General features: G+C 41.0%; 2 protein-coding genes across 7 annotated transcripts; both read left to right on the top strand.

The window, feature by feature from the left end:
• The first annotated feature begins 12,331 nt into the window (after window positions 1-12,331).
• On the top strand, window positions 12,332-88,241 carry PUM2 (pumilio RNA binding family member 2). 6 transcript variants are annotated; one of them, XM_059835919.1, is made up of 21 exons: window positions 12,332-12,363; window positions 37,605-37,673; window positions 45,368-45,473; window positions 45,766-45,953; window positions 46,591-46,763; window positions 50,097-50,367; window positions 50,659-50,752; window positions 52,695-52,820; window positions 54,002-54,141; window positions 55,878-56,016; window positions 64,169-64,312; window positions 65,367-65,648; window positions 70,455-70,691; window positions 77,136-77,403; window positions 77,967-78,096; window positions 80,064-80,192; window positions 80,448-80,585; window positions 81,971-82,096; window positions 83,040-83,161; window positions 84,444-84,636; window positions 85,368-88,241. In XM_059835919.1, exons 2-21 carry the CDS (start codon window positions 37,623-37,625, stop codon window positions 85,497-85,499), a joined length of 3,189 nt encoding a protein of 1,062 aa, XP_059691902.1. In that variant the 5' UTR covers window positions 12,332-12,363; window positions 37,605-37,622; the 3' UTR covers window positions 85,500-88,241. The 6 variants fall into 6 exon arrangements, with proteins under 6 accessions (XP_059691902.1, XP_059691901.1, XP_059691904.1 ...); XM_059835918.1 differs by having other exon boundaries at window positions 80,064-80,198; XM_059835923.1 differs by lacking the exon at window positions 12,332-12,363 and adding an exon at window positions 43,364-43,366 and having other exon boundaries at window positions 52,713-52,820.
• Window positions 88,242-100,718: 12,477 nt separating this feature from the next.
• Window positions 100,719-125,968, top strand: SDC1 (syndecan 1). The gene is made up of 5 exons (XM_059835419.1): window positions 100,719-100,740; window positions 121,321-121,402; window positions 122,458-122,951; window positions 123,172-123,301; window positions 123,864-125,968. The coding sequence occupies exons 3-5, from the start codon at window positions 122,532-122,534 to the stop codon at window positions 124,028-124,030; spliced, it is 717 nt and encodes a 238-aa protein (XP_059691402.1). The 5' UTR covers window positions 100,719-100,740; window positions 121,321-121,402; window positions 122,458-122,531; the 3' UTR covers window positions 124,031-125,968.
• The last annotated feature ends 3,095 nt before the right edge of the window (window positions 125,969-129,063 follow it).

Raw genomic sequence — 129,063 nt, 5'->3', positions numbered from 1 at the left:
AAGAACTCAAATCTTCTTAAAGAGTAGGGGTTTTTTACAGTATAAATCTTATTATTAGATGAAGGAAATAATAAGAAAAGTTTGGGGGGTTTGTAAGGGCTACTAGAAGCTATTCCTAATACCACTCACTAGTATTCACGAGGAAATGGATCCCAGCTGGACTTCTCCTAATTTCAAAGTCACTTATAAAAATTCACAGCTGATCAAGCTGTAGCTTTAACAAGAGTGAAAGGTTACTTTATCTGTATCAAAACCTACCTATCAAGCAGGTTATTTAAGTCTTCGTAGCAAAGATGTGAGTTCTGAGAATAAACATACACACCTTGTATTGCAAGGATGCAAGTTAATGCATTTCAAGTTAATGGTTTGCAGAGTGCTTGAGAACTTGGAGGGAGACATCCCAGTAATGCAGAGTATTTTGTTTTACTTCTACTAAGTGACAGTGTTCTTGTTAGCTGGTTTAGCTATTTGTAGCGTATTCTTTTTAAAATTGCTAATCACAGTGTTAGGTGATGCTGGAATCCTTCAGAGGTCTAAAGGTCTGGGTTTTTTCTGCACTATAGACACTCTACTTCTGTGTGCATCCATACATGTATTATGTATACCAATCCTAATTGAAAACGTATTCACAAAATACAGTTAAATCAATGCTAAATGAAAACTTAGTATGACTACAGGTAGTTAAGTATCCTTCTAGTAAAGTTACAGATATATTTCCATAACCGTTCTCCTGTTTTAATGAAGGAGCTTCTTTTCTAAAGTGTAAATGCACAGTTCTTGGAGGGCCTGAGAGGATCCTTTCAAACGTTTACAGTTCCTGCTCCTAGAAATTAAGAACTTTTAGTGTAATGTTGTAGAAAGACTCAGAATTTCTTCAAAGCTGATCATGTCAAAAAAATTTCTATAAGACCACTCAGCTAACAAGGATTAATTAACTGGTACCTCAATAGCTTCAGTCAGTTCCTAAATGGGGGTCCATTTCCAATCCCAGGATCATTGTTACTCAGTTCTAACTGCTTCTACCTAAAGTAATAATGTATCTAATTAATCATGATAAGAACTTGAGGCTATTCCTGTGGAAGCTAAGACAGTCTGATTGCTTTAGATTTTTCTTTCCATTGACTTGTTCTTTTTTTGACTGGTATCATCAGTAAGGAGCAGCCATAAGATATTTTAGTTAAATGGATTGTCATAATTATCATTTGTCAAATCTGGCTATGTAAAAGGGCATCTCACTGCTACCCTTCAAAAGATGTGTATGAGCAGGAGTAAAAATAAAGCACTGCTTTCTTCATATGCGGAGTAGAAAAACTTCGTTGCTCAAGCTGTCACATAATAAATCCCCTACCTAAACAACTCCCACTTTTCATTTACCTTTGACTTTGCAATGGGTGGTTGCCATCTACTGGTCTCAAAACAATAAGGCAGCTTTGTCCAGTGAAACATGGCTCACTTTACATTTGGTTTTGATACTGATTAAAAGGAAACCCCACAATAAGTATTAGTTCTTCAATACTAAGGTAACAGAAATAGAAAATATACTTGAGTTGTGAATGAAAATTTTCCTTAATGTGTTTAGGGCTACTTTTATCCCAGCAATAGCTACAAGGACTAGAGAAAGCTAATTTAAGGTAAAGGCCAATGTCGGTGGTAAGAACTAGACAAAACATGTGGGCAAATATTTTGCAATATTTAATTTCAGGTCCCAGGAGTGGTATTTGGAACACAGTTACGGGCTTGGCTTCCCTGTCCCATGCTTGGGAAAGAGTTACAAATCTCAGCATGGGGATTAAAAATAACCCACAATCTGAGGATGGAGTGGCCAAAGCCATTGCTGGTAACTTGCTTTGGAGGTAGACACCAATATTATACTTACAAAATTGTGCATCGAGACTTTATTTTTTTAAATACAAAAAACCCCCAAAACCAAAACCCAAGTTGCATGAGATGAACCAAGGGTTAGAGAATTCATCCAGGACATAAGACGTGGGTTCAATGGCCTTCTCTACTTGAGAACATGGAACCCACAAATCCAAGTTGAATACCCTCACCTCCAAAATGCAGGCTTTGAGCTGCAATTGCAGGCAGGTCTTGGTACCTGCACTTGTGATATAAGTAGAGATGCCTGCTTGAAAAGAGGGAGGAAATAAAGGCTAAGGAAGTGGAGCTCTGAAACAGGTCTTGAGCCCAGAAGGAAAAACGGGGCAGGAGAAAACATGCCCCAGGTGCCCTGTGTGAAAACAGGAGAAGGAAAAAGGACTCATTTAGAGGTGTCTGCCTGGGGAAGGGGTGCCCTATAGTGTTTGACTCTAAGCTTCTACCTCCCCAGTGCGTGCTGGCTCTTCTCACATTTGAGCCCCCACAGAGCACAGCTTCGGGCCTCCACCCCGCTGGAGATGACCTGGACTCACCACATCCTTTTGTGGTGCTGTCAGCCCCTGTGCGCCCAGGGGCCAGCAGCGCTCGGTTGCCCCCAAGGGACCAGGGCCCCTGGCATGTCTTGCAGCAAAGAAGCTCTGGCTGAGACTATAAAAATGCCAATATAAGCTGTCGCTAGCAAAAGAAAACCCAGCTTGGGCTACTGGGAGCAGGATGGGGGGGAAAAAAAGGCACTTCTTAGGATGTGTGACAGCCCTAGGCTTCACAACAAGAACAATCACTAAAACAGAGCTTGTTTAAGTTTGGACAGTAACTGCCTTTCCCTGTCATGTTACAATAGCAGATTTGAGCCCAGGGGATTAAGAGGGAATCTAAAAAACAAGAACTTACCGTAAAGCTGAGTTAGTGCTTCCTGTCTGGGTCTGCAGGCAGCCTGCAGCGGGGGCCACGGAAAGGTGAGCTCAAGGCTCCCCGCTCTCCCTCAGTAAGGGCTCAGCATATTCTGGTTCTGCAACTATTAAACTTTGAAAAATTTGCTTACGTTTTACAGATATTCTGCATGAAAACATATCTGGTATGCCACATGTTGCCAATCAGATACTGAACATTTTGTTTAGCTATCTTACTGTATTCAGGAGGAAGCTACTGGTGTCGTACTGCATGTTCTCTGTGCTGCTCTACAGAGCTGGGCATAGGGCAGTAACAGTCCCGCTCTCCTATGTTGCATGGGTTTACTCTTAAATAAAAGAATCGTTACAGAAAATAGTGGTGGAATAACACAAAACAAGAACCACAGCTGAAAAGAAAGTAATTAAAACTTTTATGAGTACTGATCCCACCACTGCTTGCAAAGGTCAGGAGTTGTGACTTAAAGTTTAGATTACATTTTATTTTTATTAGAAAGGTTTATAATAATTTTTTATTAGAAAGGTTTATAATAAAACTAGAAAACATAATGCTGCTTCTGATATGATTAGAGTAGCATTCTGAAGCTAAATAGCAAATAAGTCTTGCATTTTTACCACTACACACTGCAAACATTAGAAACCAAAACAACAAGAGAAGATCCTAAGCAAGTAAGATCTTAATCCTAAGATTGAGAGCAACAGAAGAGTATCTGTGCAAGTGTTTATTCCCCAGGCTGGTGCAGCAGTGACTTCACTAAAAAAAAACCCCCAAAACCAAAACTACAAAAAATGAACAGTCTTAGACTGATGCTGGCTCCAGGATTCCACATTTTGGCACTACAGGCAGTTACTGTATCAAGTGCAATTGCTACATTTTCTTTCACCCACTGAGGGAATGCTAAACAAATTTCTTCCTTCATTTCTGCTTACATCCATATTTCCTGATTTTATGGCTATATATATACACAGTGTATATATGTGTATATATACACAGCATTCCAAACCTGTCCTGTTTTCTTTTTCTTTTCCTTGCAGTGCGTTAAATTAGCCTCAACAATTTCATTGCATTTGTTTGTATTCTTAAGAACTCCTTCTAAATTTTGGAATTAATTTTTAATTTATTTATTAGGTTTAATTCAAGATTAGATTATTTTGTCCTGTATTGTCTGTTTTGCAGAATCATTATCAAATTAATGCTGTGATTTTAAATACCAGAATATAAATAAACTTTTTCATTAAAGCTTTCTACCAAGAAAGATGGAAAATACCATTAAAACATGGCTATATTTTCAAATCTGAAATTGTTTAATCAGTGGAATGCACTCCTAAATTTATGAGTAGATGTGTAATAATACTTTAACTAACACCAAATAGTTTTATTATTTTTAAAACAAACTTTTACAACACATACTTAAAGCTTAACCTATAACTTTACATTCAACGTGTTAGGTATCATTCTATAATAAAACAGTGTCCTCTGTACAATTCTTGTCAAAGACATCATAATAATACTGGCCCAAATAATTCCAGTTTTTCTTAGGTGGAAAGGGGACATAGTAACTGAAGGTACTTAACTTAGTGCCTTAAATATTTCACCAAAACTGATACCTATTTTTTAATGAAACCCTGGACCAGAAATTATATTTAAGGCCCACAGAAAGCAACCCCCTTCTCCAGCCCACCCCACTGCTGCCACGACAGCATCTTCCTCCCAAAAACCCGAATGACCGACCGGAGGGCTGTTTGCCCTCCTGCCTCTTTACTTCTTAATCGCTGGTGCAAAAGAGAGGGAGCATACAGCTTTGGTAGCGTAACAGAGCAGAGGACCTGTGTGGGGGATGAGGAAAGACACTCAGAGAACTGTGGCCAGGAAGAAAAATAGGGTAACACTGCTTGCAGCAGCTCCTGAAAGTTTTCTGGGCTGCTTCTGCCTGTTTGCTTTCTTTTGGTCACAGTATGAAGTGCAGGGTGGGGCTGGGTAGGCTTATCCCTGCATCGCACTGACTGCTGTCAACACGTGTGGGGCAGGTCACTCTTCCACTGCTCTTCCCCCACGCTGGGGTGGGATGTGCTTCAGCACACAGTCGGGGCCAGCGTGGGGTCAGGCTTTGCCCCTACGTGCCCAAAACATTTCATTTGCGGAGTAGGTATAACCTGTACGGTGGGCTCTGGGCCATGCTTAGAGCACTGTGAAGTTGATCTCCTGGGATAAGCTTAGTCAGGGACAAGGGGGCTCAGCCTGTCTCGGTGCCAGTTACTGCCTAGCTTCTCAGAAAGCTAGGACAAGGGATTAATTTTTATACTCTGTTCAATTATAACCTCACTTTGACTCTGCCAAATGACAAGGGGAAAAAAAAAAAACCGTTTGCCTGGAAAATTCACACAGGTTATGAACACTCTTCTATACCTCTGGCTGGTGCTTTATGAAGTTCTAACAAACATGTATTTTGCAGCTTATGCTTCATCTTGTACAATCGTACCAACAGAAAAACTAATGATTTCAGGAAGATAGTGATGAGTCGAGATTGTAATTACTCCCATCTGTATGCTTTGGTTAAAGTTATAAATAGATATGAATAAAAGGAAGGATGAAATGGATTACACATCTTTTCTTGGCCTTCCAGGGGAAGTATGTGTGGGAGATGGGGACCAGGTTTTAATTCCATTCGGTAATTTTTCATCTGAGATTGTATGAAGAAAAGAACTGTGCTTAAAGGCTTGGAGGACTCTTTCTGGTCCCAGATCATAGCTTCCTTAATTGCCCTTGTCAGTGATGCCGTCAGCTGATAAATTCATGACGTAATGATGATGTCAGAGAATCACTCTGAAGTAGTATTGTTCTCTTGAATGCAAATTGGATGAATCTACAGATGCCGTCTTCTAATTTTTAGCCCTTAGCCAAAATGAGTGGAAAGGCACTCATATTTACACACATAAACTTCCTGTTTTGCAGTCCACTAACAGGATGCATTACGAGGTAAGAAGAAGTTTTCCAGCTGAACTGGATTTCCGTCTGGAGCCAGCTCAAGCCGGTAGGCAAAGCAAGCCGCAGGCTGCGGGGTGTGGTCTGGTGCCTACTTTTCCTGTGCCAGGGAAATGGGAATTGATTATTCCCACTTGAACAGCTGTTCTCTGCTTCCTGCTTGCAAAGCTCTTTGCTCCCAGTGTTACAGGAATGGCAAAAGTATAGCGGGGTAGGTGGTGGGTTCCTCCCCCAGCAGCTCCTGCAGAAAAACAAAGTGCTGCTCTTCCTTCTTGCCCTGCCTCCTCTATTTTCTGCTACGACGCAGGCTCACCCTTGGGCCCCCACCCCAGCACTGGGGGGGGTGCGGATGCACGAACGGCTGTTGGGCCCTGATAGGAGATTAGCTGAAGACAGGGGTCCTGTATGGCAAGGGAGGGAGAGCTGACTCAGAAACAGAACTTGAATTTTGCAATATTTAAAAATACATTATTTCAGCTCAATGAATTTTTTGTTTTGCTCTGTGTTTGACTAACTGCCTAGGAAGAAGGATGCACTGGAAACAGAAGAGGTATTTTAGAAGTCTGTAAAATCTGCAGATACAATTAAAGGTAAGCCCATATATGTATAAATACACTGTCGCTATTTATGTAATACTTTATGCAATACATGCATAACATTGACACCTACTTTTCAGTCTTACAGTGCTCAACCATTTTGTTTATGCTCAGGAAGCAAGCTAGGATTTCCCTTCCTGAATGTATCTCTGGCATTGTATATTCACTGCACTATGCCTTGTTGCTCTGAAGGCATGTTTGGCATAGAATAAGGTTTGGTTTCTCTACATGGAAATGGGGGCCAGTGGGTACGTTTTCATGCTATAATGCTGAGTTAGAATGGGGGTCTTAACTACCTCTGAGCTAATATGGCTGTGCTGCGTTTTGGTATTCAAATGATGTGTCCAGTCACGTAGACATACTTTGTTGCTTGTGGTCGGCCCCCTTGACACTGTGTAAGAACAGGAAATTCTGGGGAGCTTCAGGTATGGTTAAGATAGAAGAAAAATATATAGTCTAGTGATTACACCACAAGAGCAGACATGACCACAGAAGTCCAATGTTACCCTACGCAAAGTGTTGGGCTGCTTCTTCAGAGCCCTATCAGAAGAACCTACTGCAATTGGGAGGATCAGTATTTGATACAGTAATAGGCAGAATGGTGTTGATGAACATAAGATGAGAGAAATTATGTAACCCAAAGTACCGTTGCAGATCTTTCTTCTAGTTTATCCTCTGTACTATGGCTTCCCATTTTTGAAGATACAGAAACTTTCTAGTTTATGCAAGTTAAGTTGGTGAGACTTTTGCAACAAAATTAAAACTTATGGATATGCTTTTAGGATTCTTAGGATGTTTTTCCCTAGGAGAGAAAAAAAAAAAAACAAATGCATACTTCTCACTCTTCCTTGTTCTGATATGGCTGAACTATCTTATTCTAAATGTGCAAAAAAAAAATACTGCCGCTTATTCAGAGCTCTTGTGATCACTTCCATTGCCTGGGATATTTCTTTGAACTCTTTTTCCCTTTTCAGAAATTAGAGTGTTTACTCATTACTGCTTAATATATGAAATGAATGAGAATCAATTTGATGCTCATCTTTGAGGTTTCATTCTTTGTACTGAGTATAATATGCGATCTTCAGTTCTAAGAGCCACAGTCTTCGTTCCACCTGAAGACTTCCTGGAACTTAATTCTCCAGTGGAAAGAAACATATACTTCTATTGAGACACGCAGGCTTTTTTCTTAAGATAAGCATTGATAGCCACTCTCTTGTGAACGAAGTGAATGTGAATCTAAAAAACAGCTGGTGTTATCTCTGGCTTTGCCACTCCAAAGCTATTCACAGTCACGTACATGAAGCCATGCCATTAGCTACTCTTGTTGTGTTACAATGGCTGTCACTGGTGGATGGGACTCTGAGGTATGTTTATGAAGCCTGTTTATACCTCAGCCAATTATGAGGGGCTGAATGACTCAGGGACAAAAGCCGTCTTGCTGGTGAAATGAGACTTCAGCTGACACCTTCTTGGCCATTCTAGCACAGACTTATTTAGCAAAGCACTTCCATGAGAGACACTTCTTTCTTGGGACAAGTTCATGAAGATAGGTGCTGCAGGGCTCCACGCTTCCTTCGCTGACATCTCCTCTCATGCATTTCTTTTAAACCTCTTGCAGAACAGCTTCTTTGGAAAAGCTGATCATGTCTACAGGAGCAATGACCATGTAACTGAATGGCAAGTCAGCATCCCCGCATTTTAGAACAGTAGTATAGTAACGAGTAAATCCAAAAATGGGATTAGTGACAAAATTTATTATAATTCAGCTGTGAATTTTCTGTTGCTCCTAAACGGAAGTGTTCTTATTTGCACCAGCTCAGTATGTTGCTAGCTAGTCCAAAAAAAAAAAAACCCCAAAACCAGAATAGATGGTCTTCCTTGAAGAAACTTACAGGTTGCACAGACAGGTAGGGGAAACAAATGGAAGTACTATCACAATTTTGAGCAATAGAGCAGACTGGGCTTTTCAGCGCACTGAGAGCCTGGCTGTTGTCAAATGCGTTTACAGGAATCACACTAAAGGAAGGTCTTTTTAGACCACTTTTTGTGTTAAATGGGAAATTTGAAGGATGCTAAAGTAACTCAGAAGACTTCTTCCCACACATGGGAAAAAAGCTTAAAGATGTGTATTTTTAAACATTAAAATTGGACAAGGGATGCAGTTGCATACATTAGGCCAAATGTTTCTATATCAGAAGAAAGAGAGTTGAGACAGGAATAGGCTGTGAAGCTTGTGGGAATTACGGCAACAGCATTGATACAGTAACGTAGCAGGAGCTGAGTTAATGAACAGGTTACATGGTCAAAAGCAATAGAAGAGAAGAGTCAACGCTGAGTTAGCATGGTGAATGGTTATGGCAGGGAAAGGCTGCGTTTGTGAAGCAATGGTGAGGCAAAAGGATGTGCGGATGGGAAAGTCACTCCCTACAAAGAGTCTGTGGCTTGTAGGCACATTTCTCTGAGGCCCTGAGGAGAGGCTAGCCAAAGACTAGCTAAGTAAACCCTCCCACATATTATGGTGCCTGATGGTGTAAAACATGAACTATCAACCGATTCCTATAGCAATGCATTTAGCAGCAAGTCTTGTGAATGTAGTATTTCAGATTCATTGATTTTTTAATTAATTAATTGTATGTCTGTAGACAAAGTGGAATCCACAATTGTGCACTGGGTGCCTAGATTTGCTATGCAGTATGTGGGAAAATTAATAACTTCAGAATGGAATCCACTCCTGTAAATGCACGAAACATATGTCCGGGTCAGCATACCTTACAGAGGTGTAGGTAACAAGGGACGTGCCAGGGATATAAACCACCATTCCAGGGCCCTTCTCTGGAATGTGGACAGATAGCTCTAATTGCTTTTGAGCTGCAGTGCTGTGCTTCTGTGAAGGTGGTAGGTAGTTAACTGCGGCTGTTATTTCAGAGAACTGAGCAAGGCTCACCTATTTATGACTGCTCCTCTTAAGCAGTACGATGGTAGTCAGACTGGGGGTAGTTAGACTTGGGGATTGGACTAGAGGATTATTAAAGGTCCCTTCCAACCCAAACCATTCTATGATTCTATGACTGCATGGCCAGCGAGGCCATTAAGTAGAAGATCTGAGACGAAGTTCTTGAATTCTTTCCTGCAGAACAGGCCAGCTGCAGCAGAGGGCAGCTGAAGTAGTCTGATGACTTTCTGGACTCTCTCTAAGGATGTCAGACCTGTGAATCTTGAGCAAAGGAATCAAATCTAGGTGCTCCCCAGTCCTGGGAGTGAAGGGTGTTGCACACTTTTTTAAAAGACTGCAACCTTCTGTAGGTACCTGCGTCTTTTCTGGAGATGCTTTGAGAAGGTCTACCACATCTAGGTTTTTTTTCATTTCCATGGAGGAATGCCTTGGTTTTAATTAATACAGTTTAATTATTTGCTACCTTGCTAGATCTAACAGCACTGTCTGTCAAAATTGCTCAGGGACATGGATGTCATGGCACAGCAGGACAAATTTTGTTCATGTACAGAGTCTTAGGTCCCAAAGTTTGTGGCTTTAGAAAATGTAGACATCTTCAGGATTAGACACTAACTGAGTGGGGATGGGTAGGACTGCAGCTTTCAACTTCTGTAAGTGCTGTTCAACTTGCCCAAAGTATCACAGGAAGACTGTGGAGGAGGCAACAGCATCCAGGTTTTCCCTATCTTTGGCTACTTTTCTGAACTGTAGACTGTAATATGTGCTTAGGGGTTTTCATTGAGGATGCTTATTCACAGAAAAAACAAAGCATAACTGTGTTAATGGAATTTATCTGAAACCACCGGAGTATAAGCAGAGCCCAATAAGCTGTTAACACCTCCTTAAAAACAGGAATAGCTAGGAAAAGCATTTTGTAATGGAGTGATATCAAGTTAAACTATCTAAAGTATTAAGTACTTTCAAAGTTTCCACTCAGAACAAAGGTAAGAGAGAAAGACTTTTCTTGAACTATTTTAGCGTGAGCCAAAAACTTTAGTGCCATTGTTAAATTGTGAGGTGTGTGCTGGTGAAATTTTTTTGGTGTCTCTTTTTTTAGAAAAATACTTTAGAAAATAACCAAGTAATTGTATTTCTCAGATCAAATCCCAAACTGATTGCACTTAAACATTTTTCTGTTTCATGATCAGGTTGGGTTTTTCAGTACTGAGAAGCAGACTGATGTAGAAGTCATTCAAGCTTACGCTTATCAAATGCATGTTGAGTTCTTCCTGAACATTTAATGCTTTATACAAACACTGATCAGAATTATCCAGGACAAACAGGGTCCCCAAAAGGGTCTGAGCTGGAGAGCTGGTGTAACACAGACGGGCTGCTGTAAGTGTTCGGGATGCCAAGAGCGTAACAGGGTTTTCTTCAGTTCCAGCCCATCTGCACGAAGGGAAGGGCTGACTTGGAGGCTGTGACTTAGAGGCCTTCTCTCCTCAAGTAAGCAAAGGAATTGGCTGTTCAGCCCTGCAGCCTCCCTGGAGACAGCCCAAAGGTGGCAGTGGGACAGGACACTGGGGATCACAGGGATTAGCCACGCGAGCAGCAGCAGACCACATGTGTCTGGGTACTCAGCTGACGAGTATTAAGCCGAAGAAATAATTTTCATTTCTTGGGAAAACATTTCTATCTTTATCAGGAGCTAGGAACTTTCGTATTTTCAACCATGTCTATAAATAATGAAAACAGTTAGGGTTTTTTCCTTCGAGACATCTCTATTTTTAAGAACGCAGCTGGTAGCCACAGACATCTCATCCTCACAACTGCGGCTGCCAGTGGTAGCACCAGTACAGGTGCTATTCCTGCACCCTAACTCGCCTGCTCTCACCCTGCCGTACCCAGAACGAGTCACTGGGACTGGCAGAGCCTGCCTCCTTTCCACCTACAGAAAAAAACGGCCGGTAGCAGTGTTTTGAACGGCTGCCGCAGGACTGATAACCGGGTTTCGTCTGAAGGTTTGATCTGTGGATGGCATCTGTGTGCCGCTTCCTGGAGTACTCTCTAACCAGACTCCCTTAAGAACTGGTAAAAAGGCAAAAAAGTGGATTTTCTTGTGAAATCCGTATTTTAAAATGTCACCAACAGGCAGAGCTCCCTCTCTTTTTCAGAGGCTGCTGAACAAGTAGAATTTATGCTCAGATTGAGTGAGGCTATTAAAAACCACCACTAGCAGTGTTTACTAGCATCCAGTACCATATTGACAAACAGCAGCCACCCAGCTGTATCAGAGAGCCTGTATTTAACACTCTCGAGGGAAGGGCTCTTTTCCAAAAATCACCACACAGCAACTATCGGCTCAGTTGTTAAACAATAACTACAATAATGCGTTTCTGACTATTGTAAAAACAAGGTGACCCCCCCCGCGGGCTGTGCCGGGAGGCCCTCAGGAGCCAGCGGGTACCCCTAGAAACGCCTTCCCCTTTGTCTCCTAACCCCAGGCCTTCGGGCGGGCACCGCCTCCCGCCGCCGCCACCCCTCCCCGAAGGCGAAAAGTGAAAAAGAGCTAAAAACCCCACAGAAGCCGTGTTTTGGCCGGTTTGTTTGGCGGGAGGGAAGAGGACGGCCCCGGCCCTCGGCCGCCGCCTGGCGCGGCCGCGCAGAGGGGAGGGGGCAGTGAGGGCGCGCTGCGGCCGGCCGGCAGCGCATGCGCGGTGCGCGGCGGAAGGGGCTGGGGGCCACCGCCTCCCTCTCCCTCGCTGCCTCCCTCCCGCCCTGGGGCGCGCATGCGCTGTGGCGGCGGCAGGGGCGAGTGGCGGCGGCGGCGGCGGCGGAGGGGGGAGGTTTGCCGCGCTCTCGCTGTCCCTCTCCCTCCGTGCGCGCCGGGCTCGCCCTCCCGCCATGTTGTTGTGAGCCCCTCGCGGCCGAAGGGGGGGAGGGGAGGCAGGAAGGAGAGGCGCCGAGAGGAGGGGGAGGAGGGGGACGGCGGGCCGGCGGGCGGGCAGGGGTGTCCCAGGGCCCGCTCCGGCTCCATCGCAGCGAGCAAGCGCCGCCAGCCAGCCCGTGAGTATCCTCGGGGGCCGGGGCCGCGCTGGGTAGGCCGCGGGCGGGCGGAGCGGGCGGGCGGGCCCCCCTTCCTCCAGCCCCCTTTTGTCTCCGGCCTCGGCTGCGCGCCGAGGGAGGGGAGGGGAGAAGGAGGGCGGGAGGGGGCCATGTTGTGGCAGGTCACCGGGCGGCGCGGGGCCTGCCTTGCGGCCGCCCGCGCCTCGCCGCCTTTGTGTCCTCCCGGCTCGCCGGGGAGCGGCGCCGAGGTGGGGAGGGAGCGCCGTGAGGGGAGGCGGCGGCGCCGTCGGTGTGAGGCGGGCGGGCGGCGGCGGCGATGGTGGGGGGGGCGGCATTGTGCTCTCGGCGAGCCGAGGGGAACGGGGACTTGGGGAGCAGTGTCCCTCCCAGCGGGGCCTGGGGTGCGAAGTTGTTGCCTGAGGGAAGGCTGGGGGGGCAAGGCCCTCGGAGGCGGCCAGGGGTTCAGGTGGGGCGAGGTACCGGGGCGCGTACACGCGTGAGGGTGACGGGAGTTTGGGGCAGGCCCGGGGGGGCGGACACAGCGCCGGCTGTTACAATAGGTTTCGGAACGAAGTGCTGCGAGGCGCCGAGGGAGCCGGCGGGCATGGGGGCGTCGTTTCGGCAGCCCCACGGACAATTGCCTGCGTGCGGAATTTGGATAAAATGGGCTTTGTTTAAGTGTACCGAAAGCGTGAAAACTTGTGTTATTCTTTTTTAGTGCTTTTAAGGATAATGACTGCTTTCTGAGGGTGGAGCGAGAAGGCCAAATGCTTTTGGTAGTTGATACCACACAATGAAGTGTTAGGTTTTATTTTTTCTTCAAACGTGTCTGCGCAGACAACAAAAACAAAAAGTTGAGAAAAATGCCAGCTGCCCTGAGTGGATCGTGCTTACAACTAATAGTTTGGTTTTTAATCTCCTTGGCAGTCATTGTGTAAAGATTTTTTTTTTTTTTGGTATTGTTCTCTTCAGTGTGTTTCATAATCTCGGACTCTAATTCCTTGAGAGAAAATTAATATACTCGGGACGCTTGATATTCTTCTGGCTTACTGTTTGAAGCAAGATGGCTTAACACCAGAATGTGTAGCATGTTATATATATATAATGTCATAAAGAGGTTATATCAGCTGATTTTGGGATGCTTTTTTCTCAGTAATGTAGCCATGTATGAGCTATATAGGTCATTGCAAATGCGAATTGGTAAAACTTATATTGCCTAATTGTTTGTCACTTATATGCTACATGTTAACAAAATGCTTTCAGATTTATTTTAGTTTCTCTTTTACTGAAGTCTTTGTTGCATCTCAACTGAGAGATCAGGCCTTTTAGTTACCATGAGTAGATGGTATAGCTCTTCAGGTATGTGGGATATGAATACATTTGAAATATTACCTTGTGAAATACTACCTTGTGTTACCATTTTTACATATAAAACATAGTATTTTGTTATATTTAGTCATGTCTAGGTTTAAAACCAGCTGTTAACAACAGTCGTAGTTTTGTTGAGAAGCTGAGAGAATTATTGTCTACCTTTCTCTGGTCTACAACTCAATTTGTGTCAATAAATAGGTTAGGTGGGAGAAGAAAACTCGAATAAAAAGGGAAATGATAATTTAGAGGTGGTGTAGCTTGGATTATATGTGTAGAAATGACACTAAATCACCTGACAGTTTTCTGAAGTGTTCAGAGAGTTGAAAATTTGGAATTTGTCCCAGAAGAATGGTTAGTAGGCAAATGCATGTGAGAAACTGCTTGACAGTGCAGATTCTGCAATTTATTATGTGGATATTGCATGCAGGCAAGTCCATATTATTTGAATAGCATTTTTTTCTGTGTTAATAGCGAATGGTGCTTTTTTTCTATAGTATCGCTCTATTATATTTAATATTTTTCTTCTATCTTAGGGATGTTGGCACAGTGATGAGGCAATTACATGTGGTGTCATGATTGAACTAATAGTGCAAGAAGCAGTTGGCTGAAAAAGTTGGACTTGCCTGTCTTTTGATGAGAAGATACCTCTTATTATGACAGTATATATTAAATCTTATGGAGGATTGCAGTGCACATTGAAAGCTTTATGTACATATTTTCATCAAGATTTGCTCTCTCAAGTGTTTCTTTGCACTGTCCTCACTGGGCCAAATATTGCAGATATTTGGGACAAGCATGTTAACAGAATGTCAGCTTGTTGAATACTGTGAATGAGGTCTGATTTTTTTTTTTTTTTTTTTTCAACAGCACTTTATGGTTCACTTTTAGATATTTTTTCCTCCCTTGATTTAATGACATGTGAGTGTGCATTGAATAATCAGCATATGTAGAATTTTCCAAAAGCATTCTCCTTGATAACTTCATCTTTTTTTTTCTTTGTACAGTGGTTTCTAAAACCCCCAAATGATTAGACCAAGTTATTACACACAGTAGCAAGTAACCCAGTAGATGGTTTGAATTCCTGCTTGTGTGTCTTTATACTTCTTTTTGAATGTAGAATTATATAAAAATTCACCGTCCGTTGCAGTAAAAAGAAACCTAAATTCTCTTGAATGTTAAATTCTTTCTGTGTTGGGAATCTTCTGTGAAACAAGCATTAATACATTCTTTTTTATTTTTGAAGATTTTCTAATAGAAACTCTACAAAGGAAACAACATAAAACTGTCGTGTATACATGCTTTATAAATACCGCTCATTGTGTGTATTATATGTTATAGGTATGTGAGAGAGTTATCAATCTTCTCTTCAGTAAATTCAGTTGAAAAATGCTTACCTCATCTAATGTGAGTTTTCCCCACCCGTAGCATAGCTGTTGTGTTGATTATTCCACACTATGCAACCATTCCAGCGTTGTCGCAAAGCCAGTGCCCAGGTTCTTGTCTCAGAAATGGGACAAGAAGTCTTCCGTCTAAAAACTCACTTTCTCCTCCTGTGACAACAAATACCAGTTATGTAGTGCTTCTAATAATGAAGTTGGAGGCACTTCAGTCATGTAGTGGAAAAGAGTTTTAAATGACATCAGAACATGCAAACGTATTCAGTTCTAGCTGCTTGGGTGTCATTTCAAACAAGTTGTATAAATTTTATTTTCTAGCAACGGCTTGCATGCTGAAACTTTAGAGCAAGATTTAGTTTGAATCCCGCTCAGAATACCTGCTGTGGCTTTTAGAATAGTAGGCAAGAGCTTTTCAAGCTGGTATGTGAAATGTTTATCTTACAAATAAAGACCAGATGTCATCTCTAGCAGTATCTTTAAAGATTATATTTCATTATTGGTTAACAGATTATTTTATTCTAAACACGGCTACTTAAGAACAGTTGTAGACATGTAGAAGAAATATGTCTGAAGAGGTTATGACAACCATCTTAGCAGTTGAGAAAGAAATGTAAAACTCTGAAATGTAGCAAAAGTATCTCTGTAATTTAACTTTTTTGCTAGCTGTTCTATACATGCATTTATTTCCACTAAACTTTAAAGTGGTGATATGATCCTCTGTCCTCTACTGGCTGCGCTAAATATCACATCTGCAGCTTTTCTAACATGCAGATTTTTACAACATATATTTGTGTACATTGGACTGAGTAATCTGGTGTACATTTTAGAATTGTATGAAAAATTAAAATTGAAAATAATCAAAATTACAAGATAGGTTACCTCTTGCTTCATCAGTGCTATTGAGGTATTGGCAAAACTCTCAGTTGCAGGTAATAGGTCTGGTTGTCTTTATTTCCATTATTAAGCTCTTGGCCTGTAGATCCCAATGGAAATAAGGGTTGTGTCAGATCTATGTTCATAACTTTGCTTTTAGATTTCATCCATGTTATTTCAAGGAAGAATTTTGAGTGATATATTGAACTAGTTGTATACATTTTTTCTTCATTTGTGTGGCTGGTCTGAAGTTTCATATAGAATTTGTTCACAAATATCTTCAAAGGGGAAGTGACTTCTTAAAAGCTGGGTGGGTGTGTTTAGTTCCGTAAGTCTTTACATGTGCATATTGATTCAGTACAAAGCTAGACTCGCTGGAGATGACTTTGTAGTTGAGCTAAAAATAATGAGTCTGTTTTGACTCATATTTTTCAAGTATCTTGTTTATCTGCATTACGATATATATTGCTTAAACTTTAGTTCTGGGCATACTACAATGATGAGTTAGTCACGTAGTCTGAAGAAGTTGCAGAACTGATGTTAGTAGGGTATTTTGACAATAAGCAAATACCTACTGTAACAGTACTAATAAGGCAAAGTAGCTGTAGCTTTTATGCAATATTCACAAAACCAGGATTGTTCAAGATTATAAAAAATCCTGCTACCATATATCTATCTATATATTATATATCTCCCTAAAGATTGAATCTTTAACAGTTGATAAGGCTAGATTAAAAATGTAGAATTGTGTAGAGGGATTAGAGGAATGTGGTTTCTTTTGTCTGCACCTTCAGACCTAAACATTCTATTCTGATCGTGAATATCATTCCATATATGTCAGTTTTTATTGTTCGGAGTTAACACTTTTGTTTAGTATGAAAAGTGAGACATTTCTTGGACTTCAAAATTAAATTCTTCCCTCCCCCCCCCCCCCCAAAAAAAAAAAAGTTCTTAGGAATGCAGGGGATATTTTGGGTTTTATGTGTAGTCCTCTTGCCTTAAAAAGTCAATTTAAATACTGAAAGATTGATAATACATCAGTTATGGTAGGATAAGAATAAAAAGTCCATTTAAATACTAAAAGATTGATAATACATCAGTTACGGTAGGTTAAGAATATGTGTAAAGATCATTAAATGTATGTGTTCAGGGGCAGGTATTTTTTCCTGCAGGGGTTTTTCTCCATATCGGTGAGAGATTTTTGCTGTTGTCATTTGTAGTTGTTTCAGGCCACGACTTAAATGCTTCAAAAATGAGTTGGCAAACTTCATTTTAATCTGAGCCTGAAATCTTTATTTTGTGAAAACCCCAAAACGTACTATCGTGTGGTTTAGAGAAGTTTAATGTCAATTACTGTGTTAGAATGTTCCATAGTTTAACAAATTTGAAAGAAAAATTGAGGCTGGTGTGTAAGAATGAGATGTAGTTCAGATAGAGAAGTTAATTTTCTCTGCTACTTCATTACATAGTCTACAAATGTATAAAATCAGATGTAGTGGTATGACAGAATTGGTGGTTTTACACATCATGCTGAGTAATAATGTAAAGGAAACTGCTGCCATTATGATTGAAAGTCGTATTTTGATTGGGTTTAGCATGGAAATATGTGGGCAAGCATTTCAAATATGTCAAACTCTACCATATTAATATATTGTCTGTAAAAAAATCTGTGGTACTTTATTTGTTTATCTTAGAAGCCTAGTTTGGTAATGGTATTTAAAGTTTAAATCAATAAACATTTTGACAATGAGTATTGTTCTTATACAGCTTGGACTTTTTTAATCCTAAGAACTGCATATTTAAAGATATGTGGGAAAGCCTTTTATGTTATCAAGACTTTTCTTTTTAGGTTTTTACATGGAATGAGCATTCCATGTGTTCTCCTAGGCGTGAATGAAGTGGCCTGGCAGGAGACCAGAGAAATAATGCATGGGGACACTGGTCAGGTAGCCAGTGAGGTTGGAGTAGGGGTTGGCCAGCTGGAGCAGTAGTTGGAGCAACATCAGGGCCCAATTCAGGTGGAAACGGTCCTCATGCCATCCCTGTGACTGCAGTGCCAGGTGCTTCCAATGTCCAGGTACCGCTCAGGTGATGTTCGCAGGACAGTGCCACAGTTAGGTATTTCTTACAGAGGCAGGCTGGTGAGCAATTGAGTGGCTACTCCAGCAAACACCGCTGGCCCACCGGAGATACCATTCATATAGATTGTTTGGTAGGTAGTTGATTTGTTTTTCATTGAAACAGTTCCTGCGTTTTGTGTTGAATCCACATCTTTAAGAAAACTACGTGTGAGTTAAGCTAGTTTTTCAAAGCCTGTAGTAAGCCAAACTCTAAAACTCCCAGTTAATTTTATTAAAGCAATTATAAATGAAACTGCATAAAATCATTTTGAAATGTTCAGTTTGAACCATTCATTTAACTTACATAAGCATTTCATATTTTTGTTAGTACCTAGTTTTATCAGAATATCATCAGATCATTAGGTTTGAATTTATGCAAAATAATTGGTTTAGATTGAAAAGGGACTAGCTTCTGGTAGGCTTTATGAGAAGTAATATGGATTTAGCACACAGTCTTACTTGTTACACTTGCAGGTAAAAAAATTTTGTTTGGATAAAATAGAAGTAGTAGAATTAAGTGTAGATCAAAACTTGAACTTTCTCCTTTCGCAGATAGTAGGGTAGAAGAAAAAAAATGCAGTTTTAAGCTTTTACCCCCAAATGTTTAATTGATACAATTTCCTAATTTTTCTTTAAAAACTTCATTCTGAATTTCAGATGGGAATGGCTTTTTTCCCCAGGACTCTTGTAATGTGCCACATTTAAGTCAGTGAAGAACTTTTTGTACCTTCCCAAGCCCAAGGACTTATGGAATGTATTCAAAAAATTAAGTAAATGTAGGAGCAAATGTGAATAAACAAAATTTGCTGACCATAAAAGCAGGAATATCTGTTGTGTCTGTTTTTTTCTTAATCTGTTTTTTCTCATTCATTAATTCCTTTTGGCATTTTTTTCCGGTTTTACTCTCTTACTTTTTTCTTACTCTTACACAGCAAGCAAAATGAAAAAATACATAGCAAAATGAAAAAATCTTTTCTCCTGACATCCGGCTTCATGCTGTATCACATTCTGTATTACACTTACACAGAAACTGTAAAGCAGTTCTGTAAATACAAAGTTCTACAATATTCTACTTGTCCACTTGGACACACTTTCTGAGTATGAAAGTGTTGGGTTTTTCCTTGCCAGCATTCAGTCTGTTATACAGGCAGTGGTGCTGATTTTCACTAGCATTTCCCAAGGCTGATATGTTGTGTAGGTAAAATTATTCACCGATAAGTAAATGCTGAGTAACAGTTGCATCTCCTGCCACCTGCTTTCCATCCCCAGTGGGAATCAGAGCCATGTCTTAATCAGCAGCTTTATTTATTAATCAGTTAGGTCCATCAAAATATTTCCGCATTCCTCCAGCAGGTAAATGTCGTGAACCTCTTATGTGTTTTCTGGTAACTAGAACGGGGGGATGCAGGGGAATTACACTTACCCTTTGAAGTCCTCCAATGGTTTTGCACTTTATGAAGATTTAGTGAAGGGGAAACTGCTCCTACTGTTACTTTGCTGTGCATTGTTACCCATGTAAAAATAGTGTTTTCCAACTTACTGTAATCAGTACTGTCTTTATGTTCTGCCATTCTTCACTGCTGCCATTCTTCCTTAGCAATATGAACTAACAGAAGTCAAGTAGAAATCAGGAGACTTCTCCGTTTCCGTTCTTTGATTTGAGTATTTGTGTACCAGTGTTCTGTCTTAACAAAACTCTCAAACAGTTACTGTATTTTTTTTGTATTTGTTTTAAAGAAAAACCAAACTTCTTGAGTTAGAAAACCCATTTATTTCGTACTTCTAAAATTAAATTTATGCAAACTGTGGAAGGAGTTTAGCTGTGCTTGTGTTCTGTGAGTATTGAGTAGACAGAATCTCTGTGTAGATGAATATATGAAAGATAGAATATTTTGATGTATTTAGAGAAAAACTGGAAAGAAAATTGATAGAAATAAGTATGATAGATAAATATCACAGAATAGCTGAGGTTCGAAGGTTCCTCTGGAGGTCATCTGGTCCAACCTCCCTGCTCAAGCAGGACCACCTAGAGCCAGTTGCCCATATTATTATATAGGTAAGAAGTAGAACTGAAGATGCTGAAATCTTTTCAACATAAGTTATCTAAGCATATCTTAAAAATGTGGATTTGACATAAATTTCAGCATGCCATAGTGCAATCGAAGAATGTAAGAAAGTGCCAAATTAATAAAAAGGAATTTTAAATAAATATAGCAAGACTGAACCATTTTTTCATGAAGACAATTGAGCTCTAGCCCCACTGATTCAGTACGAACTTAAAATGAATAGAAAATTAAATACAAAAATGGAAAATTTTAAGTTCAGGGATTTTTCAAGCAAAAATAATCATAAAAAGGAAGAAATTTTCCTATATTTAAAATAAGGATTGCTTAAATAATCTTTTGAAACCCTACTAGTCTTCTGGTAAGAAACTGGCATAAGCCTGAGGCCTCAACAGGTGGATTCAAGTAAATACAGAATGTGGAAAAATCTTGTATTTTCTTCTGTACTAGAAGATACATGATACTTTTGACTGACTCTTTGAGTGGTACACCAAAGTGAGTTGAAAGAGGAGTTGTGAGCAATTTGTTTTCCAGAGAAACAGATCAAGTTGGCTGGAATCACTGATGGATTTTGAAGAATCTTCAAATTAGTTGAAGTGCTAAAGAAGTCAAGTAACCCATTCTAAGTCAGAATAAGAAGTTAATAAATATATTTGATTAATCGCAAGAAACTAATTCGTGGGAAGACTAGGGAAACATTATTTTGGTCTTCTGAAAGCCATCTGAAATGTCTTCAAAAGAACTGACCATCTTATTAAGCATAAGGCAAGACATCTTTAGTAAAGATAATTATTTGTCTAGTAGGATATTTTATTTTTACTCTGGTTAAGAGACTGACGAATTGCTTGTCAGTGTTCCTCATAAGGGTTTGTTGAGAAATGAACTATGGGAATTAGCAGTGAAGTGTCAATAGTTAGAAGGCAGTTCGTGCCATTAATATCATGCTTTAACTTTAGCCCTGAAGTGGTCAGGTAGTTGAACTAGAAGGTCCCTTCCAACTGAAATACTCTATTCTGTATTAATACACAGTAGCATTAGAGGCCACTGATAGCACAGGGAAAGATCAAGTGGGTTATCCTGGAGTTCCATGGAAGTACTGAGGCTTAATGTATGCTGATTTGGATATTATCAAGGCTGTGATGGAAAAATTACAGGTGCCACACACATTTAAGAGAAGAGCAGGAAGTTTGAACACACCACATTTGAATGGAATTCAACACTTAGTTGAGACGGAAAAATCTTTCTAATAAGTGTACGTTTGACACCTTGGTGTCTAAATTAACTAGCCACCCTGACTCAAAACTGATATTGTCTCAGAACATTTCAGAATAAGAGGCATGGAAATGTGTGATATTATTAATATTCACATTCTGTCTGTGTTCTAAAATTGCTTCAGTTGTAGCAACAAAAAATTATAGTGATGGACAGTAGTTACTCGTATGGCAAAAATTTTGGAAAGTTGAACTACTTTGCTGGCAGAGAGGAAGGCTATACAGAATAATTGGCAGCATAAGGGAGGGCAGAGGCTCGAGGAGCACTCATTTGCGTGAGAGATGATAACCAAAAATCTTTGGATGCTCAGCTGAAAGGTAATGCATGCACAGCTCTTTCATACAAGATGTCAAAGCTGAAAGTGCAGTCTGAGTCAGGAGACTGCCATTGTTACCCTTCATATTAAAACCGCAGAAAGCATCTAGTCACTGATTGACAGGATTAAGTATAAACTTCTTAATCTAGAAATAACCATCCCTAGGTCTTATTCATCTTCCTTTGAAATTTTTAATATTGGAAAGAGTTATGAAGGATAATGAACTAAGTATAAAAACTGTCTTGGGGTTGTGACTTTTTTTTTCTTTCCCTCAAGACCAAAGAAACACTTCAGGCTCTTGATAGCACAGCATCTGAGGAAGACCACTGTCCATGGTGGCGTCATCCCTTTGTTAATGTCCCCATGGGGCTGCAGATAGGTTAGTGATCTGTTTGTCATAATTCACATCACTTCTGTAATGAAGAATTGTCTAGGATACAAAGGCTAAGTGATCAGCAGTCAGTCTGTAATATTTGGAGTTATGGAGATGATGTTTTTGGGAAGCTCAGGATATATTTTCTTGAATGTCAGAGGACTTGCAAATGTTCTTCCCACATGCTGAAGCAAAGTGCTACAGCAGTGCGATTTTTGCCCAAGCTATTTGTCCTGTCTTTTCCCCTATCTGCCATATCTACTTCCCTCCCTTGTGGCAAAGGTACTTTAGCAGTTTAAGCTAAATACATCGGGTTATGAATTTTAACATGTTGTTTGCTGCTTCTGCTCTCTCTGCCTCCAGTAGAGGGAGAAGGGTGGGAACTGATGGTGAAAACTTAGTCCTGCAGCTTATGTCTACCAGAGCCTTTGTCAGATCCTGAAGAAGCAAGAGTTGATAAGCAAAAGAATGCCAGAGAAATGCTCTGATGTAGCAGCCTTTTCAAAGCATCCAAAGGATAGTGGTGCTATAAACAAAAGAATATAAATCGTGTCTTTGCACAAAGCTTCAGTTGAGCTGCAATTGCTGTAACCCATTTGTGTTAGAATTTACAAACTTCTGGAGAAGTTTTGTGAATAGCTGCTGAAACAAAGAAAAATTATTTTTTGGGGGGGTAGAGAGAACAAAGGAAAGAGTCTTACTGAGTTCAAGAGCTTTTCAGCACTTGCATGGTATGGAGGAGAAGCTCTATACATCAGTTTTTGTCACTATTCGGCATGACTTCTGTGGGAATCTATTAGAATTAATATAGCCATGAGAAAATGCGTGGATGTTATTAAACTAATAAAATGTGCAAATGTTTAACATTGTTGCCTCCAGGATAAAATGGACAATTTCTAGTGAAAATTTTGCCTTGGTTTTAAACAATAAGATTGTTTTGTTTGTTCAAATAAGATATGCTAATACATTTGTGCAATGGGAATTGGGAAATAATTTTCCCATATGAGAGCTCACAGTCATGTAGCCATCCCTTGGAACAATGGACATAATCTCATCATTCAAATTGGGAACAACATAATCTATTTCCTGACCTTACAGTGGGAGTCGCATTTCCTGAATCATTAGTTCTTCCTTTTATAGATTCTACTTAAAACTGTCCTTAGAAATCTAAGTGAGCTTGCAGTCCATATTTTTTGATTTCCTAACTTTATTTGCAACTTTTACTCAAGTTTAAAAATACAGTTGTGAAAAATAACTATTTTAAAGTGCTTTCAGAATAACTTTGATAAACAGATACTTTAAGACTTTTTCAAGTGCTAAGCAACTATGCAGCACATAAATACTTTCCTTTTATTGCTAGTCTATCACAGTAAAAGTTCAAGTTTTATCTTAGCTGATTGATGGCTCCTTTTCCCTGTAAAGTTGATGTCCATCTGAAGCTGTTCTGAAGATCATTTATTTCTGTTTCTGCAATCAACAGGTTCTATAACAACTTTGTTATAAGTGTTGTCTTTCTGTGTTCAATTTTGCAGTGGTTTTAATTTTTTTATTTTGCTATTCAATTAATTACAGTAGCATTTAGCTCCACTTAACTAGAAACCCAGATTATTAATGTCAAATGTATGATTTAGGCAGCTTCTCAAACTTGCGAATTAGTAAAACTTTTCAAGCCTCACAAACTAGGAAAAGAAATCTTAGTCTGGAAGGATTTTCCATTGTGGTTAGGGGAGAGCTGGGGGAAAGGGCATATGATTCCTGTTCTAGAAAATGTTGTATGCCCTGTTAAAACGACCTTGTTTAAGTTCTTTGTGAGATTTTTCCATCATACTAATGCTGTATAAATTGGAGCAAGTATCATAATTTTTTCAGGTGAATTTTAAGGTTGTTGCTTTTTCAGGTGAATTTTAAGGTTGTGGCTTTTTGTGTCTTTAAAAAATCTGTCTTGCAACCTGCGTACTTGAGACATCACCTTATTACCTGCCTGTGACTCTCACAGTTCTGGCAGCAGGCATAGCTGGAAAGAGGTAACTTGTCTGACTTTCTTCTCTTCGTTAATTTGAAATAGCAAGAAAGGAATATTTTGTGACATACTGCAAGGTGTTTTCATGTAATTCAGCTGAAAGAGAAGCATTAAGAACTTTTCTGTGATATACTTAAATCACTTCCCTACCTAGAGAGAAGAAAATTAAAGCATTGAATTTTGCAGATGCTTGCAGGTACTTGATTTGTATTTTTAGTTGTTTCAAGCACATAGTGCATGGAATAAGACATCTTAATGTTAACTGTCATCAGGACAAGGAGAGTAATTGCAGTCACCTGACTTGTGCAAACAAGTTTATTCCATGTAACTTAGGTTCTTCAGAGACTCTTGCTCTTAATCACCCCTTCCAATCACATCTGCCATTTTGATGCATCTGAATAGTTTCTGACCTTTTCACCAACATTTCAAACTGCAGCTGCTAGTTTCAGCTTGTGAGATACTTGACCAATTCCCACCCACTGTATTATTGTCTCATATGCTATCATGCTGTGAACTGCTACACCCTCTTTGTTGATTGTAGTATTAGTTGTGTCTTTATTAAGTATATTCACAAGCGTGCTTGTGCTTTCTGGCATACTTCTTGAGTCAGTCTCTTAAATTTTCACCCTTTCTGACATGCTTCTTGAGTTAGTCTTTACTTTTTCACCTGCCTTGATGTCTCCAAATACCTGGCACTCATGCATTGTTGAGTGTCTTAATGTGAACGACTACTTTATTCTTACTTTACCAATTCAGTTTCTCTTTGTATCCGTCTTTGTAATTTGTCTTATGCTTAGACTGAGAGCTCTTGGGAGCCGAATCCTTCGTACTTTAGTGCTTATTCAGTTATTAGCATAGGGAGACTCTGATACTACAACAAAACAAATAGCATGTGATCAACTGTGCATTATCTTTGATTTACATATAGATAAATTATCCTGTATACTTGCTCAGCAATAGCTCTGTGCAGAGCTGGTTCAGATCTGCAAGGAATTATTGACAGTAGCATAAATCTGAATGGTAGCACTGTTTCTGGAGATAACATGGGCTGGAAGCAGCCAACACATACATACTCATCTACCTGGGAGCCTGTGGGAACTGGAGACCTGAGCTGGCTGCTTACAGAGCCAGTTGAAGTTTCTTTGTGTTTTATTCCCATGTGCTCCAGGTTCTAGGTGGGATTATGACTGAGGTGTCATTCCAAACATGATTATTATGTGATTGTGGAGTTTCGTCCCAAAGCTAAAACTTGTCGTAGGCGTTCTAGGAGAGTTTTGCATAGACATCCAGGATAAGGTGGGTGGGAGCCAGTAAGTTCAGAAAAAAAGGCTGCATGTAGCCATTCAGGTATTTTGCATTTGTAGTATATTCGTATTTTCTTACTTGCTTTCTTCTGTTGTTCAAGGTGTCAGGTAAATAAAAATATTTTGCATTTGGGTCATTTTGCTTAATCTAATCTGCTTAATCTAAGTTCTTATCTGCAGCTTTAGAACATAGTTTTCTTTCTTTTTTCATGTGATTAAAATTGAGGCTTACGAAAATGTGTGACACTGCTGTATTGCATGGAGGGTTGACAGCTGGCTGAAGATGAGCCAGCAGTGTGCCCAGGTGGCCAAGAAGGCCAACGGCATCCTGGCCTGTATCAGAAAGAGTGTGGCCAGCAGGAGTAGGGAGGTGATTGTGCCTCTGTACTCGGCGCTGGTGAGGCCGCACCTCGAATACTGTGTTCGGTTTTGGGCCCCTCACTACAAGAAGGACATTGAGGTGCTGGAGCGTGTCCAGAGAAGGGCAACGAAGCTGGTGAGGGGTCTGGAGCACAAGTCTGATGAGGAGCGGCTGAGGGAACTGGGGTTGTTCAGTCTGGAGAAGAGGAGACTCAGGGGAGACCTTATCGCTCTCTACAACTACCTGAAAGGAGGTTGCAGAGAGGTGGGTGCTGGTCTCTTCTCCCAAGTGATGAGTGACAGGACTAGAGGAAATGGCCTCAAGTTGCTCCAGGGAGGTTTAGATTGGATATTAAGAGAAAATTCTTCACCGAAAGGGTTATCAAGCATTGGAACAGGCTGCCCTGGGAGGTGGTAGAGTCACCCTCCCTGGAGGTATTCAAGTAGCTTGTGAACGTGGCATTGTGGGACGTGGCTCGATGGGCATGGTGGTGTGTGGTGTGGTTGTGTGTGTGTGGTGGTTTTTTGGGGTTTTTTTTTTTAATGGTTGGACTTTATGGTCTTACTGGTCTTTTCCAACCTTAGTGATTCTGTGATTCTGAGGGGCTACATTTAGTTTTCTGAACTACCTGGGTTTGGTACAGTTTACATTAAAGTCAGGGTGATGAGAGGGCCCTTGGGTATCTTTGTGAAGGTAATGGAAGAGTTATGTGAAAGCTTTTTCTCTTTAGGGAAGACAGTGGAGATTGGAATTCACAGGGAGCAAAGTAAAGTGGTGGGTGAGTATGTGGAAGGAAGCAGGGGAGCAGGACATAATCGGGTAAACGGTTTGAGGGAGTATTTTAGTTTAGATGAGAATTAATAACCTGGAATTTAGATACCTAATCAGAAGGTTTGCTTGTAAGATCACTTATTTTATTTTGTTAGATGGTGATTAAAAAATTTGTCTTTTTTTTTTCCATGTGTGTCCACAGTTATTGTTTCTGCTTACCCTAAGTTCTGCTGCTGATGTGCTGATAGCTGCTTTTACATATAAGTGCTCTTAAATTTTTGGCTTCTTGAGTGAAAAGGTTGAAGAATTTGGCTTTAAATCCATCGAAACACAGATGTATTAATTCCAGTCTGTGAACTAAATTTTGTTACAAAGCTTTTATTACTTTAATTTGAATTGTAAATAGCCTACTTTATTTCCAGTAGCTTAATTGTGATCAGTATAAAGTCTTCGATGTTATTTTAGACATTTTTTTACTTACTTTCAAGGACTACGCTGGCCACCATTTAATGAGATATTAATGTCCAAGGCTAAGCTACTGCTCTTACTGAATTAGAAATTAGGCTTATTGAATTAGAAGTAGTTTCTTTGTAGGCTTTTTTTACAGTTGGCTATTTTTTCAGCTTTTAAGCAATCTCTGGTTAGTTTAAATACACATACTGTCCAAAGACAACATCCTTAGAAAACAGCTGAAAGAATTGATAACAGCAATTTCTTGAAGTGTCCATTCCCCTGCTATAGACAGATAAAGTAGAAAACGTATATGCTTCCCCATAATAATTATTTCAAAATATGTTAAAAGAAACATGCTTTAGTGTTCTCTGGCTGTCCTTGGGGTTATGCAGAGTTTAAAGGCTTAAAGAATCAAGGTAGATTTTAAAGCAGACTGGCGTATTTTTGAAACTTGTTTTTTTCACTGCCATTTTATGCTGGTGATACAGAAAAGTTGTGTGCTTTATCAGCAGCTTTCTTTGGAACAACTAGGTATTCATAGTGGAGTGAGAAGTCTAAAAATTCTGAATTTCTTCTTTGTACTACTGTTGCCTAAAGACTAGGTAGTTCCATTTCTTAATCTTTGGCTTTAGCACCCACTTAGAAAAGATCAGACTGTTGGTATTCCCTGATTACCTCTTGCATGCTGAAGGAGTGAAAAAAAAAAACCCAACAGCAGAGCTTGTTCAAAGGCTACTGGACTGCGAGGGAGAAGTCATGATGCTAGAAACTTCTGGGCAGGAGAATTACTGGTGGAACTTCAGTTTTTGCATCTAGTGTTCTTGAACACTATATCCTTGGAAAACGAATGTTACTGTAAATGCATCTGCCATATTCAGGAGTGAAGAAAATGAAAATAAATGCTCTGAGAAAGGGGATTGCTATATATGCAGAATTGCTGGGTGTGGGAGGAACTTTTCTGATATGAATGCTACAATAACACAAGAAAACTGTTTCCTGAAAATTCTGTCAGAGTGACTTTTGTCACTTCCTCAGCCCCACTTTAATGGGGGTGTATATACATATGTAGAAAATCTTCTTGGTATAAATTTTATTGTTTATAAATCAGTTATGTTCCATAGGATTCCTTAAAATCACATTATTTTTAAGGTGGTATTAAAAAATACATAATTTTTTGAAACAAATTTAAAGCATGTTTTTAACTTTTTTGGCGGGGGCAGATTTGTTTTGATTTGTTTTGATTCTCTGGTAGCAAACAGAAAAGTGAAAATAATTCAGATATCTAAAGAAAACATATCAGCAAAAAAAGTCTTGATTGAAATGTAGAAAGTTAATTTACGGAAATTTTTACTTGATTCTAGGCCTGTACATCCTAATTGTTCCAATTCTTGTTAACACATTTACGAAAAGTTCCTTGCCTGTCTATTAGAATGAAAGTTGTATGTTTCATTAATCAGTACAATATATATAGAGAGATAAATTGTCCCTAGTTCCTGCTTGTGTGTAGATAAATTTGGGTTTTATACAGAGTTCATCTTCAGAAAAGGCAAAGTTTTAAGTCTTTTTTAATAGCATATTGCCTAGAGAGCACTCAAGTTTTCTGTTAAGTTTTTTAATTTAGTAAATAAAGTTTTTGAGTAAGAGCTAATGATGAAGTAACGAAGGCTGATGTCTCAAGACAGCAATGTAGCAAATTAATGTCACACTTCCTTATAGAAGTAGCTGTATAGTGTTACTACTCACAAAGCCTTTCAGTATAGAATGGAACAATAATGGTTAGAAGTTTGTGTCATGAATTCCCCTAAACTTCTGTTTCATCACCGATAGCACTTATTACTCTGTTGTAGGAAGGTGATGCTCCCTGACTAGCCTACCAAGAAAAGTGTAGATTTTTAAAATTAGAAAGAAGAGATTTGTCATGTACCTATGCTAAGTAATCGGCACCAATTAAATAATAAGCGGTTTAGACAAGTACTGCAACTCAAATTTCATTTTACAGAATCACAGAATCACAGAATCAGTACGGTTGGAAAAGACCTGTAAGATCATCGAGTCCAACCTGGGGGGGGGGGGGGGGGAAAAAAAAAAAAAAACCACACAACACAACCACAAAACCCACGCCACACAACAACAATAACAAGCCACAACCCACCCAACACCACACAGCACCATGTCCATCAAGCTACATCCCACAATGCCACATCCACACGCTCCTTGAATACCTCCAGGGAGGGTGACTCTACCACCTCCCTGGGCAGCCTATTCCAGTGTTTCACCACTCTCTCAGTGAAGAACTTTTTCCTAATGTCTAGCCTGAACCTCCCCTGGCGCAACTTGAGGCCATTTCCTCTAGTCCTGTCACTAGTCACTTGGGAGAAGAGACCAACACCCACCTCTCTGCAACCCCCTTTCAGGTAGTTGTAGAGAGCGATAAGGTCTCCCCTCAGCCTCCTCTTCTCCAGGCTAAACAACCCCAGCTCGCTCAGCCGCTCCTCATAAGACTTGTGTTCCAGACCCCTCACCAGCTTCGTCGCCCTTCTCTGGACACGCTCCAGCACCTCCATGTCCTTCTTGTAGTGAGGGGCCCAAAACTGAACACAGTATTCGAGGTGCGGCCTCACCAGAGCCGAGTACAGAGGCATGATCACCTCCCTGCTCCTGCTGGCCACACCATTTCTGATGCAAGCCAGGATGCCGTTGGCCTTCTTGGCCACCTGGGCACACTGCTGGCTCATATTCAGCCGGGTGTCGATCAACACCCCCAGGTCCTTTTCTGCAGGGGAACTTTCCAGCCACTCATCCCCAAGCCTGTAGCGTTGCCTGGGGTTGTTGTGGCCGAAGTGTAGAACCCGGCACTTGGCCTTATTGAACTTCATCTGGTTGGCCTCAGCCCATCGATCCAGCCTGTCCAGATCCCTCTGCAGAGCCTTCCTACCCTCAAGCAGATCAACACTCCCTCCCAACTTGGTGTCATCTGCAAACTTGCTGAGGGAGCACTCTATCCCCTCATCCAGATCATCAATGAAGATATTAAACAAGACCGGTCCCAAAACCGAGCCCTGGGGGACTCCGCTTGTGACCGGCCGCCAGCTGGATTTCACCCCATTCACCACAACCCTCTGGGCTCGGCCATCCAGCCAGTTTTTTACCCAGCGAAGAGTGTACCTGTCTAAACCACAGGCCGCCAGCTTCTCTAGGAGAATACTGTGGGGAACAGTGTCAAAGGCTTTGCTGAAGTCCAGGTAGACAACATCAACAGCCTTCCCCTCATCCACTAGGCGGGTCACCTGGTCATAGAAGGAGATCAGGTTGGTCAAGCAGGACCTGCCTTTCATGAACCCGTGCTGGCTTGGCCTGATCCCTTGGGTAACCTGCACGTGTCCCGTGAGCGCCCTCAAGATGAGCCTCTCCATAACCTTCCCCGGCACCGAGGTCAGGCTGACAGGCCTGTAGTTCCCCGGATCCTCCTTCCGACCCGTCTTGTAGATGGGCGACAGCTTTGTTTTCAAACTTCTGAATATATTTAGTGTCTTCATTTTTAGTTTGTGGTATATTTATGCAGGAACACTGGAGTGAGAGATGCAGGGTAATATATGCATGTCTAAGAGTGTGGTAGGGGGAACGTTAAGAGTCTCACCAAACTAGATGGGATTACACCTAAACTATTTCACATTGAAGATTAAACCTGTACATTTTCTTTTCTGATAAAGACAGTTCTTCAGTTTGATTTACAAGCAGTAAAGGACCAGTCAACCCCTTTTTTGAAGAATTACTTTTTCTTGTAGCTCATTTAAATAATAAGCAAAAAATGTATGGATAAATACTATTTTAATCCATTTTTAAAACTACATTTTAAAAAATAATTTCCTGTTTACAAAAACTCTCATTGGACAAGTTTTTTGAGATTTTTCTTCTATTTTGTAAAATTATATATGAACATTTTATCTGCTGTCTCTTCTCTAGTCTTGTATTTTACAAACTTCTGCAACATCTGTCCCCCTGACTTCCTGTTCTGTACATTTGTTAGAAACTTTTTTGAGCAGATAATTTCTTTACACAATTAAAAGGCTTTTGAGAAACCTGCTAAGTTATTTAATATAAACTATATGCCCTACTTATGTTGGAATATATCGCTTTAGCTCTTCAAATGGAGCAAACAGTGTTACTGTTATAAATAGTTCTAAAATCTGGTTTCAGTACAGACACATTATTAACTTATGTGAGGCTGGTAGTTCTACCGGTATTTGACTGTAGGGATTAAAATCATGAGCTTGAGGACACCTAACTAGTTTAGAAAAACTTGTCCTAAACAGTTCTGCCACTCTTAAAGCAAAGCTTGAACTTGTTGGGTGGGAAGACAGGCATGAAAGCCTGTGCAAGGAAGGGATAAGTTTCTTATGTGATGGAAGAGTTCGTGTTCGGGAGGAACGAGTGCAATTACCTATTTCTTAGAGCACGTTTCATTCCATGGGTGGGAACAGAACCCAGGGTTTCTGAATATCTTGTTAGGCCAATGAACCATCATGTAGTTCTGAAACAGGTGGCAAGATGTGCTTCATTTTCCTCTCCTTTTCTTCGTGGGAGGTGGTGTCCTGTTATGATTGCTCTGTATGGTCTGTTGGCAGAAGACTATGCAAGTAGATCTGTAATTTCCAAACTTGGCAGTGACTTGTAAGATGCTATCCAGCATAATTTTATGTATGTTTATATATAGATATGCTGTTCAAAAAAACCTAGGAAATTCTTCTCTCCTGTGTGCATGCTTCCAGATTACTGATAACTCCTATTGAAAAGAAAGCAAGCAAAATGTTTGGTCAGTGTTGCATGTACAAGTGTCAACTCTTACGATCACCGGGCCCCCCCTTTGTGACTTAGCTTTTTCAGCAGGCTGGGCAGTGCTTTTGCTGAGTATATTTTTTTTCCCCTTGCTACACGGTGTAGAAACCCTACCTTGAAATCTCCCGGTTCCATTTTTTTCCTTGTTGGTGTCCTCAGCACTGGTAGGATTGCTTCTCAAACTTACAATACAAAGTTCACAAGGAAATAATACACAAGAACATTAAGATCCAGAGTGATTGCTGAGCCAGGCCAACTAAATTGACAAACTAAGTTTGTTTTTGTTAGTGTATTTGAATGTATTAAGGGTCATATAATGCAAAAGTATAGCTTGATCTGAGAATATGAGTTAAGAAGCCTAAAATACAGGGATTGAAGAATTATTCACTTGCCTGCAAAAAGTTTTAGTTGGTTTTAGAACACTATATTTTAATGCAATGAGAATTGTTAAATACTGGTGGAAGATGTTATGCTTTTGAGATTATAGCCATGGAAATATGTGTTAGAACTTAAAACTGGTTGCCTAAGTGTTTTGTCAGAAATGCCTAACATCTTGTTTATTTGGACTGCTTAAGGAGCTTGGACATTTTGGAGTATTTAGTCAAGTCTGCAATTGTATTACTGTTCCATATGGTCCTTAGAAAATGTTACCTCTTTTCAAAACACAGCATACCTGTAGACTTTGAATTACTTGGGAGCATCAACTTTTATTAACCAGTTTGGTAGTAAGTGAACCTTTGGTTCCTTGATGTGTCAGAGAGGTATGAGAAGATGCATCTAGCCAAAGGCAGCTTTAATCAAGCAAATGCCTTGTTTTCTCAAAATGTTACACAAAATATTTAGTATTTTGTAACTAAGTTGTGTACAAAACACAGTTCTGTTGTGTTTCTAGTAGTTGCCTGTACAGCTGCTCAACAGCTTTTGTTATCTGGGTGTACTATTGGCTGGCCTCTAAACCAAAATAAGGACATTTTGGGTAATTTGGCAAAATATTCTGTAGTGAAAATCTCTATATACAGCCCTGAACTGCAGTATTTCATAATAGAGGTTTGGGGATTTGCAGTTTACGCTTGTTGTATAGTTTTCCCATGTTGTCCTTTGTTACAAATTTCTACTAGATTTGTGCCTAATGTTTTAATTTGTGTTAAAATACTATTTTTGTTTAGTAGTTTTAAGCTGGCTACCCATCTGAAATGTTTTTGGGTTTGTTTTTTTTAAATATCTAGTCAAGTGTCTGACATGACTTTACTAGACAGTGTTTGATTTAAATGGAGGAGTGGCAGAATTGTTATGTATTGTGTTTTAAAATACAGCCATTTTTGAATTCTTAAATTAGTTTAACGTGCTAATAATGCTAAGTTTCTGCCATAAGCATATATCATAAGATAAATGCTGCGGAAGAGCCACCCCTGTAGAAAACTGCTAGAAAGGTATTTTGCATTAAAGACAGTCAGCAAAATAAAGACAAAGGCTGAAGCATTTGCAATGTGAACAGCAACTTCCCTTTCTTACTAGTTACAGTACTGTAATTACCAGGTGGTTTGTGTTGAATTTTTGGCCTAGTACCAGAGCTTCAACTACAAAATGTGTCCTCCTTTTCTTCATAGTGGTTTGAGTATTCACCTGGGAAGAGAGGGATGAGATTTGGAATTCCTTAATGCAGAAAAAGTGGGGTTTCCTACTTTCTGGTCAGCTGGTTTAACCACTTTTTAGGTATAAAATGAAGTCATATCTTTCTCTTTTATATTATATTTTTTGTTTTGTTATTATTTTTCTCCAACCCTTTTTTCAAAGAAGGGGCTGATCTTTCCTTTTGCAAGAAAATGGTTAGAAGCTTGTTTCTGGCAAGATGCAGGGTTATTGGAGAGAGTACTTCTCCCTGGATCTGGGTGCCTGGATTCCAGAAATGGATATTATTTTAAGCAGTGTTTCTTGTGGTAATCCTATATGACTATCCAGTCAACAGTCTGCCTCCTGAATTTTGTCCTGAGTTATGTCAGGACACTGTTTAATGTTACTGGTTTATCATCTAGCTGCCGCTAAGCAGGTACTCCTACTCCACCTTGCTCCAGACCAGTTTCTCCTTGTTGCTTTCCCTGTGTCAAATGCAGTCGTCTTGCTGCTGTGATGTTTTAGCCAGTTCAGCTGGCTGATCTGTTGAAATTCTTGTGCACAGTAAAAGAAGGAAAAAAACTTCTGAATCAAACCTTTTACTTAATGATTACCAAGTTCATTGCACGGTGAGTAGTAAAAGCTGTTTGGGGGAAGGCAGGCAGTCCTGACCTGTTTGTCAGTAGCTGGCTAGATGTGCTTAGCTCTATCATGAGCTCAATTTACTGATTGAACATTGCAGCATTCAGGATTGAGGATTGTCTTGTGGACGTAGTGTGAGGTAGTAGTGAAATACAGTAGAAATGAGATAACAATCTTACTAGGAGTTTTGACAGAGTAAGGGAAGGTTTTTTCATTCGCCTCTAGCTTTAAAATAAATTATTTTGTGAAGTTCAGGGGGAGAGAGAGCATAAACTTCAGGAAGAAAGAGTCTACTAAAAAAATACACTTTTGTTTTTACTCTATGTTAAAATCTCGTTCCTAATGATGTGATGAAAAATGGACTAATACATGCTGGTATGTTGTATCCAGTTTCTGTGGAAGGGGAAAAAGGTCAGAATTTTCTATTGGTATGTCAAAGGGGAAGGGTTCATGGATATGCTTAAGCCGTTCTATCTATTTAACAGCACTGTGTGAGGAATTGTTATACCTATAGACTGCTTTGGTGTGTAGTATCCATTTGTGCATAATTTGGGGGCCCTGTGGAATGATCTGATGTGTGTCAGAAGTGTGGAAGCTTCTCTTAGTTGGAAAGCTTATTAGCATTCAACTCCTGAAAACTAAGATTGGATCTAGCAACTAATCCCAACAGTAGGTAGGTGGTAAATGGAGAAACAGGAGTCTTCAGAGTGATCGTGAGGGAGGAAAAAAAAAACCCAAGAAAAAAAAAGATTTCATCAACCGAAACCAGGAAAAACTTGTAAATGTTGAGCAGTATGTTTCATAGGCTTCTTTTTTGATTTATGAATTATTCCAGATGACAGGGAATGAATAAATACAGAGAATTTTTTAATGTCTGAATTTGAGGTAAAAAAGTATATATTAAAAATGTTTATTTCAGAAGCATATGAATTAGGTGAGTGTTGGCATTGAATTAGAGAAAATAAAACTTCCTTGTAATATAGATGATCCTAACTGAAGTTTCTCCTTCAGGGAGAGGGCATATCTTTATATGTAGTAGATCTAGCCTGGTTGTCATCATTCTGGATGTTTTTGTAGTCGTAGAGCTAGTGTTGAAGAAAGCAGATCTGTGGAAGATATTAGTGCTGCCTTTTTTTCTCCAGTCTGAAAACTGATCTGTGAAACATGTATTCATGACACGGGACAGGATTTTGTGGGCTGCTCTTTTTTCATGGAAACAGAAATGGAGACCCTCTTTGCTACAGTAAAAAGACTGCATTATTCCTCTTGCTGCCGATAGCAATAGATAACACTAACTTAAATTTCACCTTGATAAGAAGGGGACAGTGAGCAAAATCAGTGTTCAGTGTACTAAAGTTTATTTACAGTTTCGGAAAACCTCAGTTTCTTAGAGTTGACTCGGAACTGCTCAGGGAAAAAAAAGAGTTCGCTGTGGTATTACCCGGATTCTTGGATTGTCTTTTCTTAGAGATTTGAAAGTGCATGTGGCCATGCTTTTGAACTTTGCTGAATTGTGAAAAATAAGTGTTTGGTATTAGGTCTTGCAGCACAAAAAACACCAAACCCAAACAAAACCAGGAGCACAAAAAAAACCCCAACCCAAACCAAAGAAAAAGACCACAACCAAAAAACTTGACATCTTTCAAGCTTAGTTGTTTTTATCTAACAGTGATTTGGGTACTGTTTATGGTAAATATAGTTTGGCAAGCATTAGGCACAAATTTTGTTTAGAGATACTGTTAGAACAAAGCTACCTTTTGAGACACAAGTATATAATTAATTATTTGATTGTAATTGAAACTAAAGTGCATGACTTCAGCATGGGGAGTGGCTTATGGTAAGTAGTCAAGTCACTCAACCATCTATAGAAGAAGTTCTGATTTCAGAAACTGTAATATCCAAATTCAGAAGTCTTCAAAATTTGAATTTCCAATTTTTTCTTTCTAAATAATTCCTCTTCTACAGTTAATTTTTCTGTGTGCATGCACAAAGATTTGAATATCCCTTGGAGCTAATCAAAAAAGAGCTTCTTTCACATAAATTATAAATAATCTATTTTTAAATTAATTTGAAAAAAATGTCTTTAGCTTTTTTAAGGGTACATTAAAATCTGCTTTCAATTTTTAAAACAATAAAATCAACCTAGTTGACTTAAATGTCAGCATCACTGGAAAAAGGTCAAGGTGCTGATTTTCCCCCCCCCCAAATAATTCACTGTGAAACTAAATTTGCTCTTCAGTAGCTCACTGAAGTTGTTGGGAATTGGTTTCAGAATCCATCTTAAATAAAATATTGTTCTTCCTGAGGGCATATTTCTTTGAGCTGTGAAATTTCTTCCTCAAAAGTACAGAGCAACTCAACCTCACAAGTTAATGACTTACAATGATTATGGGGCAATAACAATGTTTTGAGAGTAGAATTTTGAGAATAGAGCATCTATTGACAGGTAATTAACACTTTTCCAATGTTAAGAAAGAACTGGAAAAGTTGTTCACGCCAGAACGTTAAAAGCACAAGATTGTTCCTTTGCCTAGAATTTGAGTATTTTTTTTTGAAAAGTGATCTTAATGTGTCATCAGCTGTATGGAGTAACTTCATTTTACTAGGTGAAATTAACTTCTCAGGAGACACTGGTATTGGGAGGGAAACTTTAATTTTACTTTGAACTTGAATAACTTCACCATTTTATTCTGCTGCATTTCACTGTTGAAGAAGAGGGGAAGGGGAGAAACAATTCTGAATTTCCCTTTTTCATTTGTTTTTCTAAGCTTGTCATGGCTTTGAAAATTCCTTGTGGAAACCATTTTCTCAGGAAAGAATGCAGCCAGTGCATTGTGTCTGCATGCTGTGGAAAAAGAGGTGGTTTGTTGCAGCAGCAACTCCTGCTTTAGTAATATACCTTTCATATTTATAACAAACAAAAAAAAAACCACACACACAGAGAAGAAAGAGTGATATTTCCTGGAAGAAAGCACGAGAAATTGTGATAATGCAGTCAGTTACTAGATTTCCAAAGGCAACTCATTGCTAGTAGCTTTTGTGACCTGTCTTGTGAGCTTTTCTTTGTTTGCTGCTAAGAGTACTGAGTAACATTGTGCAACGGCTCATCTCCTTTCCAAAGGATAGTGTATGTCCAAATCTTCAATTTCACTTTTTTTTGCATTTGTTGCAAATGTAATATTGGTCATTGTTTCCATAGTGAGTGATACCCATCCAGATAGATGAAGATTAAAATTCTTAAATCTCTCAGAATTTCTTGCATGTTATTATATTAGCATGGTTCATTAAATTGGTCACTGACTGTATCTGTTCACAAAATCTAAACTCATGTTCAGCCTAGATTGAGTAGCAAATTTTGTGTGTGCTTTCAGTTGTCCAAAATCTTGTGGAGTATTGCAAACTCAACTTTTGAAAATGTATTTGGCTAATGGATCGCTCTTTTGTTTTTCCTCCTACAGGTTCGATCTGTGGATGAGATGAATCATGAGTTTCAAGCTCTTGCCCTAGAATCTCGGGGAATGGGAGAGGTAATTATTGAGGGCTGAAAATCCAGTTGGTGGTTTGGAAATGTTGATACAATTTAAGAAGTCTGAAATAATATGACATGAAACAAAGAGCTTCTCTTAAGACCAAATTGATTTTTCAGGCAACTGATGTCTGTTCTAAGGTGAAGATAAACTAAGTACTTTGCAAGAAAACTGGGATGGTTGTTGACTGGATCTGTGTCAGTCTTATTAGATGACATACTCTTGGGCAAGTGACAGGGTAATTTGTTGAAAGTTTGTGCAATTCTGTGCAATAAAGCATGTTTCCAGTGTCACTGTATCTAAGATAGTTAAACAATTGCTTGCTACCTCTGAGAAGCCAAGGAGACTGGGATCTGAAAAAGGTTTGGCTCCAGAAAAAGTGAAACTGGCATACCCTAGCAGAAATGTGTGGTAATTTAATTTACTATTTTTTTACTGGTAATTACTGCTTAAAAGAAGATGTTGACCAGGGTGAAGAGCCCTATTGTATATTTTAGCTAGAGGGAAGAAGGACTTTTTTTGATTTGTTTGATTTTTTTTTTTTTAAGTCAGTGTAATGGGGGGGGTGAAATTAAGATCATGGAGGAGGACTTAGCTCCTTCAAAAGCAGTTCCCTGATCTGTAGAAAGTAATCAACATGCATTACGGTTACTTGCCCTGACAGCACATGGTCATGAAATAAATTCAGATTTCAAATACTGATCCTTTTGTCTTGCTAATTCAGTTGATAATTGAACCAATGACAGTATTTCAGCTTAATTTTCTTGAAATGATGATAGGACTGTGCTCTCTATGGAAACCATAACTTATGGATGAAAAACAAATGCCATGTTCTAGTTGCTGAACATTTCTGGGCTGACACATGGCTATTCTTACTTGATTTTTTTTTTACTTTAATGAAGTATTTAACCCATCAGTTGGCTTTTCAGCAGTTTTTGCTTCATCCAGAGTTCCATGTTGACTTTCTTGAACCATCTCCCATTTGAAAAAGCAATTATAGATGAAGCCCTGTTCTTTAGAAAGCTGAGTAGCCACACTGGATATGCTTGCTTCCCCTCAGCCCCCCAGCTCTTAAAACTCTTTTTGAAAGGTAAAGGTGTTGATACTATCACAGATACCTTACTAACAGTGTGATAGAGTGGATGGGTAAAATTCATGTTGGTGTGTGTTCTTTTGCCGCTCACGAAGTACTCCGAAAGGTTGAAAGCATTGAAAGTGAAGGATGGCACAGATGCTTGGGAATTAAATTGAGGTATACGTAGCTGTTCATACAGATCTTTAGGTTATCTCAGACTGAGGGAGATATTTCTGCATGATTATGATTTTGTTTGTTTCTTTCGTGGTATTCTGTGGATCTGTGAAGATGTTTAAAAAAAAAAGGCCCTACAAAAAAAACAAACGCACAAAAAGCCGGAGTTCTGGTACAGTAATATAGCATCAAAAATTCATACTGTATTGTGCCCCTGCACTTATCAGGTTATTATGTCTTTCATTTCAACGGTGTCTTCCAGATATCTTGAAGTAATACAGATTCGCATAGCTAGGTTAACTTACTCAGTAATTTTCTTAATGTATTGCACAACAATGAAGTAGTTCTGGAATAGATTCCATGGCTGTTTTAACCTTTTTGATTATAACCTTCCAAAATATTAAAGGAAATGTCCTCATAAATACCTATGTAAGCTAGAATTGGTAGTTGTATGTTCCTACCTGCTACCTTCTGTGTACTTTGAAAGGTGTGAAAGGGAGGTCATGTCAAGTGATCTGCTTCTAGCTATTGGGAAGTTGTTCTCTTCCTCATTTGCTCTGTCGGGATAGATTTTTCTCTGAATTGAAATTAATTTCTTGTGCATAATTCTAATCCTCCTTGGTCTTTTTTTTTTTCCCTGACTGGGAATCAATACTTGATATTAGGAGGCTGTTAAGTCTTACTTTTCACATCATTACTAAAATCAAGACTGTTTGTGAATCCTCAAAGTATTTCTTCCATGTGCTAATGTAAAGGAATACAGTATGAAATCTGTTTTCATTATACTATAACACATTTTGGAAATCATACATACTGGAAATCCTTCTGGTAAGCTATCCATCTGAGCTGCATTCAGATGGAGCCTGGTATCAATCAGTATTGGGAATGGGACAGCATAATGTGAGCCAGATGTACTGTTTCCTTGATCTGTTTCTGTCTTGCAATTCTTTGTTAATTTATTCTGTGAAGAAACAGACTAAAGTTTTATTAGCAGGAGATCTGCTCTATTGCAGGCGTCTTTCTCTAAATGTCTCCTAAAATTTTAGCTGTAGGATTGGTTAAACACAGATGATGCTTCTGGCTCCAGATCCCAAAAGCTATCATGACCCTTAAGGTCGTGATAATATTCTGAAGACATACTGACACATGGTTCTATTTCTCTTTTCTAGGCATCTGTTGTTTGCTATTTCAGGGCCAGCATAGTGGGCTTCAGGGCCTTTAATGTGACCTAATACAGGCATACATAAAATTAATTGCCAAACAGAACATAAAACTAAATCTTTTTTGATAATGTCTATTCTTGTAGAAACTTAGAGGGTATTTTGGGGACAATGTATCCATTTCTGGTGTCAAAACTTCATTCAGAGAAATTGTAGAAGGCTCTGTAGGAATAGCTTCTGATCTTAAAAATGAGTTAAATAGTAAAAAAATCTTTAATTCAAGAGCCAGTAATCAAGACTGTGCAGTTACTTATCAGAGAGCTGGTTAAGAGGCAGCTTTAGCATAATTGGTTATTATCTATGTGTAGAAAAGGGCTTTGTTCATCTGGCAGAGACATAACAGGGATCAGTGCTGACACTGAAAAAGACACTTTTTAGTGTACTGTTGGAAGAGCTTACTAAGAAATATGGCAATCTTTTCCATTATTTTGAATTAGGATTGGATGTCTCTTTGTAAAGTTTTTTTTATTGAATTAAATGCAGGAAATATTGAGCAAAACGCATGTTATCAAAGGGTAAAGCATCATGATTTTAGCTACTTTTATTGATTTCTGATGACTTCTTGATTAAGTGTTTTTCAGTAGAACTAATCAAGTGGGGTCTTTTTCTTGTCTGTTAAAGAGGAACACACTTGTTTTTCTGAAAAGTACTCTTTTTGAGTTCCACAGTGAAATAGTTCACAGCTGCTAGGACTGCTCATTTATATGGCAATTCAATAGCTAAGACATCCCTTTATAAAAAGCATAGTGTATGTCATATCCATCATCTGTCAAATAAATAATAAATCTAAATCACTGGCTCTTGGGGAGATGCAAAATTGTAAACTCTAAAAAATTCCATTTATTTAAATATTGGAGGGACTTCTTTGTTCTGTAGAAATTTTAATAAAAATATATTCTGTAAATCTGTTTGATGTTCAGTAGGCTACAGTTTAAATTTAGCCTCTTGAGGTATAGATGATGCATTATGTTTTGTGTTAAAGACATTCTATATTCTTTGTGTACCAGAGTACATGAAGACTGCAAGCGGTTGAATGTATCTGCTTGGATATATGTATGTAGTTAAAAAACAAAAGAAAACAAAAAAAAACCCAACAAACCAAAGCAAACCTAAAAAAAACCCCAAACAACAACAAAAAATCCCTCCAAAACAGCCTGTACTTTTACAGTGAGGATTATTGCTGCTTTCTACCAGTGGACAGTTTTTTTCCTCTGATGGAAATCCTGCAAATGAGTTTTGAACTCAAAACCAGTATTGCGGTGTGTTCTGCCCTAAATTTGCATACTGTTCTTAACGTCATGTTATCTGAACACCTGTCTGATAGTGGAATTTACTAATTTCAGGGTAAGCATACTTTAAAGTGATGCTCATTTTATGAGACACGAGATACTACTTGATCTGTTTTATTCGGACAAGGTTGTGTTAGGTTGTGACACCCTCACTTCTGTATTTCTCGTAACTCTCATCTCAGCTGGACACATATTTGAACTTGTCTTAGACTGCATTTAATTAAAATGTGATTCTCTTTCTCAAAACCAAGGTTTTATAGATATCATGAAATGCTTGCTTTCTGTTCTACCACTATCCTACAAAATCAAAAGTAAGTAGTATCACAGAATCACTACGGTTGGAAAAGACCTGTAAGATCATCAAGTCCAACCTGGGAAAAAAAAAAAAAACACCAAAACCCACCACACAACAACAACAAGCCACAACCCACCCAACACCACACAGCACCATGTCCATCAAGCTACATGCCACAATGCCACATCCACATGCTCCTTGAATATCTCCAGGGAGGGTGACTCTACCACCTCCCTGGGCAGCCTGTTCCAATGTTTCACTACTCTCTCAGTAAAGAACTTTTTCCTAATATCTAGCCTGAACCTCCCCTGGCGCAACTTGAGGCCATTTCCTCTAGTCCTGTCACTTGTCACTTGGGAGAAGAGACCAACACCCACCTCTCTGCAACCCCCTTTCAGGTAGTTGTAGAGAGCGATAAGGTCTCCCCTCAGCCTCCTCTTCTCCAGACTGAACAACCCCAGTTCCCTCAGCCGCTCCTCATCAGACTTGTGCTCCAGACCCCTCACCAGCTTCGTCGCCCTTCTCTGGACATGCTCCAGCACCTCAATGTCCTTCTTGTAGTGAGGGGCCCAAAACTGAACACAGTATTCGAGGTGCGGCCTTACCAGAGCTGAGTACAGAGGCATGATCACCTCCCTACTCCTGCTGGCCACACCATTTCTGATACAGGCCAGGATGCCATTGGCCTTCTTGGCCACCTGGGCACACTGCTGGCTCATATTCAGCTGGGTGTCGATCAACACCCCCAGGTCCTTTTCTGCGGGGCAGCTTTCCAGCCACTCGTCCCCAAGCCTGTAGCGTTGCCTGGGGTTGTTGTGGCCGAAGTGTAGAACCCGGCACTTGGCCTTATTGAACCTCATCCAGTTGGCCTGGGCCCATCGATCCAGCCTGTCCAGATCCCTCTGCAGAGCCTTCCTACCCTCAAGCAGATCAACACTCCCTCCCAACTTGGTGTCGTCTGCAAACTTGCTGAGGGAGCAGTCTATCCCCTCATCCAGATCATCAATGAAGACATTAAACAAGACCGGTCCCAAAACTGAGCCCTGGGGGACTCCGCTTGTGACCGGCCGCCAGCTGGATTTCACCCCATTCACTACAACTCTCTGGGCTCGGCCATCCAGCTAGTTTTTTACCCAGCGAAGAGTGTACCTGTCTAAACCACGGGCCGCCAGCTTCTCTAGGAGAATACTGTTGGGAACAGTGTCAAAGGCTTTGCTGAAGTCCAGGTAGACAACATCCACAGCCTTTCCCTCACCCACTAGGCGGGTCACCTGGTCATAGAAGGAGATCAGGTTGGTCAAGCAGGACCTGCCTTTCATGAACCCGTGCTGGCTTGGCCTGATCCCTTGGTTGTCCTGCACGTGTCCCGTGAGCACCCTCAAGATGAGCCTCTCCATAACCTTCCCCGGCACCGAGGTCAGGCTGAGAGGCCTGTAGTTCCCCGGATCCTCCTTCCGACCCTTCTTGTAGATGGGCGTCACATTGGCAAGCCTCCAGTCCTCCGGGACCTCCCCCGTTGACCAGGACTGTTGATAAATGATGGAGAGCGGCTTGGCAAGCTCCTCCGCCAGCTCCCTCAGCACCCTTGGGTGGATGCCATCAGGCCCCATAGACTTATGAGTGTCCAGGTGGCATAGCAGGTCGTTAACTGCTTCCTCCTGGATCATGGGGAGCCTATTTTGCTCTCCATCCCTGTAATCCAGCTCAGGGAGACGGATACCCTGAGGATACCTGGTGTGGCTGTTGAAGACTGAGGCAAAGAAGGCATTAAGTACCTCAGCCTTTTCCTCATCCTTCGTGACAATGTTCCCCGCCGCATCCAGTAGAGGATGGAGATCCTCCTTGGCTCTCTTTTTGTTGTTAATGTATTTATAGAAGCTTTTTTTGTTGTCCCTCACGACCGTGGCCAGGTTGAGCTCTAGCAACTTGTTAGAGTATAAAGCTAAAAAGGATGAGTAGATTGTATAGGCTGATCTGAAACTTATAATCTTTTGCTTTTAGTTGATCTGCAGTTGCAAGATTCCTTTAATCTGTTTCTCTGTCCCCTGATGGCTAACTCCATCCCTTAAATTCGGGTTAAACTTAATATCCTGGTGCTCCCAAAGTATGTTTGGTTGATACCTGGTGATGATTCTCCCATGCATTAAGAAAGTGGGCGCATCTGTCCGGTCAGGTCATAACAGTATAACACTCTTGCAAGTGTAATACTCTCCTGTAGTTTTGTTGAGCTTTGGCTGTTTATCATCCTCCACCCTGAGTCCTTGAATTTATGTAAGGAACCCAGGGATTTCAGTAAGTTAGCTAGTCAAAATACTTTGTTTCTGGTAGGAGCTCTGGACCGCACAGAAAAACAGCAGTCAGCAATCTTTAAGTTACTGCAGAGGAGCTCTTGTCACCTCTGTTTCAGTGTTAATATTGTGGCTTGTTAATGGCAATCTTACCCTCTTCTTTAAGCTGTTTTTATGAGCTCTTTCAATGCTACATTAAGAAATACCTAAAAAAATACTCTTTGTTAGTAGTTTCATTGAGGCTCATACTAAGCAGCTGTGAAGTTCAGAAGGATTTTTTAGTCACTTAAGTAACAGGAGAATCAAAGCTCCAAAACATACTACTTTACTGCAAAAAAAGCTTTATCAGATTACATTTTTTTTAAATTACAAAATTTTAAATTTTAAATTGAACATTACATTTTGAAAAAAAATTGATGGATTACAATGCTGTCTTCAGAGCTCTTCCATATTGTTTTTTGCAAGTTGTATTCACTGTAGTTTCAGTTGATGGACCTAGTAAAGTATGTAATATGTAGTCTGAGAATACAGTTTTTTAATTACGTATTCAAGAGAAAATGTGATATGCGGAGTTTGGCAGCTGTACTGCTACTGACGGGAATAGTTAGAGGAATAAAGTAAAAATAGTAAAGTAAAAGTAAAAAGAATTCTGACATTTGAGGTATTTTTGTTTGTGTGGTGCTTCTGTCATGTTACACTAAGTCTTCTGTCCTCAAAGACACTACAAGAAGTGATAGTGATCTGACTTGAAACTTTCTGCTTTAGAAGTAGCAATGAAAAAAACCATACAGCTATGGTATGTGGAACTTCAAATTTGAATGTCACAGTTTTGTAACCAGCAGATCCCTATGGTCTGAAGGAGCTGACTTGCCGCCGTGTGTGTTAGTCGCTTTCTAAAATATGGAACATGGTGCATTTCTAAGTGAACAGAACTTTACAATGAACTGCTGCTGTTTCTGGTTATCATGATAGCATTAGTTAAAGGCCAAGCTTTTGAGCCAGCATGGAAGGAAGGCAGTGTTAGTTAAAGTTTCTGAGAAGGTTGACTTGGTTTATCAAAGGAATTAACTTGATTAGGTTTTTTCACAGCTGCTTCTATATTCTGTATCTCTCCCTCATAACTTCAGAATCTCAGTCTTTTTGGGGTCACTTGAGCAATTTCTTTACATAGCATCACCTTCCGTAACAGAACATAACTTTTAAGTGTTTATATTTATTCCTTGGCAATGTGTGTTTCCTTATGTAAAGCTGGCTTTGGTATCTAAAATGAATTACTTGGATATCCTGTTAATAGTATTGCTGTTTTTTGCCCATTTATAAACAGATTTTAAATAATTTTCTCTTTTGGAACAGCTTTTACCTGCCAAAAAGTTTTGGGAACCTGATGATTCAGCAAAAGATGGACAAAAAGGGATATTCCTTGGTGATGAGTGGAGAGAGACTGCATGGGGAACTCCTCGTAAGTGAATGATGTATATGTATTGAAAAATCAGTCATGTTTACTAAATGTTATTTCAAAGTAAATTAATATTATAAATTTTAATTGTGTATTAAATTTGATTTTCCTTTAATTTTAATTGTGAAAATGTATACTGCACTTGTGGTTGTGTGCCAATAACACTTTTTGAAACTGGGTTTGGAATTTTTTATTTAATTTGATTTTGGTCCTGTTGAATATTGTCTCTGTAATGAAATATTGCAAGTTGTATTAAAAAAAAAAAACAATAGTTTTATTTATTTGTTTTTAACAGACCATTCTATGTCCCAGCCTATTATGGTACAGAGAAAGCCTGGACAGGGTTTTCATGGAAACAGTGAAGTAAATGCTGTATTGTCTCCACGATCAGAAAGTGGTGGCCTTGGAGTGAGCATGGTAGAATATGTGTTAAGTTCCTCTCCAGCTGATAAATTGGATTCCCGGTTTAGGAAAGGAGCTTTTGTAAGTAAAGCAGCGTGTTAAGCTTGCCTAGTTACATACTATGGTCTTACTGTCTTATATGGTTATATTTTCTACTCTATTTGTCCGTTTTTCCTTTTTTAACTCTCTTCTTTAGAACGAAGTGTGTAGTTGCTATCTGTCTGTCTTCCTTGGTTGGAGGGGTAGAAGAGGGAAGTGGTTTGGGAATCTTGATTAAATAGCTGTCTTAAAGTACTTTCCTAACACCTTTAAATAAAGGTGGGAAAAGATTGCATATAACTTAATTTAAAATGTGTGATGGACTTTATTCTAGATCTTCCTATTCTATGTTTCCATACAGGTTTGTTTTGTACTAGATGTTTTAACTGTATAAAATAAACTTTATCTAATTCTAAGTGTTACTGCTTTAACAGCACCGCTATAGTTAAGGTTGAGTTAGCTCTTCCATTATAAATCTTGGCATTCCTTTTCACACTTTGGCAGTTATTAATTGCATGTGGTTGAAACTTGATGACCAAGTTATCCACCAAATGCAATTTCTTTGAAAACAAACTGTTTGTATTGTTTACGTGCACTGTAGTGTAGAATTAGGTCACCTTGTGGTGCTCCTATTGTGTTCTGTTCAATACTCAGAATCAAACAGATTCTTTTTCCTCAGGGCACTAGAGATGCTGAAACAGATGGACCTGAGAAAGGAGATCAGAAAGGCAAGGCTTCTCCATTTGAGGAGGACAAAAACAGAGATCTTAAACAAGGAGATGATGAGGATGTTACTAAAATAAATGGCAGAGGTTTGCCAAATGGAATGGATGCCGATTGCAAAGATTTTAAGTAAGCTTTTAACTGTTTCTCAAGAAGACGAGCATGTCTCTTAAGGGCATTATTACGCTTCTGGTTTGTGTGTCAGCTTAAACATTACACAGCTGCAGACTGATTCTTCCTACCTCACATCCTCCCTTTCCCACTGTGCCACATGTTTCTTAGGATGTTGTTAATGTGCGTGTCACTTCTCATGAGACAAATTCATCTTAATATAGTAATTATTCAAAGTAAATGGTACCTTCAAAATGCGGTGAATTAAAGAGGGATGAAAACTTAACCCTTTTAATTTCAAACTAAATTCCTTTCTCTCTCTGCTTCTTTTTAATATTCTTAACTTTTGCATCTTGTTGTAGAGAGTAAGTCCTACAGAATTTTAACTTCCTTCTAATTTTGCTAGTGGATACCACAGCCCAGTACAATTATTTCCCCACAAAAGTCTTTATAGAAACCATTTATTTGACTTAAGGAGAAACAATCTATTTCCCTATTCACTTAGTTAAATGTCACCTATTCACAGTATAGAATGGTGTTGTGGTTTGATCGTTTTCTTTGGGGTGTGTGTGGGGGGGGATTTGGACCAAGCTCGAGCTTTTGGACTGTGAACTCCTATATGACAGCACAGCCTGCCTGTTTTTTCCTGATACTAAACTGCATTTTAAATTGGGTATTTTTAAAGGACTAATCTTTGTTTTTAAATGACTGTGATGCATTTGTAACTGTCATACAGAAGAATTGACAAGATAAGAAAACTAGAATGCTGCTCATAAATTTGTATTAATGTGATGAACGTGACCAAGTGGTTGTGGTTTCATTAGTTCGTAATTGAACAAGTATATTAAAATGTGTGTTTGAATCCCATATGTAAGTATTTCCTACCCTTTAAAAAACATATTTACCTGAGGCTAAGAAGGGATTCTTCAAGTCTATTTTTCAAGACGTATTATTAAAAAAAATATAATACCAAGCATATATTAGAGAGCTCAAATTAGCTCCTTTCGGATGCATGCTGCAATATGAACAATAAACAAAGTTACCTTTGTTATTATATGTAGAAAATGCAGAATAAATTTTGTCCTGCTTTTCTTTACCAGTATGTATTTCCATTTTAAAATAGTTACTTGCAAAGTACTTTTTGTATTATTTGAAGAGAGAAATTAGCAAAAAATACACAAGTGCAAAAAAGCATCCAAAGCCAGTAAACATCTCAAAAAAAAAAAAAAAAAGCCATCTAATTTAAATGGGCTGTATAAAGTGGTGGTATAAAGCCCTCCAAACAGAGGTTTATAATTGAAGTATTGACACAACTTTAACTATAGCAACAGAACAGCACCAATATAAGGAGCAACCTATATTAGGTAAACATAAGTATTAACAAAGAAACTTTGTCCTGTCCTCCTCCTTGTATTTTTATTGTACTTACAGTTTTTTTAAACTAAAATATGTACTGAAATAACTGCCTTTTTTCCTTTTGTTCTTCACTTTGTTGATACTGTATGTCACTTGGGAAGAATAAGGCATATTAAATGGCTTCAAACTCAAGTTTTGTATGTTGAGCAAGACATGGTTGCTAGCTAGGATACTTAGATGGTAGCCAGTATGTTATAGACAATCATCATGAGATTGGTTGTTATATTAAAAAAAGAAAACCCTAGTGTAACTGCTTTATCTTTGAAGTATTTTGTACAAAGTAGTAGATCATACAGTGTTGTTGAATAAAATTGCTAAAAGACTGCTTTCTAGCTATACAGTCTTTAGAGTTGGTATTAGGCAATACGTTAAGTACTTGCAGATTTCTTTGCATTAATCTTGTGCTTCAGTGAGGAACAGATACTTCAACTTCGGAGCTCTGAAGAGGGAGGAGAACAGGTAGTACTAAGGCTGTGTCTCTATCCTAGAATTAGCAGTATACCATACTGGTCTGGCAGTGTACTGCTGGAATAAATGTAGTTTCATCTTGCAAGATGGCATTTTGTATTTGAGCCCAATTTTCATAAATAAAGCAAACTTGACTCAAAGTTGTATGTTTCCTGAGTAGCAATATATTAATTATTGAGTTCTGCCAACAGAATAACGCTGTTAAGGAATCATAGATTCTGTCACACAACTCCTTCCTAGTAGTTGACTTAGATTTTTGCCAGTAAAAATTGGTAGTCTAAACAATGTGGCCTGACACAGGAAGTGGGATACCACTCCAAATAAAGGTACCCTAAATCTAACCAAACACAGGGTTGGGAATGTGTTTAGCATGTGAATCTGTTGACATCTCGCTTCAGGTGTTTGCCTGTAGGTGTTTATAGGTGCACAGAGATTCCTCTGTAGTCAGTGGGGATGTAGTCAATAAGAACAATTCAGCTTTTACCCTGAAGTAAACACCTAGTGACTGGTCAGTGGAGTTGCTCTCTAGGCTCTGTCAATGGTATCGACTAGATTTGCATCCCCTCTGATGGGAATTTAAAGACTAGTGCACCTAGAGATGTGTGAGTGTAGCTATCTACATCTGAATCCTCACCAGCCCATCATATTTGCAAACTGAACTTTCAGAGGTTTGACATAGTAAATGATTTCCAGCTCCATATCTCTGTCTTATTGTCAACAGAAATCAAACACCTACATTTTGCTCCATCCTAAAGTTTTTTTCTGGAACAACAGGCTATATTTATTCTTAGGGAAACTGAGATGGTATCAGTGGGATTACATTATGAACACTTTTTTCCCCTGACCAATCATCTGGTGTAGTGTAGTCTATTAAATGAGATGCGTAGGAAATGAAATGTTTTAGTCAAATGCTAAATGACGCAGTTATTAGTCCATTTTACTAAAGGTGAAAAATGTATTGTTTGCTTTTGAGATGTGAAAGATACTTGCTATATTATGTTTGTCTTTTCCAGTTGAAGTTTTATTGTCTCTTTCTCTCCTTTGTCATGAGATGCACTTAGCCATTTCCTTTTTTTAAATTTCTCTTCAATACGTTTTCTAATAATTCCTGTCTCTTCCAAAATGCAATAAAGAGCCATCCCAAAAGTTACGGGTGACCGCAATTTGCTCCATTTCACTCAAAACAGCCTCAAAGATTAGTTTGTTTTTCTCACAGTGATTTGAAGAGCTGTATAGTCTTAAAGTTTTTTTAAAAAAAAAAATCAATAAAATTATGCTTTGAAATGAAATGTGTCCTTTATCTTCAGCCATCAATGCATGCTGGTTGAAATTGTTAAAATCAGTCTGTCGCTTCCCTTTGTAAAGTCTTTGAGTTCAGAGATCCTTTTACAATAGAAATGCTGTACTCTATCCATGGACAGCTTTATTTAAGACTGAAGAGCCTATCTTTTAATTTCATCTAAACAGTCGTACCCCTGGAAGTCGACAAGCCTCCCCAACAGAAGTAGCTGAACGCTTGGGCCCCAATCCCAGCACCACAGAAGGATTAGGTCCGCTTCCCAATCCCACAGCCCACAAGCCTCTGGTAGAAGAATTTTCAAATCCAGAAAATCAGAACCTAGATGCCATGGAACAAGTTGGTCTTGATTCTCTACAGTTTGACTATCCTGGCAATCAGGTACAAATGGACTCTTCAGGAGCTACTGTAGGACTTTTTGACTACAATTCTCAGCAGCAGGTTAGTACTGGACTTGAAGCCAGTGCCAAATTATTCCTTTAAGTTGTGCATTATCCTCTTTGATAATCAGTCATTTAAGCATATAATGCATTTAATTTTGTTTTGCCTGTGGCTTAGTCAAAGACAAATAAATGTATATTTAATCCAGAAGAATATTGGTGCATAATTTTTCTAGTTTAGTAACTTACTAGAATAGAAGCTTGGTTTATAATCTTTTTTTGTAAGTAAATCCCAGGATATTATAGCCCTGACTTTTGAAAACTGAAATGTGTCCTTTTTCTTTTCCAATAGCTATTCCAGAGGACTAATGCTCTGACTGTTCAACAGTTAACAGCAGCCCAGCAGCAGCAATACGCACTGGCTGCAGCTCAGCAGCCACACATAGGTGAGGTTTCTGTAAAGTACAGCAGGCATCCCTGGCAAAAGTGGGTGTGTTGCTTTGGTATAATCCTTTCAGTTTTACCCACAGTATTCTAATTCAAATAGATACTGATCAGTTGGCCCATTTTAGCAGTTCTCCTGAAAACTGCTTAGAATGACTGTGTAAGACTGTCCTGTCCTTAGAGAGAGCTTTCTGTTGTGTAAATTTTTGCCTACTTCGATCTGTTGTGTACAAAGAAATAAAAATTATTTTTGCTTGTGTAGCACAGTAGTTGAATTTTGATGGGAGAAAAAGTAAAAAAGCTTTTCTGCTCCAAGTAGTGATAGAAACACAAGATTTATTTACTAAAATAACAAAAATATACAGTTCTATTATGCTATTGCAGTTTAGTATTTTTGATAATCCACTTAAAAAAACATTGTATAGTAGGATTTTGAAATCGAACTTTTGTGTTAATTCTTTCTTGTTAATGGCACCTTTTAAACAGATAGCTCTTTATTCTCACAGATACCTTTCTTTCTGATGGAATTATTCTTTAGCAAGTGTTTTTGTCTGTCCCTTTAAAATAATTCAGTGAATTAATTAAATGCATGAAGTTCGTAGTGTGCTGGCAACTCAACAAGGGGGCTATATTTCAGTGGCAACAGTTTTGTCTACCGCTGTGGGGAAGCTGTGTGTTTGTGGTGAGGGAGGTTGGAACACACATGGAAGCGATTCCTTATTTAAGGAAGGGAGCTCCTCAAATTCTGACACTGTAGGGCAGATTTAAAGATTCCTGCCCTTCCCACTTCCACCACTAGGTTGTTGAGGTGTGTGCACTGACCTCCTTCCTCTGTGCAGGAAAAAGAGTTCTTGGGATCAGAAGGGCAGATAGAAATAGGAAGCAGCATCTGCAAAGGGATGTGTCCGTGTTTTCCTGCAGTATAGTGACAGTTAAGTTTTCCCATCAGCTTGTTTAGCTGGATTGTGAGGTCTATTCAGACAGGGATCAGCAGCCTATAGCTGGGGTTTAAAAGTGGCAGCTCTTTAGTGTTATGTAGCTGATTAATACAGTCTTAAAGCTGGGAGCATGGCAGATTGAGATGTTTGTGTGAGTCCACAAGTCGTGTCTTCTGCCTGTCTTTGACTGCTAAACTGCAGAGAAGCCCCTACTTTGTATAAAGTGCTGACTGAGCAGTCAGCTGTATCTAACCCCTTTGAAATGCAGCATCTTCTGATATGCATGTTAGTAGAAACTTACCAAGAGGCCTCCTATTTGGAATGACAGACATAGTTTGATGTGCCATGCTTGCTGGACTAGTTGCTGCCTCAGTGTTAGAGAAAGTACGTGAACCTGACTGATGGGAGAAACTCTGGGTAGTGATGCTTCGTTTGACTCTGAGTTTCTTCAGTTGTATCTTTGCATTACAATCCTTATACCAAATTTAGATTCTTGAAAGTAAGTTTAGCATCTCATCTGGCTTTTAAACAGCCAGTTATATCTGATTTAAACTATCTGGTTAGATTTTTTCCTATTGTCAGTGAAAAGAGATTTGTATCTCTAGCACGTGATTCATTCTGTCTGGCTGATTCACTTAAGACACTAGATGATTGGTCTGATACAGATTTAGTTGTAAAGACTAGTGTAGCTTTTAGATAGTTGAAGTTGGGCAAGGTAACTTCTGCTTTGAATAATCTCTTCTATAAAAGGGTGGGTACATATGAGAAGTTTCCTTGGAGTCTGTAGATCCAGCAAACCAAAGCTGTTAGGCCTTGGGATTAGTAAGAAAGAACTGGTAAGAAGAGATAGAAGTGTTGATTTCTGTAATGGCATACCTCCTCTTACAAACTTCCAAAGTACAAGCAGTTCTGATTTTAACAGATATGCTTTGTGATTTGATTGGTTTGAATATGATGATGCTTGCTAAGTATGTTAGCTGTAATTAAACTCTGTTTATTACTGTAGCAGGCGTATTCTCAGCAGGCTTGGCTCCAGCTGCTTTTGTGCCAAACCCATACATTATCAGTGCTGCTCCTCCAGGTACTGACCCATACACTGCAGCTGGATTAGCTGCAGCAGCTACCCTAGCAGGTAACTGAACACTTTTTAGTGTCTATCTTGATAATTTTAATGAATGAAACTAGAAAAAAGCTGAAATCCATCCTGTTTATTCTCCGTAAATGTGTTTCTAGGAAGGAGAGACTTGTAGGAATATTAATATTGCAGTTTTGAAAACTTTCACTAAAATGTGAAGGGATTCAGTTTCTGTTATATATGGATTCTGAGTCTTTCTTTCCACTGGACTTTTATATGCAACAATTAGGTTTCTTCTGTTCTAAAAATGCTTGTCCTTAATAAGGTTTCATCTGACATTAGTAGTATATATTATTTTCAAAAGATGAGACAGCTAGCCTTTCCTTGTATGTTTTTACTTGGTGCATTAATTTTCTAATTCCAGGTTTTCTCATTCCCGGGGGGCATGAGAATAAAGATGGTCTCCAGCGTGCTAAAAGGCCCAGACAACAGATACACCCCAAGCCCAAGAAAATCTCTTAAAAAGTTAATAGATCTCGCTGTGAAACAACACTACTGAGTATTCAAGTCCCAGCTATGCTCAGACCTGAGCATAAGATTTTGAAAAAAAGGTGTATCTCCAGTTGGTGGTTTCACAGGAAAGGCGTTAGAAAGAACTAAAATATATGTATACGTAATGCATTAAGTGTACAATACAATGATATAGAGAGCTCATTCTTCTACGGGTTCTTTATCAATAGACTGGTAGAGGTAAGTGGGCCCACTCTGAAGTGTGTGATGTAGTAGGAAGGGGAGGCAGAGGCAGGCAATAGTTGCGTTTATAAGCAACGGAAGCATGCAGAAAGGAGGAATAATAGATGATCAAAGTCTCAGTATGTCACTATCAGGAGGGTGAATTTGGTCATTCTGTGATGTTCTGAAATGACCTTTTTTCCAGGCATAGAAACTGATTTTGAGTGTTCTTTGGTATACAGGCTTTGATTACTGAAAGTTTTTTGTTTGTCATCTGAGTCTCACAAGGGTATTTCTTTTTTCATAGAGAAGGTATGGTTTGATGTGAATCCTTTAACCCAATTGTGTTAATGTATTATTTTGGCTAATATGGGAATTAATTTCTTTTTAATACTGATTTCTATTTTGACATTTAGAAGATAGATCAAGGAGGGATGCTACAAACAATATAAACAATTACTTTAACAAGCTGCAATAGATAGAACAATCGTGTTTTCTTGTTTTAGGTCCTGCTGTGGTTCCGCATCAGTATTATGGTGTTCCATGGGGAGTGTATCCAGCCAATTTATTTCAGCAGCAAGCTGCAGCAGCAAATACCACAGCAAATCAGCAAGCGGCTTCACAGGCACAACAGGGACAGCAACCGGTATGTTCTTCATGAAAAGGAGATGTGCATTTAAAGCCTTACCTTAACGTTTTCGGTATATAAGGATCAGCTTCTAGAAAATTTTACATAATTCAGATGTGTTGTATCAAATAATAAATGAATATCAAAAATTCTCTATTTCCTTACATTACCGATTATCATCGTCTTCAAAAATTCATTTACTGAATACTAGAAATATTCAGCTTATTTTGCACTCCCAATTTTTAAAATAAAAAAGTTGAAAATAGTTCCTTTAATCCAGGTTATTGTGCTGTTATGTTTGTCTAGATAATGCTGCCTGTACAGTTACTCAAAAATCAATGCAAAGTTTGAAACTAATCTAGAAAGCTACCATAAGGGGATGAAAAGAGATGTTTTAGTAATTTGTTAGGGGGATATTTTTTCTTTCAAGTTTGGGAACAAAAATTATCTGCGTTTTAGCTGGAATGGAATGCTACACATTTTTCTTTGTCTCTTTTAAAAAGTAGGGAATTAAAGGTGTTATCAGTAGTTCTGTTGCTTCATGGGGAAGAAGGATTGCCCTGCATATTTGTCTGTGACATAATAATTGTATTACAACCTCTCCATGTGCCATATGTTATTTTTGCCTTGGTAAATCAAGAATAAGCAATTGTTACAAGAACTTGTTGAAATTCCCATTTCTTTAAGTACCTTTCAAAAATGCTAATTTTCTATTGTTACTCTGGATGTGTTTTTAAAACCGTTATATGATCTTTCAGTATAAACAAATGGCCTTTTTCCACAAAGGAAAAACACAAGTCTTATAATGATTTTATACTTGAATGAATGTAAATATGTATTTTATTTTTTTTACTACCAATATGGTTAATTTCAATGCCATTCTAATAAATTTTGAGAAGTGACTTTGAGTTACCATGAAGTTCCAGAGTAGCTTCATCACTGTTTTAATATTCAGGTGGATCTTTCCTCCTACTGATCATTGTTATCAGTGAACTGCATTGATAACTGAATGTATATAATCTCTCCAGTGTTTTTTTGCTTTCTCTAGAAAATCAATATCCAATTTATGCAAATCACATGTAAGCTATTTTGTGGGGATATACTGTAAATTGTATTACCTTCTTGTTTTGGACCTGGAAAAGATTATTTTAACCAAGAGGAATAGAGTAGTTGCAAGCATTTAGATTGCTTTTCAATCAGATTCGCAGAGGTATGCTGTCAGAACATAATAAAATAAGCCTGTGTTGCATGGTGATGGAGTGTTATGTGAATTATTAAAACTTAGTGGGTGCGTTTCTTTACAGAACTGTTGGCAGTGTAGTGTTAATTATTTAAACTAGTTACTACAAGCTCTGAAGTATTCAGACTTACATCATTCAATTGCCTGAAACTAATGTAAACAAATGCATTTATCAGGGAAGTTCAGGTATTCAGTTAATAAATAATACAGATCATAAATACATCAGTCTTACAGATGTTCCTTCTTTATACTCATTGCCATTGATGGAACATACATGAGTTCTGCTGTCCAGAGCAGGGCAGATATTTCATTGTCACATTTATCAGTAAAATAGTTTATGCCTTTTATTCTTTGTATGTATCTGTGAAACCAATAAGGTGGAGTATTCCCAAAATGAAAATCAGAGTTAAGTGGCATTGAATGTGCAAAGCAACTGTTCTAGACCTTTTTTAGCATATAATGGGCTTGCTTTCTTACCTTTTTAAGGAAGGGGTGTCATATTGGTCTTTTCCAGGTTCTGCGTGCTGGAGCAACTCAGCGTCCGCTTACTCCCAGTCAGGGTCAGCAAGGGCAGCAGGCAGAGTCACTTGCAGCAGCTGCAGCAGCAAATCCAGCTTTGGCTTTTGGTCAGGGTCTTGCTACGGGCATGCCAGGTATGTATGTTATCAGTGGATTAAGAGATTCACTGAAAGTTAACATATTGGTGTTATTAGATACCTGCTATGTTTAGGATAAGCTGCTTAGAATTGAGTTTTATATAGTTTTATGTTGTTCATTTGGATTAACATACTGGCACAGGATTCTTAGAGCACAAGAAATTCCTCTAGCATTTTTGATTTGGAGCATTTTCTCTGTATTTGTTGTTACAAATGTATGCACAAGAAGTATCATAGATTTTTGCAGGATAATTTCATATATAATGAAGCAACTACATGCTGTCTTAAAAGGCCGTGAGTTGTCTGAATGGTTACTCTGATGCAACAGGAAGTATTAATTTGTCTTTCTGAAGTAATTTTTTTACTTGTGGCATATAATAATAAAATCTAAAGTTCAGAATCCAAAATTAGGTCATTTAAAAGAAAATTACTGCTTAATCATCTTTGAAGATCACAACATGCTTGAAGAAGCAGCACTGCAAAGCTTGGAGCCTCAGATCCTTTAAGTGTGCATGGCTTCTGACTTATCCGGGGAATGGTTATTCTGAGTCTCAGTACATGTGTCATAAATGCACAATGTGTTAGCTTGAAGTTCAGCATTACTTTCAAGTGTTTGGTACAATTACCTGAGCAAGAACAATCTCAGTGTACTTGGCCATTCTTCAGTATGAAAGTTCAGATTTTACACAGTTAAGTTAGATAACATTGATGGTAGCTGCAAATGCATTTGACTTGTACAGGTTCTCTCTCTCCTCTGTCAGCACTGCTGTGAAACGCCTTACAACCTATGAAGTCAGTTAGTTTGTTGCTGCGTGCTCGGGGACTGCAATTGTGCTTTTTGCCTCATGATCAAATTTTACACCTCCAGCTGCAGAACAGACTGGCTCTTGTGTTTTTGTTGTCTGTTTTGTTTTATAACTGCCATTTTTATTTCTTCTCATGCAGTAGTATCTTCAGCTTTTAGTATTTTTCTCTTTTGCCTAAAATGAGGAATCAGCAAAGTGTGCTGTCACAGCACCTGTCAAGTGGTATCTCTGCGCCCTGCCAAAGCAGTGGAGAAGGCCTGCAAACAGTGAGGCATATCAGAGATGCTATAAGCATCTTAGCAAAAGCCTCAAAGGCTTAGCTGTACCTTTTTGTGTGTGTGTTGGGGGGGCGATGTTTGTAGTTACTTACTAGTAGGACATGGAGCTCTGAGGCTGTGATCTATGAGTGGTCCATGCCTTGTAAAAAGCCTGTGACATTTAAATTGAGACGGATCAACATCTGAAACCTTGACCCAGCCCAAATAAATATGTATTTTAAGTACTTCAAGGGTAGTTCTTAAAACCCACAAAACCTCTCCAAACAGAGGATTGAAAGTAATACTGTGTGGTCAAATACATAAACTCACTCATGCAAGAACCTGTCCTGTGAAGATTGGACTTGAAGACTTCTTTCCTCCTCCACAAGCCCCAAGAGGTTTTCTGTGAGGGCAGGAACCTTTTTACTCAGTTTCCATTGTAGGTTGGTTCTTTGTCCCATCTGCTGCATGCCTGGGCGGCCAAAGAAAAACTTTATTCGTGTGAATGTATCTCAGACGGTTCTGTAATAGGAATTGTGTGCAACTGGCTTTCAACCTTACTGACCACACTGTTACAGAGAATGGGGCTCAAAATGTAAACAAAAAGGGCATATATTTTCTCAGTCATCATAAGGTGGTTTTGTAGTGAGTGAGTGAGGGAGCACTGGTGATTCCTCTTTTTAGGTGAAGGAGGATGATAGAGGATGATGAAATGAATACAAGCCATTTTAGATGGGAATCATGAGACTGTTTTAGATGTCTATATTTGAGCTAAATACTTAAGGCTCCTTTTAGAGCTAGTGAAGAGAAATAGGAACTTTTAGTCTTGATTCATCTGACTATTTTAGTTACCTGATTCAGGATAAAGTGGGTTTTGCCCCAGAGGTACCTTTTTCTATTCCCTTACTATAAATTTAAGTCAAGATCATTATATTACATCTAGATACCAAAATGTGATTAAGTGAATCCCAGGTAATAACCACTGAACAACACATATAATGTAATAAGCAGAAAATGTGTGGAATTCTTGTTTCAATGGCCTTAGATGTTTTGCAAGAAAGTGTAGGTCCAAATGGAGTTTCAAGCTTTTAAATATTCGTTACAGCGAGAATATTTGTAGTTTGGCTTCACTGTGAGCTAATAAATGAGAGTATTTATTCAGCTTGTCCATACTGCTGTCTTTAAATCGCTTCAGCTGCTTTCTCCTTGCCACAGCCTTCACGTTGGATGAAACGAATGAGCTATCCCAGTTACGGGATTGTTTTACTTTTCAAATTTGATATTTCAAGTATTTATGTATTAGTTATTTAGGGAGGTGTATTCCTATAGCACTTAAGGCATATATCTCATCCTAAGTGCAAAGAGAAAGTGTCTGAAATCCAGGTTACTTTTCACATAATGTTTTTAAGTCTCTTTTCAGAAAAATTCAGGTTCTTTTTTAAAACCATCAAAAGTGAAATACATTTTACATTGGAGTTGTGCAATTACATTTTAAATTCTTCCAGTCCTAATTTAGCAAATCTTTCAGTAACAAGGATTCTTAAAAAACAGACAGTTTCTGATTGAATAAATGTGCAATACGAAGTCAGAGGGTGCTCCAAATTTCATCATAATATGATCACTATACATTCTTCTTTTCTATGAATAAAACCAGTCCTCATCACAGACAATGGCTGGACTTGGCTTAATCATCCAAATTCAGGAATCTGCATGTGACCTCAGTTGTCTAAGGAGCCATTGTGCTCAGTGGAGATCTCCCCTAGTGCTCTTGCTATGCAGAGGTTGCAGAGCTGCTCAGCTTACACCGAAATAGATGTCTAGCAGCAGGTCAGCTGAATCCCTCCAGAGGCTTCATTGACTGCATTGGCTAGATAAGATGCAACTCAGCTTTATTGAATTCACACAAGTGAAGCTGTTAGCACTGACTGTAACGGTGCATCTAGCATGCAGATGGGCATGTAAATTGAGTTGTCGGAAAAAAATGTGTAAAACATTAAAATCCACAATTTCTGTCTATTGGCATTGCATTTTTTATTACCTAGAGGAATTTGAAGTGTCACATTGCAGTGGGTCGTGCATTCTGTGCCTCCAGGTAGTATGAAACGGGGAAGTCAGATTTAATTGTGGCAGACATACAGGGAGTTACGGTATTGGCAAAGTTACAATGGTTATAGACAGTATAAATCATTTACTGGTAGGATCGTAAGTTCTGAATTTGATTTGTGAGAGAACAAGTGCAGAGATACGGCTGTGTATATCTTCGTCGGAACAAACAAAAGGTTATAGTGGTTCAGGTTTTGGTGAGCTTGGGAGACTGAAGTGAAGACTGCAGCATTTAAGGAAAGATGGAAGATTGAGTTGAATAAACTTTCAAATCTGTACGCAGAGGAAAAATAATTGGATCTTGGGAATATTGAGAAGGGAGAAGCTGTAAATTTTCTACATAGGAAGAGAGGACTCTACAGTGACTTGATGCTCCTGAGTAGAGAGAGAGAGGTGTCAGGATGGTAGTGTTAAAAGGGGCAGATAATTGAGTTGGCAGTAAGAAGTGTCACATCTGTTAACTTAAATTGAATAGAGAGAACTGACAAACTCTGACATACGTTTTGGTGTCATCAACGAGGGAAGTTGCTTAGAGGGAAGGGAGAGGGATCTGGGCAAAGCTTTGTGGTATTACATACAAAAATGTGAGAAGAGAGTGTGAAGTATCCAGTGAAAGACACTGAAGACATTACTGGATGGATAAGATCAACACTAAGAATGGGCTGCATGAGCCAAGACAACAGATTTCCTCTCATTCTTTAAGAACATTTAAGGCTTATTTGAAAAGAATCCATAAAATTTTCAGAGTCTGCGGTTTTGGAGACATTTAGAAATCGTTTCAGCAAAGCACAGTACTGGTAAACCAGATTGTTTACTTTCATGTTGCCTGCTGATTGGAGACAGTAAGTGTAGATAGAGCAGTTGAATTCTAAAATAAAAGGTGTGATTAGGAAGCAAAGAGCATGTTTTAGTTTTTTGGGTGCAGTGAAAGACCACAGTAAGCTTGAATGTGAAGGCACTGAAATGAGCTTTGATAGTTATTAATTTGGAGAGGAAATTGCACAGCCACAGGGAGATGATGTGATGGAGAGGTAATAAAAACTGAAACAGGAGGAGAGGGGGAACTGGAGGAGAAGATCTGGCAAGTCACCATCTTATCTTTGATAAAAGAGAGGGCTGGGAAATAGTTTTTGTCTTTGTGGTTACCTTTCTGGGGTGGGGTGCAAATTTTGTAGAATACTGTGAAGGAAGGGAAAGCAGAAGACAAGTTTTGCTATGAGAGCTGTTCTTCAGTTATTTAATCTGATCTGAGATGGTGTCTCTGAAATCGTATTTTTGATGTTAAAGCAAATAATTTTTTACCTTTGAGGCTGCAGATGTACTTAGCAAGGTCTCAGCAATTTCACAAATAGTTGTACATTGCTTTGTTTTAGTAGATTTGAGTAGAAAGCTGAGAGGGCCTCCTGTTTCAGGTCAGAATGTATTCATTAGGAATGTAGAAGCACCCATCAGTTCTCATGGGTAGCTTGAACCTTTTGTGGTGGACAGTATCTTGATGCTGATGGCCTAGCTTGTTATTACTAATTTCAAATGAGCTGTTTGTTGGTGGCATCACAGATAAGATAGTGGCAAGGAAGTATCAAGAGAAACTGGGTATTTTGTAATGCAAAGAGCAAGTGCAAGTTGCTTCCATTTTTTTAATTCAGCAGTCATACAATAGTCAATTATTTCAGGAAATCTGAAATTAATGTATTAAACTAAATTTACTGGGAATAATACTAATGCAGTTTATGCAATACTGTATAAGTTATCTTTTTGGGTCCGTCCCCCCGTCCCCCCCCCCAAGTATTTTACATTGGAAAATAGGCTTGTTTACATTGTGAGCCTGAAGTCACATAAAATGCAGTGTATTTAGTTTCAGATGAGCACAAGGGTGTAAATACACAATCAGTCCTTTTTTATACAGCTATAGTGTTATCTGTGGGTTTGAACATTTGAAGAGGGTAGGTGGACAAAGTAAATACTGGTAAGTATTAGCCAATTCTGAGTTCTGAATGTGCTGTGAGTAAAAGAAGAAATTATGTAGATACTAGTAATCAAACATTGCTAATGTATGCAGGAATGTATGTGGTATTGTAAAGAGCTTTCCTACTGCGTCACTAATCTTCTAATATTCTATGCTGTGTTTTCTACAGAACTACAGTAAAACAGACAGCAGTCACTGTCACCTTTTCCTACCTTGGGAATGTAGCAATCTTTCTTAGTGGTGAAGTTGGTAGAGCAGCACAGCACAATTTTGTAGGTGGAAGAGGCAGTGGCACCTATAGCAAAGGTTTCCTAACCCATTCAATTATAAGAACCTGTTTTGGTTGTTTTTAACTAGTCAAACTTTCAGACAAACTCTGTGGAGGACAACTGTCTTCCTATGCTGTTGGTGGGAAAGAGATTGTAGATGCACCTGGAATGCAAAACAAGTAGTGAGCAGTGATAACAAACAGGTTTGGAATGATAGTAGTGACAACCATGGGTCGAACCTAAAGATCTGGATTTTCATCACTCCTGTCCTGTTCACTATCTGAGTCTCCTTCGTATCTTCAGATTTTCTTAGTGTGAGAGAATCTGGACCGGTGTCTCCAGCTTCCCTGGAGAGTACCGTAACCAGAATCACAGAATCCCTAAGGTTGGAAAAGACCTGTAAGATCATCGAGTCCAACCATCAACGAACAAACACCACCATGCCCATTAAACCATGTCCCACAATGCCTCGTCCACACGTTCCTTGAACACCTCCAGGGATCGCGACTCCACCACTTCCCTGGGCAGTTTATTCCAGTGTCTCACCACTCTCTCAGTAAATAAATTTTTCCTAATATCCAGTCTAAACCTCCCCTGGTGCAACTTGAGGCCATTTCCTCTTGTCCTGTCACTTGGGAGAAGAGACCAACACCCACCTCTCTGCAACCCCCTTTCAGGTAGTTGTAGAGAGCGATGAGGTCTCCCCTCAGCCTCCTCTTCTCCAGGCTAAACAACCCCAGTTCCCTCAGCCGCTCCTCATCAGACTTGTGCTCCAGACCCTTCACCAGCTTCGTTGCCCTTCTCTGGACACAGTCCAGCACCTCAATGTCCTTCTTGTAGTGAGGGGCCCGAAGCCGAACACAGTATTCGAGGTGTGGCCTCACCAGTGCCGAGTACAGAGGCACGATCACCTCCCTACTCCTGCTGGCCACACTCTTTCTGATACAGGCCAGGATGCCGTTGGCCTTCTTGGCCACCTGGGCACACTGCTGGCTCATATTCAGCTGGGTGTCGATCAACACCCCCAGGTCCTTTTCTGCGGGGCAGCTTTCCAGCCACTCGTCCCCAAGCCTGTAGCGTTGCCTGGGGTTGTTGTGACCCAAGCGTAGGACTCGGCACTTGGCCTTGTTGAACCTCATCCAGTTGGCCTGGGCCCATCGATCCAGCCTGTCCAGATCCCTCTGCAGAGCCCTCCTACCCTCGGGCAGATCAACACTCCCGCCCAACTTGGTGTCATCTGCAAACTTGCTGAGGGTGCACTCAATCCCCTCGTCCAGATCATCAATAAATATATTAAACAAGACCGGTCCCAAAACTGAGCCCTGGGGGACTCCGCTTGTGACCGGCCGCCAGCTGGACTTCACCCCATTCACCACGACTCTGGGCTCGGCCATCCAGCCGGTTTTTTTACCCAGCGAAGAGTGTACTTGTCTAAGCCATGATTCGCCAGCTTCTCCAGGAGAATACTATGGGAGACCACCAGGCCAGTAGGCAGATGGTGTTTCCAGCTCTGTTTTTGGAGCAAGGCGTCTAGGCAGAAGAGATTACACAGATGTTTTAGAAATTGAGAAGGAGAAAATACGACTTGGAAGCCTGGTGATTGAGGTACTCACCTGGAATTAGAGGCCCAGGTCTTTATGTTCAGGTCCATATGTATTTCAGAGAGAACTCTGCTAGGCCTAGTTCTGAACATACATGGAAACTGACTTAAAATAGTATGCAAAATCTTGGTTCTTACACGTACAAAAATAGATGTGTGATTTTTGCAATCTTAACTTCTTTTTTAATGGCATTAGTGTATATTTGAACATGGGAGGAATGTTGACATTCTCTTTTGTTTTACTGCTTTATAAGAATAGTCAACCTCAAAATTAGATGGTGTTATCTTTTCATTGTCAGCACACTTTCTTAGATTATCCTAGCTCTTGTCTTCCATTTTTTAGGGATTCTTATTCCAGTTCTTCTACTTCATTATAAAGTGTCAGAGCTTTAAAATTAATTCTCTCACTCTTGTCCTAAATAAAGGTGTTTTGTTTTGCTCTTTTTTGTCTCTCTTGCCTGCCTTCATTCATATCTTGTAGCCTGTTTTCCTTCCTTCTGCTTCTTTTCTCCTTTTTCTCCTCCTGTTCCAACACTTAACTGTCAACTGAATGAAATTATACTTAGATTAGTTTTTCTTCTGTGAAACTGAGTGGTCCAAGGTGTTCCTGCACATAGAGCATTCCTCTCCTAATGTGTTCTTGTAGATAGACTTTCAAGTGTGGCTAGGTAGTGTATGGAATTGCCAAACTTGCATTTATTTCAACCCTTTAATTGTACAGATTTCAGTACCTTTTCCACATACCAAGGAGTACAAGAGAAATGTAGAATATTTTAAATTGCTAAAAGAAATTGATTCAATAATGATCCAAATATGGCCAGTTGTGTTGTTCCTGTACCTTTCCACTATGATGTTGGAAACTTACTTTGTTAACCTTGAAAACAAAAGTCAGCTTCAGACTACTAAATTTAGCTGTTATTCTAGTTTTAAAAAAATATGTAGAGCATTCCTAAATAAGATTTTTTTCAACACTGTTTTATCATGTTCACTGTTTTCTCTTCTGATGTCCAGTTGACGTTCTAAGGCAATATGGCAGAAATGCTGGTTTTCCCCCTTGTAGTTTGTTGTCAGAATGTTTCAAGGAGAGAAGAAATGCTGACTATATGAGACTATCTGTACTACTAAGTCTTGTATTCTGTGTTGTGTAGGCTATCAAGTACTAGCTCCCACTGCCTATTACGATCAGACTGGTGCCTTAGTAGTAGGCCCTGGAGCGAGAACTGGCCTTGGAGCACCAGTCAGATTGGTGGCCTCAACTCCTGTTATAATCAGTTCTGCAGCAGCACAAGCAGGTAAGTATTTGATCCTGCATGGAGGTTTTTTCCACTTTTGTACTGAATCTTAACAGTAATGTGGGTTGATTTAGTATTTGATATTGTTGATGTGTTTTGTGTGCATCTGTGAAGTTTTCTAGTTGTGAAGGATATACCATACACACTCTCTTTCCTATTGTTGCCTCCTTTTCTCTGAGACACACTGCTGTTTCTCAGAGATGTAGCTTTCCTTTTTTAATTCAAATTTACAGTCCTCTCCGCATACATATACAGGCATGTTTCTGCAAATGCTGTTGCTTGTCAGATAGGAACATTTTCCCCTTTCCTCTCCCCATGCATATAACATGCACTTCTCATCAATCCCCTAAATGGTGTCCTCTAGGAAGCATCATTTCATTGCTTCGGCCTGGCAGAAGATGATGGAGTGCTCTGGGGCCTTGCTATGCTTTTCTTCTGAAAGTTTTTTCTCCTGAAAAGTGTGGCAAGGAAAAAAAAACTATAGAACAGACAGCAGAAGAGGAGAATTACTTATATCAAATGTCTCTAGTTTTCTTTTTCTCATTTTATCAGTGATAAGGTCTGGTACTACTTTACTGAACCATTGTATTTATTGCTTTTATTGAATTAAAATCCAAAATACTAACACCAGATTAATCTGTTCAGAAAATTAGATTTTAAGTTAATCTATAAGCTTCTTTCTCTTTGCAGAACTTGCTTCTGACATTAGTAGCTGAGGATGTCTTTGAATGGCTCTTAGCTGCAACTCTGCTATTGCAACTGATATAAAAGCACAGTTCAGTAAACAGTAATGTCTTATATGTTTATGCTGAAAATTCCCTCAATTACATTAACAATTCTACAGTCTTGATTAGCCTACAACATATACTGTCTTCATTTTTTTCCTCAGGTAATTAAGACTGTGTAATACTATAAAGTCTCTTTTAGTCCTTTAATATGTGAATTTCTGCTTGTTCAAGAGGGCTTCAAGAAAATATGATTTAGAGCTGAATAGTCCATTTTCAGTCAGAAATGTTTGAGAGAGTAATTATGATTGAAAACATGTGTTTTACAGCTGCAGCTGCTTCAGCTGGAGGAACAGCAAACAATCTCACGGGAGCCACGAACGGTCTATTTCGGCCACTTGGTGCCCAGCCACAACAACAGCAACAGCAAACAAATAGTAGCCTACAATCCAATTCATTTTATGGCAGTAACTCTTTGACCAATAACTCCCAGAGCAGTTCCCTTTTTTCACATGGTCCTGGTCAACCAGGAAGCACATCTCTTGGCTTTGGAAGTAGCAGCTCTTTAGGAGCAGCTATCGGCTCTGCACTTGGTGGATTTGGCTCATCAGGTAGGTTGTTAATATAGTGAGGAAATTCTGTGAGACTTTTGTGTTAAACAAAAAAAAAAATGTATCTGTATCCAGACATATTATATACACATAGATTTCTAAAAAGAATGCAGAAATAGGCTATTTAAGTTTAAAACAAATTATAGGGGAAGAAAAAGGGTTTTTTAAATTCACTTGGGCTCTGTATACAAGATGCATTTTTGAAGAATATCCTGTAGTCATAGATATCTCCAAAATACTTTCCCATATTGAGCACTATACTCTGCCCCAGAAGTTTGTTACTGTTTTTAGTAAGCTTTTTATTTTCAAGGAAGTCTTCATTCTGTGTTTAAAATAACAATTGATGACTTTTGAGATATGTATTCTGTCATAATTTTCATGTCAGGAAGATTCCTAATTTTTAAAAAAATTAAATAGCATATGACTTTCTAAATTTGATCTATTATTGAAATGTTTGTTTCCATAACATTTTTTACAGGACTTATAAAACGGAAAAACTTAATACCCAAGAATAGTCCTTGTTAAATTCAGTAGGTTTAATCTTAGATACAGTTAAGCATAAATAGTTCTGTGCAAGTTTGGGGCCTTTAAATTATTTCAACAGATGCTCCTGAATAGTATCAACCTGTTTGTATTTAATAAAAAATAAAAAAATCAATGTTGCCATCATGTTTCTGCTCTATAGCAGAAATTTCTTATTCTCACAGTTTTTAAACATGCAAGGTAGGTTTTCTTCTATTTCAAATTCAGTATTAGTAAGGCAAGCAAAATATCTTTTCTAAAGAATATTTCCTTTGGCTATTAATCTCTAAGTTACAGTACTGAATTGTTTATTTTAATGAAATCAGTGGAGTGTGTTTATAATCTTACGTATCTTGCAGATTGGTAGAAATTGGGGGAAATTTAGGTACTCTTATCAGTATTCTTTTCAAAGTTAAATGTCCCAAGGGAATTAATTAAAAAAAAAAATAGATGTTGAAAGAAAGATTATTGCAAGATAGCGTCATATATGGAAAAACAAAAGGAAAAACACACCCTTCAGTGTTAAAACATGATACCTGTTATTTGGTAACTAAGTGGAGGTGAATAGTGATGTCAGATGTACTGCCTACCAACACAGAGATTTTTCTCAGTGTTGTCTTTCATAAAATCTGAAAAATTATTTACTTTAACAAAACTAATGCTAAGAAATCCAGAATCAAGTTATATACTGATCCTCTCTAATATCTGATTTTAAAGAGTGGAGCAGGAGACTCTAAACATACCATCTTTAATTAAAAAAAAAAAAAATACAGGCTACTCAGTCATGTAGAATTTCTTAATTTTCCATAATACCACCACAGGTAAATCTTATTTACAAAGTAATTGTGCTATCCAAGTGCTATATTTTATAATATAATTTGCCCTGAGCTACTTGTAGAATTTCAGTGAATTCTTAGCAGCTGTATTTTCTTCTGGGTAGTTTCATTTCATTAATAGACAGTGATCATAAGTATATCTGCATATTTAATGCAGTGCACCCATTTTAAGTCTCTAGATAGAATAGTTTTAAGCCATAAAAGTCTTTGTCCAGCATTATCACAGGAACCTCCATAGAATACAAATTTTAGTTGTCTATCTACTTAAGAAGAATCAACATAGTTCTTTCTGGCACAGGAGATAAAGCCTTTTTCTTGTAGTAAAGGTCAGTTCCAGAGCTTTGTCCAAAGCCTTCAGCATAGACAGCATATGCTGAAATTTTGCAGCAGTATCCTAGGTGATTTAATTAGCATGGTAGTTTTCCCAGGGAAGCAGGAAGCCTATGCTTTTGCAGTTTGAGAAGTGCTGATGAAAGGTGCTATCTAAACCTGAAATATTTTTAGTAGTATTATTGGAATAAAAGTATATTGAAAGTGCCCGTCTGCCAAGTATAAATTGTACTTGCCATAATAGCCACTTAAAAAATGCTTCCTGATCATTATTTTTTTTAAGAGTTCCTGTATGTATATATGAACTGAATTACACAGATGAGTACTTACACAAATGGTGCTAATGCATGTTGAGGCAAATTAAAAACAATTTTAATTTTTTACTTGCCAAAGTTTCAGCTTCTTTGTAACTCCCGTCAGTGTGTTGTAAAGGTTGAACTTCAGTTAAAATATAGCCATGAAGACTGACAGATGGCAATACAGATCTTGCCCTTATGTTTTCAGTTGTTGCATGGAAAAAAAAAATAGCTCTGAAAAAAATGCAGAGATGAGCATGTTCTAGCTGGATGACTGAACAATAAAGTAAAAAACAGGAAGAGGCAAACATACCATATAAATGGCAGTATGTACTTTACAGTCTTAGGTCTTTTATAATAAAAGTCATTCATACTCTATTTTAAAGGTTTAGGTACATGGTAAGTTACTGCAGCTTAACAGGTAACTAAGAATTAGATCAACTATGGCAGCTTTCCAGATGCCTAGTTCTGGCTTGTAACAAGTGTAAAGTAATTGCATTAGTTTAGACAGTGGTGAAGAGGGGTAAGCTAATTCAAATTATCTTCTGGTTTTTGTGAGCTTTGCTTGTGTGTGTGAAAATGCAACTCAGCTGGTTCACGGTAACTTGTTAAGCTGCAGTAATTTAGTTGAGTAAGAAACCCTGAAAGAAAGCTAAAGTTTACTTAGCTTTTTTCATAGTTGGAAAAATAACAATCCATCATGTAGTGTTGTATTAACATTCACATGGCTCACCAGCTGAGCCAGAACCTGTAGAGCTAGTCTCAAATCTTGAGATTTCTTTCAACTGTTGCCTTCATTTGCTCTTCTGATTTCTTATTCTCAATCTCCATGCCTAGTTAGTGCAGTATCTCTTCCTTCTGGCTTCTCCTCTAGTATGTCTTCCTTCTCAGTTTCCAGGCAACATTTTTTCTCCTGCTTCCCCTCCCAAATATGTTTCTGTTCCTGCTTGTACTGTGTGATGTTCCCATCATCAGCTTATTATTCCCGTCTTTTTGCCCCACAGTCACATATACCTTCTACAGCCTTTTCTTCAGATCTGCTTTCTTTTCATCCTCAGTCCCACTGGTTTTGAAAGTGCTTGCCAGTTTTCTTGCAGTCTCCTTGTTGGCTCCTTTGACCTTTCTCTCCTCCTGGTTCTGGTTTATTTTTTTCTTCTTTCTTTTTTTCTCTTTTCTTTTTCCCTGGTCTATTTCTTGTGTTTGGCTTTTGTCTCCTCTGCATTTGAAGTAGAGCTTCCTTTCCACACTGCCTGATGGGCCTTCCAAACAGAAGGTGGGATCTTGAGCAGCAGTTTGAGTCCATTTTTGGCAAGGCACACAGAAGCCTAGAAGTTCAATTGCAGGGAAAACCTTTATCAGTCATCTCGGATGTGCCATGTATGGACAGGAGTTTAAGTTTTCAGCTATGAGTCTGTAGCAGGTCAGTGCTGAACTTGTATGAACTGTGATTCTGCTAAGATTTTTAGCTCAATCAAAGAGACAATGAAAATAAAAGTCTCCTGTTGCTAGCACATTGGTCTGAGTACATGAAAGCGTTAACTTCTCAAATAATAGGTAGCTGGATTGTTTTGCTAAGGATAAAGCATCTTTCCTTGCCTGTTTTTCTGAAACGGCAGTGTTGTTTGGGCAGAACTTCTTTGGAAAATTTGGTCCAAGCAAATGGACCTGCTATGAAAAGAATTAGCCAAGTTGCTAATGTTAAAAAAAAAATAGTGTCTTAAAATGGGAAGTATCAGGCAAATTTCATATTGGGACATCCTGCCAGCTTCAGCAGGAAGGTACCTGACAAGGGTAAAGATTATGGAAGATAAATTCTGGCCTTTTCCTTTTTAAGTTGAAGTAGAAATCAATTTTCCAAATTTGGCTTAAGAAGCATCTTTGTTATCGAAATATCCATAGTCTTGGTTTTGTTCATGAGTATAATAAAGCTCCAGTGTTTAAAATAGGCACTCTAGTTCAATATTTCACTAGTATGCAACAGATACTAGAATTTAACATTTCTAAAAACTTTTTATTGTTTTCCTAATTTATCCTAGACTGTTCATTGCCTTGCTGAATGATGCTGTGCAGGATAACCAGTCCTTCACTAATACACTGTTATCCAAAGTTTCTAGTCTAATTTTACTTTCAGAAACACTGGTAGCGGTAAAATTACATTTTTAGTTTCTTACCTTAATTTTCCTATCTTTGCTCTGCTTCTCATCTTCTTCTTAGCCTATTCCTCCTTTATAATATCTTTTCAAAACACTTCTTTGAGAATCATAATTCTCGTAGGGAATTTTAAGTAGTCATTTTTTTCCTACAGGTGAGGGGTTCACAAACAAGAGGAAGTTCAGAAACAGCTGAACAGCAACATAGATTATTTTCTGAACCCTTATACAACAAAAATCAATTGTTTCTAGCCTTTTTCCTGAAATCAAGTATCACTGTCTGACTAATAATTTACGCTGGAAAAAAACTTATCAAAGAGTCTGGTGGAAATATTTTTAGAATCACTTATTCTGTAAAGCGACAGTGTAATCTAATCTCATAAGTTCCATATTTGTCCCGAGGCCAGGCGATTAAAACGGAGTACTGCAATATTACTGTGAGAAGTCTAGAATGAAATGTTGAAAGACATGGGCATTGGTGAAATTACTTAATCAGTGGTATGTTTATACCCACTTAGATTTACTTAAAAGTATGTGTGGTTATCACAGTAATTGTCTTTGTCATAACGATTGTAATTATTGTGATCACATCTGTTATTGCCCAGCTGTAGTTGGGGATAGGTTTTATTCAGTTGACACTGTGTAATTAGGGTCTTTTTATTTCTTCTTCAGTTGGCAGTTCTGCAAGTAGTAGTGCCACAAGGAGAGATTCTCTATCTACTAGCTCTGACTTGTACAAAAGATCTAGTAGCAGCCTAGCACCCATAGGGCAGCCATTTTACAATAGTCTGGGATTTTCCTCCTCTCCAAGTCCAATAGGCATGCCTCTGCCAAGCCAAACGCCAGGACATTCACTTACGCCACCGCCATCACTTTCATCACATGGATCCTCATCCAGTTTGCATTTAGGTAAAAAAAAACAAAAACAAAAAAGCAAAAAAACACTTTTTGTTTGTATGTGTGTATGTATTTCTATGTGTAAAATATATGTTGCATAAGAGATGTCACATTACCTTTGCTGTTAAACAGTTTCGTAATGAAGAGGGGCCATTCCTGAAAGGTGAAGAGCACGCTCAAATGCTCATTGATTTGACAGTGGAGGGCACTCAGCTTTTTGCAGTATCAGGCCAGCAACTGATTTTACTTCCCTTGCAGAAGCCCGATAGAGAGCCCAGTAAGACTTATTGGTCCTTTTTGTATTATGTTTCTACAGTGTGACAAGCAAAGGTGCATTATTTTTGTTTCTACTTCAGTGTATTACCACTTTAAGGACAGTTTAAGATGATACTGTGTTTAACAGTGAAGTGACTTTTACTACTGCCCCTTACCATGATAAAGTAGAAAAGTGAGCAAAGCTCTCAATGTAAAATGTATTGAAAGGTGATTTTTTTGAATCAGTGAGCCTACTACCTCATGGCCCAGATGCTTTGCCAGGAAGACAATAGTTTATCACCAGGCTGGTGGAAGAAAAGAAAATGCATTTGTGAAAGAAGTAGCAAAGGCTTTGTCAGTGGTGGCTCCGTGTTATCAGATGTATTTTTAAGGAATGATGATAGTAATCTTTTAGAAAATTTTTGAGCTAGTTAGATGACATGGGAGCTCAACCTTTTTTAAAAAAAATTTAAAATCTAAAGAAACCCCACCACAGCCTACAGTATATTTAGAAGAGAATGCCTCTAACCTGAGGTTACTTGATAAACATTCCCTTTTTTTGCTGCAAATATTTGTGGTCATTTAATTTGGATGCTAAAATCCTACGCTGAAACTGGATGTAATTTCAAGACTGAGTTGCCTGTTGCTCCAATAACTATTCACTGCACAGTTTTGTGCAGGTAATAGGCAACCTATTCCCCTGTACTTCTGTTAGTGCAAATAAAACAGTAAAAATTTAAGTGCCTACCAAAATACACTTTAAGTGAGAAATGTGTGAGTGATTTGTGTAACAAGGTTAAAAGTAATTTAAATATATTACATTTACAGTTCAGTATCCCCTTCATGGTTAAGTGCTGAATACCCAAAGTAAAACTGGGCAAGGGGATGTTTCAGCACGTTTTATTTTTTTTACTTACCTTTTTTCCTTTTTCAGGTCTACAAAGTGCACCTTTGGGCTGAGACCAAGCATGGAAAGTTTCAGCCCAAATGGAGGCTTTTGAGAAAGTTCTGAACATCTGACAATGGGGTTATCATGGAAATCTTTTTCTTTCTTTCTTTTCAAAGTACTCTCACAATAGTTTTCATATTACTGAAAACTATACTTAAACCAAATTTTTGGAAGGCATTATCTAAAATTCAAAACATTGAAAGTTTTGTGTTGTTTCACATTTGATAAATGTTAAATAAAAGACTTTCAGTTCTGAGAAAGTAAGCTGCGATCAGTATAGAGGATTACCTCTATCAGCAGAAATTGTTAAATACTGATTTTAATCCATTTCGGACTGTTTGGCAGTGTGAACTGAGCATAATAGTTTGTTAAAATCATGTACTAGATTAGAGTGTAAAGGCCAGAATGTACAGTTGTACTCTGAAAATTGACACAACGTTGTTGGCTTTCATGTGTACTGCCTCTTCATCTTCCAAATGAAGTGGACCTTGATTACGGGTAAAGTTTTTACTACCTTACCAAATCCATCTGAAATTTGGAAATTGAGGTCTTCTGTATTTTTGCTTTCACAAAAACACAGTAATTTTTTTTTTTAGCATTTCCTGTATTCTGCCCTGTGTCATATCTTTGTGCAGTTACATCCAAGGTGCACCATCACAAAAAGTTGAAGACTATTTCTGCAGTTGTCTGTCCTGTTAAATAAAAAGATAAAGCTTTCTCACCAAATGAGAACTTATACCTGAAACCAATCAGGGAGTATATTTTAACAAGGGTATGATTATCACATAGTCACTTTTCAGAGTAGAACAACATTGTAAGTTCATGTCTGCATGCAGTTTCCATTGGTATTCTGATAATGCCTGTCAAATGCAGCTCTCTCTTCACCTTCAAAACTTGTTGTCCTGCCTTCTTGTATCAACAGGTTCAGCTAAGTTTAACTCCTATTTTAAAATGGGCTACAAACTCGGTTGCTCCTATTTCAGCCACCAGAATACTAGAGCACAATACTGGGAAAGGGTGCATGATTTTATAACCCCTTTGTCAGACACTGCTGCAATTTGTAGCTTAAAAGACCAGTTTCCCTTTTACAAGAAATTTGTGTTATTGTACTGATTTTATATCTTCTTACCAACTTTCATCCAACATCCTAAAATAGGAATGTGCTAATTACTTTGTTCTAGTGTCAGTTTTCCTGTATTTGAAGGGATTTGTCAGTTGTCTGTAACTGCTTCTTTACTGTAATCAGTTGGAGCAGTAAGGTCATGAATTTGAACTACCCTTTCACTCCCAGGGACAAAAAACTGCAAGAGGAAGTATTTTTCCTATGTTATAAAAAAACCTCTTAGATTGGTAGTGTTTACTCTGTTTGGTACATTGCAGCATTTTAAGGGTTTGGTGTAGAGTAGGATTTTTAAAATCTGGGCTTTTGGAAGTAATTATTTTCTGTGAGTTGCAAGCCAAGCTTGTTAGTAGTTTAGATTTATGTTTTATCTTCAGAAGTTGTCATTTTGGGTAAGAGTAAGGCCCCTTGGCAGGACAGTATAGGGAACTTTGCATTGCCTCTGCTGTGTATCTACTCTGTAGGGCTTCGGTAAACCAGGCATAATAAGCACTTGCGTTGATTCATAAAATACACATGCATATATATATGCATATATGTGTACATATATATGTGTAATTCTGTTTCCCATATGAAGATGAAATTTTTAGCTGAGGATGAGATGAAGCTACTTTTTTACAGATGAACAAATACTTTGTGGAAATCAAGTTTAAAGTGTTCATATGCTTGTATGTATTTTACTAGAAAATAGTATTGTTGACTGATTTAAACGAGAGTTACTGTGCAGTAAATCTGTTTTATGTCTTGCTTAGAAACGATTGAAGAAATACTTCGGTAGTAAGTACTAACAGACTAATGCTATCAAAATAAATGTGCCTAGATCTAGTTTTTAAAATTTTTTTATGTTCTTCTTTACATTAAATATGCTATCCATGTTAAGGAGTTAGTAATTTAACATGCTTTGTGTCCTTGAAGCTTAGTAAGGCACTGTTTTAGATGATCAATGTCCCCTTTATACCTCTGTGCCTCTTCTTCCCTATGGACTAGCCACGGGGATTTAGGTTCAATTAAACTGTAAAACAACTTAATATTGTTTATTGCATCAGAGGTCTTTGTTTTACGAGATCAGAAGCGATAGCAAAGTGATTATCTGAAGAATGAACTGCATGCTTTATTCTCCAACAGTTGTAATTGTGTGGCTATACTGGTGCCTGATAACAGTCTTTTAAAATTTCAGTGTTTGCACTGAAACTTCAGTTTAGACTATGTGCTTTATTCAGTAGGGTATATTCCCAAAATAATTTGTAAGACCTAGGGTGTTGCCTTTCTAGTTTGGAATCAGAATCTGTAAAAGAAGTCTCCTGAGTTCTTGAAGCGCATGGGGATGTGGTAGGCTAACCAGGAGGATTTGGGTAACTTGAACTCAGATTTCAGTTTTCCATTGCTAAGCTGTTCACACTCAAAGTTTTCAGGAAGGAAACCAGGTGTCCGTAATGTCCACACTAATGCTTTGGTCGTTTTTGGACTGAGAAAGTAATGAGTACAATATTTCTGAAATAGTCCATTGTATACAAGGATATATCTGCCTATAAGTACCTTTGAAAATATGTTTTTATTTTGGGGGTTTTACTATTTTTTAAATCTGCAAAGTTGCCACTGAACTGTAAGACTGCAGCTATAATAAAAGGTTACATGAGAAGAAAAGCTAATTACCTATTAAATTATTATTTTTTTATAATAGCATCCAAGGTTTTACAAAGCTAAGCTTTCTCTGTGCTTTTGAAGTATGACAGGTTCTTCTAGGCACAACGGGTACGTTTTCAGCCTTCCTGTATTATGATCCTGCTTAACGTGATCGTCTTAAGTAGTTTCACAGGCTAGACAGGAGTCTCCCTGTTGCAGCATAGTTGTCTCACAAGTCTTAAAAAGGGATGATCCCCAAATTAGATTGAAGAAAGGTTTGATAATCGTGAGTGTGAAATGTATTGTATACATGTAGTTCTACACATGGTAGCTTTTAACAAATATGCTATATAAGTTTCTTAATTTGTTTTAATTGCTGGATAAATTGTCACATTTAATTTATACTTACATGAAGGCTCAGTTAAAAAAAAAAAGCTTAAACAATTCCTGATTCACATGTGCAATTCCATGACTGTGTATGCTAATTAGAGCCATGCAGTTTGTGAGCATATTATCAAAACTACTCTACTAGTTTCTGGCAGAGGATTGAGCATGTGATCAGTGGAGCACTAGAGATGCTACAACAGGAAAGTAGCCTATAATACTTCCTTTTAAACGGGCTTTGCTGCCCTCTCGTGGCCTTAAATAGTGTTACTACACGGCATTTACAGGGAAGCTAGGATTTCGTTCATATATTTAAATAATCTAGATGAGAAATACCATGATTTTAGGTGCATAATTTTTTGTTCTTTAGAAGGCTGTTCCTGGAAGAGAAATGACTGTACAGCATCACTCTGTATACTGCTTCACCTGCAGAATGTTGGGTTTCTGTTTTCTTTTTGTCTGTTAGTATCACTGAAATAGTGATTGTCAGTGGAAACTAAAAATTATAGTTAAAAAAACTTGATTTTTCTGGCTGTAAAGAATTCAGACGCTTTAATTTCAAAGACGACCTAGCGTTTTTTTAAAAGGTATTGTGGGGCATAAAGTATTTACTGATTCTTTACTGATTCTTAACCACTGAATTTTGAAAACTAATTATAAAATAAATACTAATTATTTCTATTTTAGGGCATAATACTATACAGTGCAATAAATGTGATGCTTGATATGTCTTGCAGAGCACTAACATCTCAGACTGGTATTGCAATTTGACCTTTCAAAAAAGATACTTTACCATTAATACATTACCAGCCCACTGTAACACTGTTGTTGCCTGGCCTTATAAATACTTGGAACCAAAAGAAGGCTTGGCTGGGGCACTGTCAGCTGATTTCTTTTTTTTTTTTAATTAATTTTGTAATAGAGCACCATTCAAACAGCACATACTGCATATTGTTTTAAATTCAAATGTAGATATTTATTCTGTTGACTTTGAAAGGGCTTTTAGTTACTGGGTCAGTTTCTAGATAGGGAAACTGAAAATGCTTTCCCTTTCCAATTCATACTTGATAATTTTAGGTTGGGGTTTTTTTTAGTAGTAGAGTTGAGATTTCTACATGGGTATTGTCTTTGAATATCTCTGCTTGTAGTATAGTAGCAGTATCCCTTTTAAAATCATACTGTAGTTGGGAAAGATGCATTGTTTGCATGCTTATTATGATAATTGCCAGTTGTAAAGTGGAGGGGAGAGAGGCCTACTGGAGGAGCTCAGAGTGACAAACTGATTAGAGAGCAATATGTGAGGAGAAATTCACAGGACTGTGCAATGGTGATAGCTGTAGGTGGAATCACTAGCAAAAAGGAGTAGGACCTAAACATAGGAAGGCAATTCAGTTCTTCGAAAGTAAGGAAAGATGAAGTGTAGTGAGAATGATGAATGTTTTCACAGCAAGGAAAGGATTTCGTGTTTCTAAAAGGAACTTCAGTTTGATATATCTTTGGTTGTTTTAGAATTAAGTATTCTTAGTTACTTGGTTTGAAATTTGACATATTTAATGCTTACAAGAGGTACTAGATTGAAAGCCTGGGATGCTAAAGTCATGAAATACCCTGCAGAACAGGTACAGCATGACAAGAGGCACCACGTGTGCCTTCCCAAAAATGCCCTTTCACACTGTAAGTTGGAAAGGTACCTCAGTAGGGACTGAAGGGTAGTTCAGATTTCATGGTCTATTTTGAAACAATTGGCTAACTTCGAGACTACTAACAAGGGTATCAGTCAGTATTGTTTGTGAAGTGGAAATCTGCCCAGTAAGCTAAGGCCCACCCAATTCTAAAGTTTCTGTAAGTCTGAGTGGGTGCTCACTTTACCTGTTTCATTATATTCTTCTAATGACATTTCTTTTCCTGGTGCCCTTCACATAAAATAAAAATGAGGAGGAGAATGGCTTTTATTTATTGGAAGATAAAGCTATTTAACTCCTCCAACCACAATGAGGTAAATATAAATAACAAAGACAACATTGTTTCTTTGGCTCCAGGGTGTATCTGTAGTTCTAGTACACTTACTGTTTTGCTGTTGCTTATTTTCCTTATGGCTTTTACTGACAGAACTGCTTCCTTGTAGGAGGACTGACAAATGGTAGTGGTCGCTATATTTCTGCAGCACCTGGAGCTGAAGCAAAGTATCGCAGTGCGGCGAGTACCTCCAGTCTCTTTAGCTCCACCAGTCAGCTCTTCCCTCCTTCACGCCTTCGTTACAGTAGGTCTGATATTATGCCTTCTGGACGTAGTCGATTGCTGGAAGATTTCAGAAATAATCGTTTCCCTAATCTTCAACTAAGAGACCTTGTTGGACATATTGTTGAATTTTCCCAAGACCAGCATGGTTCTAGGTAATTATTATAGTAAAGTTAATAACTTAATAATATTTTGCTGCTTTGATATTATTATATTAACATCAAACATTTGAATGAAGTGGTAGTCATCTTAATACAAAGCATGCCATAATTGGAGCGCATGCTCTTACACTAACCTTTTTCTTCACTAGGAAATTTCATTATAAAAGTAGTATAAATTTAGCTGCTTGTGGAAGTTCTCAGCGTAGAAACAGCCTCATAACTAGACTTGTAAACTCTAGTATTTAGGTATCAAAAAGGCGTTGATTAAGAAAGCAAAGTATCTGGCATCTGGAATGTAAAACCATTTTTTTAGAAATACATCATCAGGTACTTAGTTATTGTTATTCTTTTCATCTTTAATCCTTTTCAAATGAAAGTTTTAAAGTATCATTTTACTAAAATGTAACCTTTTATATGCAAAGGCACTACTTACATTTTAATAAGTTTTATAAATGTTGAATACTTGCTTTAGAATTTTGAGGTGTCTCATTGAAACGGTGTTTGAGAGGTTTTCCTGTTGTTTATTTAAAGCATAATGTACCTTTTTTTGCACTTAGATTTATACAGCAAAAGCTGGAGCGAGCCACTCCAGCTGAGCGCCAGATGGTATTTAATGAGATCCTGCAAGCAGCATATCAATTGATGACTGATGTATTTGGAAACTATGTAATACAGAAGTTCTTTGAGGTAAGCATACCACTAAGTGTATGAACAGAAATGCAAACGAAATGCTGTAAAATCTGATTAAATTTAACTTTTTTTTTCTTAACATCATAGCAGAATTCTGCTGGACTGTTACCACAGAACCCAAGTGTATAACACTGCACACATGTTTTCTGTATCCCCTGCTTTTTTCATAACAGGCATAGTTCCTCTTTGCACTGGTGGTGCATACATTGGTGGTGAACATTGGTGAATATACAGGATGCACACTCAAGCTTCGCAAGCCTTTTAACACAATTTACAGAGACTTTCAGCAGGTGACGGGGAACATAAAGATTTGAAGGATACTTTTTATTGGTTACTGCACCTTGGTAAAGAGTGGGTCTGGAAAACGCTCTTGCACCCAAATAAATAGCTGTGTGAACTTCATCCAGTGCTGTATATGAAGAAACTCGCATAAAATGTATTGAGGCGGAAGAATTTTCAGGACTGGATGTCATAAGATACATCCAATATTACTAAAACTAATATTTAAAACAGGTTTGTTTTTTGTTAAAAACTATGGGGTAAAAAAAAAAAAGACCCATATCAAAGAGTTATAAGATTTGACTTAGAGAGAAGAAAAAGCAATACCTGTGTCCTGGAAAAAGTTATATGTAGGAAAGTTATCTAGCATACTGTACTTTAAATCAAGGACCATATCAAAGTATCTGGGTGGATAGAAGGTGAAGGTGGAAAATGTCCAATAAGAAATAAAATGGTTGCTGTAAACAGGAATGTAGTTTTTAATGAGTAGTCTATGAAACAATGTGCTCACTTTTTTTTTACTTTATATTCTTTTTAACAAATCAAAATATCTTCTGAAAAGCATGGCTGACCAATGGTGTGTAAGATCTTGTTCTTGCTCAAGGGTCATCAATTGTTTTTTCCCATAATGTTAGGTTGGGTGAATACCTAGATAATCATTGTCAATTGAGTGTTTTTATCTTAATTTTGCGGAAGAGTTCTCAAGGAAAAAAGTGCGCTAGGCCTTAGGTGTATTAAGGGACTTAGTTCATCATGTAAGTAGGAAGGCAATATTGTTTGAGCTTTCTTCAGAGCCTTAGGTGACTACAGGTGTGGGGTTTGACAGTTCTCAGCAGTGCTGCATGAATGTTCGTGGTGCCACCCAGCCGATTGTCCAGGTTATCACTTCTGTGCGGTCTCTTGTACTGTGCCAACTAAGGAGCTTGTGTGGGTATCTGGGAATGGGGTTATGTGTATTATTCTGAAGCTTGACTGCCTTCTACTCTGCTCAACATGGAGCAGCAACACAGAAGGTTTTAGCAGCACCATGGAGGGAATAAGGGCAAGAATTAGCTACTGCTGAGAAACATTGGTTGAATTATACTCTAATACAGCCAGTGTACAAAACCATTTTGATTTTGCTCTGCAAAGCCCAAGTATTTCTAGATTTCCCAAAGTGTCCATGGTAAGAATGATCCTTCAAGCCATGCAAAGTTACCAAGAAGCTACTTCAGGGGCTGATATCTTCTCCCCCTGCCCCCTCCTGTTACAGCTTGCTTACTGTATAAAAGATGTAAGTAAGATACACTGACCAGTACAAATTTGAGATATCGGAGAAAATCTGATTTGAATTAATACGTTGTAGTAATCTAATTAATTTGCCTGGTATAATTTGTTTAAATAAGTGGGTTATTGCACTTAAATATTCTGACAGACAGACAAGTATAAACTGCTTCGACTTCTGTTGTCTTTCAAGGTCGTGCATTTGATAGCAGGTATGTGACTGGAATGCGAAATACTACAAAACGTTGCATTTAGAAAATAAAAGCTTCTGGTAAATACATCCACCAAAAATACAAAGGGAAAAATCATTCAAGGCATACAGTAAACCTGTAATACATTATGAAAGTACTTACTCTGACATGTAAATTTCAACACGCTGCAATATGTCTTCATTTGTTAACAGCATATTTATTTTCTTTTAGTTTGGAAGCCTGGATCAAAAGTTAGCCCTAGCAACACGCATACGTGGTCATGTTCTGCCATTAGCCCTACAGATGTATGGTTGTCGTGTTATTCAGAAAGCACTTGAGTCAATCTCACCTGACCAGCAGGTAATTGTAAGTTAGAGCAATACTTTCTTTTCTTTCTTTTTATTGCATCCATCTTTTTACTTGCTTAAATGGTTGGTCATTCCCTTCATAATGAAGTGCCCTACGGACTAAAATAATTGTTTAAATTAAAATGCTGATGTACACAAGTTAGCTACCAGTAAATATGAAGATTGGACGGTTAGGATGAAATGGAATATTCCTTTGAGGGTGGGGAAAAAAAAGTCATTGTAAAGACAAGGATAATCTTTTTTCCAGAATGAAATGGTGAAAGAGTTGGATGGTCATGTTCTGAAATGTGTGAAAGATCAAAATGGAAACCATGTTGTACAAAAATGTATTGAGTGTGTTCAACCCCAGTCGCTCCAGTTCATCATTGACGCATTCAAAGGACAGGTAGTGTCAACAGTTCATTTCCCCTTCTGTAGGGTTGCTTTGATTTGCAGATCTTTTTCCACGATTTGCATATACAGGATAGTGTTTGACACTTTGCAGTCAGCTTGTTTTAAGTAGGATAAAAAGGGATGATAAAATTGAAAAGCTGTTGAAGAGACAGTTAACATGCTCTAAAAAGATGAATCTGTTGAGATGAGGCTCTAGAAAGACCTGTTTGGATGTATTATAAATATCAATAGAGGTATTTGGCTTAAGGTCAGGCTTTCTGTTTAAATTTTGTGATATGCCATTTCAAATTTTCTTTATAACTTTTAACATTGCCATTTTTTATGTAATAATAAAGTATCTGCTCTCTAGGATATATTTTTTCTTGTTTTTTTTTTCTGTTGCTTATGTTGCAAGTCTGTCTTTCAGTGTTTCCTAATACTAATCTGTTGCCTACGCATGGGCTAGTGTTAAGTGAAGGGGGTGGTATTTGTTTATTTAAGGTTGGGGGGTTTGTTTTGTTTCCAAAGAAGTTATTAATATAAGATTGATATTGTGCTGCAGGCTAGAGAATGTGCTGCAGCTAAATAAGATTTTAATACTCTGAGACAAACTTGTAGTTTCATAGTCTCCAGGAATTGTAAAAATATTACTAACTTGGCTGTGTTACTAAATTTTACTTTAATGGATGGCCAAATGTATTTCTTAACAAAATCTACGATATCCTCTCACATTTTACACAACAGCAACACCTGAATCATTATTGTACACAGTAGTAAATGGCGTGCCAAGGTTTCTAGGGTTGGGTCTTTTTACATCAAAAAGTGTGTATGGGATAGGTGAGATGCATCTTCTAAACTGTAAATATTGTCCCTTGACTAAAATGGGACTCTATTTACTGGACGTCCATCCTCAGCTCCAAGTAATTACATATAAAATTATTAGCTAATCTGAAGTGGCAAATGAGAAATACCACACTTCAGTCATATCATGTAACAAGACTTTATCTTTTTCACTTGCCTGCATCATTTGGATCGATGTCTAATCAGACAAAATTCCGTGTTCGGTTCTGACCAACAGTGACTCTTAAATCTTCTGAATTAGTCCCCAAACCACAAACACGGCTTCTAGAGAAGCAAGCAAAAGGAATAAGCGAGATTTTTACTGTATTTCGAATACTTACTTACAAACTTTATATAATTACTGGAGTCCTTGACACACAAAAAACTGCGTTTTTGTCTTTTCCTGACTTCTACTGGAGGTGGAATTCTGATATTGGCAGGCAAATCTTTTTTTTTTGTAGAAGTAGTTAGCATGTTCAGTTCCATTTCGAACATGGTAATATTGCTACATCTGTAAACTTCGGTTGGTTTAACTTCAGTTTGCAATCCTATTTTAAGGTATTTGTACTTTCAACTCATCCATATGGTTGTAGAGTAATTCAGCGTATTCTGGAGCACTGTACTGCTGAGCAGACTTTGCCAATCTTAGAAGAACTGCATCAACACACAGAGCAGCTAGTACAGGTTAGTGCATATATTCATTTTTTAATGCATTTTAGAGCTTTTTTTTGTTGTCATAATTTATTCCTATTTCTTAGTTTAAGAAATGATGAAAATGCATTTGCCTCTTTTTAGTTTTGTAGACACTGATTTCTTTTGTTTTTCTTTCCTTCCATAGTTTTAATGAAAATGAATTTGGAAGTTGGGAGGCAAAGAAGATATAAAAAGCCTTTTTCTTACACTTTTGACTGTAGCTTCAAATAGACATTGTAAATGCACAGAATTAGTATTTTATCTTGATTCACTCAGGTGTCCTTCAGATAACTTCTAATAATGTCTAAACCCAAATACATTGCCAGAAATATAAATGTTGCATATTCTTACACAAAGAGGGCATCTTTTCTAAAACAAGGCAAAAGACCTTATACAACATGATTTCCTGTTTTGGTCTCAGACGAACAAAACGAGTGCTACAATTGCCTTTCAAATTGAATCAGTTTAAAATACTGGAAGGGACTTGGAGTTCAGTAGGAATTTCCACACATAAAGGCAAGAACTGCCTTTTGCTGCATATTCAGAGTCTAGTTTATTTCTCAGTGGTTTCTTGTATATACAAGTCTCTAGTTAAAACATAACTGTCTTGGGGAACCAAAGTTCAGGGAGATAGTACAGCTGTTAAAGAATGATGATCTTGATTTTGAGGACTTCTTTCTTTAAAAGCATAAAAGGTACTCTAGCAAAATGCTGTTTTTTCAGATTATTTGCATTTTGCATGTAAATTCTGTGGTCCATTAAGTAATTCTTGATGCAACATTTCTTGCATCACTTCATTTCTGTAACTTTGACATTATAGTATTTTTCTTTGTATCTGTGCAAATAGTAATTTGAAAGTTTATACAAGTATACAAAAGCTGTGTGGATTACTTGGTATGAACACAAAAGAAAATTGAAGTCATCTTATTTTCAGGATCAATACGGAAATTACGTTATCCAACATGTACTGGAGCACGGTCGTCCTGAAGACAAGAGTAAAATAGTTTCAGAAATAAGAGGAAAAGTGCTAGCTCTGAGTCAGCACAAATTTGCCAGGTATTGGACAGCCTTCATATATTAAAGACTCACTAACCTTTTAAAGTTGTAGTATTGTATTTATTTATTGTGTTACAAAAAGGGTAGGATAGGGTTTTTTCTGTTCTGTAACTTGCCTCCTGAGATTTCGTCTTTTTAGAGATGAACGGTAGTGGTATTTTTGTACTAGATTTGGGGAAGGGAAAGGGGAAATGCTGTTCCGTAGCAAAACAAAGACGATTCTGTGGGTTTATGGGATGGTTTTTGTTGACCTTGAACAAATGTAGGGAATGGGTTCCAAGTTCCCATGTGAGGATCCCCAGAGCCAGGGGAAAACCTCTCCTAGAACTTGATACGCTGATGATGATAAGCTGGGACTTCCTGGCTGTCTATCAGTCCAGCCAAGCAATTTACAAGTATAAAAAGGCTGGCCTTAAATAGTGGTGATTCATCCTTACAAGGATTTTTGCATTAGGAAGTCCCAAAGATTATTGGAGTCCTGAACTGCTCTAAAATTAGAACCTAAAACCCATCCTTCAGTGCTTTTTGCTGAAATATAGATTGTGCCTTGTGCTAAGAAAAACACATCTCAGAATTCATCCTGGATGATTTAGTGAGACTAACCTTGTCATCAGCATTAAGTAGAAATGCACTGTGGCATTATGGGGGCATTTGTTTTAAAAATTGATTGTATGCAAACTAGCAAGTTTATCTGTATTTTATTTTTCTTTGCCTAAGTAGAACTGTTCATAATCCTCCCCTTGGAACTTGCTTGATTTCTAAAGCACAAACTTAGGACCAGAATCACTTTGGTGTCTTATAAGCATTGATGGCCTTTCCAGCATCTGAGATATCTGGAAGGTCAGAGTCTTTCTCTACAAAAAGAAATATTTGACGGTATCTCTGATCTAGGCACGCTCCTGAAAAGCGCCTTTACTCAGAAAGCAGGAAGCCTCATATCTGGCTTTCTCTGTTGTGTCTTAAAAGGGCCCACAACCAAAATAGATGTACTAGAATACATCTGCAACCTGAGGTCCAATATATCTACTGGAGGTCCAGTGGAAAAATCTCTCCTACAAGATAATAAGTATCAGAAGATTACTTTTTTTACATGAGTAGGAGTGTGTAATCCTTTAACTTCCTCAATTATTACAGATTACAGATTTGGATATCAGGACTTGATGCATTTACAGTGTGCTCTTTAGGGGTGTTAAGACGGTTGAACATTCTTTTAAGTAGCAATTTTAAATTTATCTGAACTGTTCAACCGTAAGTGACAGAATGCATTTGTCTTATTTTTCAGCAACGTGGTAGAAAAATGTGTAACTCATGCTTCTCGTGCTGAAAGAGCTTTACTTATTGATGAGGTGTGTTGCCAGAATGATGGTCCTCACAGTGCCTTATACACCATGATGAAGGACCAGTATGCCAACTATGTTGTTCAGAAGATGATTGATATGGCTGAACCTGCTCAGCGGAAGATAATAATGCACAAGGTATATTTGTATATAGTTTTATTGGTTCAGAAAATATTATCTATACTAATTTTTCTGCTAGAATACCTTTCCCTCTAGATGTAAAACTCACTGGTTCTGTAATCTAGAACTTGATGTATACACACTAAATTCAGTGAAGCTTGATAAAACAGAATATATTCAGGTCTCTGAGCGCTGAGCTACAATGTAAATCTACAGAAAAGTTTCAAAAGTTGGATTTCATATCCTCTCTTTGTGCCAGCTTTTCTGTGAAAATACTTCTAATATAAAATGTAGTATCTGTCATCTTTATTAACATAACAGAAGAAATACAAGGGTTTTTTTATTTGCTGGTTGCTGCTATAAATCCATTCTGCAGTTCCCCCAAAAGAGATTCCCACACTTCCTAACGTACAGGGACATTTTCTACTTAAGGATATCCAGGCATGGACAAAAGTGCTATTGCCATCATACTCTGGGCTATTTAACACAGGGCCCAGTACATTCCTGCATGAACTCTGCTTCCCGCAGTCACCAACAAGGCACTCCCACAAAAGGGCTACCTCCCTTTTCCTGTGACAGGTATGTCAGTTGTTTGGTGAGGCAAAATCACCAATTTTACATCTTTCCAGAAACTTCAAAAATTTTGAAATACAGGCTTCAGACTCTTTTATTTACACACTGTTTTTAAAGCATAGTAACCTCTACTTACAATTTTTGAGGGGGGAAAAATAACGGGTTTCTTCTTACAGATTCGACCCCACATCACAACTTTGCGTAAATACACCTATGGCAAACACATTCTGGCCAAGTTGGAAAAGTATTACCTGAAGAACAGTGCTGATCTGGGGCCAATTGGTGGACCACCAAATGGGATGCTGTAAAAGACAAAAAGAAATGGAAGAAAAGTTGAATTGTGAATGATCAAAACATACAACTTAACTATAAGTGTTCTGATTTTTTTAAATCTATTTATTGACTTTGTTCATCCATTTGTAAAATTTTTATTCTTGTGTATATTTTTGGGGAGTGAATTATTAAAAAAAAAAAAGAAAAAATATCTCCAGCCCTGATCCGGAGACCTATCAGATTGGATGGCTGGCAAAGCACAGAATGCCTGTATATGATGTAATTGTATCAAAATAGCTGTCACATATTTTGTAAATTTTTACCTTGTAAAGTCACTGAAATAGTTTTTAAAGGGAAAAAGTACAGTATTCTTTTAATACACTGGCTTGCAATCTGGTAGGTCTACCCAGCATCATAGCACAACAGGTTTATAGAGTTGTATATAGAATTAATCCTTATTTTTCCCTTTTGTGTGAAGTCTTTTATACCAGATTAAAATTGATCAGCTGCATAAACATTATTTAACATGTTGAAAAGTTAAGTTGTATTTTGGTGGTTCACAACATACTATCCAAATAATAAAACAGGGCACAGAAAATTGAAGTAGGGAATAATAAAACAATGGAAACTTCAAAAGACTAGCTTTCATCACTTGCTGTGGTTTTTTTAAATGGTGCCCTAAGGTTTTCTCTAGCGATGTATTAAAAATAAAAGTGCTGTATATACTTATATATTTAATTGTTGTACAAGGTAGAGGGGTTAAAATGATGGTGGTACTTCCACTCAGTAAAGTACGCTGTTGGAAAAGGAGTGAACCCTGTATTAACTTTACAGTCAGTTTTACAAAGCAGGAAGAGTAGAGATTTGTATTTTTTTATTTTGCATATAGAATTGTAAGGATTTGAAAGTGTTGAGCATTTATTTTGCTTTCTCACTGTAGATGCAAAAAATAGGTATTGATGAAGAGAAAAGGGGCCACTGAAAAGTAAACTCGATAGCTCAACATTTAAGCATGAATGATTAAATATTCAGATAGCTTTTTTGCTTCCTATAAATATATGCATTGTATACGTGTAGTTAATAGGTGTAAGTTTACAGTTTGAAAACAAATATCTCGTTTTGATGTTTATTACAAGCCTTGCTAATTTAGTAGTGATGCTTACCTTGGTTGTACAGATGTACATTTGTAAACCTTCATGCTGTAAATGTAATTTGTTTTACCCCTTTTTGGGACAAAAATTTGCATTTTAGTGTATATTCATATCCCCATTCCCTCTTCTCCCCCTGGCATATAGTGTTGTATAATGTAAATTTATTTCAGCAAATCAAGAGTGATTTTTTTAAATTCTATCTTTATATGGTTTCAGAAATATGAACCGCTTTTCTTTTTATCTATTGTGAGAAACATTATGTTTTGTTTATAACATAGCTGTTGATTCTGTTAATATGGACACTTTGGGAAATCAATCTGTTCAAATTTTAAGTTGAGATAATAAGCATAGTAAGAAATGGACTGAAATATTTGGTTATCACAGAAACCAATGCTTCTTCCATCTTAATAAATGTGGCATGATGTTTTTGTACAGAAGAGTACTGTATTTTTGAATAGCCTTCTCCCAGCGTAAAGCAAATATGTATGATACTGTCAATTTTTTTCTCTGGACATATGACATTGTAACAGTAACATAAAGATGATGTACATTTACAAGCGGCCTTATGTACATTTCCCAATGATCTTTTTAAGGCAGAATTGTGACCATATGTGTATAATTAAAATCCTTTTTAATCCTTTGCCTATGGAAATATTTTGGAAAAAGCTTACTTTGTATATTCAGTTTCTGAAAGATAAAGAAAGTGCTTTGTATGTTGTTGAAGTAAGTATTTTGTGTAAAGCATTCATTTGGATGGCTTAACCTAAAGTTTTGATCAACAAAATAGTTTGAAAACAATGTCTTGAGCATTGATCAAATAAAAGGCTGTTATGGTAGGGGTCTGATCATGAGGAAAGAAAATAGTAGTGGTATAAACTTGTATAAAGAATTCTGTTGTATTACTGTTTATATCAGGTTTACATAAATCTTATTAAAGCATACATCTGAGGCGCTACTTTTTTTAACGGTAGCGTTAACTCATCAATAGGCAAATGGGAAAGTTTGTTCTGGCCTACTTCTAGTTTCTGAATCTGTCATTTAGTGCCTGCATTAAGTGATGTAGTAGTAGTAGTAGTCCTAATTATTTTTAGTAAGCACAATTCTAATTGCCAAGCAGTTTTTGCATGGCAGTTCACAAAATTCCTCTTGAGAGGTGCAAGCCCTGTCATTGGAGCCAGAGCTTCCCTGTAGTCACACAAAGGATGACTTTTGAGCCACTTCCTTGGACACATTAATTCTCCTTAGTGACTATTTTTACCCTGTGTACAAATGCTGTGTGTTATAATCCACAGAGCCGACATTCGCTTCAACATGTAAGACAGCAAGTTAGGCTTTCGGAGATGTCCAGGCAAAAACTGATAATATCCCAGTACTTTGTGCCTGTAGCACTCATGCCATGGTTGAATTTAAACAGTCCTATAACTATCATCCTTAGTACTTTCAGTATCTTGAACATAATCTTCCACTTGCTCTCCTAAAATCATTTTGCACAAATTCTATCCAGGAACATGAAAATCACTGGTTTTCCTTTCAAGTATATTAGGCTTTGGGTAGAACCACTAGACTTTTTGCTCAAGTATTGCTTTTTCATATAGATTGTTTATGGACCAGTTTGATTAGGTTTGACTCCAGGTGGCTCATATTGAATAATGTTATGTTCACATGTATATACTGTAAAAATCAAAATGAAAATGTGTGAATAACACTGTGTGAAATATATCTGGTCTTGTGTTTTTCCTGTAGGAAACCAGCCATTCTTTTTATTCTCAGTTACATGACTTGTCTGCTATCTGTGGAACTCGGCTTTGAAAAGGTACTCATTCGTGGTGATCTGATAGGAATCAGTCAGTTATTGAAGAACTCTATATTAGATCATTACGTTTCCAGAGGCCAGGTCTGAGTAGCTAGACCTTCATATTGTCTTTCAAAAAAATCTGCACCAATGTATAGTTAAGGCTACAGCCTGACAACAGTTTGTACACCAGTGGATCCAGGATGAGTTCTTGAGCGTTTGAGAGGGCTAGGATGGTTAGCTGTCTGTGGCATCACTGGATCCACGCTCGCTTCTGTTACTGCCCAGGACCATTTTTAGCTTAACGGGTGGAGCAGTCTAACTGCAGGGGCGTGGGTCTGCTTTTTGGTGTTAAAATAACTCACCTAAGTGGTCCCTTATGGACGGAACAACCATAATACTCTTATCGCTGACCGCTAGATCCACTAATACTTTTTCATTGGAGTATGGCGAAGATGGAAGTTTCTGGGGGCATAATGTCTAGATGTTTTAGAGTGCTGATGGAGATTCAGAAACAGATTTAGTCATTCTTCTTCCTTCTCTGCTCTAAGGAACAGGAATTTGAAGAGATGCTCATGACTCGCTGCGTAGTAGCATGGTAATTAGGTTGATCCGTCAGTTTTGTTCCATGAGAATGTTTGGTGTCCAACATACTAGTACCTAGGAAAATGGCTAAACGGTGAGGTGACAACAACTCCCACCATGTCATTGAGGGAAGTAAAGCTGAGAGAACAATTGCAAGAGCATTTTAAGATCTAGTGATTGGTCATTAAAATTGCAGATTGCATGCAAGTCATGCGCCTGGGGAGAAAACCCAGTGCTAACTACAGAAAAGCAATTTGCTGCTGAATGGTTGCAGTCAGGTCAGCCACAGTGCTCTAATTCTGAATTTTACACAGAGGGCGGTGGCTGGTCATTGTGTATCCTGAGAGCGGCAGGTTGTTTTGTAGCTGTGTTCAGTGATGATGTAGTTCTGTGTTGCTGCTTGAGGAAGGAAAGGGAAAAAACACGTGCTGTATCTGATCTCAGCTGTCCTAGTCCTGGTCCCCAGCCCACAACAGGGTAGGAGTGTCCGTCAGTTTAACACAAAGGTTCACATTTTACCAAGCTACTGGTAGCACTTGAAGTGATCCCAAGGTCTCATTAGTCTATGGGCAACACATGTTTTGATGAGTGTGTGCTACAGGCAATGCTTTACTCTGCCTGAAGAGTTTCAATTTGAAGTCAGAAACACACACAGGCACTATCTGTGCCCAAAGATTGCTGATTCAGGCACCTCTTGGCTTGGGCATGGGGAAACTTGGATCCTGTCAGGGGTAGCATATCCCTCTCAGGGCTCTGCTTGGTTCCTCAAGAGCTAGTGTGCAGAATTGGGCTAGAGAGGTTTGGGAGAACTTAGCAAGTATAGGTCCTGCCACCCAGGAAGAGACAATTTGAGTGATACTGCAGAATGAGCCTGGGGTGTCAGCACTCCTGTGGGGCAAAGCAGCCCAGGCCTCCCCCACTCCATCATCAGCAGGGATTAGAAACCAGCACCATTATCATGGAAAGACAAGTCATAGGTCACCTCCTCCCATGCGGAAAGGGTGGAAGGATGTCCAAGTGCTGATGGCACTCCAGAGCCAATACAGCACGTGGGCTTTTCCCTGCTAGCGCAGTGCCCGTGTTAAGGACAGGAGGCAACTGCTTTATCCAAGAGAGTGAACCAAAACCCAATGTTCTGTACTAAGTTCCAGAACATAGAGGCTCTCGGGAAGCTACCACCCTACGTCAGGGGCAGAGGGCCAGGAAGACCAAGCTTTTAAGTTCTAAGGTTAAGGTTTAACTGAACTGCTGGTGTTCCTCAGTGAGGTGGTGTAGGAGTGTTTCCTCCATCAGCCCTTTGGACGGAGCCTGCTCCCTTTGCATGCTGGCTCTGTGGTTAGGGAACTTGCCCAGCAAATGAGATGCTTGAATTAGTTCCCTTTTATCAGCCTCGGGGTTTCGAACCCACCTCCCTCACTTCACAGGATTATGTCCTAACCACAAGGAGCTGGGCGGGTTCACATTCTACTCCTGAATTCGGGCTGGGCTTTTAGCACAGCTTGAACCATTCGTTGCATCACAAACAGCACAAGATGGAGCATGACTCCTAAAGCATGCAGGTGGGAGTGGGTAGGTTCTGCTCTACAGATCCTTGTCTCCACCTCGATTCTCCCAGACTTACTTAATGCAAAATATATCTTGGGAGAAGCATTCCCCCATCGTTAACAGCTCTGGAAACGCTCCAGAGGCTTTTTACATAGCAGTTGAAGTGTAGAAGACCTATTCTAAAGACCCTCTTCGTTTCATTAGTAGGAACAAACTTAGGAAATAAAATGTTCACCCTCTCACCAGTGTTAGTAGTCTGGGCACAAGAGGCCTTCTGCCTCTTCCTCCTCTGCTTGTGCAGTGCCTACCCAGTGCTAAGTATCTAGATCTGCAAACAAGAGTCAGGGGGATGTCGCAGGTGACACAGCTGATGTACTAGACCATAGGACAGGGAGAATCCCCTTACTAAGCTGAGCTGAGCTGCCCTAATGAGCTTCGTTTGAGCTTAAGACCTGCCTGGAGGGTTGAGATTTCCTGGCAGCCGCGCAGCACCGCAGCCCTTCCCCAGCTCGGCTGCCGGATCTTTTCCCAGCCAAGCCTAAGGGGGGGCAGGGAGGGAGACAACCCTTCCCCGGCACAACACTGCTCAGGTGGTGGAGGCTGTTTAGGGAACGCAGCCTGCTTGGCTGCTGATCACAAGGCAGGTTTCACAAACGCTCGCTTCAGTTGTTGGCTACAGATCGTATCCACAGCAGCGTGGAGCTGCCGTGGTACTCGACCACTGCAGAGGAATGTCACCAGTGGGGACTGGTGAGGAATTAGCCAAGCCTGCTGAGGTCCTTCTCCTTACAGGTCAAGTTTACTATGCCCTCTCAGGCTGCAAGACCACAGTCTGCTTCTGTCAAAGGGCTTTTCCCAGTGCTATGGAAGCAGAGCCATTTCAGGTGTCACTTAAAGTAGGTCCCAAAATGAAGTAAGATCCCCAAAGATACACAACTGCTTACTGAGGGCCAATGGAAACTGCAAGAAGGGGGAGTGTTATGGCAAGGGCAACACACTGAAAGGTGGTGGCAGAAAGCACCAACCGGCCTGGCCAGCGAGGGAGGTGATGACAGAAAGCACATTCACAGCTATATTCTTTTTTCCCATGAGTGCAAATATAGGCACCCTATTCCTTGTCTACCTCAGGAGAACCAGGAGTTAGAGGTTCCCTGGTGGGAATGAAGACACCTCTTTCCTCCCCTATATAATCTTTATCTCCCTTTCTCTAGGAGAGCTGAAATACAGTATCAGACTTGCAATCCTGCCCCCGGCACGATCAAACCAGGAGGAGAGGTTTCAGGGGACCATCTGCTCATACAAGCTAGGATCTTGGGGAAGGATTCAGCCCAGTTGCTTCTCTGTTAGGCACAGGTCTGGTGGGTCTCCCTCAGTGCTGTTCCCTGCTCCACACCTTTGTATATAAACTGCCTTCCAGAGGCTGGTACCACAATCAGAGCAATCGCTCATGACGCAAGGATTACAGAGGGCTGAAGCTGGGCTGAAGAGCTGAGGGTGGACAAACTCAATGCAAGCCAGAGTCAATTCCAACCCCCTGCATGGAGGGATGGGATGAATGGAGCAGAGTTCACCCCTGTCAGAGCTCCAGGCGTTACGCTGATCTCATTCAACTGGGCCATTTGGCTCTTAGAAAGCCTTTTTGTTTGAAAACTGACTATCTTAAGTACTCCAAAATTCACATGATGTACATATTTCCTTGAAATGTCATGTGTCTCATGAGAACCAAGGGGTTGATTATTCATCCCAGTTTGGGAGTCATACGAGCTCGCATCCTGCTGGGAAAGGGGCTCTCATCCAGCCCTACCCTGTGTGCCACCCCCTCCACACGTGGGGAACCAAAAGCCCAGGGATCTGATCAGGGCGTTTAAGGTCACCCACTCTGCGCTTCTGTGAAGTGCTGCCCAGCTCCCGTTGTCCACTTCGAGACAGGATACTCCCACGAGGGTCACACAGCTGCACTCCATCAGCAAGGCTATGGGGGAGACACCATCCCAGTTTAAAACCACTCCTGGTTAGGTGTAGAGACTGCCATGCAGACACGTGCACTGGGAACAGATCCTCTTGCCTCCCTAGGTATCTGGTGACAATTGAGAGACCCTTGAGTGTCCAAGACACCTGGACAGGGCAGGTGACCATCTCCTGGGAGTTTACCTCAGCCTAGCCTCTAGCTTCCATTCCAGAAGGACATATAAGATGGCTCTGGACACCTTCATATAGACAATGGGTCTCTTCACCTAGAAGGTACCAGAAACTAATATGTAACTTTTTATAAATCAGTGGTTAAAAGGGGGATGGAGAGAATAGAAGGCAGGAATAGGCCCAAAGGGTTTGTTGGGGGTGGGAGAGAGAACAGCTTTATATTGCAGAATAGGATGGGATGAGAGATGGAGAAACAAAGCATCCACATCCCCACACACATGCTCAAAGCTACTGTAACCACCAGGTAATAAACAACCATAATGACTTTTTTGATTATAAATACTGGGAGAAGGGGAGGGGGAAGGGAGAAGGAGCACCTTGGGAACCCAGTGGTGTCTTTAAAAAATAGTAATAATAAAAAGACACCATTATGCACAGCAAAACCTTCATTCCAGGCCTCCCTGTGAAGTATAGCTAACTTAACTTTACAATCACCTAAAAAGAAATCAAACTTCAAAAAGAAAACAAAAAAAAAGGGGAAAATAAGCAATTAAAAGATCTGTGTTCACCACGCCAGAATTAGTGCTGCTCGGAGTGGGACAGGCAGCATGCACACTTGCCAAACAAAGCTTAAACCCAAGGTAAAACCCCAGCTCTCCTCAGCACTGCAGAAACCCACCCCACAGCCCAATGGGGTTACAGCCCTTGCTCCCTTCCTTTCTTCCAGTTCCTCACCCATGTATGTCCCCCCTTGCTCTCCTCCCTCTGGCCATGCACCCTGCCTCCCACCAGGCAGATATTCCCGTGGTGGTGCTTAATCACCAGTAACACGTGCTGACAATAGTTGGACTTGATGGTCTTACAGGTCTTTTCCAACCTTAGGGATTCTGTGATTCTGTGACGGGCAGACAGCTCAAGCACAGCCTTGCACCAGCTCCATCGCCGTGGCACAGGAGCACAAACACACCTGGGGTAAGGGTAACACCAACCCCACTCCCAGGTGGGGTGACAACAGGAGCTGGGCGAAGATGTTCTCCTAATGAATGCGTGAGAAGGTCCAGGATGAAGGATGAGACAGGATGGGTGGGGACTCAATGGGTGAATCAACGCTATGACAGCAAGGGCTGAGAGACACTTGTATCGCCTGGAGGGATACGGCAGTGGAGTGACTGCACACAGCCAATATCTGCGGAAATGGGCAAGTGGCCTCGAAATGCTAAATGAATGATGATAATTACAGCAAGATAGGTCCTTTTGGTTAATCAGGAAGAAAGCGTGTATGTTACATCATACCAAATTCACGGCATAGTCACAATTGGTAGCAAGAGTAAACGATAAAACCTGAAGTTAGCCCAAGAGCAGCATTCCTCAGAGACTCTCAGCGAGCCTGGGGTCCAGATCACATCAGCTTGAGAAAAAGAAAAAAAAAAACAACAGTATTTTTCACAATGTTGCAAATATCTGTTCTAACCAGCAGTTACTGAAATTGAACTAAAACTTCTGATGCAGCCTAACCCTCTTCTCATGACTGCTCTGCTACAGCATCTGCTTCTCCCAAGACCACAGCTTTTTTGCATACATGGGAGTATTAAACCTGCTTTGGCAGAATTCCTGGAGCTATACGTGCTTACTCAAGTTCTCCACGTAGCAGAAACACCTAACCCAAGTCACTTGGCTTTTTGAAAGTGACAGTGTTGAAGCATACAGTTAACATGTTTCATGTGGACTGAATACTTCTATATTTTGGTTAAACCTCTTCAGTTTTCTCCTCCATTTGGAACTTTTTAACCAGCAGTACAGCACTGGTTTATGCAAAAACTGATAGCTAACTTCAAGAGTACATTGTATATTTGGTACGGTCAGAGAGAAACAGGCACCACATCCCACAAGGGGAACTTTTATTAAGGTTTTATGAGAGTTATTTGAGCATCCAGGAGCCTCTGTCACAAACAAGGACAGTAAAGGAATACACAGAGAAAATACAGGAGTCCTTTGATAAGAGATTATACCTCATTTGACCTGGGGTCCCCACCTCTCCCAGGCAAATAATGGGTCTCTGTGGCACTGCCAGAGCCAGCTGTAGGATTAAAACTATACATATTTTTATTCTCAGGGCAGTCATTGAGGCACTAAAAAGGCACTAAGTATCACAGCCCCTATTTTGCAGGATGGCAGGCAGCTATGAACGGTCCAACTACTTGTCCACGGTCAGAGGGTTTGTAGGTCAGGGATCCAACCTGCAAGTCTTGGTCTGAAGAAAGCTCCTGTCCCTCGCGGAATGGAAAGCCCCCTGGAAGAGCCAGGCTGGCTGCCAGGGAGAAAGTCAGCAGGTACCAAGCAGGGGATGCCGTGGAAATAGGCGGGCTCTGTCCTCCCTGTGCCTCTTCCCTCTTCTCCAAAGCTCCCAGCAGCTGCAGCCACCCATCTGTATGTTCCTAGGAATTGTGATACCTTCTCTCTGTGCTCATTTTCACATCAGACCAAACCCCATTCTGTGCTCAAATTATTTAGGGTCACAGAGGTTGAGGGATCACGCACTGCAAACCGGTGCTAGTCACTGCAAGTGAGTTGTCCAGAGTTAACCACATGGGTGAGTGAATCACAGAAATGCAAGAGAGTCTCTCCCTGGGCAAGGAAAAAAAAAAAAAAAGTGGTTATTCAGGTGAGTGCTTTGAGAAATACCTGCCTAATCCACAATCCCTGAGACTGGTGGGCCAAAATTGTTGAACAGTGAAAGCACCAGCCAGTATTACAGCAAAAGACCTCATTAAGAGAGAGCAATTCAGTCTTTTCTTGTGGGCAACATCCATGTAACTTCAGCCAAACCCCAGGGAGGCTAATGGGAAACCCCTCCGTAGATTTTGATGCACCAGCCCCCAAAATCCAGTTCTGAGGCTCTCTGTAATGAGCCTGCAGGATCCTACAAGGCCCTCACACGCCGCATCAAAGAAATGCAGCTAGTTTTATTACAGCTGTTTATGAAAACTATCACAAAAGTGGCGTGCCACTGCCAGCTGGGCTTTTGCCAAAGGAAGCTCTGCTAAATTAGGTCGAAAAGCATTTGGTTAGTGGCACAGACACATTTATATATAGTTTTCAGTGTCCACCCAGAAGTTCTCATAGCAGGACAGAGGGAAAGGGGATGGAGGAGAAGAATAAAAGCCACCAAGTTCTTGGGAGAGGCAGCCAAGTTGATTCAATTGGTATCTATAAAGCTAACGCTGCAACTACACTGACACTTGGGCCATTAAACATCACATTGTTTAAGCTGAAAAAACCCCACTCTGAGTTTTTGAAAGAAGGCTTATTCTTGTCCAAATAAGCAAGGTCATCCCTTCCATGAGAGCATTACATGGGGAAGAAGAAAGGAGGTCAGAGCAGACATCCCCTTAGGCTAACTTCACACTCCACGCCGTGGGGTGGGCCAGGGGGGGAGCGTTCTTTGGTCTCTCCCTTCCTGGGAGTGAAAGCCAGGAGGCAGATGGAGTTGCTCAGAGATGTCTGACTCACTGCAAAGGCGGCTGGACAGAACAAGCAAAATCAGATATCACTGTGCAAGCATACTGGGTGGGTTCAGGTGATCTTGCTATAAATCACAGTCAGCATTTGAAAGGGTCAGAATCAATTATTCCTACATCAGTGCAAAAAGACATCCAAAACAAACTGCACAGGATTCGCCAAGGCATGGACGGGAGGAGGGGGGAAGAGAGTTAAGTGTATTCAGTGCCACCAACCTGAACAAAGAGTGTTGGGAATCAGGGACAACAGTGTCTGGACTCCCAGAAGATGAGCCACTACAACGACTGGATGCCAAATGTTGCACACTGGCAGACAAGCTTTGGTAATGCAAGGTTGAAGGTCCAGGCTCCTTCCTCTGCAGACTTGTTCTTACAGTCGGTATTGATTTAAGGAATGGGCGGATTGCTCTTTTGTTACTGCAGGGAGTTAGGAAGAGGAGGTTGTGGTGTGAACCACGGGTAATAGAGGCACTGGCCAGAGGGACTTCAAAGGGAAAGGAGTAGAGAAGCTGCAGGCTAGCAGGGAATGAAACTTTGCAAACCTTCCTCATCTCTGCAGCCTCCAAACAGACCACCAGCTCCATTGTCCTAACCTCCTCCTGGCCCTCTCAGGACAAACAATCCTCCCTCTTCCATCTCCAGGTTATAGGCCACTGATCAAGACCTCTAATTGCCAACTCACCATTCTGAGGCACCATCCATGGGAAAAACCCAGCCAAAGGGAATGTCAGTGACAGTACTTCAAGCCCTTACCAGACACCATCAGTTGTTTCAGGTCCATCTCCCACCTCACTCCAACCCGTTCCTGGGGCAGACTCAATCTGAACACATTTAACTAAGTGTCTTTAACATCCTGTAACTGCCCCATGCATCTGAAGGCACCCTCCTTCCTCTCTGTCCCGTTCAGCAATCGCCTCACAGATTCAGGGCTTTCACTCGAAGCCTCATCTACACGTTATAGCTGAGAAGTGAAATGCAGTGGGGAGCTGTGGGTTTCCCATTCTTAAAAGCTCCCTTTAGTTAACTGAGCTACCGAATAGGGAAAAAAAGTGTTTTCTCTCTGGCACAAGAGCAACAATTGAGAAAACAGCAATTATCAGCAGGGAAGCCAACTATCTGACGCCAGTCAGAGAGAGCACCCATTAGCAGTGAGCTGCCAACTCCACGACCCCAGCAGGCAGACAACTGCCTGTGCACTTAAAGCAATCTCAATATTTGCATATACTCCAGCCTCCCACCGCATATTAGGGGATATACTCCCCTTCTCCATTCCAAGGTGTCGGGCTGTAACATCCTCAAACAAGTTTGTCAACAGGTGAAGTCACTGAGATGTGATGTGTGAACCTATCCAGCCTGACGCCACAGGCACGATCCAGCCCTTACAAAGGAACTCGGAATAGAATCAGCTTTTCCTAACCCCACCCCATCTGGTCACAGTCCATTAATAAACCATCTAAGGACACATGGCACCAGACTTCAGCAGAAGAGGCAGTCATCTGCTCTGCAGGCTCCACCGCTGCTGGTGGGCAAATGCGAGGTGAAGACACATGGTGACGGTAGCCACATCCTCACACGCTACTGCGGGCAGGTCTGACACCTGGAAAGCCAGGCAGGCAGCTCCTGCTGCTGCGTAATGCTCACATTCATTAGGGGATAAGGAACGATGGCTTTCTGCTGCAGAATGTGGTGAAGAATGGTGGCGGTTGCCCAAAAGCAACAGTTGCCATCCCTGCTCCCCTCTTGCCTCTGGTGGTGGCGGAAGCAGCAGGCTGGATTCCTCCCCTGGCTGTGTTTCCCCTCTTCCCATGGCAGGACACAGTTCAAACCGGCCCCTTTTCCCCAGGGAGGCTGCGTTCAATTGGGCTACACTGCTGGAAGCCCTTGATCCAGTTCTGGGAAATCCCCACAGCTCCACTGTACTGGGCAGAGGCAACCAACTCCTATCATCCCCTGAGCTCAGGGCTGCCAAGAAACTCCTTTCCATACAAGTCTCATCTGGCTTTTCAGCATGGAGCTCTTTTGACTGAAACCACAACGCTTAGCATGCTTCAGTGATCAAGCAGAGGGCACGGGAATGTCACTGAACACACTTGGCTTCCAAACGCAGCATTGTTCTTCCCTTACCCCATTCACAGATCCTGACCAGAACATCCTGATCAAGCTCTAAATGTTTTCTAGCAAATCCAGCGAGAAGTACCACAACACTATTTGATTTACCATCTCCCCGAACACACACGCGCCCACGCTTTCACGAAACCCATACGTCACGCAACCCCACCACTGCCTCGCCACGGCTCCCAGGAACAGCCCTTGTGGAAGTGTTTCCTCCCTCCTCTGCAGCTGCAAGGGGCCAGCATCAGGCGCAGCCCTGGCCAAACCGGCCTCTGCTACACCGAAATCAGCCGAGAGGAGTGACCATGCCCACTGTGCGTTTCCCGATTCCCAGGGACACCATCGCAGCTGGATGTCACAACCTGCCCACCAAGCCTGGGCAACACTTTCAGCCTCACGCTCTGCAGGCTGCAGCACCAAGCATCTCTGTCCCAGGCCCCATCCCAGAAGTCTCATCTCCAATGTTCTGGTTGCATCAGGTTCAAGGCGTGGTTCGGAAAGGCCACTCTCCCTCCATCCCTCAGCAGCAGCCTGCTCTCCCACCCGGGAGCTGCACAGCCACCCACCGGGTACCCGCATGCCCCCATGACTTTTATTTTGCATCCTTTTCCCACTCCACCTCACCGTTCCGCCCGGCCATCTCACGCACCAGTGGCCATCTTGGCTGTAGGGCCCCATGGGTGCCATCTTCTCCCCATCATCCCCATTGTGGGGAGAAGAACATGGTGGTCATGGCTCATCCGGGGGAAAGGCATCGTGGTAGAAGTCATTACTAGGAAGAGTAATTTAAGAGAGAGGGAAAGAAAGCAAGCCAATTAAAGACACATGATAAAATCACAACAGTTTTAGCCACACTGAATATCCAATTAGGCCTATTAAGCCTTTGGGCCACAGCTGTGGGAAGGGATCCTGGGTCTGGCAGAGATGGGCCAACAGCCACCGAGAGCCCCCTGACCGACCAGGAAGTGCCAGTTATGGCTCTTTTTTGGGTACCCCCCCAAGCAGCCCTGGGGCAGCATGGCCCCATGCCCACAGGCTTGGCCACATACCTCATCCATCCAGCTGCTCCGTGGGCACACGGTGCCCGTCGGCCACGCAGCCAACGCGCGTTCCTGCAGCTCCCCGCAGCAGTATTAATTCTTAAAAACGGCCCTTTTTTTTTTTTTTTTATAATGTTTGCACACACATTCAGTTGCATTATTTATAGCCCACACGTCAACATGCACTGGCACACACACACGAGAAAAAAACCCCAAAAGACAACTGAGCTGACCGGCAGTGGACAGAACTCCAGCCCTGACCCTGGAAGCAGGGTAAAGAAATTCAGCCCCTGGTATATTTTTTGCGGGATGGTTTCCTGCCTCGTTTTTGCTGTCTACAGTGAGATGTGCAAAGACCAACCCGCAGCAGCGCTGAAGAGCGCTGAAGTTGCTTTCAGCCGAAGAAGAAGGGGTAATTTGCAGGAGGGCGCTTCTTTTGAAGCGGCGCTTTTGCCGCAAACCTCTCGCAGCGTTTTACACCGCCGGCAAACCTCTTCCGAGCAGCGGAGCGTCGGATGCAACGAAGGCACGGGAAGAGAGTGCGGGGCCCGCCCCGGGGATCCGCGGGCGGGAGGACACCCCCCAACCCCTTATGTTTTCGGGGAGGAACCCCCGCGGGCGGTGCGCGGGAGCCCGGGCGCAGACGGGCCGTCCCGGGAGCGGGGCCGCCCGGGGAGCGGTGCCTGCCCGGCCCGGCGGGAGCGCTCCCTCCCCTCTCCCCGGAGCGGCGCCGGGGGAAAGGCAGCGCACCTCCGTGATTTTCCCACACTGGAAAGGGAAGGGAGGGCTTTTAACGTTATTATTATTATTATTAATTATTATTTTTAGCGAGAAGGAAGGAAGCTCGGCGGGAGGAACGCCGCTGCCGCAGAGGAAATCTGGGAATGCAATGGGAGGGAAGCGGCGGCTGCCGCCGGCCGGGGAGGGGGCCCGAGGCCCGGCAGCCCGGCGCTGGCGGCGCAGGTAGCGCGGCGGCAGGAAGCGGGGGCGGGCGGCAGGGCGTGCCGGGCCGGGCCGGGCCGTGCCGGGCCGGGAGCCGAGGGGAGGGGAGGGGAGGGGAGGCGGAGCCGGCCGGGGGGTGGCCGTAAGGTGAAGGTTGTTGCAGCGGGTTCATTAAAAGAGAGAGTTCAACTCCCCGCCGCCGCAGAGTGCTGCTGGGGGGCTGGTTCGGCGGCTTGCGAAGGGGGAAAGAAAGAGAAGGGAAGAAAAAGAAAGAGGGAGAGAACCCGCAGCCGCTTCAAAGAACACCGAGAGGAGCGGGGCCAGCGCGGCGGAGGGGACCGCGGCAAGAAGGAAGGGGCAGGCTGTGCGCTCCCGAGGCGCGGCGAGGAGGAAGGATGGTGAAGGTGGTGGCCGTGTGGCTGGTGGCCCTTTGCTTCCAGGCTGCTGTCCCGGTGAGCCCGCTGCGAGCGGGGGGCGGCGCGGCGCACGTGGGGCGGCGGGGCCCGGGCGGCCGCGCGGGGCCGGGGCGGGCTGGGCTGGGCTGGGGGCCGCCGCGTCCCGTGAGCCGCCCGGCTCCCCCCTTCCGACGGGTTACGGCAGGGGAGCCCTGCCCTGCCAGGAGGGTTCGGTGGCCTTTTGTGCTGGCGGCGGGCTCCAGCCCGGGCTGGCCCGGCAGCCTTAATTCAAACCAGACCCGCTGCGGCTGCTGCCGACCTGCCGGCGGCTCCGCCCCGGTGCGCCGCGGGGCGGGCGGCGCTGCCCGGTAACCCTCCGCCGGGGCCAGGGAGCCCCTCGGTGCGCCCGGGAAAGGGGGGACGGGCGGGGGGAGATGCTCACGTCCTCCCTCCGGCGTGGTGCGCCCCGGAGGGGGGCGAGCGGTAAGTTTGGGCGAGCGCTCGCATGTGGCCCTTTGTGGCCCGGCTGTGGCCGGGGAGCCCTCCCACGCGCTCCGCCGTCACGGGTGACTTCGGCAACGGGGGTGCTGCTGCCGTGCCCCGGGCACAACGCGGCTCCCGAGGTCGCTCGCCGTCGGCTGCTCCCCGACCGCCTTTGTGCCCGGAGAGCCTTTGGCCCGCAGGCGCTACGCCCGGATGCCTTTTATTTCTGCCCACTAAACCAAAAATCCTGGTGGTCCACGCGGCGCGCGAATCCTCCGGCTGCCCCTGTGCCCGTGCGCGGCAGCAGCCCCGGGAAAGCAGCCCCGGGAAAGCAGCCCCGCTTCCCCTCCCGGGCGGCGCCGTGCGGCCCCCCCGGCGCCCCGCCGCCGCCTCCAGCCCCGCGGAGCCGCCTGGGCAGGGCTCGGGGCCGTCCGCTTTCTCCCTCCTCGCCGCCTTCCTCAGCGCCGCGCTCACTGAGCTCCTCCGCGCCTCCTGAACGTAGCAACAGCGCGGTGGTGGGGCTTGCACCTTCCCACAGCTCCGGCGTTTCGGGGGGGCTCTGCTGGGGACGTGCGGAGCGGCTCCGCAGGGCTGCGGGCGGCCTTTCGGCCTTGGGAAGAAACTCCGCTTCCGCGCAGCAGCCGCCGCCAGATGTCATCCATGGACAGAGGATGGCTCTCCCGCTGCTCCCTGCCTCTGCGCCGCCCGGGGAGGGCCTTTCCACGGAAATCTGGCACCGCAGCCTTGTCAAAGCGCTTTGCTTGGTGCTCCAGGTCTGTGCTGGGGGCCTGGGCTCTGCCTCGTCCCCTAACCTCTGCGTGGGGTCAGCAAGTGTGGGACAGGAGTCCTTGCGGCCACCTCCCGAGGGGCACAAAGCCCGAGTCACCATCCCTTTCTCCTGTGGTGAGGGACACGCGCTCCCCGCTTCCCGTGTGCGTGCGCCAGACCTGTGTGCGCGTTGCTCGTGAAGTCGTCCTCTTTGGATGAGTTAGAAGGAACAAGTGGACCACGAGGGTTTGTGTGAGCAGGCAGGGTCATCAAAGTTAAAACTGGAGTTGTTTTTTCTTTCTGAAAGGGAGTAATGGATTTGAAACTTGTCTGGAGATGAACTACAGCAGCAGTTGGATAAGGAGTGGCAGAACAAAGTGCACGGCAGGATCTAAGCTCCTCAAAATACCTCCAGTTTTGCTGTCCCCTTCTGCCTGTGAACTCTACCTGTAGATGTGGGCACGTACCCTTCTAGCCCACGTGGTAGTGAGTAGTTATGGGATGGCTAAAAATGACAAGCATGTGAGCGTAATCAGCCCGGTTTCATGGGGAGAGGGCTCTGCTCATAGCTTCTGAATAAGCGTTTGACTGAATAAAGTGGAAAAACTGCAGTTAACTTGCAGCCTCTGGAGTGCATTTGATAAAAGTCCCCTATGATAAATATTCCTTACCAGAAATGATAAGGACATGAAGTAAATGCTTGTCTGGAGTTTTCCTGTGTAAGAGACACGCAGGCCTGGATGACGCTTCAGATCAAGGGGTTTAATGGGTGAACACATGGAGGAGCAGAAGTCCTTGGGGCTCTCCGTGGTGACTCAGCGCTGAGGCTGTTTCCCTTCTGGTGATCACATGGCCTTTTCCCCATGTCAAAATGTCGGTGACATGGACTAAGCTGCCTTTCCCACCCATCTGGAATAATGATGCTTTTGCATCAAGTGGCAGAAAACCTCTTGTGTTGGGCACAGAAAGCGGAGAGACCTTACACAGACCTTTGCATGAGCCAGATCACAGTGCTGTGGGCACTGGCATGGTTGGGTTGGGTTCCTGGTGGTCTGATTGTTGGAAAGTGTGCCACTGCTGCTGGCACATCACTTGACCCTTGGCTATTGCTGCATGGCTCGACTCGTCATATTGTCATAGAAGTAATAGGAAGAAGAAAGTGGCCGAATGATAGCTGTTTTATTTCTGAGTACTCTTACCCGCAGGAATGGTTGGGGAGGTTCCTATTCTTCTTCAGGGTGACGCTTTATTGCTCAAAACACCTTGTATGAGAGTAATTGCCCTCTTTGTTATGATGGGGGCATTGATTTCCTTGAAATAAGAAGGCTGATGCATCTTAATGGATTAACCTAGTTATTCTTTCAAATGGAAACTTTTACATGGTATAGCCCTGCCATGAAGCTAACCAAGCCAAGATGTATATAGCCTGCTGCGGGAGGGCAGTGGACAATCCAGCCTGTATCGTGAGGGAAAACAGAGTTTTGATTGTTTCATCTGGTGTAGGTGCACGCTGCTGGTTAACACAAGCTTAGCAGAGCAGGCAAAACCTTTTTCCAAGGGTGATGTCATTCCTACCTGAATGTAAACTAATTAGAAGAAATTAGGTAGTCCAGCTTGCTTATTAAACATGTAGGCAGTGGATAAGGAGAAAACACTTTCTTCTATAGTATATGCACAGCAGGGTCACATTATTAATCAAGCACTATAAACAGTGCTTCTCCAGCTGAACGCTCACTTGCTGGTGGCTACCTCCCAGTAAAATGGTGACTATTGTATCTGGTCAACTCTGATTAGAGCAGAGACAAATCAGCTGTGGTTTGTATCGTGTAAGGGGGCTCTGGTGCAAGTTTGTAGTCTTTTGTTCCAGGTTTCTCTCAGTTTCAAGCGGCTAGAAGAGCTAATACTTTTAATGGCAGCACTCTGAAACTTCTGGAAACCAAACAATCCTCTCTAACAACCCGAGACAAGTTACAGCAAGTGCAAGAAACCTGTAAGCCTTCTAAAATTAAGCTAGTGCACTAACCTGAAATGTAGGCTGCTGTTTCAGCAGCAAAATTGGTCCATTTTAAGTATGTGTTTTGCATTGCTAGTGCTTGGATGTCTCCAGGTGGCCTATATAGTAGCACTTCGTCCTAACCTTGTTTGAAGTGGCTCTTGTCTCCACGAACCATACTAATGCCTCTGAGAGGGTCATTCCACACTTGTTTGTGTCTTCTGGCATTTAGGGAGCTGGGAATTTAGTAGGACCTGCTTACAGGGAGGAGGGAGCTTCTTGGGACAGAGAAGATAGGACCCCTTTCCTGCAGAGGTGCTGTCAATGATAAAATTGCAGTGCTTCAGCATTGCAGCATTAGGAGACATCCAAGATGAAAATAATACTCTTTATTAACTCGGAGCTATTAATACAGCACTCCAGGACAGCTGGAGATTGATGCACGACATAGGGTACTTCAAATGGCACTAGTCCCTCGGGACAATGTTCAGTTGATGTTAAGGCACCTAAATGTAGGTGTCTATGTGCATGCTAGGTGCCTAAGCTCTCATTATAGTCATGGCGCTGTAATCGGTGGAGCCAAAGAGAGCGATTATCTGACCAGCCCCTGCACGTCTACTTCAAGGCGAGTTGCTTTGTTGGGGCTTTGTTGACTAGATCTCATTTTTGCCTATAAGGGGAGCATAGACACCTTTGCTTTAGTGTCTTTATCGGAGAGCAATTTAGCTCCAAGTGATAGTCTTTTTACTTTCATGGTAACTCTGTCCATAAACAAACAGACTGGACAGGTGCTGTTTCTGTGCCAAGAGAACTAGCAAAGCAGTGGGAAACATCAACTTTCAGCTAGAACGACATCTCTTTCTGTTCTAGTGCAACTGGATCAGTGCCTCCAAACAATACTGTAGTCTTGCTCTGCTAAAGGCTGTGGAAGAAATTAGGGAGTATAGTTGGGTCCTGCAACGGCATTCTGAAGTGAGGAATATGAACAGAAACATAAGTGGATGTATTTTGGGGGGGGTGAGGATTGTGAGCTGTTGAGGAGGCATCAGAGCATTTTAGTATTTAAAGGCATTGTTTATTTGTGGATTAGAAGTGAGGAACCTTTGTTACTCCCTAGACTTTGATACAGGCAGTGAACTTGCAAAGTGGAAGTTGTTTTGACCAACAGTGCAAGGACTTCTGGTGTTTCTTACAGGTTCACTTCTCTTCTGAGCTGAGAAGATACTCTAAAATGCAGAGAGCATGTGGTGTCTCCTTAGGAGTGCTGAGTGTCAATTTTGTTAACAGGTCTCTAAGTTAGAGTTGACTAGCATACTTCATTTGAACTACTGCTCTGCTAGGCTACTGGTGTACCACAGAAATGAGCTTTATCTGGCCTGGCTAGAAACCTGGGGTAGTGCACTTTCTACTGTGGGGATGCTAGTGAAAAAGTTACTGCACTGTGAAGCCTTACCTCAAGGTGAGATAACATTTGGACCTCCTACAAGCAACTCTCGTGGAGCAACATCTGCTAATGTGGTGGTTTCCCAACCTCTTAGTTTCTCAAGCAGTACTTGGCTGCAGTCGATGTTCTTGGGTCTTGTGGAACCGGCATGGGTCCAACAGAGTCTGTTAGCTTGGGCTCCTTGCCATGCTTGACTGTAATGTTTGTATCTCACCGCTGAGACCAGTCTCACCAGTGAGGCTTGCTTTGCTGGATGGGAACCAGCGTGTTAGTGGGATCTGGATGGAGTTGGTAATAGAACTTCCCGTTGAGTCACTGGAGCTGCAGTTACAACTGAGTCATGGAGGTGTTCTAAGTCATGGCTTTCCCTGCTAGGCTTCTAGTTTGAAACTCCTTTGGGTTTGATCAGTTGAAGAGCTCTTGCTCCTTCACTTATATGTCTTGCTGCTGTGCCCTCTGGCAGAACTATCTTCTCCATAGCCCTTGTTTTTGCAGTATAGTTCTCATTAATGCCCACTCATTTTGCCTCTCAGTGTTCAGGGCTTTTCTAATAACTGAAAGGTCTTCAGGATTGCTATTGCAGAATGACTCTTGACTAAATCAAAGGCACTGATAAAAGGTAGGGAACTGCCTGCCAACCAGCTTAAAATACTCACGGGTATCTTGCCTTTCATGGAGGCTGTGTTTTCTTGTCATACTCCACCCTGTAACTTTTCTGCACTGCCTGTGCAGTAATGACAGTGTCTTGTGTGCCAGTCACGGAAACAAAGGCTGACGGTCTTGATTGTTGGCTGTAGGCAGTCCCAGGCACACACTCCTGTCAACCAGACTTCTGCAAAGTACAGCCAGTTCACCCAACAACTTCTCTGAGTGCCCTGGCTCCATCACCTGAGCATATACAAGCCACAGCTAGAGAATGGGGGTTGCTCTTTGTCTGCTTGTGCCATGTGATGAGGAGCTTATTGCCTCTTAAATGGAAGGAAACTTGAACTCCATTCCAGTTGTAAGGGCAGCGTGCCGAATGCTTTCTGAGCAGCACTGCAGACCATGACTGTCTTGCGCTGTACACAGGAAAGCTCTTCTAATTAGTTTCTAATGCTGGTGGCAGTACACATCCTGGTCAGAGCCAGTCAGCAGCTCCAGTCCAGCCCCTTGCATCTAGGGATTACTAGACGAGCAGACTGTATATTGAAGCCAGAGGTGGGCAGGAGAGAGTGGAGCCAGTCTACCATCTGGAGAGCAAGCAGTGATTAACGTAACGATTTCCAGATGAGAGCTCTTGTGAAGCTTCATGTCGTAGCAGCGGTACTGCTGTGGCTGTGTTGGTAGGGAGCCTTTGCATGCTCCCTGGGGATCCGAGCTGGCAGCTACGGTGCTGGAAGAAGAGACTACCTGCCTCTTTCCTGTCCCAAAATAGGACCCTATTGATGCTTTATTGAGACCAGTAGAGTGGAGAAATATAAAGGGAGGTTTGTCTACATTTATATGTAGAGATGTCTATCCCTGTTACGTACTGTTTGTTGACCAGCTCACAGCAGGATTTGGAGGCTGTATGCCCTGACGCCAGGATGGTGATCTGGGAGATTTGATGCCTGTGCTCTGCACAACCACAGGAGCTCGGAGCAGCCTGTCTATCTACCAAAACATCAGTCTCGGGTAAGAGCATCGCTGAAGAAGAGAGAACCTGTTATCCCACTGACCAGCTAATAGGTACCTTCTTTAGGGACAGAGCCCAGGCTTTCTTTGGTCAAGAAGTTGAGGCGTAAGAGGAGTAAAAGCCCAAACTGGAGGAACCACAAAGCTCGCTTGAATTCCTATTTAACACAAACACTAATATATGTGATATTTTTCACTCCCCTGCTGTGCTCTGTGCTTATGAAACTGTAATAGAGACTCTCGCACTGGCAGACTTGATGGCCAAATGAGATTGTCCACGTCACTGGTTCTAACATGGTGTAAGTGGCACCTACGTGCAGTGGAGAAGTGGTAGTGAGGCTTGCATCGAAACTTGCCTAACAGCCTGCAGCTAGACAGCTTTGACTTCTAAATCTCTTTCTGTCCTAACGGAGGAATCATCTAGATCGTGACTACTTTCCCATCAGTGAACAAAGCGCCTAACAAAAGAGGCTGACTCTGGCATGTCTGGGCAGTGGCAAAGGAGTGCTCTGCTATCGTGCGCTTACATCAACTGACTCATGGCCTCGACGAGGAAAGCTGCTAGCTTAATCCACCAGCAGCATCGGCTCTGCTCTGAAGCATGTTTAACTTGCAAAAAGTTCATCAGTCTGCAGCTGCAGTCGCACTGAGCTGTGAAATGGTGGTGAGCTTCTTGCTACAGAAGGTGGAAGATGCGATTATGAATAATTAGAAGTTATTACTGTAGTAGCTGAAAAGTGCTAAATGCTCAGTATGCCCCCACCTCCCCAGCATGCAGCCAAAAGGGGTTAAGAAGATCCACCAGACCTCCCTACTCTGATTCTAGTGAGTAAAACAGGCTGGACACTAGTTGTCCTGTGGCCAGCTTAAATGCTAGAGTCCCAATCGTATAGCAAATCTTATTTTCTGACCTATCCTTTAACACTTCCCCCCCTCTGCCCCCAGGTTCCCCAGCAGGCAATCTTCCCATGCATTATTTGGGGGCATACCAGTTGGCAAGGCTCAAAACTGTGCCAAAGATCATTCTAATAACTTGATGGTATAGATTGCGTTCCAGTGCCTGGGGACGTTCCCTGATGTTGTTTAATTTACTAATATGGATGTAGCCAGTGGGTCTCTGGCAGCAGGCCCAGAATATTATGAAATTGTGAAAACTGCAGTATTCAGTAAAAGAAAGTGAAAGTTCCTAACAGGAAATCACGACTCTCTCATTTGGAAACTGAACCTTTTTGGATGCTTCAGAAGGATGAGCAACTGCAGTTGTGTGAGAAATCCTGTGTAATCAATCAGCTGAGGTTTGCAAGGTGAATACTATAAATCTGGAACAGCAAAGTGTTCAGTGTAGTAGTGATGGTGCTGGTACATGCCGGTGATTCAGCCTGTGCTTTTAGAATTGGCCCATGAGGTGGTCCTTCAGCATTTTATGCTCTACTTTCTTTAGAGAGCTATTGTGCTGACTAGAGTTGGTAGTCAGTGAGTAGACCCAGAATTTTATTCGTTTGTGAAATATCTTTAACTTAGTGATGTTTGAACAGTGTCACAAGTTTGATCTATTGTTATGTAGCATCTAGCTACCCCGATGATACTCCTTGCCAGAAACTTGTCTGAACTAAGGGACATGTGCTAGGAATAACTTGGTACTAAAGCACTTCACCTTGCCTTGCAATTTTTAGTACTGTTTTATTGACTTGTCTTAATGCCTAACAGTCCATCAGAGGTGGCATTAGTGATGTCTCTTGTCTCTTCACAGTATAGATGTGTAAAACATGGGGATGTCCAAATCACAGCTTAAGTATTACAGTTGCCCATATGAGGCAGGAGAGCATCTAGACTCCACAAATGTGGTAGCATCTCCCCCTCAATTCTAACCTCCTCAACTGATTTGGTGACTGCTGTGAAACAAGGCTGTGGGGAAAACAGGTGAACAAGCTGCATACCCAAAAATGAAGGCATGAGATAGCTGAAGCTGGTATCTGTTACAGTGAGACTTGGGTAACAGCTTGGATCAAAGGGAAGCTCTCCAATTTATCCTGCCTTTGTAACAGTCCTTTGTTCAGGGCTCTGCTGTACAGATGTGGTACTAAATAGTGCAACCGAGTGACTCTAGGTCAGGGTCGATTAGTTTAATCCACAAGGTGTTTGGTTGAGAAATGCCTAATGTTTGGTCAAGAAATGCCTAATGTTCATTTCTGAAATGAGTAGAACTATAGATGACTAGAGCGCAATTGCAGCAGCAGGTTTTTTTAAGACTGTTTCGGATGGGAGGATTTCATTTGATGCTTCATCTTTGAAATGATACTTCAACACCCTCATGACTCAGCTTGGAAGTATACCAGCCGGCTTCCATAAGCTCATTGAGGTGTTGCATAATTTAACTGTAAACGGGGAAACTGCTGTCAGAACTTTGTTTTACATGCAGGATTACCAACGCTTTTGTAAACCTGAACACAGAAGCCATTAGTGTCCTAGGAAGAGGCACTGAGAGCTTGATCTCTGCACCATTTTATATGGGTAGATCACTTGCTGTATGGTCCAGTGGTTATGAGGATGCATATTTCTCCAAGGGAGTTCATGCAGTCTGAACTGTGTTCTATGTTAGAGTAATTCAGTGAAATGCAGCCCAGCCTGTGCCTGAAGACCAGCTGGCCTACTGCTGTTTATTCTGAGGAGACTACTAGTACCCGAAATATTTACATGCTGCTTTTCTTTGGCACCTGTACTCAGGAGCTGCTAAGACTATGTGGAAAGAAGGGGTGATGCTAGGAGTGCCTCTTTGAGAAGGCTCTTGGGATGGGGAACAGCATATTCCTGATCTGAGATGTAGCTCCTGCGTCTGGTGGAGATGTTTCAGTCCTTTTGTGCACAGCTTAGTCATGCTCGTGTAACTGCACCTGTGTGGCAGGGATGACTTCTGCATTATAAACAATCTAGGCTTAGTTAACACTGTAAGATCCTGTGGATAAAACAGACCTGATAGCATGCCTCATAATGTAGGGAGACTTGATTTTTTCACATCCGTGCTGGTTTATTGAAACTGGAAATGGTGAGGTGTAGAAGCAAATGCAAAAAGTACACTTAATGGTGTAAGACCTGCCAAGGCGCAGGAACTGCCCTGCATTGGATCAAAAGCCAAATCTAAAGCTGCTTGCATGGTCTGCATGAGTCCAGCAACTGGCTGCTGATTGAGACTTGCAAGTCCCTTCTTAACAGACTGGTGTGAGTCCTGCTGTGCAAGAACAAAATTTCTTAGAATGAGTTAAAGCTTAGCTATAGGGAGCGTGACCAAATCAGAAGGGAGCTGCTGAATGCCAACTGTTGGCTCATTTTGCAGTCCTAATCTAACTTGCTTCTGCAGCTCCCTTGCAAATAGTCAAGGTCTTCTGTACCAGACTGACAAATAACAGCACCAAGGGATCAGGTTGTCGGGTGTGACCGGTCCTGACATCTGGTGTGCACATGTGAGACGGAGACTGGGACAATGTCTGTTCAAGCCTGGCAGCTCTTTCTGGATGCTTCCAGTTCCCTAATCATTGGGTTTTCACTGGGGGGTGTGCCTGAAAAAGGTTGGTGGTGGTGCTGTAACTAAGAAGCTGGGTATGAGATTTATAATGAAATACAGCATTCAAACGTAACAGATGTCTGGGATGTGTGTATGGAAAATACATTGTTCGCAAAAAAACCTCTTCACAGGCATTGGAGACTTCATCGTGCCTCCTTCCAGAGAAAACATGGAGTTTTACAGAAGTGATCAAGAAGGCCTTATCTTGGATTGTTGAGTCTCAGGCTGGTTGTCATGACAGGGTAAACTACGAGCGGATCAACTGGGAAGCTAAAGCAGAGTTTGATAGCAGCAGGCCTTACAGCTGGCAGGTGTTTCTGCCACTGAAGTGTCAGCAAAGAGAAAATAATTTTTATTGTCTTGCGCATAGGCAGTTGCTGTAGGATATGTTCTCCTATAAAACCTTAAGCCTGTATGGTTCCACTGTAACTTTATGTGACTAATCAGAATACTTTGTCAGCTTTTTTGTTGTTGTAAGTGTAACTATTTGTAGGTTTAAGTAGTCTCATTAAGTTTACCAACTAACCTGCTTTAGCTGAGACCTTTAGTACACCAGGGTTGCGAGTTCATCTTTCTGCTGAGGTTTAAATAACTTCCTAGCTGCTAGGAACCAGAAGTACTGCCAGTAAACCCTTAGTTTGATGGTACACTAGGGATTTTTATCTGAAACTTGGATTTTATTGACCTAGCGTAGCACTGCAAGCAGTTTGTTGAAATTAGAAACATATATATGTATCACTAATGGAGTGAAAATGCTTCTGTGATCCTTCAAGAAGATCTTACAGCTTTTGTCTCCTGGCTCCTTGGCGTATCTCACACTAGGTAATTGCTAGAATTCAAGGAGAAGAGGGAAATTCCCAGCATTAAGATAAGAACCTGGGTCTTCTCCTAGCCCTGTGCCTGGATACTGAAGGCTGTTGCACTTACTCTTGCCTGATAATAATTCCTGGAGGCAGGAAGTATTCCTGGCTGCATGTTGGCTTCCCTTCCTCAGGTGAAGCAGAACAGCTTCTTCCCCCCAGAATACTGTGTAGCATGGTGATGAGGTCGCGTCTGACTTCCAGGAACACATCTGCTCAGGTCAGAGCACTCGTGCAGCTATAGTGTTGCTTGTGGTAGTTTGCTGATCACACAAAAGCTGGCATGGAGCTCATTTGAAATGGATAGTAGTTCCACCAGCCAAGTTGTATGGCATTTATCTCCTGGAAACAGGCTTCCCTAGGACCAGAGGCACACACATGTTTTCCTGGGGCTGCTGAGAGGCATCTGTGATTCATAGTGTGCTGCCAGCCTCATTTGCATACTTGAGATGCCATAGACCACATCACACTTTCCTATAGAGACGACTGTGATTTCTGAGCTGGGATTTTTGCGCTGAATGACTGAAGATGAAAAAAGCAAGTTGTGCTCCTGTGGGACCAAAGTCCTTGAACTGCCTCTCTTGTGTCTTGACGTTGGTGTGCTGCAGGATTGCGCTCCATTCTGCGGGGATGGCCTCACCAGGAGGAGTGTGCAGGGTTGAGCCTGTCGGCATCCTGGCACATGGACTACAGCTGCACACTGACCAGTTTGAGCTAACAGGCCTACTGGAAGAAGACAGTCTCAAATGGGACGAATGGAGACACTAGCTGCTTTGCAGCTCTTCCCTCAAACACAGTCTTAGACCACATTCATCCGCCTCAGGGCTGTAATGCTAATTGGTCTCCTCTACTGGGAGCTGGGTTGTTTCTTAGCTTTATGGTGAGAGGAGACTGGCTTCTCCAACCCATGCATGCTGTGAAGGAGCAATCAGGCTGTCTGAAGCCCACTATTGCACTTGCCAGGAAGTCTCTTTGGTTCTGTAGCAAGTTTCACACCAGTGAGAGTCCTCAGTTCTGATCCCGTAAGACAGGGTGAGTAGGTGGCAAGAGATGGGGCAAAGAAAGAAATTTGCACCCAGATGCAAGTGAGACTGTTTGTTCGTGGCAACAGAGGTCAATGCATGGATAGGAATAATTGGCTAAGGATAGGGACTGGGTTTGCTGGGGCTGCTGTTGAAGACGTAAGGTCAATGTGTTTGTATGTGTTGGAGGGCAACACTACAAAGTCCAGTCTCCATTTAAGTGGCTATAACTGCTGATGACTTGTCTGGGGTGAGTTGCTCAACCTCACCTGCCTGAACTCCACAGCAGGGGCCGCGTGTATGCTGCGGTCATCCTGCATGTTGTGAACTAGCCATGTTGGAATACATGGTAGCCAGGCGGCATGTGGCTGTGCTACCGCAGGGACCTTAGATCCTGTCACTTTTAATTTCTTCTTCCGTCAGGAGGGTCATGTTTATCTGTGTTGCAGTTACTAGTACGCATGGGTAGTGGGTTTTGGGCTACTAGAGTCCTTTGTTGGATGGGTTTCTGTTTCATAAAGATTTTCTGACCAGCATACTCCCCTCTTATAACCTTACTTTGTCAGGGTTCCTGGGATGGGCAGCCCACCACTGGCTTTGGCTGAAACTAAGCAATTCCCCATCTGTGTTTTTCTAAACAAGCAGATGAACTGGCTGTTGCTGTAAGACTGAATCTTCTCTGCTGGTTTTGCTAGAAAGTAAGAAGTGCTGGTGACTTTAAGTCAGAGGGTTTTAAGAGAAGTTAGGTCTGTCTGGTCTCTGCTTACACAGCTCACTGTTCATCTCTCAAGCCAGATGAAATAGGTTGAAATTAATTCCCCAGGATGAACTGGAGCTGTTAGTTGTATGGCCTCACTGAGCTGCACCTACTTTGCACAACTCTTTGAGGTTACACATTGACTGTGGCTTTCTCGTGCTATCTGAAGAAATGAACACCTGAGCTATCAAGTATGTTAAAGAGCTGCAGGGAAGGCTCTTTAAAGAAAAGCAGTTATAACATAAAACTGAACTGGCTGCTTCTCATGAGATTAGCTGCAGGGAAGAGAGCTTTCTCTTTAGACTGCATCTTCAAAACACAGGCTGCCTTGAATGTGAGAGGCAAAAGGTACCCCACTTTTGGCCATATTGTGACAATCTGCACCTGCCACTGATACAGAGTTGAGTGCTTGTTGTGTGCCACGTCTGTGAATGTGTTGACCTGTCAGTGAGATTCAGTCATTGGCCTGGGCTGTATTGCTTGCTTGGAAGGAGCAGGTTGGCATGAATGAAAGCAGTGTGTAATAACTTACTTGTACAATATATCCTCCAGGTGAAAAACCAGGAGCACAGACTCTTAAGTCACTTCTCTGTATTGCTGAAGGACTGACCAGACTTCTAGCGGAGCTGGCTGAGAGAGAGCTGGGAGGCAGCTCAGCTCTTCTGCATCAGAACTGACGTGGTGCTCTGTACACTCCTAGCAGCGTGCACAAGTGATGTGTTGTCACTGATGCTGTGTATGTTGCATGGCCACAAGCTTCCCCGGCTGCGGTGTCCATAAACCTGTTGGACACCTACTACCCTGGCTTTGCTCAGCCCTCTCTGCTGAAGGATGTGCAATATACCCCTTGTCCAGTACTAAACCATAGCCCCACCGGACCTCCTGTAAAATTCAGGTGGCTCAAAACAAAAGCAGTACTATTGCTTTTCTGAATAAGGCATCTATCTAGCCTTTGCTGCTGTGTTCAGGAGATCAGGGAGGACTCAGAAGCAGTGTTGTCAGACTTAGGAACAAACCTTATCCAATGTGAACAAACAAACTCTCCGCAGAAGGGAACTCTCCCTACAACCCCTCTCCTTGTTCCTTTTTGTACAAACCTATGCGGCCCTTTGAGTCAGCCTCTGATTTGCATGTTGCCTGCAGTCTGAGGGTGGTGATGTGCATTTCCATAATGCATGGCGGTGGCAGGTTATTTTACTGCCCCTCTGCCGCAGGGTAGGTGAATGTGTGTCAGCATCCCAGGAACCCAGGCTGTGATTCTCTATGAATTGCTTAAGCAGCCCTGGCTGCCGTGCTCTGCCCTGTGCCAATACAAACACTTGTGCGTTCGTGCACCGAGCAGGATTGCGGAACTGGTCCTGCTGGAAAATTCTTTGCATGATGTTTTCTCCTCTTTTTTTTTTATATATATAACCAGACCAGTTCCCTGATCTGGTTCACCATGAGACTGTACAAACAGCTATGCAGGGGATGGTCTAGGAAGCATGAAGTAGCACACTCTCGTGGGAGGTGATAGTTTAAAGGGCCCTGCTGCAGAATGTGAAACCCAACCTGATGGTGACAGGCTGGTTCATTTTTGCTCTTGGCATGTTGATTGCTGTGTTTCAGCCCTACTTAATTAAAAAAGTGCCCTGTCACGGTAAGGAGAAAATGTAATGCTGATTGGGCAATAGCATGGTACTTACCAGGTGAGCCTCTAGAAGTATTGGGACTCTAGCTGCTGTGTGTATTGAGTAGCTGGATGCTCCTCTTCCTTGGCCACTGCATCTTGTTCAAAGGATCAGAGTATGCTTCTACAGCTGTGGCCGCAAAACTTCACAGAAAAGGAGGATCAAAGCCTAGCAGACAGTGGACAGAGTTTAGTCTGGTCTGTTCAGCCCATAGCGGAACAGATCCTAAAAGCTCTCATTCTATTTTGAGTAAGTGTTGGAAGGTGTTTCACTGCCTTGAGAGCCCAAGTGCCAAGAGGTAGCTACTGTGTGATGATCAGGTGGTTCATGCTTCAAACAAAAGCAACTGCTGTTGCAGCTCGTACCTCTCCTTAAAAGAGAGGTCCTAAGAGGCCAATAAGAACTTAATTAACCAAGATTTTCCAGATTTCTTTATACTAATAATGATCTGACAGAGAAGCAACCAGATTAACTGGCATTAACCTTTTGCTACTAAAATGGTGCTTGCCTTGCTAAGTGAAAGAGCATCCTTTACTTTCTACTTGAGAGCTGCCTGACTGCTTCCCTTTGGAAGGAGCACCCTGTGAGCCACTAACCAGCCTTACTCCAGTTGGCATGAACTGATGGATGGAAGGGTGGGGATGCTGAAGCCTGTTGGTATGCAGCAAAAGCTCATTGAGGGAGCGAGGAAACGACACTATCTGAAATAGGGAGGGCAGATAGTTGTAATGCTTTGAACAGCCTTGATTGGAACACTAGCCGGGGCAAAAGTACTGCTTAAATCTAGCCTACCCAGTCCATGGGCTGTTTGTGGGACAGTTTGTAGCTGTCTTTCTGCTCTTTGGCCTGTGCTGTCTGTATCTTTGGCTGTTCTAGGAAGATAACTACTTCATTAACCTTCAGGGTCACAAAGCAGCACTGGTGCTTATCTTGAGCAGTGGAGTAACAGGAGAAACAACCGGAAGAGCCATTAGCTGAGATGGTGCCACATTGCTACTGACTTCTGGTGTAGCAGACTTGCACGCAAGCTTCACTTCTGACTTGCCACATAGAAGCATGAGTTCTGTTTCAGCTACTCCCAAATTTATGGCTGACTTAAAATTGAAGGCGTGCATGGTCAACTTGCAGTCTGTATGCCTGCAGAAGGAGGGGGATAACTGAGGATGCTGGTGGCTTGTGTCCCCCCCCGTCCTGTCCCCCCGCCATAACCATTTAAGCTGTCTGAAGACCATGGACATCTGGGACTGGCCTTAATCATGCGTGGGCTATTCACTGCAGAATATCAAGGTTTAACAAAGCTAAAATTTCTTTCAGCAGGTGGTTTTGTCTTCCCCCACACACATATCAGTATTTTGAGGTTAGAACTGTTTCAGGCTGCTCTGCCTCAGAGAGCATTTCTGTTAGAGCATCTAGCTCTGCTTTTCAATATATAGAAAAAAATGAAAGACAAACTTTTCTGTTTGAGTTTATTTTAGAGATGTTCAAATCCTTGTGAAAGTCTTTTTCTAGATGCTCCAGTGTCATATTTGGTAGCCAAACTAGAGAGCAAATAATTATCTTGTTCTTTTATGTCTCTCTTAAACAAAAGCAAACCATTGGTTTTGTTTCCCATAAAGTTGGAAGAATCCTGCAGGATGCTTAGGGAGGTGTTTGAGGTGAGAGAGCTCCTTACAGCTCATTCCTTTTCAGCTGAATAGGAAGGATTTATTAGGAGAAACAAATGTGCAAATTTAACAGCATTACTCAGATAATGGAGGATTTCAAGTGTTTTTGACAGTGCTGTAATAGGCTGATCACTAACTAGGATTAATAAGAGTGGGATACAAATCATCCTTAATCTCCTTCAGAGCTTGTAGCAGCTTGTGGCAAAGCCAGTGTTTTTGCTTACCTCAAAAAACAATTTGAAAAAAGCTGCTTCCTTTTACATATACTATGGCTCCAAATTAAATAAATGTGGTTCCCAGTTTGGGTGGGGTGAGATCAACTAATAAACTACAAATCTCCCCTTAATCATGAGGAAGTACTTCAGATCTGTGCTCTAGCAGGAGGGAGCTCTGTGGCAGCTGACGGGATAAGCACAGAAAGATTCGTGTATTGAGACTGCGACCAAGATGAAGACTGAAGAACAGTTAGAAATGATGCTTTTAAAAAAAAAAAAAGTCTGGAGTATGTCAGACTTCTGGAGCCAATAATATTGCTAATGAGTTGTGAAAGCCTGGCCCATTCCTGATTAAATTGAAGATGCCGCTAAGCAGCTTTCTGGTTGTCCCAGAAGAACTGAATAACTATTGTTCTGCAACAATACAGCTCTCAGCAAGAGCAGAAGCTAACAGTCTCTCCAGGGTTTCCCCTAAACAGGCTGCTTTGATAGTTGGGGAAGGGGTCTTCCACCCGTTAATGGGAACTGCTTAATGCATATCAAAAATGCTGTTAAAAATTTTACCCCTCACATGCGACTGAATTCAGTGACACCAAAGCAAAAGGGCTAGGCAAGTATTTCTAATCAGTTGTCTGACTGCTAAAAAAAAAACCCCAAACCTAAAAAAATATAAGCTTGTTAAATGGTAAAAAAGCAACATGTTGTAGGTGCAGTATAAGAATTGAAAGTTTTTTGACCAGAATACATGAGATACCATCAGAAATCCTTCAAAGGATCCACCACCTGAACTTAAATGCCTTCATCCAGCCTCCCTAGCATCAATTACAATGTGAATGGTCTGAAAATAGTCTCAGTGGACTGAAAAATAAATTGGATGATGACAGAAGTAATTTCTAAAAGCACATCCACATTAGCTGAATATATGTAACAGTCTGATAATAAAATTTTGAGCTGAAGTAATGCAAAGCTGTTGGTAGAGTAATCTTGCTTTAAGCTGAAATTTATTTTCAGCTCTTTCATTTGATAGCACAACCTGGTGATTCAATCTGTCTTCTGTGTCCCTAATCCTCTTGACTGATCAAAACCTTTCTCATTGGTGTAACTCAGCTGCAATAAAAGGTCATGGAAAACCCTTGACCATGAGGTGTTTGTTGTCTGAACAGCACGGTCTGTCTTCCTGATGCAAATCCAAATTAGTTCAATCCCTTCCGATGCTGTCCTGAGTCAGTGTTTTATGTTAACCTTGCTGTGTCGGAAATCTTTCAGCAGCAGATCATTATAGAAGCATGACCTTTCTGCAGTACTTGCATTTTGTGGTGCCATAAGGAAAGGTTACTGCCTTTCATGCCTACTAAAGCTGTAGTCTGTGGAGCAAGAAGTGTAGTCTTTATATAACCGTACGGTTACATAAATTAGGCAAATGTTCCTTAATACTCATGTGTCATGAAATTGGATGATGTCATGAAGTTACATCACTTTGTGGATATTCTGACTGGTATCTACATGTTCATAATCCTATACTGTCCCTTGAGTATTTGGGACAAAGAAAGTCCCTCTTGGATCCCAGGCTTCAAACTACCTGGTCAAAGGGAGATGCCACAACTCCCAGAGGAGCAGCTTGGGACAAGACCCTTTGGGACAACTAAGTGGAAGGACACATTTAGTGGAACTTCACTAACTTCTCATATAAAGCTGTGGAAAGCAGACTTTATTAATCCTGAATCATGTTTCCTATTATTCTTTTGAAGTACAGTAGCCAACCTCAGGGGACAGGAACCGGTCTGAGTCTGCCTTCATGTTTGCAGGGTGGCTGCTGAGCAGCAGCTGGCCAACTCTACACTAGAACAGCATGGGTCTCCATTGGTTTAGACTGGGCTGCACTGGACTTCCCTCCTCTGAGGAGGACCTAGCTATCCCTGCTAAGATACAGAAATCAAACTAGGATTCAAACAAGTACATGACAAAGGCTGTGGAGAAGCAGAACATGCAGCAGCCTGGGAAAAGGCTAAAAGCTCAGGTGTGAGGGGAAATGTAAGGGTAGGCTGGCTGAACACGCTGGTTAACAAGAAGGGAACCGTGCGTGGCATGACTGAACAAACCTCATCCATTACCACCACAAGGGGAAGGGGTGCTGGCTCAGTAGTCAAGATCAAGAGTTTTGCTATTTGATGTCCTGACAGGCTGCGATCCTTTCAGGAGTGTTGCTGAGGTCTGCAGACCATCAAATCTGTCCAGGTGTTCTTGGAAATCCTGTATGAGCTACCCCTGAAGATTTAGATTTGGGGGGAAGTCAGTCTCAATCCTAGATAAAGGTGTATGGTGACATCTCTTAAACTGTGTTGGCAGACCCTTTCTTCAATAAAAAGCTTTAGAGATTGCTTTCTAACTTCTTCAAGGTAGAGTCTTCCCACTGGGAGGAGAATGCACCCCCCCTTTTGCAATGCATCCCCCTTTTGCACTCAAAACCAAGCTGAGTGGGAGAACAAAGGATTGCACTTGCCACTGCTAGTGCAAGAAAGGAGGGAGGAAAATGGTCCTCAACTCCCCCCCCCACCAAAATGGTGCCATTTCTGAAGTCTGACTTCACTTCTGAACATACTGGAAAGGATGCTCAAGGGAGCAGAGTTTGGGCAGCCTGGCAGTTAATTCCATATTCTTTCCACACCACCAGTTCGTACTCTTTAATATTTGAAGTGTAGTGAGATCAGATTGTGTGAGTCACTGACCTTCGACACAAGAAGGAAAACATACAGGAAGTACTTATCTGACCTACTTTCCATGGATGAGTGCAAAAGCACAGTGCAAACAAGCAGGGACAAATCTAAAAATCCAAATTACCTCATGACATGCAGCTAAACAAAAGATTGAAGGGCAATTTCTTCATGAAAGTGTGAGAAAAAGTGGTTTGGTTTGTGTTTTTTTTTCCAGTAGAGAAGGAAAGTGCTAAGAAGGTTAATGTCTATATGAGCTTTTTTGTTCTTTTTTGTTATTTAAAAAAAAAAAATCTACCTACAATGATTGTCTAGAAGGGGTAAGATCTCGGGCTCGATTAGGTGGTGGCGGCTTGCATACTTCTTTGTCTTCAGAGAGGTCGAACCTAATGGGCTAGTTAACCCCCTTGGAAACTAGTTCTATGGAAATGTAGGAAATGGATAAGGTGTTAAGGAAGGAAGAGAAAACTGGATAAACCTGATATCTTAAAAGAATGAAAACGAGATAGGGCCAATAAATACAGTCCTATAAATAAAGTGACAATGAGAGAGCTCGACTGCTTTGTTTGACAGATCATACTAGTGCTGGCTAACTTCTTCCTAGGATGAAAATGGGTGTTATAGTCATTTTTAAGTGACACTGTGTTAATGTAAGCTAGCGAAATACCGTGCGCCTGGGTGCAGAACTGGCAAGAATGTGTGTTCTTCTTTTCACATAATAAAATGAGATTTCATATTCCTGATAAAACCATGATCAGCTTCGATGATGCAACATATTATCTCCTAAACTTGCAGAAGGGGCAGTGCTGGAAAGGGATGACGAGGGCATCTTGAGGATGGGATAGAAGTCAAAATTCTGGAAAATGGGGAATGTAATTGGATGGGGTAAGGCAAAATTCAGAAGTGACTTTTATAAGGCTTTGGTTTGAAATCTGAGAAGGGGTAATGACTGGTTAGGTAATGGTAGCCCTGCAGAAATAAACCTGGGGCTAGTCATGAGGTGAGAATCAAGCATGTTGTACCAACAGGAACAGTACGTGTATACAGCAGAGGCCAACAAGATGCGTGAACTTATCACTCTGCTTTATTTAGTGTTGTCATCTTTGGATATCCTGAACAGCTTTGAACGTTGTGTGTTGCGACAAACAGGTGCAGTAGAACAGGGGTTTGGCCTCTTGTTTCAGCAACTGAACTTCTGTGCTGGTTAGTGTACTCATTGAAGCATAAATGGAGAAAGCTCAGGGCTGTATTCTCCTACGTGGAAGGCTGGCTTCTATCTCAGGACTTAGTCTGAGTGCCCACACTTATAAAAAGAGAATCTCATTCTACTTCCAGTTAGATGCTGTAGTTTCAGGTATGTGAACAGTGCTGGAAGGGCTCAAAAAGGCAGAGAAGCCAAATTACTTTGTCTCCCCTTCCTTTCTGCTCCTTAGAAGTAATGCAGTAATTCACAGGTGAAGCGGTTGGTAGAAGTGAAGACATGAGCAGACAGAACCTGAAGCAGAATGGTTATGTTGTGTAAGGACTGAGTATCGGCTGCTACCAGGATGCAGCTCTGAACAGATTCCTTGCTTGCTTCTTTCCCAAAGCAAGTGCAGCCTGGAAGCAGCGCAGAGAAGGGAGACAGACAGCAAGACTGACCTTTCCAACACAGAATAGACTAACCAGAACTACTTTCTTGGGGAGGGAGGTTGGAATGAAGAAAGTTGAGAATCTGCAGTCTGAACAAAGAAAGTTTGTGTAACCTTCAGGAGCCCTTACAGGACTCTGTGCAAGCAACATGATAACTTCAAGTGATCTCATCACTAACACACCTTTTCCCCTTCTCTTTAAAGCAAACTACAAATCTGAACCTTCCTCCTGAAGATCTCGATTCATCTGGTGATGACGATGATGTGTTCTCAGGTTCAGGTGCAGGTGAGTTATTAACACTTGTACTGTTAGTGCTTGATCCTTCCAGAATGTGGTAATCGAGATCTTGATGAGCATCCAAGCTAAAAGGGGGGGAGGGAGGAATCACACACGCACCCCGCTGCCCCAGAATATGAGAGTTGGGAACAGAGAAAGAGCCTAATCTATTAATCTTGTATTGCTTCAGATACTAACAATTAGCAGAAAATGAGCTATAGGAGACTTGAAAAGGAGCAGAAGCAAATATACTCCATGTCACTGCTAAGACAAAATATTGCATGAAGAATGTTAGGAAACTGGAGTGATTCTTTACTCATGGGGAAGAAAGGCCGTAAGAAGTGCCTTTGTCCTCTCTTATGAGCTGGTAGGAGATACCATTTGATGGTGTGTAAACCCCAACCTGCCAACATACATCAAGCACAAATTTTATCTGTCATCAGATGTGCAAGTTCCCATGGGCCGTAATTTTTTGAAAGTGGAATAAAGAGTTTTTAGACTGGGGAAAAGGTCTATCGGAATGATTACTAAACTGCATGAGAGAGACCTTTGGTGTTCAGTGCTGAAGTTGAGGAGATGCTACTGAGGAAAGAGCAAGCTATTGAAAGCTAAAGCATGGTATCCTTCTGCTTCCTTCCAGCCACATGCTTGTATTTTAGATTAAATTCTGCAGGAATAAGACCCTGAAACCAGTGCCACATGTGCCAGTGACTGAAGGTGCTGAGTACGTGGGTGACTGCTCTGAATCACATAAAAGATATTTATGGGAAAAGGGTTAGATACACTGAGCAGCGCTGAAAGCAGATGTACCCCTTGTTGACCTGTCTGCAAACAGACTAGCACTTGTGCTTTGGGGAGAAGCAGATGACTGGCGAAGTATTGTTGAATAGCTCATTGGTCTGTCTCTTCCTTATTCCACTGAAAAGGATAAGGAATTACAAACTGAACTGCTGTTATTACAATAATTGGCTGTGCAGGTTAGGCATCCTCCTTAGACCAGCGTCCTGAAGATATTGTTAATAGGTCTCTAAACTGGCCAAGGATAATATTTTTTTGTTTTGCAGGTCCCCTGACTGACCAGTCTCGCACCTGGAGAATCCCAGGAGAACCAACTAATTCCTCATTACTGGCAACACCAATGGATTTCAATGAACAGCCATTTCCGGGGATTGAGAGCCGAACTGAAAAGGAAGTAATATCTCCTTCTGCAACTAGTAATGTAGTGACAGAGGAGCCAGTTGTAGCTGTGAAGGATGAATTACCCATCCTGGGCTCACCTGATGAGAAACCAACGAATGATGCGGATACAACAACAGTTAGAAGCCCCGCTACCCACTTTCCTTCAGTGGTTCATGTAACTCCTTCAGAAGCCTCAGGCACGGTCCATGAGCTGGAACCTAAAATCCCTAGCTCTGATGTGCCAGACACTAAAGACCTGCCTGAGCCCCACTCTACCATCCATCATGAGGGAGACATCACAGCCACCCCCACGACGACAGCTCCAAAGGACGTTGTTCCTACACATGAGGAGATTTCTGAAGATGGTTCTGGAGACCCGGTGAGGACTAATAGCCTTGACACCCTTTCCAGGGAGATGGCTTTAGTAGTATGTAGTAAGTTGGTTTTGCAGGAAAGGGTGGTAATTCATCAAAAACAATGATTGATTTAATAGGTTATATTGGTGGAGGGTTTTAGATGAGAAAAAACAAAGCTGTGGAAAGTCTCCAGTAACAGGCATGATGAGAAACGTGAATAACCTGCTTTGTATGTCCCAACAGGGAGACTTCATCTTGACTAAAGATGAGGATTTGGTGCCCACCCAGAACTCAGAAGTGCAAGCTGACTCTGGGAGGAATGCCAAAGCAGCAGGAGCCTCGGGAATTATGGACAGAAAAGAAGTTCTTGGAGGTACCTGATATTCTGGATTTCTAGTTGGTAAAAGCAGACTCTCATAGGAGTCTTCCAGGCAGCAGAAGCTGCAGTTCTGCAAGTACATCTCTGAGTGTGAAAGCCAACCTTTTACATTAGACCCTCTGAAATGGGGGTGGTGATTCATGATTCTATGCTGTTGAAACCCAAACAGGGGCAAATATTAATCTGCTAATAGTAAAGCAGCCACTGCTAGTTATCTGGAATATGTTTAAACCTATTCCTCAATGCCTCTCAAAAATTACAATATTCCAGCTCTAATGCTGACTGGGTCAAATTACTAGAGTTGAACAACGTAGCCTTGCATGCTCTGCAGCGTGGCCTGGTGGGAAATCTGTTTCTCTAGGTTTACCTCGTGTAGATGAGCAGGCTCTTGGTAATGGCAGGATGACTGGTTTGGGAGGGGGCAAAAGAACAAATTAATTTCTGTAAGTCAGGAAGTTGGGGACTGCTCTGTAAGGAACAATCTGGACCTTAGAATCATACTAGCATTATCTGGTGTGGCATCCAAGAGTAACTTGTGGCTTTTTCCCCCTTCTAGGTGTTATTGCTGGAGGGCTAGTAGGCTTGGTGTTTGCAGTGTTTCTAGTTGCATTTATGCTGTACAGAATGAAGAAAAAAGACGAAGGAAGCTATTCACTGGATGAACCAAAACAGTCTAACGGAGGATACCAAAAACCACACAAACAAGAAGAATTCTATGCATAAACACTGATCTTCAGGACACTTCTTATTCCATCTTTCTTGGACTCTTCTCTCCCTGCACGTGGACCTCCTAGTGTGCTTTGCATTAAACTTAAGCCATATGATCATTGGGTTATTTGCCCTTACCACTTTGCCATTGGAAATTTTATAATTACAAAGTAGATCTGGATTTATTGAACATGCCCTGCTTTCTTGCACAACTTTTTTTAATTTTTTTTTTTTTTTCAACAGAAGTGGGACTTCAAGTTCCTAAACTCACTTTCATTTAGATAAAGACTGCTGGGGCAGGCGGTGGGGAGAAGATAAGGGAGTACTGTATGTATAAACCTCTTGATATTTAGGGAAAGGGCTAGCAAGAATAAACAATTACCAGTGCTCAAATTCTGTATAGCAGGGATCCTTCCTATTTAACTCATAGATGTGTTTTAAGTGTAACAAATGGCTACGCTGGGCAGACATTTTGTACACTGCAATCCTCTAGCTCTTTCTAACTGCCATTTTTGGAGCACTTACTGCCTATGAAACATCAAGCTGAACATGATTTTTAGTGAAAGGAGGTCTGAGGGGCAGGGTAAGCAAATGACTGTCACGTGGTTTAAAATAACATTTTGGAAGCATTATCCCATACTCAGAAACAGCTCCTAAGCTGTTGGTGCATACACTAATACAAAACAAACCCCCAAAACTAAGTGGAGAGTTCATTTTACCAGTAGTGTTGGACTGTCCCACTACCCTCTTGCTCTTTCTAGGCTTAGATAAGAATTTTTTCTAAGCAGTCTCATCTCAGACGTTCCCTCTTCTTAGGTGCCAAATCTAGGCTGGGCTGTTGTGCTGCAAATACTCTTACCCTGTGCTACTGTGTAATCGCCAGGTGACTGATGGCGTGTTGTAGCACCTACCTCTCTGTGCACTGTTTACAGTGATTGTCTTGGAACATGGTCTGCCGTCTATGCCACAGAATACCTTGGCACACAGGGGTGGAAGGTAGAAAGCAGCATATCATGACTTCGCAGCTAAGGACTAGAGAAGCATAGCATCTGAAACAAGCCTGATGAAGGCTAAGTGTAGATGGCCTTAAATACAGATATGTAACGGTTGGCGTGCTTGACTCTCATGACTCCGGAACGGCTCTTCAGAAGCTGTTCCTGCACTTTGGAGAGAAGCAACTCCAGGGATGTCAGACTAGTAAGGGCCGAAAAGCACCTCCTGAGGAAAGTCTGGATGCCTGAAGCTGCTGGTGGTCAATGTGCTGTCAGATGTGAGGCACTGAGGCGTCATTGAGGGTCTGGAGTTCTCCAGAGTATCTCAAACCGAGAGAAGAAAAGTGTGGTGTTCTGCACAAGCCTTACTTCTGCTCTGCCTTTGGTTAGCTTCTTCAGTTCCTCATCACTCAGTGCAGAAGGTATGGGGTGGGTGGAGGAGTGTTTACAACTGATGTAAATATTTGTACTGTTGAGCCAGAGGGAATGATTGGAGAATATTGGAGAATAGTGCAACAGTTGGTACAAATGATGCACATTAACAGTAAAACTTAAACCTGTGTAATTTAAATGAAGTATAAAACACTCCTGAGCTGCTATGCAGCTAAAATTGGTGCCTTCTCTGCAAACCCAAGAAAAGAAAACCACTTCTTGATTCCAAACTCTTCTTTATGCACAAGGAAAACTACTTGTGCAGACATGTAGCTGGCTGTTTTTAAGTAAAGCTGCAAAGTCCATTATCTCTTTTTTTTTTTTTTTTTACTGAATGAATTTTTATAGGTTAATGCAATGACCAGATGGTGTTAATTTCAGCTGTAATTCTTTGCTTTGTATAGGAAGGTAGAAATGTTGTTTGATAGGTTTATCTATGAAAAGGTTCTTGTAAAGCACAGGAAGATAAAGTGGTAAACTTCAGTTGTACCTCATAACCTTGCTAGGGGGAAAGGAAAAAAAAAACCAAACCTGTATATTTTGGTAGTCTAAACTGACAGTTTGTGAAACAAACATGACATTCTGTGTTATTTAAGTGGTACAAATGAAATATGAGTTCTAACAGAAGATGCAGCATTTGGTTATCTGTATGCCACGTAAAGGTATACTGCAATAAATGGCATTTTGGCAAGAATGTGTCTGATCTGTGAACATTGCTGTATATAATACTTCACAAAGTAGATGTGGTTTTTAAGACTGCCTAGGTCTTTAAGGAAGTTGGATTCCAAGTATGAAATGTGAATTTTGGTGCTAAACATATGGAGGTTCAGCCCAGAATTCGAAGGGTATGAGTGTGGCCTGCTTTTCTTGTACCCTGCCCTGGATGTCCAGGTTGCAGTGAGCTGCTCTGCCCTGAGGCAGTGGTGTGGGATATGAACAGGCTGTAGTGGAGACTTGAATGAAATCTCTTTGTCAGAGCCCTGCAGCATTTCATGCTGGTTCTGATTTTAGGAGGTCTCCTTGCTTATGCAGTATGTCACCATCCCCAAAAAGGTGAAAAAAGTTGTAAATCTTCCCAGGGCACCTTCTTGCTACCTGTCTTCTGCCTTCAGGAGTTTGAGAGTCTTTCTATGAAAATGTGCTTCCCAAGCCAAATTTGGAGATTGTACCTCCAAGGAGGGAGAATAGAGCGGGCCCGTCTTAAGTATTCTGCTGTACAGCATCAATTATTCTGGGGTGCTACGGCTTGTGTCGGAGGAGATGCAGGAAAACAGAAGTAGAGGAAAACGTCTTTCACAAAATAGGGAAGTCAAAAGCCGCTGCCTGTCTGGGTGGGTCTTATTGCAGCTTATACAGTTACGTTCTTTTACAGGGCTTTGAGCTGTAAGAAACTTTTTTTTTTGTTCTGTAGACTAGTCACCATATTTTTAGTTTATAATATCCTCTTGCTTACACTGGAACCATGTGGGCTGTGTGTTACCTCCAAACATTTTCTGATGGGAATCTTGGTAATTGGAAGGTTTTGAGATCAGGCAAAAGGATTGAAGGATTGAGTTTAGATTCCATAGCTAAACAAAGCTGGAAAGTGCTTTCTTTGCCAGTCCCTTACACAAGTGTCTTACACAGTTTAAGTTCAGAGTTGGCTGTATTGCATAGCAGTGTCTTGCCTGCTATGAATTCTCTTCCTTGGGGGTTCCCAAGACTTTTGCTTCCACCTTCCTAGTCGGTGATGATGTGGGAAGTTAAGGTGTCAGGGAGGGAAAAAAAGAATTGCTGAGGAAAGTGGGAAATTTCTATGTGAAAACCCTTACAAGTAAAATACAGTGTCTGATCCTCAGTGTGCACTTCAGAGAAACTTTGTTGTACTAAGAAAGAATAATCTATAGAAGGGATAGACTGCCTCTATTCTGGTACAGGGTGGCCTGGGTTTTCCTGAGTCACGTTTCTGTTCACCGTGCTTCCTGACTTTCTTCTCCATCCATGCTGGAGCAATTACCACATTTGCTCTTGTTCACAAGTGAGATGCAAAGAATGTGGCTGGCAGAAAATCTGACCCCTTCTTTGTTCTGGAAAAATGAGCTGGAGGGTGTAAATGCACCAAATGTCAAGAAAGGCAAACTATGAGAGGAGTAGGACTTTTCACAATTCTCACTTTGTCAGGTTGCATTAGACCCTATAAAGGAAGCTAAAACAAATCTAAAAGGCTGTATAATCTTGTAATTGAAATAGAGAACAAGAGAAAAAAGAGGGCCACTCTACAGGGGTACTGAGAAGAAAAGCTATTCCAGACATTTCATAAATGCCTTATCTGAGTCTTCATCAGGACCAGTATGTATATTGATGAAAATGAGTAGTGGAATAAAGGTACAGGGTGAAATTTGCTCTGTTTGAGGTAGCAGCAAAACTCATCAAAACTTTAAATATGCAGGAGATGAGCTAGACCCTCAAAACCAAGGAGTTACTTGGTGTTCTGGGGTGGTGTTTAGCTCATGAAACTGGAAGCCTGACGGACAGCATTTTTAATAAGCTTGTCAAATTAGAGGTCAGCAATTTTACTGCAGAAAATGAAGTGCAGTGTCTGTACTAAGAGAAGGGGGGAGAAAAGGTATGGCTTCAGTAGTATGCAGGATCTAACAAAAGGATGTGACAGATGATAGAAAAATTAAAAGATAGGATGCTGATACATGGGGATAAAATATCAAATAGATTCACCAAAAGTAGATTGTGCCAGACTAATCAGATCTCTTGCTTTTTGATAGCAGGTTTTTTCAGTCACAGGGAATCTAATCATATTGAACTTCAGTAAAGCAATTTATCAATGCCACACAGAAAATGAATAATCAAAAGGAGGAAGCTGGGGATTAGTGGAAGTATTGTAAAGTGGTGAGGAATGGGCTGAGGAGGAGCCTGCAGCAGGCTCTGCAAGGCAGGGAGTTAGTAGGAAGAAAAGACCTCATTTTGGGGACATCTTTCTAAATATTAAGCTGAAATGGAAGGAAATACACAGAATTACATTTGTTGTTGGGGATTTGGGCAGCCTCAACAGTGTGGAATATCAAGAGTAGAATATTTTAATATTCTGACAAGTAACAATTAGGATCAACTTCAATAGAACAAGGTCAGGCATTGGATGGGGTAACAACAGGAATTTCTGCTCTGACCTCTGAATAAGAGAGGGGAAGAAAGGGCTAGGTGAATTAGTCAATTTTAGAATAACTGTGTGATGCAGCTGTAAGAAAGGAAAAAATAAATACAAGATGTAGTAGCCAAGGCATTTCCAGCAAATAGAGGGAATTTTCAGCATTAAGGGTATCGTTATAGAAAAAACTAGTGAGCCCTTCACTTACCACCACCTACATGCTCTAGGATTAGTTCATGCTGGGAAGGAACAGAGGAAAAACATTAAAATTATGTAGGAGTACAGAGTCTCTTCCCACAGTAAACCAATGGTGTTTGGTTTGTTCAGCTCGGGAAAACACAGACTGACAGGTCCTACAGTTGCTATCTGCATGCTTGTCGTGGTACAGGATGATACAAAACATGGAAATGAGCAATTTAGGCTAAAGAATAATATAGAAGCAAGAAAAAAAAAAAGAAGAAACTGGCGAGTATAAACATTGAAAT

This window comes from Gavia stellata, chromosome 2 (assembly GCF_030936135.1).
Source record: "Gavia stellata isolate bGavSte3 chromosome 2, bGavSte3.hap2, whole genome shotgun sequence".
Classification (NCBI taxonomy): Eukaryota; Metazoa; Chordata; class Aves; order Gaviiformes; family Gaviidae; genus Gavia; species Gavia stellata.
Note: the sequence above shows the minus strand (reverse complement) of the source record. Positions and strands in the feature narration are given on the sequence as shown.

Coding starts and splice junctions, on each gene's coding strand:
- PUM2 (XM_059835918.1), top strand. CDS start 37,623: ATGAATCATGAGTTTCAAGCTCTTGCCCTAGAATCTCGGGGAATGGGA. Junction 65,649..70,454: donor TGGTGGATTTGGCTCATCAG/GTAGGTTGTTAA, acceptor TTTCTTCTTCAG/TTGGCAGTTCTGCAAGTAGT. Junction 84,637..85,367: donor GGAAGATAATAATGCACAAG/GTATATTTGTAT, acceptor TTCTTCTTACAG/ATTCGACCCCACATCACAAC.
- SDC1 (XM_059835419.1), top strand. CDS start 122,532: ATGGATTTCAATGAACAGCCATTTCCGGGGATTGAGAGCCGAACTGAA. Junction 122,952..123,171: donor AAGATGGTTCTGGAGACCCG/GTGAGGACTAAT, acceptor ATGTCCCAACAG/GGAGACTTCATCTTGACTAA. Junction 123,302..123,863: donor CAGAAAAGAAGTTCTTGGAG/GTACCTGATATT, acceptor TCCCCCTTCTAG/GTGTTATTGCTGGAGGGCTA.